Source organism: Osmerus mordax, chromosome 14 (genome assembly GCF_038355195.1).
Source record: "Osmerus mordax isolate fOsmMor3 chromosome 14, fOsmMor3.pri, whole genome shotgun sequence".
Taxonomy (NCBI): Eukaryota; Metazoa; Chordata; class Actinopteri; order Osmeriformes; family Osmeridae; genus Osmerus; species Osmerus mordax.
In genome coordinates this window covers 13,543,579-13,665,165 of record NC_090063.1, presented here as the reverse complement: position 1 = coordinate 13,665,165, position 121,587 = coordinate 13,543,579, and the positions used below count along the sequence as shown (strand labels likewise).

Below are 121,587 nucleotides of genomic sequence, written 5' to 3'. Positions count from 1 at the left end.
ATGCTGATAAAGAAACAATACTGTAAATTGTGATTCTAAGATATTATAAGATATTATGGTTTAATGAAGCAACATACCTGCTTCTATAAGATCTATTAAAATGTAATCAGATGTTATTGGACCTTTGTATGTCTGTGTGTGCGTACGTGTTGACTATCCCACAATGCCATCTAGTGGACTAAAACATAACAGGTCTAAAGTCATCAGGTTAATCTCATCTCCCCAGAGAGAGATAAGAGGAAAGGAAGGAGAGATGCCTTACTCTAACCTGAAGGGAGAAAGGGGAGCTGAAGTAAAGGACAGGAACTTGTAGAAAGAAAAAAGAAAAAGATTCTGCAGTTTAGAGTGAGACAGGCTTATGGTTCCATTTTAGAGAGTGAGACAGGTTAAAGGTTCCAGTCTAGAGGTGGGACAGGATTACAATTCCATTTTAGAGAGTGAGATAGGTTAATTAATGGTTCCAGCCTAGATGTTGGACAGGCTTACAATTCAATTTTAGAGAGTGAGACAGGCTTACAGTTCCAGCTTTGAGAATGAGACAGGTTTATGGTTCCAGCTTAGAGTGAGACAGGGTAAAGCTGCCAGTAAATATACAGCATGCATCCATATACTGTATATATAAAGAGAGAGAGAGAACGCAGGTTGCATATCTGTGTAAAATATGTCAATGGTGTTACAGTTCTGTAGCAGTATTCTCCCACTCACTGCAGCACTAGGGGAGAGAAGGGGGTGTGAGAGAGGGGGGGGGGGGGGCAGAGAGCAAGAATAAGAGAAAATAATGAAAAGACAGAGAAGGAGGAGAGAGGGTAAAATAACTAATAGCCAGTGTCAGGGGGGAGACTGTCCGATCACCACAATGTTCTGCATTATTTATTGACATCTATCCCCTGTACAACCATGTACATGCGTGTGTGGGTTGTTAGCCTACGTGTGTGCGTCTATATATAAATATATCAGTATGTGTGTGTATGTGTGTGTGTTTTGTGGTTCTGTTATCTATCCACCCCCGTCCAGTGCGCGCGTGTGACTGTCTACTCGGGAGCTCGTCTCAGCTCGTGTCTCTCCGTCCTCATCGGTATTCTTTCGCTGTCTGCGCGCGGTCGGTGCTGAAACGGGTCCAGCAGTGCTCGCGCCACGAAGGGAGAAAGAGAGACATCTGCAGAGCTCAAGCCATCCTCCCACGGCGGGACCGGAACACGAGAGACAGCCACGCGACCAGGTGCCCACTGCCGTTAATCCGGCCTCTGGTCACTATGAGGACCGTCTAAGGAACCCAAGGTGCCCGATGGATGTCGTTGTTTGATAGATATCGACACACTGCATTTGGAAATGCTGAAGACGATGAATCTGCTGTTTGTCCTGACAGTCTTATGGCGCGAGGCGCTCTGCGGTTCTCCCAGCGTTCAGATAGGTACGTAGTCCCTCTTCTCTGCTTTCCTCTTCTTCTAGCCATCTCTCCCTTTTTTATCATCCCCTTTCTTCTCTCTCTATCTCTCCCTCTGACTTACTTTTCCCCAGACGACGGGTGCTTAACCGAACCCGTCCGCCTTCACCATAAGAACGAGGCGCGAGGCCCTTTAATGTTAAACATCAAGACTGTTTTAACCCGACATGCCCCCCCCCCCGCGCCTCTCTCCACCCATTGCGGCTCTCTTTTTGAGAAAGGATTCAGATGTTAAATTAAAATATATATTATTATTATTTTGCTAACAATAAAATTAGCATGTTGCCTATAGTAACAGATGTGACTGAAGATGCGCAGTTGGCTTGTGTGTTTTCTGGGTGATATTTAAAACAGCCCATGGTAATACAATTATATATCTCCCCTCCTCCCCTCGGATATTCAGGGGGCTTGTTTCCTCGCGGAGCGGACCAGGAGTACAGTGCGTTCCGGATCGGGATGGTCCAGTTCGGGACGGCAGAGTTCCGCCTCACGCCTCACATTGACAACCTGGAGGTGGCCAACAGCTTTGCTGTGACCAACTGCTGTAAGTAGAAATCCCAGCTCTAACTGTAACAATCTTATTAATCCGTTCACCATGAAGATGGGGGCGTGAGAGGGTAGGCACTGATTTGAGTACTTCTCCCTCTTGCACTACCCACAGTAAGATGACGGCGTTTAATATTGCAGGCTCGCACGTATTTTAGCGCAGCGCGTTCCGCTCCAGTGATATCAGACTATTTAAGTTTAAATAAAACGCAAGGACGGGACAGAGAGTGCGTTCTTGACAAGCAATTAAAAGCCGGTCTATGCTTGCAGGTGCCCTGAATGTATGTAGGTCTGAATTATTTACCACAGCTGTTTTCTAGTCCATGCTGCATACTATGCATACTTGATTTTGGTGTTATTAAGCAATGTATGAAATAGGATTTACTACAAATTTTCCTTTGCATTCCAAAAGAAGGAAACACCGTATCACGGAAAGACTATTTAATATATTGTATGGCGACTAGTTTTTTCTCTATTCCAGCAATTTATATTAGCCTAGTCGATGCTAAGCAACCATTTCAACATTCTGTTTAACACACTATACAACTTTTTCATCTTGTGTAGCCTACACAAATGGCCTTATAGGTCAGACTTTTCAGTCTTATTTCTTGACTGGGGAGGGGCTTGCTAACTTTGTTATGTACAACTATAGCTCCTTCCTTTACATACTCTGGACATACATGACTAAGGATGATTATTACCTGGGAAAAAAATAAATAGTATTTCTTAAAAGCCACCCACCTTTAGACCTATAGGTCTCCTCTTTGACTATAGTGATAGTATACTGTGGTTCTGGTGGGTTGAGGTGGGTTGATGTGGGTCTGGTGGGTTGAGGTGGACTGATGTGGGTCTGGAAGGTTGAGGTGGGCTGCTGTGTTTCTGGTTGGTTGAGATGGGCTGCTGTGGGTCTGGGGGGTTGAGGTGGGCTGATGTGGGTATGGAGGGTTGAGGTGGGCTGGTGGGGTTTTGGTTGATTGAGGTAGGTTGCCGACCTTGAAGACTCAGTTCCTAATGGGGAATAACTTAAAACAGTTTTTGCACTCTGGGAAATCTTTCAACAAACTGCTGGCTTGCTATTAATACCTCCAAGGTTGCTTAAAAGGCAGAAATAGGAGATGGCAAACCAATAATCATGTAAATTGTCAGTTCATCTATAACTTCTGTAACTTGAGAAATTCTCAATAGAAAATCTAACTGACGGACCTGACTGAACATCTTTATCTAACATAACCCTAACTCCGACTGAACTAACTAGAACCATGACTGAACTACATCCACATCCAAGTACTACATAGTACTCCTTGACAGGTAGTGGGTGTTCAGATGGTAACAAGGCTTCACCGGCATTGGTCCGTACCATGACAACAAGGTGGTAAGCCCAACCCTAGTGGTGTTGTGGTTGCTGTGAGCATTGTCGTGTAGAACAAAATAAAAGGTCAGTGTCCACTAATGGTGTGACTGTAGTCTAGACTTTAGAGTTTATATACATTTCTCAGTGAGCTGAGTGGAAAGAGAGGAAATCCAGACACGAAATGGGACTAAAGAATAGATCAAAAACACAGAAATGGTCTCCTGCAAAGTACCTCTGAGGCATGATGCAGACAGAGCTTATTTTTATATTGAACACAGAAAATGGAAAACAGTTAGTATACTAAAAAGTAGGCAATTGAAAGAAAAAGGCAATCCTTGTACACTGTCTTAATATGGTCGTGAAAACCTTCCTCCTTTTCTTACCACAGAACAGGAGGAATACATAATAGGTAAAAAGGGGGCATACTTATATCACTGCAATACAGGAATGTTTTTCAATCAATACAGTAATATGAAGAAACAAAATAATACAATTATGGTATAATATGATACGGTAAGAATGATCTACTGACTGGCATTAACAAATTAACAGGCTGTGGAGGATGTTAGTGTTGTTATGTTAACTAGGTGGGAATGGTTGTGAGAGTTGTCATGGTCACAAAGATGTAGAGGCTGTGGATGTTGTTGTGGTAACTAGATGGTAGCGGTTGAAGGTGTTATGGTAACTTGATGGTTGAGGCTGTTGTCATGGTAACAAGATGGTAGAGGCTGCGAGTGTTGTCTTGGTAACAAGGATGTAGAGGGTGTGGGAATTGTCATGGTAACTAGATGGTAGAGACTGTGAGTATCCCAATGGTAACTGGTTGGTAGAGAATGTGAACGTTGTCATGGTAATAAGTAGGTTGCGACTGTGAATGTGGCAATGAAAGTGTAGAGACTGTGAGTGTTTTATGGAAATAAGAATGTCAATATTTTGGGTGTTTTGGTAACAAGGTGGTTGAGGCTGTGGATATTGTCGCTGTACCAGATGGTAGGGGTTGAAGGTTTTATCATGATGACGGTTATCATGATGGTGGAGGCTGAGTGTTGTCATGGTAACCAAGTGGTAGAGGTTGTGGTAAAAAGTTGGTAAAGGCTGTGAGTGTTGTGTTAACGACGTGGTAGAAGTTGTGGGTGTTGTTGTGGTAAAGCAAAGGTTGTAGAGGCTGTGAGTGTTGTGGTAATAAGGGTGTAGATGCTGTGTTGTGGTTACAAGGTGGTAGAGGCTGTGAGTGTTGTGGTAATAAGGGTGTAGATGCTGTGTTGTGGTTACAAGGTGGTAGAGGCTGCGGCTCTATGTGTGTGGAAGAGAGTGATGAAAACAGACCCTAACTGGAAGGCTGCCTGTCAGATTGCTTTTTCTAAAGGCCTCTGTTCTAAACAAATGGATGGTGGATCTGAATATATGCATGACTGTGTGTGGTTCTGTGTGTGTGTGGGGGGGGGTGATGGATGGGGGGTTATATATGTGTGTGTGTGTGTGTGGTAATGGGTCATGTGATTGTGTGCATGGGTATATGTGTTTCGGTGCGGTTATCTGTGTGTGGAAATGTGTGTGTGTGTTTACATGTGGCTGTGTGTGTGTGTGTGTTTGTATGTAGGGCAGCACTGAGCTTGGCGGCCATGTCTGTGCTGCAGTAAAGAAAAGGAGAAGGCCGATGGCACAGTGTTTAGAATGGCTGAGTGAGCGCCCATCCCCCCCCCTTACCCTCACCCCCTCACCCCCCCCCCACACACACACACACTCTCTTACTAAAGCTCCTCTCCACAGCCTTCATGCTGAAAGATTCTCTCACTCCACTTCCTCTTTTCCTCTCCATTTTCTCATCGCTGCTTCTCCCCCGATCCTCTCTGTGCTGCTTCATCAGTGGCAAGGAGCCTCAGATGATTTCATGTTGGACGCGCACACACGCTCGCACACGCGCTCACACACACACGAACGTGCGTGTATGTGTCTCGCACGCACGTACATGCATCCACACTAACAAACATGAGGTGAGTGTTTGTGTCATAACAACGCGGGAATCAGTGCATGTTTAACCTTCGGAGAATAAAGAACCAGGACATCTAAGTAGGACAGCTAAATATACACCTACTGTTGTGCACACACTCACGCATTCACGTACGCACATGGGCACACAGGCGCACATACACACACAAGTTCACACACGCTTCCACTAGTGCACACACACTCACACGCATCTCGACGCACACACATGCAGTGAGCGCACACACACTTGGAGGCTCAGGATTGATCAGCTGTGTGACAGAATCACAGACCTCCTCACGAGGCTCCGCATGGAGCGCTCCGACACCTGGAGAGGAGGAGCAGGAGAGAAGCAGGAGGAAGAGAGGGGGTGGAGAAAAGGAGAGGAACAAGAGGAGGAGAATAGGAGAGGAAGAGGGGGAGGAGAAGTGGAGCGCACGAGGGGGAGGAGATTAGGAGAGAAAGAGGGGGAGGAAGAGAGAAGAATGAAAGGAGGAGAAAAGAGAAGGAGGATGGGTCGTAGGAGGAGGTGAGAAGGAGGAGGAAGAGGGGGAGAACGATAGGAGAGGGGAGGAGGAGGAGAAGAATGGGGGTATGACAAATATGAAGTAGGAGTAGGAGGAGTAGGAGGAGGATGGGGAGGAGTAATAGGAGCCGATTGACATAAAGATGATTTTCAGAGTTATTCACTGACATCAAGCCTTTGTGTGTGTGTGTATGTGTGTGCGCTCGCGCGTGTGTGTAGTCTGCTCCCAATTCTCCAGAGGAGTGTACGCCATCTTTGGTTTCTACGATAAGAAGTCGGTGAACACCATCACATCCTTCTGTGAGACACTGCATGTGTCCTTCATCACTCCATCTTTCCCTGCCGATGGCCTCAACCAGTTCGTTCTGCAGATGAGGCCGGACATCAAAGGGCCTCTGATCAGCCTAGTGGAGTACTACAAGTGGGAGAGGTTCGCCTACCTCTACGACAGCGACAGAGGTGAGTTCTTCTGAGGAATTAGAACCACTACACTACTGCAAGTCGCTTTGGATAAAAGCGTCTGCTAAATGAATAAATGTAAATGTAAATGTACTGCAGTTCTAATCAGTGGTTCTACTGTAGGACCACTACAATACTGCGGTTCTAATCAGAAGTTGTCCAGGACTTCTACAACACTTTAGTTCTAATCAGTGGTTCTACTGTAGGAATACTACAGTGAAACAAGTATATACAGAAATGTTTTTTATCCGAGCCATGTGGTTTTGACGCAAGTGGCTGATTGGCTGGGCTGTGCAGGTCTGTGGTCTGATTGGCTGTGCTGTGCAGATCTGTGGTCTGACTGGCTGTGCTGTGCTGTGCAGGTCTGTCCACCCTGCAGGTGATCCTGGACACAGCAGCGGAGAGGAAGTGGGTGGTGACCGCCATCAATGTGGGTAACCTGAAGGACGAGAGGAAGGACGAGGCGTACCGCTCGCTGTTCCAGGATCTGGAGATACGCAAGGAGAGACGCATCATCCTGGACTGTGAGCAGGACAAAGTCAGGGACATCATGGAGCAGGTGGGTTAACATATCGTTGAACAGGTAGGAGTTAGGAGTTTATCGTAGAGTAGGTTGGAATTACAGTAGCAGTTGTATCCCAGAGCAGGTAGGAGTTATGATTAAGATAAAACAGAGCTAGTCAGAAGTAGGATTGAGAAATCATGGAGCAGGTAGAAGTTAGGGTTAGGGTATCATAGATCAGATAGGCGTCTGTGGGTTAAGGTTAAGATTACCACAAAAGGGTAGGACTACTACAGGTCATGCAGCCAATCGGAAAGGATTATTAATCTTTGTGGTCTCTCTGCCAGGTCATCACGATTGGTCGGCATGTGAAAGGGTATCACTACATCATTGCTAACCTGGTGAGTAGCTCCTCCCTTTAACACCTCTACTGTCTATGCAGTCCTGACTAGATAGTGACTGTGTGTGTTTTCAGGGTTTTGTGGATGGAGACCTGTCCAAGATCCAGTATGGGGGTGCCAACGTGTCGGGCTTCCAGATTGTGGACTTTGATGATCCACTGGTGTCCAAGTTTGACCAGAGATGGGAGGCTCTGGAGGAAAAGGAGTACCCTGGAGCAGACAACCGGATCAGGGTACACCTCAACCTTCCATCCCTGACCCCGCAGCCCTGACCCCTGATTCTCCCATCCCTGATCACTGAACCCCTCAGCCTGTACCTCTCTTAATTGCTAGAAGAAGCAACAGGAAGGGAGTCATTTCAAATCCAATCCAATTTTATTTGTGTAGCTCTTTTTACAAGCAATGTCACAGAGGGCTTCACATACGCCCACTGTACTGAAGTCAGACATTTTAATATGATTTACTGCCATGGTGCACGGCTGTATACGGTATATGGCTTGAAATCCAGTCAACCCTAGGTAACCCTCTTGCTCTGACCCTACCTCTCTGTCTCTGTCTCTGTCTCTGTCTCTGTCTCTCTGTCTCTGTCTCTCTCTCTCTCTCTCTCTCTCTCTGTCTCTCTCTCTCTCTCTCTCTCTCTCTCTCTCTCTCTCTCTCTCTCTCTCTCTCTCATCCCTATGGCCATATTTCTCCATCTCTCCCTTCATCTCTCTATCCCTTACTTTTTTGCAGTACACGTCGGCCCTGACCTATGACGCGGTTCAGGTGATGACAGAAGCATTCCGTTTCCTCCACAAACAGCGAATTGATTTCAGTAGGCGGGGCAACAATGGAGACTGTCTGGCCAATCCTGCAGTGCCCTGGGCGCAGGGGGTGGAGATAGAACGTGCGCTCAAACAGGTAAACTCAGGAGTAGCCAATCGGATGATTGGGGAAGGCATGGTCTGAAAGTCTTCTGGGGTGACTTGTGATTGTGCGTGTTTAGGTTCGGGTGGACGGGCTAACAGGGAACATCCAGTTTGACCAGTATGGGAAGAGAGTTAACTACTCAGTCAACGTCATGGAGCTCAAGACCAGTGGGCCAGTCAAGGTGCTGACCCTTACATTGACACACCTAATCCAAACCCTAACCTAGTCACAACCATGCTTCTGTGTGTGTTTACCTCAGTGTTTGTGTCTACCTTAGTGTATGTATGTTGATATTACTGTGTTGGTCTGGGTGTGGACATTCTGTGTGTTTGCTTACAGATTGGGTACTGGAATGAGGTGGACAAGATGGTGGTGACCAAATCAGATATTTTCCCCAACGAGTCCATGGGCATGGAGAACAAGACTGTCATTGTCACAACCATCCTAGTAAGTGTGTGTATGTGTCCTGTGTTAGCTAGTAATACAACACGATTAACAAGAGCCTTCCCAAGCTTATGTGTTGACGGCTGTATACACTGTGTAAAATGTGAGAGTGTGTTATTATGAATAACACTGCTGTTCATACTGTGTAAAGTATGTGTGAGAGAGTGGGTGCGTGAGACAGTGTGGGTGGGTGATATAATAGATACACATTTGCTCGTATTTCACACCATGTGTTTGTTGCAGGAAGCCCCCTATGTGATGATGAAGAAGAACTCTGAGTTGTTTCTCGACAACGAACGCTATGAAGGCTACTGTGTGGACCTGGCCGCCGAGATTGCTAAGCACTGTGGGATTCGTTACCAGCTGAGGATTGTGGGAGATGGGAAGTATGGAGCCAGAGACGCAGAAACCAAGATCTGGAACGGCATGGTGGGAGAGCTGGTGTATGGGGTGAGAGAACTTCAATAACTTTATTGACACAACCACATCAATACTAGCATAATATAATCATTCAAATTCAATAACTTTATTGACACAACCACATCAATACTATCATAATAGAATCATTCAAATTCAATAACTTTATTGACACAACCACATCAATACTAGCATAATAGAATCATTCAAATTCAATAACTTTATTGACACAACCACATCAATACTAGCATAATATAATCATTCAAATTCAATAACTTTATTGACACAACCACATCAATACTAGCATAATATAATCATTCAAATTCAATAACTTTATTGACACAACCACATCAATACTAGCATAATAGAATCATTCAAATTCAATAACTTTATTGACACAGCCACATCAATACTAACATAATAGAATCATTCAAATTCAATAACTTTATTGACACAACCACATCAATACTAGCATAATAGAATCATTCAAATTCAATAACTTTATTGACACAGCCATATCAATACTAGAGCATAATAGAATCATTCAAATTCAATAACTTTATTAACACAACCACATTGATATTAGCACAGTAGAATCATTCGGTTATCTTTATTAACACGACCACATCAACTCAAGCACAGAAACATTTTACTCCCCCCCCCCTCCTCTCCTCCCACACACACCCCTTCCAGAAAGCAGACATAGCGGTGGCCCCCCTCACCATAACGTTGGTCCGGGAGGAGGTGATAGACTTCTCCAAACCCTTCATGAGCCTGGGCATCTCCATCATGATCAAGAAGCCCCAGAAGTCCAAGCCCGGGGTCTTCTCATTCCTGGACCCACTGGCCTACGAGATCTGGATGTGCATCGTGTTCGCCTACATCGGCGTGAGCGTGGTGCTCTTCCTGGTCAGCCGCTTCAGCCCGTACGAGTGGCAGCTGGAGGAGTTTGAGGACGGCCAGCTGCCCACCACCGAGTCCACCAACGAGTTTGGGATCTTTAATAGTCTGTGGTTCTCTCTGGGTGCCTTTATGCAGCAAGGGTGCGATATCTCGCCAAGGTTGGTCTGGCGTCTGGTGCCCTCCGGTGGGCGCCTGGTGGCTGAGCGCTGTGAGCGGCCCCGCAATGCTCTGGTGCATGTATGTTGACCTCTTACTTTTGGGCTGCTGCTGACCTTGACCTCTGCTCTCTCCTCAGTGTGGGTGCTGTAAGAGGGGGAGGAGGTTGGATGGAAGAGCAGCCCAGAGTTAGGTTGGGGTCGTCATGGTGTCTTAACCCTGATGACCACTTCCTGTGGAGCTTACATGCACCAAGCAGGGGTCGTGAATGCATGATGTCACATCCTCTTCCTGCCTCTTGGAGGGGTACCGTGTTTTTGCTGCATATTCCCGTTTCTCTCTTCGATGCTACGGGATTACAAGGCTTCTTTCTTTCTATCTATCTGATCTATCCATCTATCTATTTACTCAATTTATTTTAGGACCCCATAGATGTTCGGTTCCTTGTCCTTTTGATCCTTTATATCTCCAGTGCAGAGGTGTGTGTGAGAGAGGTGCTGTCTATGAGAGTATGTTTCTTAGCGAGAGTGTGTTAGAGTGCTAGTATGAGTGTTTTTGTGAGAGTATGTATGAGTGTGTCTGTGAGTGTGTTTGTAAGAGTGTGTGTTTGCACATGTGTGCTTGTGAGAGAGCGTATGTGTGTGTCTGACTGTGGTGCCTCCCCCCCAGGTCTCTCTCGGGGCGTATCGTCGGGGGAGTGTGGTGGTTCTTCACCCTCATCATCATCTCGTCCTACACGGCCAACTTGGCCGCCTTCCTGACGGTGGAGAGGATGGTGTCTCCCATCGAGGGAGCCGAGGACCTGGCCAAGCAGACCGAGATCGCATACGGGACCCTGGACTCAGGATCCACCAAGGAGTTTTTCCGGGTGGGTTTACAATCAGGAAAGCGGTAAAACGTCAGGGTAAAACGTCAAGTTACTTTGTCCATAACCCTGTATATCTCTGAACAGAGGTCAAAGATTGCGCTGTTTGACAAGATGTGGCAATACATGAAGAGTGCGGAGCCGTCTCCGTTTGTCAAGAAGACGGCCGAAGGCGTTCTCAGAGTCAGGAAGTCCAAGGGGAAGTACGCCTACCTGCTGGAGTCCACCATGAACGAGTACATCGAGCAGAGGAAGCCCTGTGATACCATGAAGGTGGGAGGGAACCTGGACTCCAAAGGCTACGGCATCGCCACTCCCAAAGGATCTCCATTAAGGTGGGTGGAATAGTATAACAATGTTCTGTATGTTGTTATAGTATCCCACCTACCCTGATGTCAGCCTGGTTTGTATCCCCCTGTGTGACGCTCAGCTAGAGCAGGACTACATTACCCAGAGGTCTGTGGGGCTGGTCACATTCAACCCCGGCAGTACCTACTCAATGGTCTGTCTTGGAGCAGAAACAACTGATTGGCTGAGTAGAGAATGTGTCAGGTAATGCCTGGGTTGTGAGTGGACCAGCCAAACGGGATCTGGGTTAGGATTAGTAATATTTATAACAGTAGAGTTAGTCCAGATGAGTAAAATGTATACAAGTAAAGGTAGTCCAGATTAGTAACAGTTATAACAGTGGAACAAGTCCAGATTACTAACATGTATAGCAGTGGATATAGTCTGGTTTAGTAACATTTATAACAATGGAGATAGTCAGGTGATGGCACCTAGTGTTAACTGCTAATATTAGATGAACTGGTGGAAAGTTAAAACAATGTGCATGCATTTGTGTGTGTGTGTATATATGTCTCTGTGTGTGTATGTGTCTGCGTCAGTGTGTGTGTGTGTGTGTGTGTGTTTGTTAGTGTGAAAGTAGATGAGAGGACTGTGGTTGCATGCCTGTTGTGTATTTGCTCATTTGAATGATGTTTCTCTCTGTCTTTCAGATGATGATTTGATGTTATGTTATTAGTATTGTTATATTGCAGATATAACTGTATTGTTTATTGGTTATTACATAGTTGTATGGTGTTAACATGTTAAAGCTACTCTAGCCCTCTATACACTACTGTGTAGCTGCCTACTCCCCAATAGATGAGCCTAATAGGTCACTAATGCTATCGTGTCAAGCTTATCCTGATGCTAATGCTAAAGGCTAATGATGACATTAAGGGTAATGCTAACTGCTGATGCTAATGCTAATGGCTAAAGACTAATAATGACATTAAAGGTAATACTAACTGCTGTTGCTAATGCTAATGGCTGGACCTGGCTCGGGGAACAGATCTGTCACTCACCCTGTCTCACCAGTATGTTTTATCGTTTCAAGAAATGCGGTTAACCTTGCAGTACTAAAACTGAATGAACAAGGCCTGTTGGACAAATTGAAAAACAAATGGTGGTACGACAAGGGAGAGTGCGGCAGCGGAGGAGGTGAAAGCAAGGTTAGCCTCGTCACAAGACAACTGGGTAACTACAGGCTATGGAGTAGGCAGCACACACACGGCGCATCTCACGCAAACACACACATATTGAGCCCAAAGAGTCTGCCCCACCACCCTGGGATTGTCAAAGGTCACAGGGTTTGGCTCTACATGGGAGGGGGACAGGACAAATATAGAGGGGTGTATGTCTAGGAGGATCTATATCTAGGACTAGGTCTTTAACTAGGTCATTATCTGGGAGGGTCTATGTCTAGGTCGTTTTTATCTTGGTGGGTCTATAAGTAGGTCTACATCAAGGAGAGTCTATATTTAGATGGTCTGTATCTATGGGGTGTATATCTAGTGTATCAAGGGAAAGGGCATAGATATAGAGTGGGCAGAGAGGGCGCGCCGCTGATTGTCCTGCCTACTCAAGGTGATGCGCTGGTGCCCGTCTGGTTGGGTAAATTCTAGAATCACTCAGACCACATGGAGCACCTCCGCCAATCGCCACACTACTAGAGTCTAATGTAATAATAACATAATATAACATTGATAATGTTATTTATGTTATTTTCCACGGGAAGAACGCCAGTAAACCTTGCGGTATTGAAACTCAGTGAGCAAGGAGTCTTAGACAAGCTGAAAAACAAATGGTGGTACGATAAAGGTGAATGTGGATCCAAGGACTCTGGAAGTAAGGTTAGTCGCTGCAGGTTCTGTGTGAAACATACACACACACTAATGCAAGCACACACACGCTTACACACACACTAATGCAAGCACACACACGCTTACACATAGACTAATGCAAGTATACACACTCTAATACAAACACAGAAATACACTAACACATACATACTAACACACAAACACTAATGCAAGCTTACATAAACTAACACAACACATACACACTCATAACACATTAGTACTCACACACACAGTAGCTACACTCACTCACACACACACATGCATGCACCCATCACTCACACACACACACACACACACACTCAAACACACGTGTCTGTTAGTGTGGTCAGTGGGTATAAAGCATGGCTAGCTGTGGAGCACTCACAAGATGCACCGTCACTGTGCATGAACTGTTGTCTAAAATAGAGCAGGTTGTATGTAACACAACACACACACACACACACATACACACAGAGTCTTCTCTTTACGAGAGCAGCCATGTGTGAAATATAGCCTGTGGACCAGACAGTGAGATGATTAGTTTTTTGGATGTGTGAAATGTGGCAGCCTTCCAGTATGTCTTCTGTTCAGTATATTCTGCCTGTCTCAAAACTTGACCTTGCCCTGCCTCATGCATTTGTATGTGTGTGTGTGTGTGTGTGTGTGTGTGCGTGTGCATGTGTGTGTATGCTTGACCTGTGTGCGTGCTTTTGGTGTTTGTGTGCATGTCTATATGTGTATGTGTGTGTGTATATGTGTGTGTGAATGTGTGTGTATGTGTGTGTATGTGTGTGTGAATGTGTGTGTGAGAGTTTGTGTGTGTATGCATGTATATCTATCTATGTGTGTATGTGTGTGTGTGAGAGTTTGTATGTGCACGTATGTATATGTATGTGTGCTTGTATGCATGTGTGTATGTATGTGTGTGTGTGTCCTGCAGGAGAAGACCAGTGCTCTGAGCCTGAGCAACGTGGCAGGAGTGTTCTACATCCTGGTTGGGGGCCTGGGTCTGGCCATGCTGGTGGCCCTGGTGGAGTTTTGCTACAAGAGCCGAGCCGAGGCCAAGCGCATGAAGGTGGCGCAGACTCCCCAGAATACACTCCCTACTTCCTCGCAGAATTCACAGAATTTTGCCACTTATAAGGAAGGGTACAACGTGTATGGAATCGAAAGTGTAAAAATCTAGGGGGTAGGGAAGATGTCCTGATCTCATGTCAGCCAGCCAGTCACACCTCATTCACTTCCTGTCCTCTGCTCTCCGCTCCCGTGCTGTACTCTGTCCTTCCTCCATCTATCTCCTTTTACCTGTCCACTTCTCTATCCATCCTCTCCTCTGTCTTTCGTCTCTTCACTTCTCTCCTCCTCTCTTCTCTCCTCCTCTCTTCTCTCCTCCTCTACTCTCTTCTCCTCTCCTCACTTCTCTCCTCCTCTCTTCTCTCCCCCTCTTCTCCTCCTCTACTCTCTTCTCCTCTCCTCACTTCTCTCCTCCTCTCTTCTCTCCTCCTCTCTTCTCTCCTCCTCTCTTCTCTCCTCTCTTCTCTCCTCCTCTCTTCTCCTCTCCTCTCTTTTCTCCTCCTCTCCTCTCTTCTCTCCTCCTTTCTTCTCCTCTCCTCTCTTCTCTCCTCCTCTCTTCTCCTCTCCTCTCTTCTTTTCTCTCCTCACTCCTCTCCTCCTCTGACGCTCCTCTCCACTGCCATGTTCCACCATGTTGCTGAGGAGAGGCAGTTCAGCCAACCCACTGGCTGTGATGACGTTGTTCTGACCCGACTCAGCCAAGTGGCTCTCCATGTGGTCGTCATGCTTATGTTGACATAGTTTTGTCGTCATGGTTATTGTCTGTGTGAGGTGGCTTCAGCCACCTTCTGATCACATGACTATTCGCCTTGCATCAGTTTACATACTCATACACATTCTACATATGTTTGGTGTACATCATTCTATTTACATACTCTACATATACTACTTTATTCTACATCAGTGGTTCCCAAATCAAAGGTCACAGCCTGAAAAATTAAGTCTTATTTAAAACCCGATCTGAGCTGATGTGGCAGAATGCTGCAGAACATTTCCATTGCCCAGTACAGCATAGACTTGGTTTCTGAATCACCCTCATTCTACACACAAGGTGTAAGTTGAGCTAGTGATGTAATTAACTTTTCTAATCTCTCTTCTATTATAATGGATTGGAATAGATTTTTAAAGCCCTGCCCCCATTACAATTGTTTAAATTGTGGTCGCTGGCCAAAACAGTTTGGGAATCCCTACTTTGCATACTTTAATACATACATTAATGCATAGCTTACATCATTCTACATACATGCTTCCATACATGACTACTCTATTGTGTGGAGTAGAGCTAACACTAACAGACTTGTTTCTGTGTGTGTGTTTCTGCTTTTTGTGTTTGCATTGTGTGCTTGTGTGTGTATGTGTATGCGTGTGTGTGTTATCAGATGACGTTTACTGATGCCATGCGGAGTAAGGCCAGGCTGTCCATTACTGGTTCGTCGGGGGAGAATGGGCGTGTCCTGACTCCGGACTTTCCCCGTGCTGTGCCCTACCTCCGCCCCGGATTACCAATGAGTCTCAGCATGACTGACCTGTCCTGACCCCGCCCTCAGAGTGCCTTATGCCTGACAGCCAATCAACATGCTTCTGTCCTGCAGAGACCTCCCTCAAAACGTGCATAAGCCAATCATGACCTTTAGCCAACCAATCATGTCCAGACAACTACACTCCCCGTGACAGACTGACAGGTCATTTGTCCAATTCCATATCCAGGTTTAGTCAGAACACACCCCACTTTGGTCAAATAAAACCAACTGTTGTTGCCAAGCAATCTCCATAGCAACTAATCCATGATGAGAATACCCAATTCAAGCACACAATACTTAATAATCTGCAGCAAAATGGGATTTTCTAAATAACCGATAAAAAATATATAAAAACAACTGGATTTAAAAAAACGTTTTTCACGGACTACTCAACTAACCTGCTTCCATGAACTGTGTCAGTACCAGAAGGTCAGGGAGGGAACAGGTGCCAACCTGGACTGTCTGGCGGAGGACTGGAGGCACTTGAACATTACTCTCAAAAATGTGTACATATGAGAAAGAATAGGTATACAAATACTGATAGTAATAATTATTTTAATGCTTGCTCTGATCCCCAACCAGTAGAGACTAGTAGAACCTGAGAGATGCATGGACCAGACAGCTACTGATGCCATATGACCTACTGATGCCAAGAGGGCTTTGCCAAAAGAGAACAGAAACAGAAAGAGTGCCAAAAGGTGTGTGAAGAGAACAAACACGAGCTCCTGATGTTCAACCCTGCTGAAGCGGAGCCGATAGGAACTGCTGAAGTTCAAGTCTGCTGAAGCAGAGCCAATAGGAGCTCCTGATGTTCAATCCTGCTGAAGTAGAGCCAATAGGAGCGCCCACCATTCTAAGACCCTCTAATAAGTTAACTCTTTACTTTCACAGCATATAACTTTTTATGACAGTAATGATGATCATCATACGAGGAAGAAGAAGATATGTGTAAAGATGAGGTTGATGATGATGGTAGTGGTGATGATGAGGATGTTGGTAGTGATGGTGGTGGTGATGATATTGATGACAATGATCATGTTGATGTCTGTCAGTATAATGCATGCATGTTTATCTGCTTCATTCACTTTGATCATACGTACTATTGCCACCAAGATGACGTCATACAGTGTGTCCTCTTTCTACCCATGTCTTAGTATTTTAAGGTTTATTTAATATATGATAAATCATCAGATAATTAATACCATGTAGGTAATATTGATAATATGGTTATAACAGATATGATAGATATATTCATAAATGTGCTAAACACTTTTCTATTTGCCAAACTGTGGAACTCACTAGTGTTGGACACATGACCACAGCACAGCTGTGATCATGTCCACAACCAGTGTGTGTGTGCATGTAAAAAGTATGTTTGTGTGTGTGCTTGCTACTTGTGTATGTGTGTGTGTGTGTTTTGTGTGTGTGTGTGAGTGTGTGAGTGTGAGAGAGATGAAGGTGACCTTGCACAGGAGACTCAGCACAAAGGAGCTCCACACAGAGTGTTTGATGTAATCTCTGTCTGAAACACCTGCTCACTCTGCTGTGATCAGTCTTACTCTGTATTTATCACTACCATTACTGTTCACAGTAAAAGTCATTCTCAAATGCGTTTTGTAACTGGAATGTGTGCTAACTGGTTTATTTTTCGGACTGTTTTTGAAATAAAAATTGTCATAACCCTCATTAGTTCTGCATCATTGTCCAGGGCACAAATGCTTTACCACAAACCCAGGCGTAGATCAACTTTGATCAACTTTCAGAAAAACTGAAACATCCCTGACAGCATTTAGTCCTGGAAATGCGGCTACATTGGAAACAATTATTTGTATTTATTCCATTAAGCTTATCTTAAGATATCCATTTCCCCCAAAGTGTTTCCTTTGTATAATAATTAGTTGCATTTAATTCCACAAACTGAAGAAAACAAAGCTACTGTAATTACATGGGTTATCTAATGTGTACCTAGGCTACTATGAATATATTACATATGTCTGGAGAGAAGGAAAAAAACACGTCTGATAGATCTCGTTGTTTTACGTTGGTGCAATAAGTCTGTGTTATGACCAATTTAGCTGAAAAAACACAATTTCAGCACCACTCCCTACATACACTCCCCACACACACTCGGGTGTGTAAATGACTTACATCCAACAATAATTATATAAAAATAATGGTATTAATCTTACATATTTGACACATATGCTCTCAGGGAGCAGTGACAGTGAGAAACATAGACACTCATGCAGGATTGTCCACTGAAGAAATTGGTTCTCTGCATTTTCCCATATCATGCTGTCCTTTTTTCAATGGCGCCTTCGTGGTTTGGCACCGGCACAAGGGATGGACATCAGTTTGGCACTGGAGCAGCGGCTGGTGTAGCTGCAGGTGTGGCAGAGTCAAGTTGGATGGTAAAGCTGGCGCACCAAAAGTACGTATGTCGGGCAGCACGGCATTGATGAGATGAGATAATGTAGTGCCAGGTGCCCAAGGTGGTGCTGCCATGATGGGACCTGAGATAGGTGACAGGATGACATTTAGAAGAGGCTGGTTGTTCATAGCAACGCCATCGATGCGCAGGGCACACCTCTGTGCCTGTGTTGAGGGTGGGTGAGGTTGGAGGTCGTAGACGATATTCCCCCGGAGAGGCTTAGCCTTGGTCTCTACAGCAAGTTGGATGATTGATGTCACAGTGTCGGTACGCGCTCCATGAGCTGCCTTCGAGCGACCATTGGTGGACCTTCGAGAGACCTTCAAGCTGTGTCAAACCTTGGCCGGCTGGTTTGACACTACCTCTGTCAGCTGACGGGGCACCACCTTGGTCGGCTGATGGGGCATCACCTTGATTGGCTGAAGGGGCACCTTGGTCTGTCGCCGTTTTATCTCAATAGTGAAGGAGGTCACAGAGAGCAGTGCAGGCCTGCTGACTGATGGACTGTCTACAGGCGGTCGGACTGGTTCCTGTTGGCTGTTGAGTCTTCAGTCCCAGCTGGGTTGAGGAAGTGAGCTCGCAGGCTCCACCTCTCTGATAGACATCTGACATTTGTTTAGGTCTGGTCTATAGCCTAACCTTCATTTTTTTTTATCTGTGTCTATGAGACTGCAAAGTAGATTCATTATTTGTGTTGATCCATGTAAGGGTAGGCTATTATCAGTGCATTACTCACCTCAGTTCAAGACGCAAATGATTTGAAATTATGTTTAGAATGTTATACAGGTATATGTCTAGATTATATTGTTTTACTTATGCTACAGGCCGATCAACCGTAAGCACTACAGATCGATCAACTGTAGGCAATACATCCTGATCGTTAATAAATAACTTATTATGACGCTATCATGTTTAACGGTTAGATTTTTTTTGTCAGGATTGGTCTTGTTTTGACTCAACATCAATGATCAAATATTCAATAATTGATATGGTAGAAAGCAAAATGTGGTATTCAAATGACAACATTTTTTACCTGAAATATTTTCGAAACATCTGTAAAACGAAATAAACTGGAAATAAAGCTACCCACAAGATAGCGCAATGCCACTAGGGATTTTACATGGGGCTATTTTATTTTTATTTTTTCGTGTAGGCTGCTGTAGAAAGTCAAGGCACTTGGATTTATGTGGGGGGAAACAGTTTCTAAATCAAAGATACCTAATGTAACGACTGGGCGTAACCACAGACTTGTTGACCAATCGGTGCTTTCGTTGGGCCACGTTGCCTAAAGACACGTTTACAACGCATCATCACATCGAAAACAAATATGTCAGCCTTCGATGTAGTTTGGGCATAAGAAGAAGGAAGGTTTAGCAGAATAACAAAAGCTTTATCGAAGGTTTAATACTTGATAAAATGGTAATTTTTTAAGGATAACCGATATGTGTCTGTCAAGTCTAGATAGTGCTGTATAAGATTAAGTAGCCATATGTGAAAATAGCTAGCAGCAAGCGAGCTAGTTTCACTGAATCTAAGCAACCTATCTCTATCTAACGTTGTGTCAGTCTGGTTCCGTCCGAGTGCTCTCTATGATCATTCAAACATCTTCAATCAACGTGTTATTCCCATATTTGTTGCTCTCTCACTTGCTCTAACTATCCTTTCAAGGTTGTCTGTGACTCAATCATCTTGCGAGTGAAAGGTCCTCTGGAGTTGAAGTGCCAGCTGGATAGCACCAAAGGTTAATTGAGCCAGTTAGAGTGCACTTTTAGTTGTTTGTGTTGTATTTATTTACACAAATTATGACAGATACGTACATAATACATACATAACCCTGACTCAACATGTACGAATTAATGCGATGTCCACTACTTTAGAATCGAGTACTGTTCTATTCTAAGTGACGTATTATTTGTATTCTTTCAGTGCCACACATACAATCGATGATCAACAAAACTTTTGAGGGGCTCTGCTCCAAAGTGAAATCAGATTCCCTCGTCTTAAACGTTTGTAATAGTCCAGTCTTTATCTGGCCTAATAAAGATGTATTCGCAAAATCTGAGAACATTACGGCTAACACATCGTGCATGGATCTTCTACACTTCCAGTAAGTAAACCATAAAGACATACTGATGTCTGCATTGTATTCAAATGTAATTTTTAATGAAGTATGATTTTACATGAAAGTAAATTATCTCCACTTTCTATTTTTAGGATGGATCAGGAAAGCACTAGCAAGAAATCAGGGAAAAAGAAAGGAAAAAAGAATGTAACTGCAAAAGTTTTTCAAATGATTATCTTTTATATATTCTTCTAACTTACACAAGACGCAGCCTCACATGCATGCGTCTGTGTTCGTTTCAAGAGCATCATAAACATGAACCTGATGACCGAGGTGACGGAGCCAGTCCTCTCCTCAGCCCCTGTGCTGCACAGAAGCACAAAGCACCACTTCATCCACACAATCCTACCCATGGACTGTGTGGTCACTGTGCCTATTGATGAGACTCTCAAAGTGTATGACATTCCAATTTCTTCATGGTTTGATTTTGACAGAACCTCATTTGAAATTGCATTAATTAATTGCCATACAGAGCACGCAGTAAGCAGGAAAGTTGTTTTGGACTTTATGATTGACTATTGTTTTTGTCTTCCTTCCATGCCTGCAGTGCATGTGGACGCCTGATGGGGGCGCTGAGCAGCCAGCTGTGTGATATGCAGACTGTAACCCTGCAGCACATGAAGGAAACGGTCCTCTTGGTGCCACAGGCATTCCATTTCCTCCTGCCTGAACCCACAGGACTGGTGACTGTGATCTACCCTGCCGGGGTGCCAGACTCTCAGCTGGATGTCGTTCGAAAGGTGTCCTTCTGTATTCTGAAAACCATAGATAATGTGTAAAGAAACAGAAAAAATGTGATCCTAAGTGTATAGGTAATATTTTGTTTTAGATTATTTTTCTACGTGGCATTTAGAAGTTTTTTTTGTCTCTGTGTAGGAGTTGCATCATCGGTTTGAGCTACCAGATGATAAACCTTATCTAAAAAGAGCCAATGCCTTCCACTTCCCTGATGAGCCCTACAAAGATGGCTACCTCAGAACCCCTCATGTTAACCTTAATCACCCCACTCTGGAGAACGGCAAGGTCAGTCCACTATTGGACATGTCTTCACAAGCACATGCTCATTAACATGTTTACTCACCGATAAATACCCACCAGTGGGTTCTGAGGACCAATCAGTAGTTACACAGAGTTCTCATGCTTAATGAAACCAAAGCGTACAAATCCTTGATCTTCTATCTCTATGTACAATTTGTACGTCTCTTTGGAAAAAAGTGTGAAAGAAATGTATCTGAATATGTGCAGGGATTTCCTAATCACATGTGAATTCATGAAGCCATGTGTCTATTTGAGGCCTTGTAAACCATTTCCCTCCAGCTGTATCTGGTCCAGGGGGTGTATTGCTACCACCACTACATGCAGGATCACATGGATGATAACGGCTGGGGCTGTGCCTACCGCTCCCTCCAAACCATCTGCTCCTGGTTCCTGTACCAGGGCTACGTGGAACGAGCTGTGCCCACTCACAAGGAGATACAACAGGTACAGAGATGCAGCGTTGTAAGTTCTGTAAGGGAATTTCCCAGAAGATTTGGTAGAAGTTGAACAGGTATGCTAGTGCCAGAATGGTGTCAAGTATAGACCTACCTAGCTAGGCTGTGGATACAATTAGGCTATTATAGGGTCATTGTGGGGATTATGTAACTCTAGAGTGACGTTTCCTCAATGATATTTGCACCCAAAAAGAACATTGGCATTGTCCGTTTATTGATTTGGGTTTTTTGTTCCCAAGGCCTTGGTGGCTGTTGGAGACAAGCAGGACAACTTTGTGGACTCTCGCCAGTGGATCGGCTCTATCGAGGTCCAGGCTGTTCTTAACCAGCTCCTGGGAGTCACCTCCAAGATCATGTTTGTCAGGTTAGAAACCCAGAGTGTTTTTACGTTCGTGTGTCTCTGTTTGTGTGATCAAATTTGGGACTAAGACATCTGTTTTAAAAGATGTTGTTTTTGTTTTTCTCTCAGCCAAGGTTCTGAGTTGGCCTCAAAAGGCAGAGAATTGGCCAACCACTTCCTGGAAGAAGGAACTCCTGTCATGATTGGTTAGGAAATGTATCTTATTCATAAGGAATTAGTTAAGAATGTAAACCATTATTACTTTATTACGTATTTTGCATTATTACTGCAGATCAAAATGAATCAATAGAATACGAAAACAAACATACATTTAGTTTTTTCTTTTGTCTCTATGACTAGGTGGTGGTGTTTTAGCACACACTATCTTAGGCGTGTCGTGGAGTGAGACCAGCGGTCACATTCGCTTTCTTATCCTGGACCCACATTACACTGGGGCTGAGGACCTGCAGGTCATCACAGACAAGGTAATAGGAAACTTAAAAGTTCAAACAGTAAGAAGCTTTGGACTGGCAAAATGTCTGACCCCTTTTATTTAATATAATTATCTTTAGAAGCTGAAGCCAATGTTAAATATTCTTTTAATTTGAATTGCAGGGCTGGTGTGGTTGGAAGGGACCTGAATTCTGGGATCAGAATGCCTACTACAATCTGTGTCTGCCTTTGAGACCAAAGACCATCTGAGTTTTGTCCTCAGTTAACAATTTTTTTTTCATGTGTGCCACAGAAAAAATAAAAATGTAATATGGAAAATGTAAAAATAAACAACCTGTAATTAAAGGAAATGTGATGTAGGGTACACTGTAACACACACAGGCTACACTTTTCTCCAGACTTTAAAAGCTCTTTATTTTCTTTAATGTTGGTAAACTGTACTAATACTATGACATTCACAGTATTATCCCAAAGCTACTCCTGTGTTGGCTGTGTCCAGGTTCCTTGTCCTGTTATGGGTCAGAATAACCAGAAATGCATACTGGCTTGTATATTTGAAATTGTCTCATGAAATACTACTGGATGTAGAGGGTATGTAACTAAATTGTTGTCTGACAATTATTAATGCAGTATTAAACACATTTTTTCCATTGACATGGGCACAGCCAACCAGTAGAGGGTAGTAGAACCGTACTAATTCAAGGGTTGTCTATGTTGTTTGGACCTATTCACAATTTGGATGATCGTCCCTATTATATTCCATGTCGTGTTGTTGATCGTAAGAGAGTATGCTGTTTAGAAAGACATTTGATTTATTTAAAAGTGTTTTTGATTAGTGATACTTGAAGCTAGTTGGGTGTTACAATTTAGTTTTCAGCCTGCGGGTGCCAGCAAAGCAGTCGTCGCTTATTAATTCGCCGAACAGCAAAACACGAAGAAGACGTTACTAGGTTACTATGGAAGTTTGACAGTAGTCTAGTTGGTGTAATGGAATAAATGTATTCATGCATACTGTAGTCGTGCATTAGCTAGGTAAGTGTACTTGTTATGGCTTTGCTTACAGATACCCATCTCTATTGTTGGGATTACTTGAGCAAATACTTCAAGTTAGCAAACTAGCACTAATATTTATGGCTATATATGTGGCAATATATATCAATAGGAATCTTAAAAACATGTACTGGTACACAGGCACATTAGGGCTAAACACGGCTACACTGTAGCACTTGGTAACTATCTATCTTGCAAGGTACTGTAGTTACTGTAACCACACTACTGGTGCTTAATGCCGACCAATACAACCTGAACAGAAGCCTCGAGAGAAGAGATGAGCTGTGGAGTTGCACATGACATGGTTGCATGGTTGACAATATACTTCACCGGGGTACTGGTTTGCCGGCTACAATATGTTTTTAGCTACTAGTAGATATTAAAGATAGCCAATAACAACGGGGAATTATATTATTAACACACGGGTAACGAGGCCGAGGCGGACATAGGGCACTGTATCGTATTTGCTAACGTAGCTAGCTACAGTACAGTAGCTGGCTAACGAAGGGTAGTACTGGGGCTGCACCAGTACGCTATCTTCTGGCTAGCTAGCTACCAAACACCAGATAATTCCGGATGTCAAGGCTTTTGATAGCTTCAGTGGTGGTTGATAGTTACTGTTTAGGACGACAACATAACGTATTATACATTTGACGAACAAACGTTTAGTTATTTGTTATCTAATTTACAATATGTCGACACGTTTGACCCCAGTACTGTACCTACTTCCAAGGTATTTAGGCTAACTACAGTACTAGCGTAGTCAAATTGGATGTTTCTGTTATTCGTTGCTATGTGTCTTTTACTTTTAAGTTACTAGATTTAACACATCTAATACATTGTTTGTAATACTGAAAAACATATTGTTGGGTTTGAACAGCACATTAACTAAAGCACAGAAATGACACTTCGTTTGTCATTTTGTCATTTCATGTCAATTGTTATGAAATGTCTTCCTGTTTTACTCTCACTTTGATCTGTAGATCGTGGGAGTGTTGACAAAGATCACCATGCTCAGTCCCAAAGAACTTGAGGGAGAGGTTGATCATTCGTTCTTTGACAGCGACGACAGCCGCTCCAGCAAAGACTCAGGGAAGAATGAAAGGAGTTCAGAGACTGGAAGACCTAGAAGGAAGGACAGCCCCAGCAGCCAGACACAGCCTTGTAGGACAGAGGTGTCTGGAGACTACAGGGCCTCTAATCCCAGTGAAGAAACACACGAAGATGAGAGCGGGCCATGCAACACCACCTATCTGATTTCAGAGGTAAGTATGCTTAAGCCTAGAAATATTACATATATAATGGATGTCTGCTTGTGAAATAAAATCAATGAATCATTGATTTATTTAGTCTTTACTTCATTTTCAGCCTGAGTCAAAGACTGGCAGTATTGTGGTGGAGAAAGACGTTAGCGTGTCCTCCATGAGATCCAGCAAAATCCTGACATCACCATCGGCTGAGGTCAGGGAGGAGGACAATGCTGATGAAGATGGCTACCATCAGAGTGAGGAAGAGAGCGAGGAGGAGGAAGTTCCACCTCCTCCGAAGCAATCCCTTAAACCAAACAACGAGGCCAAGGTAGGCCCTCCCAAAAAGAGCTACAGGAGACATCGTCACCGGAGCCCCTCCCCTTCCTCCTCAGAACAGGATTCGGACACTGACAGCTCCTGTGATGATGTCAGTAGTGGAGAAAACCTCATCCCTGAGTTCCACCCCGTCCAGACGGGACCCCAGTCCTCACGACCTTCCTCTTCTTGGCCTTCCTCCTCCCCCAGCCAGACATGCGGACAGACACCGGGCAGGGCTCTAAAGGGCAACCTGGAGGAGGACTCGGAGGACACAGTGACAGACGTCACACCGCTCTCCACCCCTGGTGTCAGCCCCATGCAGTCCTTGGACCTGGACCTGGGACCAGTAGGAGACCGAGAGGGGGAGGTGAAAGGTCAGGGGGTCAGGGAGCAGCAGGAGCTGTCTGAGAGTTGTTCTTCCAGCCATCTCAGCATTGCAAACCAGAAAGAAGAGGATACGGATCAGGGTGATGGTGACCATGGTGGGTGTTTTAATCCCAATAAAAAGTATTTTTAAATATATTAATTATTTTTTATTAATATCTCCAAGGCCTTGGTGGCCTTATTGGAATACTGTACATCCCACATAACACCCTTTAAAAGCATAATATCCTAATGCAGCTTCAAAGAGATCCATTTTTCAGTCTGTTTTGATCCCTTCCATATATCTCTCCATGCTGCTGTAAGTGTTCGAGGGCGTAGCGGGTCGCCTGGACACCGACCTGGTCATCAACTGCCCCGGAAGCAGGAACAGGAAGAACTTCTCCTTCACCAATGAGGAAGTGCGCCGCATTGACCGAGAGAACCAGAGGCTGCTCCACGAGCTGTCCCGCCCGCCCCCCAGATCCAGGCCAGTTAGCGCGGCAACAGGGTTCATCACCACGCCGACTACACACCCTATCCGCCTTTACCACAGTGCCCTCAACAGGCAGCGCGAGCAACAACGCATTGAGAGGGAGAACTTGGTAAGTGTTAGGATTGGCTAAGCACCTATAACACTAGGTGCTTGAAGCACAGGTTACTGTCTATGTGATTAATACCCTTTTATAATAACTCTGGAGATTTTAAGATTAGTGCCACAGGACCCACCTAGTTTTGTTTTATTTTTATTTGTACAGCACAGTAAATTGCCAGCGTGCTAATGGCACTCCTCCACCTCCTACCAACACTGCTATATACTGCTTCAGCTGCTGTGTGGCAGATGTTGCAGAGGTTGTTACGCAAACACAGCTGCAGTGGCACGAAAAATGAATTGCTCCGTTGAATTGCAGTTTTTTCAAGCTTTTCCAGATTCAATCTGGAAAATTATATTCCCCAGTAAACTGTTTTTGTATACAAAATGTCTGTAAAGGAGGATTTAAGTTTTCCAGTAGCCCATGTCAGCTCAGAAAATGTATTAACTTGGCCCCAGACAACTAATATGAAAACGATTGCACGTTTGTGTGTGTGTAAGAGTGAGAGAGAAAGTGATAGGGAGGGAGGGGGTGGTAGACGCGCGCACAAACGCGTGTGTTTCCATGCAAGCCTACTGTCACTAGTTATCACGTATCTGAGATAGCTTGGCGTGTAGTGCGTATTCTGAGGGGGGTCGTCAGGACTCCCTCTGCGCCCCCTGGAACAGTGAAAGCAGACACGAGTCCCTGCCTGGAGAGACGGCAGCAGGTGGCAGCCGGGGCCCAAGCTGTGGCAGCGAGTGACATTAAAGAGAGTTCAACCAAAGCCCAACTCTCCTCGTGCATTCACTCCAGTGGTTTCAAAGAAGCGCCGTCCGATCAAAATGGCCAGCGGCTTGATAGGTGCGCCTCGGTAAACCCTTGAAAAACCATGCACACGTAGTAGTAGTGGAGCAGGAGCGCTCCACTACGCTAAACAGTCCCTGCGTGTTCTCGTCATTCCTCGCTCTGATACTGAGGACTCAGTCTGGTGAGGACACACTGTACCACGTCTCCAAGGGGACACTCTTACTCGCCCTCTTACGCACTTTCTCTCCCTCTCTCTCTCTCTCTCTCTCTCTCTCTCTCTCTCTCTCTCTCTCTCTCTCTCTCTCTCTGCACCTTAAAGACTCCTCACTCTCTCTTGCTATTCTGGGAGTGAAGAAACTGAATATGCCATGTGAGCCGTGTTCCACTCATCCTCCGTGTCAATGATATTTCATTTGTCCCATGTTAAGGATTTCCATACAACCTCAACTAAAGACCCTGAACATTCACTACACCTTTTTTTTTTTTTACACAAAACAGAATATACTTTTCCTCCCCAAAAAAGTGTGTTTTTCTGCAACATACTGTATGTCTTTATTGCATCACCTTCTCAAGCAAGCGGCCCCTTAAATATGAGATATTTCTAATGATCAGAGATGGTTTGTGACTCCAAGACTTACCCTTTGCATGTTTCCATTCATAGGCTGGTCCTTTCTGGGGGGTGTCGCTTACTTCAGTCTTGCTGGTCAGAGCATGAGTGCATGTGACTGTCTGAGTTCCTACACTGGTTATTTTTACTTTTGATGGGCCCACGGTTTGAATCTGGTTTTGGGGGTGAACGTATCATCCCTTGATGATCCTTTTTTTCTCTTATATAGCCTTAGAAAGCTGGAACCAAGAGTAGATGTAATTTGTCTAGGACGACGTCTGCCCTGTCTAGTGTCAATCCAGTGTAGATCATTCCATTGCCCTAATCCAATGTAGATCATTGTTTTGCCCAGTCCAAACACAAACAAAAAATCATCAGAAAAGCGTTCCCTCTGTCTCATCAGGCCTTTCTGAGGAGGCTTGAGACAGTGAAGCCCTCCCGTGGCCTAAGGAGGACAGAGCATCTGGCAGACTACCAGCGCCAAACCAGGTACCTGGGGCCCACGGAGCTCCCCAGCCTCCCACAGGGCCCGTCCAGGACCTCCAGCAGGACCTCCCCAGGTAGACACACCCCGTACACACATGTACTGAGGAAATACCAGAAATGTATGGAAATATCGTATTGAGTAAATAAAGGATCTCGGTCACTTTCCTACGTGATGCATCAACGTGTTTGTGACGAAGCCCGTTCCCACGGCGACCCCTGTTTCCTCCGCCCGCAGGAAAGAGCGCCAGGCCTGGCAGGGCCGTGGGCAGGGCCACGCATCAGCCACGTGGACCCAGAGGAACGTCCTCCACCTCCAGAGCCACCTCAACCTCTCCTGTGACCAGGTCCAGCAGAGGGGGTGTCCCCCGGGCTGCCTGGGTGTAGCAGCTCTGTGGGGAGGAACAAGCCATTCACTCCTGTCTGTTTACAGCCTAGGTCGGAGAGCCCTGGAACACAGTCTAGTTGGTGTTTTTATTTTATTTTTTAAGTGAAGGTTAGGAGCTTGCAGAAACTGTAAAACAGACAATAAGCGTTAGCTATTTAAATGCCAGTTGCCATTGCAATTTCTCAATCCGTCTCAAAAGATGAACAAACATTATTACCTGTGAATTGTTGCACATAGTCATCATATAATAAATGTCACTATTAATAGACAGTTATTATAAAAGCTCACTACTGAAGTGTTGCTGTTAAATCGTATATCTATTAAGTAAACCAAAGATTGTGGGAACCATCTTCACTTTGGTTTACTAGGAGCATTAGATGCATTAGAATGATTAGATGATATATTGTGAATAATTTACTTTAGCATTGTTTGTTCTATGAAATATATATGCTGAAATGGTTTAGGGACCAAAACTATTCTCCCTCTAAGATGATTTATTAGCCATTAATATACCCAGTGTTCCATGCTGCATTTGTACAGTGCGCTTGCAAAGTTTGGTTACATTTCCACTGTTTTTGTTCTACATACTGCTTTATGATTCAACATCCAATATATATTTGTGTTCTAGTAAAGTTTTTTCTAGAATATCATGGAGGAAAATATATTTTTCATTGTTTTAGCATCCCAATAAAGAAGCCTGTTATATGCCGTAATGGTGTGCTTATAGAAGTATTAAGGTCAGACCTTTTCAATAGTCTAAGGCTTCCAACGCAGACAGATTAGAAAGGGTTAAATGAAGCACTTGAAATAGCTGTCAGTCTCAGACAGTATAACGGCAGGTGGGATGCTATGCCATACTCAAGACAGGATATAAGAGATATATAAGATATTATAAAGCCTATAATATAATTCCTTCATTTCTGACATCCAGTCCTTCTGTTCCAGTCAAGTGAAAAGTTATTTGTGAGATTAAGAAAGTGGTACACATTCATCATACTATGAATATTGTGTTGTGAAGAGTTTCTCATCAGGGGGGTATCCGGGCCACTAGTTAAACTTGGTGAGGCTAACATTCATAAACACAAGTCTGTCTGACAGGTGTTTTGCGTTTTGGACCGCATAATAAACAATGACAACACACCAAGAAAAGACTCCGCATTTTTATGTTTATTTTTATTTTAAGAACGTGGTTCAACACATAAAATCAGTGGGACAAAACATGAACGTTGGGGGTTCTTAACAGACTGCTGTAATAAATAGAAATGTTCAACTAATTATGAGTTGAGCAAGTGTGTGTGGTTTTGATGACCAGCTTGACAAGTTTCCACTGAGGACTCGCCCATGCCTATTTTGTGCGTCTCGGGTGAGATGTACAGACGTCCAAGCTGTTGTTTCATAAGCCAGCAAAAAAAACACCTTGCTCGTAATATTTGACCATGGTGTTCTCATTCAATAAAACCTTAAGACATACGTGCAGCCATAGAGGGCTTTTTTGGGGAGACAAGAATGTTTATGTGTATTTCTTGATCTCGTCGTACAGGACCAGTACAAAGGCACCACCCATACCACGGATCACATTGGACCAAGCACCCTTGAAGAAAGCACCTGAACCCTCATCCTTTAAGATCTTCCTCCAGCAATCCATTGTGCCTGTGTACATGATGTCAGCTATTGGAATAGAAAGATGGATTGAATTAATGCCACATATCATTTACACAAAGTAACGGATCAAAAAGAAAAATTGAAATGTTTGGGGATTTTTTTGTAACAAAAGTAACAGAGGACACAAAAGAAAAAGAAAAAAACAGGCCTGTTTTGGCCTAGTGCTGTTTAGTGTGAGTTCACAGCTCCGAGTTCCTCACCTGCTTTGCGTCCTGACTGCATCATCATACGACGTCTGACCGTGTCGAAGGGGTATGAAATGATACCGGCAGCGGCTGTGACAGTCTGGGCGATCATCCAGCTCACTATGATGTGTGTGTTCTTGGGGTCTGGCAGCATACCTAAACAATAACGTTGAGTGGCACAATTGAGATTCATGCTTCTTCATGATTATGTTTGACAAAAGTAGGCCCAGTTATCCCACACCACTTTGGGTCAAATGTATTGTTATTCTGTATCATAAGATATGTGTCCCCCCATGCAGATCACCTTTAGCTGTGTCGTAGGTTCCAAAGTAGGCCGCTCTATAGATGATGATGCCCTGGACTGACACGTTGAATCCAAGGTAAAGACCTTTGAGGCCGTCAGACCTGAAGATCTTGGTGAGGCAGTTGCCCAGACCTGAGAACTCTCTCTCGGCGCCAGCTTTGCCAATGTCGGCGGCCAGCCTGGTTCTGGCGAAGTCAAGTGGGTACACAAAGCACAGAGAGGTGGCACCAGCTGCTCCTCCAGATGCCAGGTTACCGGCGAAATAACGCCAGAACTGTGTCTTCTGGTCGACCCCACCGAGGAAGATCTTTTTGTACTTGTCTTTGAAGGCGAAGTTGAGGGCTTGAGTGGGGAAGTAACGGATGACGTTGGCAAGGTTACCTCTCCAGAAGGAGACAAAGCCCTGTTCCTTAGGGATCCTGACGATGCAGTCCATGATTCCTTTATACTGTTTATCAACAGTGATCTGTTTGCTGGCATATTGGACCTAGATAATGGAACACAAGCATTTTTGAGACTGGTTGAGTCTTTAACACTGTAATTACTGTGATTATTATGTTTGCTTATTCCATGTTGAAACTATGTTATATGTGTCATATTTGCTATGCTGTATCTTGGCCAGGTTGCAGTTGCAAATGAGAACTTGTTCTCAATCTAGCCTACCTGGCTAAATAAAGGTGAAATAAAATTAAAATAAAAAATTAACAAAAATGTGTTTTTACGTTTTCTCTTCTACAATAGGGAGCTTGGAAATCCTTCAAAGAAAGTCTCTTAACAAGGCCATTTGTGCAGATTGTACTTTTTTCTTTTATATTTCTAAATGAATTGTTTTAAACTATTTTGGTTGCACCTTAGTCTGTTGGGCCTACAGTGTAGGCTGACATGTATAGAGACAGCCTCCAGTTGTTGCGTCACTTGAGTACTGCTTGTGCATATTGGGTTGCATCTTGCCAGTTAAATTTAGCAATACACTAATGCTGATCACGTTTTGAAGTAACTCAATTTTTCAACTTTTTTTTTATTTGAAAGAGAAAATGCTGTTCATTATTATTTTGATCTTGATGTCGACATCAAAATACTAGACTTTATCCTATACCTAAACATTTCTCGAGACCAAATTGACTCATGATAATACAAATATGACTAATTCTTATCAACTAACATTGAATAAAATCATTGACTCAAGATGTGTCATTTTGGGATGGCTAGACCCTGAATCGTTGCTCCAGTCATTACTTTGGATTGACATGTCACGTGCACAAAAAGTTCAGTTGTTCAGAGCATCCTTAATTGGGATGAAATTAATTTTTACTATGGATCCAATGATGGATTCCTTCAGTGATTTGCACTTTTTCCCCCACAGGTATTCTATTTGCACCACATACTTTCTTAGTAACTCATTAAACACTTCTTACCTGAAGTAACAACTTGACTCTCTCAATTGGAGCAACAGCTGTCTTAGATATGGCTGCGGCAATACCACCTGCCAAAAAATCCTTCATGAAACTTATCACTGCGTCCGACATCTTCGCGGATTTTTCCTCGCTGGGCAGAGGTCAGAATTTAGAAGTCACAATGCTGCAGTCGTCTTGAATGTATCCTTAAGGAAACCCAACGCCCATCCAAGTGGACCGAGTCCCTTCACCTCACCTAATATATGAGGGCTGTTTATCGCGAGAGTATAAAGTGATGGATATGCAAGTTGTCGAACAGATTAACGAGGTTAAATAAATATCCTAGGTGAAGGGTCATATATTTCGCCATGTTCACGGTGTACAAATTCCAAAGAAACTTGGGGGCGTTTAAAGGACAAATTGAAATGCGTTTGTATATAAGAATTATATAGCAATTTAGTCTTAAGACTAAATATTTAATCCATTTAACTGATATATTCTTGAAGAATGCATTGAATGTAACCATGCCAGGAATACATGTTATCCCCACCTATAATATCCATATATTTAAATGAATGACTACCACCCTGTCTCTAGTGTTAGTCTAGTGCATCTCATAACAATATATCAATACTAGAGTTTACTTTTAAATTCATGTTTATTTTGGCGTCATGTCACATAATTAGACACGTGAAATAAAACACAATAATGGTACCACTGAACTGTTTGTTAGTCGGCAGGCACACCTAGTAGGCCATCCTTTTTGAATCTCGTTTTGCGCAATATACTGTATGTGCCTGGGCCTTCCTTTGTACGTATTCTTAATGGGAAATCTTACCAAATTATACATCATAGCTCATTTAACCATGGCAGGGTAAGTAATTATTGGTACTTCCACGCGTTGACTTCCCCAGTCAGCGTAAATATTAAGTAGGCTATAACATTTGCAAGTCTCTCTGTGGCCTTAGCCTATGTTTAAAAGGCAGGTGCCTTAATGAATATACCTAACAAGATAATGATAGCGTTTCTTAAATGAAGGTCGAGTTTAGGTCAGGCTGGTGTCACTGTTCATTGAACCTTTGGTGGATAGTCCACATATTTAAATTTTAGGTATATGTTTATTGTATGCACCTTCCTGCCAAAGCAAATTCCTTGTCTGTGCAAACTTTCATGGCGAATAAATCCCTTTCTGATTCTGATTCTGATTCTGATTCTGATAGGACAGGATTTATACGCAAACAAGCGCAACTAGGTGTGTTTCAAATATCACCGGTCCTGTTGAATAGATAACCACGCGGTGGCGCACTTTTACCATGAAATGAACAGTTTATGTCGATGTCAAAACATTACCGGTAGGAGCTTACTGAGACAAAAACAGTTAAACAGTTAAAATCAGCAAAGTAGCTTACTACAAAAAGCATTTATCCTATTCAAATGTGTCTGCTTTCCTTTATTTTGAGGAGTAATAAAGCATCACAAAAACATGCACACGTTAATATTTGCATTTATTTATTTATTTAATTCTCTCTCTATTGTTTTTAGAGAGTTGAATCCGGCAAGCGACAGGTGCAAATGTACAAATCTTAGCCCTCAGGTAAGTCCTTATGGTCTGAATGGGTGACTGAATATTTGCAACCAGCAAAGTTGGATTATAGTCGCATTACACAAAGTTGGATCAGGGGTAACAAGTGGTCAGCAGCATTAAATACTTTAAGTAAGTCGACGAGTAAAGTGTAAACATTGTGTGATGTCATATATTGTATATATACCACTTTTAGTAAGCAGAGAGATTCAAAGGGGCCCCTGGAAAATGTTAGAGATCACTGTGCCCCCTCTCCCTCCGACCCCCACCCCCCTGAGACTCCGATCCCCATTTGTTAGGACTGGTTGACACAGCTTGTCAGGAGAGGTCGGGTGTGCTACAGTGAATTAGCATTTTGAGCCGGTTTAGGATCATAGCTGTGAGCTGCAGGTGTTAGACTAGAAGACTTAACTGAGTTTATCCCTGTCTGGAACCACAGCAAAGAGTCCTCACACAGACACACTCACACACAACTATCAACAGTTATCTTCACAACCTCCCTCTGTTCCTCCCTCATCAGGCGGCCTCCTGAGGTCATGGATAGGTAGAACGTCAGTCCACCCATAGCTGTCAATTCTACTTTTAGAATGAAATAAGAATACCTCAGACAGGATTCACACATCATTATTTTTGTTTTGTTGCTTTACAGGACTTAATTTTGACCTGTTTCTGAGAGTATTCGTCTCCTGTTCCTGATATCCCCTTTATCCTGTATGTGTGTATAAAACCAAAGAAAAATAAGAAATAATGCTGTTGCTATATGGCATGAACTGCAACTTTTTAACTTTGTTTTTTAATGGAACAATGACAGAGTTTCCCTCTAGTCTTTGGTCCCTTTGTTAGGCTGTTTTTCATAAAGGGGAAAGAAACAGTCTGGGATACCGTGAGTCAAAGAACTGTGTGTTTGTGTGTGTGTGTGTGTGTGTGTGTGTGTGTGTGTGTGTGTGTGTGTGTGTGTGTGAAAGAGTGTGACTGCCAAGGAGTTGTGTGTGTGACTCTTCCCTGTGGTCAAGGCGGTGGTGTTGGGGGAACGGCCATGGTCGACTCTCTCTCACACACACACACACACACACACACACGAGTGTAGGCTGTGTAGGCCTGAGAGCCACTGGTTCAGAGCTAGAGAAATCCCCGTGACCAATCAGGTAAACCTGGAGACACACTGTCAGTGGGGAACGCTGGAAGGATGGAGTGGGAACCGAGAAAGCGTTAGGGAGGTAGGGCGAGCGACGGAAAGGGGTTGAGAGTTAGAGAGCAAAATGCATGGGGGGGGGGGTAAAGGAGAATACAGAAATGAGAAACATGGAGAGAGAGAGGGAAGGGAAAAGCAGGAGAAGGGGGGTTGAAGGGGGAGCGGGGTGGGGCATTGGAGGGAGAGTCAAATGATGTGAACTCTCTAATCTCATTATGCCTGGCCACTGATGTGTCTGAGTGACAGGGCTTCTCTCCATAGGACTCCCAATGGTGTCCTGGCATTGTTGTTGTTTGAAAATGTCTGTTAGTCACTCTCCAGCAACCATTGAGTGTTGAGAGGATGGACTACGTTTGTCAGTCTTTTCTGTTTCGTTTAATCACGGACATCCAAAACGATAAGTTAAGAACATCGAGTTTACATAGAATACCTTCTTTTAATGCTGATCCTGTTTGTAAAAATTGTTGATTTTATGCAAACTCTCCCATGGGGGGCACTCAAACATCTGATTTTCTCATTCATTCAAAGACGTATTACAATTGTTCATTTTGAGCTATTCACATTCCTCAGTCATCTTTTATGATATTTATCTCAAAACAGTTATATCCCACTTATAATGATAGATCAACGTGAAAAATCAAAATCAAGCAAAAGCATATAAACCTATAATTTGCTCAAGAGAAAGAGATACATTTTAAAATTTGAGTTAAAATAATCAAAGTGTCTCTTTACAATGTTCAAATTACTGTCACAATCCTTGCCTGTGTGTCTACCCCATATTGCACTTCTCTTTTTGTATTTAAGCGCGTGTAGATGGAGATCCAGCCCTGGCAGGGCATTCAGAAGAACGACCTGTCTTTGACAGATTAGGGATTTTAAATTGGATGAAGTGGAACAAGCAAACTTTACTCAGTCCATTTTACCAAGGAGAATAAGGAAGATAAATCGTTTTCGTGAATCGTCTTACCCTCCTAATTTGTTAAGCTTGGATGTTAAATTGATGATTGACTGAAATGTAAATGTTTGTGGTGCTTTTCTGTCCTCCATTCACAACCTACCCTGCCTGTGACACGAATAACTGACCCTCATAAACAATATAAAAATAACAAAATAAACAACCCCATAAAAAAGATATCTTTATATCAAGGAACACTTTTAAGGGATGTCAAGACATGTCATTGTCATTATATTCATATGAACTTGATAAGTCACTATAGTAAATGCTAATTATTCATTATCATTGTCATGACTTAACCTGTCTACTTTTCTGGATGGGCAATGTGCTTATTATTTTTGCCTAATTGACCATGCATGTTTATCCTTTAAATAGAGAGATGAGGGACTATGTGTCCATCTTGGTGTGATGACCGTGGTGGAGGGCAGATTGACCCTTGATCTCTGGATGTGTGGGGCTCCAGACATCCACCTCCTGAGCCCCTGTCAGAAGGGTCAATGGCCAGCGGCTGCAGGAGGTCTTGGGGACTCTGACTAAGTGACTGGGGTCGGATGACCACACTTTGTTCTGACCCTCAACGCTGTCTTGGTCACACACACACTCACACTCGTGTCTTCCTAGATTGTGTCCATCAGATGGGAGGTCTCTAAGTGAGTTTGAACAGCAGCTGGACAGGACTCAAATGTCCGCTATCTTTAAGGTGGCTTAGGGGACAAAGCAATCCCTCTCTCTCTCTCTCTCTCTCTCTCTCTCTCTCTCTCTCTCTCTCTCTCTCTCTCTCTCTCTCTCTCTCTCTCTCTCTCTCTCTCTCTCTCTCTCCCTCTCTCCCTCTCTCCCTCTCTCTCTCTCTCTCTCTCTTTCTCTCTCTCTCTCTCTCTCCCTCTTTCTCTCTCACTCTGTCTCTCTCTCCCTCTCTCTCTCTCGCGTTCTCTCTCTCACACCTATGCATACTTTAATGGTGCATGTATGTAAATGCTAAATAAATTAGAAAGTACAATTCAATAGCCTAGTCTACGAAACAGTTCACAAGGTAATGATAAATCACAAAAGGGCAAACTATAACTCACTTTTTGGTCTAACTTTTAGACCGTTTTTTTGTTACTTTGACCACCAACAATTGTTGGAATGATGAAACCCATTTCTGCAAGGTTCAGCCCATTGAGATTTGAGGTAGGTTTCAACACCCATGGAACCCAGGGTCAACTTGCACCACCCCTGAGATTTGCCCCAAAAAACTACCCCATGTGTAAACGTTTCTTAAAGTGAACAGGGTAATGAATTTTAAACAGCTATAGTAACAGCTCTAAGACATGTGGTTTTAGTGTGCGAGCATGGGAGGGTGTGTGTGTGTTTGGGATTTGTGGTTGTGTTTGTATCAATGTGTATGAATGAGAGGATATGTGCATAAATAAGAGGGGGGTTGGGAGTCAGTGTTTATGTGTGTGTGTGTGTGCGTGTAGGATAAAGATCTAGAAAACCAGCCTGGCTTAGTTGACAGGTGACAAGGATTTTTTTCAATGGGGATTTTGTAATACCAACAGGGAGGAAAAAGCAGGGGTACCAAGGGATTGGTGAAAAGAGAGAAAGAGGACTTTTCTTCTCGCAGTAGAGAAAGAGAGAAAGGCCCTCCTGAGACTCAGAGGGACTTAAGAATCTTGCTAATCATACCGCTTCACTGTCTAGCGATCTCATTTTTATTCAAAGTGACAAAATGCAAAATCATTTCAATCGAGTTGATCCCAGTGTCAGTCCCTGTGTGGTATTTCCACCCTCCCTTTCCGCCTGGTTCTCCTCAACTTTGACATTTCAGTCAAGCTGGGACAGTCGCTTTACACACCGCTGTTCCAAGGGGATGGTTAAAACGTTATAAATTTGATCTAAGCGATTTTGGAATACGCCTCACTTGCTCTCTTTGGAAAGGAACTCACACAATGTATTACTGTACCAGATTTACCCTCTAGCAAACCAACCAGCCAAATCCTCCTTTTAAAGTCCATTCGAAGGGACTTTGTAACCTTTTAGCCAGGTTTCAAGTGTGGAGTGTAAGACTATGAAACAAACAAGGTTATGTTGATCATAATATTGTATATAATCTGTCGTTGGATTCTTTGGTTTTAAATTCCGGGCCATTGGCTTTGATGACACCTTCTGGTTTGTATTGGAATAGCTTAACCTGTAAATACTATAGCTTTGTCAGAGCTGACAGGAAACACAAAGGATAAATTGTGTTTTTATATATTTCAGTCTTTTCCATTTGTTTTTCACTGTTAGCTTGTCCATTTTATTATTGTACCCTGTTGGTAGAATGTGTGCTGTATTCTTAGAATTGTCTAACTGGCATTAGCTTATTTCGGGAAATGGAGAGTGAACCAGTGACTGAAAATGAGAGAGTGGGGTTGGAAAGGGGTATTAGTGTATCAGTAGGGGGTAATTGGTATTTAAAAGCCCAGGTTTATAGGGTTAGCCCTACTGTGACCTGGGAAGGCAAACAGAGCTCCTTCTCTCAGCACAGTGGAGGAAGAGTGACTGAGTTTTCCTATATCTATGTTGGCATGTTCCTTGAATAGACCACACATATTCCTTGAATTGTGTGGTCCATAGTGGGTGAAGGAAGCAGTGTCGTGTGTGTGTGTGTGTGTGTGTGTAAATGTGTGTGTGTGTGTGTGTGTGTGTGTGGGAACCACATAGAGAGAAATCCCCTGGTTGATCCTTGCCAAGACACTTTGCCCCTCCCCATCCTCTTTCACTTTCTTTCTCTTTCCATTTCTGTTTTTTATTTTTATTCATAGGGTGATAGAGGGGACTAGGGAAGGGTGTGGGGAAGCAGGAGGCAGTCAGTGTGTGTATATGTGTCTTACGTGTGTTCTGAGGGAGGGGGGGATTGATAGTTGTGTGTTATGGTAGAAGTTAACGCAGGCCTCAGACCAGGCCTAGTAACAATAGCCACAGTGTTGTTGAGGGAGTGTTGTGTCCAAGACTTTCGGACATTCCCATGTCAGCATAATCACTACTGGGAGGTAGCTCCATTAAGGATTACCATATCATTAATAGTAGCCATGACTTTTGTTCAAAGGCTAGTTGTGTAATGTTGCCTTGTGGATGACGTCTAATCCGCTGAGCTGCAGCTGCAGGGATGGGGAGAGAGAAGACTATCAGTCTTACACATACAAACACACAAATACACACACACACACACACACACACACACACACACTCTGGCATTTGCAACTGTTTGGTTCCACAGGGATCAGCAGAGCCTCTGAGAAACAGATAAAAAGAAGCGTCGGAACACCCTGGCCTCATACGTTCTCCCAGAGTCAGAGAAAGAGAAACATCCTTTCTGCACTTCCTTACTGATCCCCCTCTCCACCCCTCCCCAGGATGAAAACAGAACCTCCCCACCCACCAACTCACAAGTCTTTCTGTCCTGAGGCTCCTAGCTCTACCCCCCATACACACACACACACACACACTATCCCTTCAAATTGAGAGCCCAATCAGAGACAGGGACAAAACCATTTAAAACACAAAATGTGCATCTACATTGTTTCCTCCTCAACTTGACTTAAAAGAGTGATAAGTGAGTTATCTTACTCCTGGACTAACTAAAGCAGTAAATACTTCTCACTGGCAAGTTGTACTGCTTAATATTTGAATCGTTTTTTGTGTTTACAGGCACAACTACAGACACACACTCTCTCTCTCTCTTTTTTTCTCATCCCCTCTCTGCCACCTGTTTGAGATTTGGTTGATTTGGCAATGGTTGCTGCATCCACTTACAGACACACACACACTCACAAACACACATTGCTTGCCCCAGATGCCCTATGAGAATAATGTCGAAAACTCCTAATTGTTTTGCCAACAAGTAGAAACTGACAAAAAAACTTTCGTTTTTCAGGTGTTTTTCCTGAATAACGTAGCCAATAATATATTGTCCTCACAAAGATGGACATTGGAGAAAAGGATAGACACGAAGAAATTTCAAGACATGAAAAAAGAAATAAAGGAAGAGATTGTGATTGATGTCCAAAGATGATAATATGGAAATACAGTTTGTTTAGTACAGCAATGGTAAAATTTACATTGGCCCCAATAAACTTACAAAGCAAAAGTGTAAAACCTTTCTCATGCAGCGATGGAAAAAAAAGTTCCTCAAACTGCCTATCAAGTAGTCTTCCATCGCGATAAGCTTACTTAGATCCAAGAATCAACAATCAATGACAGACTAAACAAACTTTCTATAACTGTAACTGATTGTGTTTACACCAATTTAATTCAGAGAGAGAGCATGACAATGCTGATGTTTAATATGCGTGGTTGTTTTAAACTTACGTGAGTATGTTGTTTCAAGTTGACTCCTAGCCTTGCTGTGGTCTTTTGGGTGCAGTTGGAACAGAGGTTCCATGCTGTGGCAACCACAAAATGGTCAAAGAGTTCATGACCCCTCACCCCTAGTCCTGAACTCCACTCCCTGACCATGATCTGTAGAGTAGTGGTGTAGCTGACAGAAGGAGGTTTGCGTCATTATATGCAGCTGTGCATGTGTGCGTTTGTCTGTGTGTGTGTGTGTGTTTGTTTGTGTGTGTGTGCAGCCATGACCAGTTCTCCTATGTTACTAGTGGTGTGATGTTCCACGTCAGTGTCCTGCTGGGATGGTTACAGAGAGGTCATGACCTCCTTGACCTTCTCTCAACCTAACACTTCACCACCACACACACAGTGATGCAATATACCACTCTCCTCTGAACACAAAATAAAAATATATGTATTGGATAAACAAGATTTGGATAAATGGCAAATTTGAAGAAACATGACCTTATAATAACTGCCATACCATCAACATTGATGGCTGTGTTTGCAATATGCAAATAATTAGTGTCAGACAGAGGTGTATCATTATTTTGACACATTTTTCTTTCTCTTCTCTGTAGGCTTAATCATATACTTTGGGTTCAGAGGAGACTCCGAATGTATCAATTGCAGACAAGAGGCTGTGTTGACTAAATAGATTATAGCAAACAAGAAGCTGGCCTTCATGAGCCACGCCTTCGCAAGCAGCTGGAAGTCACCTCTTTAGGTTACTATTCTCATTCCCAATCAAGGACTTTACACATCAAACACGTGCACACACCAGCACACATAAACAAACAAAACCAAAAAAAACCCCGTGCATTGACAGAGCACTGCGAGTGACTGTGTGTGCAGCCACGATGAAGACCTCAAGCCGCTTGCCTCTTACTTCGTTGACACCCTAATATCTGCTTTGTTTTTTTCCGCCTGATTGGCTCCCCAGATTGTGACCTCACGGTGACCTGTCCATCCCACACTGGTCCTTGCAGTCGTCGCCTGGCCGAAACTAAACGCAGAGGAGTGGCCGACGTTTCTTGGGAGACAAAGGGCGTGTACTGTGCGGACGCAGGTTACCCTGGTCACCGCCCCTCACAGGTCCAGCCAAGCGCACAGAGAACATATTAGGGCCACTAGGTTTTGTCTGCTTTTTCTTCAGGGCCCCTAAGAGATTTGACTGGCATGGTGATTTTATCAGGTTCTTCTGCTGGGACTGACCATGTCACACCCACACACACACACACACACACACACACACACACACACACACACACACACACACACACACACACACACACACACACACACACACACACACACACTCACTCACTCACACACAAATCACATCCTTTTAAGAAATCTAACTGCCCTAGTGTGTTCTAGGCACCTTAGTTCAACTGAAGGAAATCTGAATGTGAAAGCATCCGATGACATTCTAGACAACTGTGTGGCAACAGTTTGGATTTCGTCTTGATAATGCTCCCTTCCTCAACTCCCTTCATGTCCACAACAACAACAATTACATAAAATAAAAGGAATACAAATACTTTTCATTCAATACATTAATTTTAATCTCATGTTGAGTCTTTTAATGGGTTGTTTGAGAGACTTGTGTCTTGGGGAAGAGACTGATAAGGGAAACGGTGATGGGTTGTCTAGGTAACAGACATACTTCATCAGGACAAACTTAATGCTGAAGTGACTAGTATTTACTCATCTGATTCGGGGTCTAGAATATGGATTGATGTGAGAAATTATTTCCTAAAATATGAATAATTTATTGCTGTTTTTGAACTTAACGCCATTAGCCTGTGACAAAAAAGGCAATGATCTTGAATTCTGACAGTCTATGAGCTATTTCTTGTGAAATTATTCAAAAGGTATTATATTTCAGTTTTCTTGACACACAAATCCTTTGACAAATTCACACAGGAACTAGAATGTTTTCAGTTCAATTCTCTGGGCTGTGAAGGACCTCTTTTGTCTTACTACCATGAAAAATCACCTGATTTATCTCGTGCAATTTTCCAATGTCACACTGTCTGTGCTTGTGACACAAGTGGCCCTTGTTGTTTGTGCACAAGATAACCTAAGCCATTCTCAGCATGCTAAGGAGACATGATCTGATGATCGCTTTTCCAACCTTTTGTCTCCAAGAACAATGGGCAATAAATCGCTGAACTTGGCAAATGATGCCTTAATTGTGCAAATTAACAAGGACTGCTCTTTTTTTCCCATGAATAACAAAGCCCTTGTTTGTTACTTTTTCTCCCTCCAAGCTTGAAGGCAGGATTTTTCAATTATAAATTGCACACTTGTTGGGCCATTTCCATTATCATCTCCTCATTTGCTCCTCTCCTCTTTGGTCTAGATTCGTGACATTTGGGAGTTTTGGATCAAATCAAGTTTGGAAGCTTTGTATACATAGAGAAGAAGTCATAGACCACTGGCAACTGCACATATTCTCCAGTTGTACATAGACCAAAACTACACATATTGTCTGTTTAAGATATGCTCCTAAAATAAACAGTGTTTTTGTTTATGTACAATTCCCATTTGTCTATGACCCCCTTGTATTTGCTTCTCCCCTTTGTAATGTTGCCCTCCTTTATTTCTGTCTATTCATTTTGTGGCACTAATATCTCAGTGGCTGCCCTAAATGGAGGTTCTGCTGAATAGGACATCTCCATGAATTTGCATAATCTGGTGGCGTTTAGGGTTGGGAGCGCTGGTGAGACATTGCAGGTCGTGCCAACTGCGAAAAGGTAAAGCCCTCATCCCACAAGGGCACAGAGGGGGCTGGGAGACACTTAAGAAGACAACCGTATTGGCTAGTATACTGAATGAAGCACGGTTTGCCTTCTATGTAAATTCTCCCAAATGTTTTGTTTCCTAAACTTTCAATTTAGACTTCTGAGAAGTTTGTGCTTTGGAAAAGGAAGATTCAAACTTTAGGGTTAGATGTGTACAAACAAATCATAATTTCAAATTTCTCATTAAAAAGTATAGATTAGTTTAGTTATTGTACTCCATGCCTCCAGTTCAAGACAGTTAAATGTTGTTTACATGTTTTTATACAGACTCCATTCATGTTTTCTTACAGTGTGTCCCATTCTTCTGAGTCTGTGCCAAGGCACTAAGATGGCTGTTGGTGCAGCTTTTCTTCTATGGGAAACTTGCTTACATGCGCTGAGTTTGCTGCCAAGATTTGTCATTGTTGGTGAATTGGGGAGGAGGAAGGGGGTGGAAAAGAGGAGCCAAGCGGAGGAGGGGGAGTCCTTAAACCCTGTGAGATAGTGGTGTTCATCTATCTGTGAAGTGGACATGGTTGCCCCCTCTTTCTCTCTTATATTCTGCATCAGTCTCTCTCACACATACACACATGCACAAACACACACACACATACACTGTCTTTTCATGGGTTCGATTTGAAGGAGGGGTGTGTGTTGGGAATCCGCTGTCCCCTTCTGAGGACTTTGATTACCAACCCAAGACAGTGGGTTTTGGTTTTCGCCGCTTCTTTGGCACTTCTCCCAGTCCTAACACCAAGCATGCCAAACGCTGCCCTGTGAAGAAAAAGCACTGCCAATCTGCCATGGGACTCCAGTAAACTTAACCGTCTGCTGGACATGGTTGCGGACAGAACTTCTGTCAAAGTGGGAAGATACGTTCAGAAGGTCAGGGAAACTCAAGCAAGACCCTGATTCATACGAGGCCACACACATGCACACGAGTAATACTAATGTTTGCATTTGTGTGATGGAATTTATATGTTGGATGTTTTTTGAAGCCGGTCAGTTATAAATACATTTGCTTCATTTTATTCAATCCCTGATAAGTGCTCCTTGAATTCTGTACTGGGTGGGATATTAGCGGGCCGTTGTGTGGTCTTGATTATGCGGTTACTTTATGCTGTGCTGTGCCTTGTAAATATGAGACTGTTATTTGACTCTGACTACTGAAATACGGTTGGACCTATTAACTTCTGATCCTTGAACTTCTGCTGTATATTCTACACGCACTATTTGCATGTTTATATTATATAATTATGTTTGTATTTAATTTTTTATGTATATATACAAATATCGATAAAGAAATAAGTGAATACAATTTTAAATGTTCTGGAATCTTTGCCATTAGCCATTTTCATTGCCATCGCTTTATCAACGAGATCATGTGTTTTCTCACCTTGAAAAGAGGGAAGTTAACAGCTGTCTGATGTCATTGAATGCAGTGAATGAGGGGTAAACATTAAATATTTAGTTCTTTAAGATTATAAACCTAAGTACTGACTAAACTTGAGTAACAAAAACTAGAGAAAACTGCTAAAAGGCAAAGAGTTAAATAAACATTCACACCTAAAAACATACACTAGAATAAAAAAATACCTTTGGTTTCCAGAGAGTAAAATGTGTTTTTGTTTTTAAGTAATTAAAGGAATATTCAATCAAATAAATACTTTCCAAACTCAACAAAGTAATGTCAAAATCATCAGCAAAATCGACTACTTGGCTTGGCTATTGACTTGTTAAATTTAAAAACTGTGACTGTTTTGATTCAATATTCCTATAAAACTGGAAAGCTGAGAGAATGTATTGTGTGATATGAATTTCAAAGGATAAACAATTTCTAACCAGCAGGATATTCAAAGCTCACTCACTGAGATAGGGTTAACATGACAATAAACAATGCTGTGGTTCTTTTTTTCCTGCTTGATTTATTATTATTCATGCGTTGTGCTTTCTTATCTGACTGCACATGAGTCTTTATTCCACACTAAACACTGTCTTTAGAGAGGGGATTTAAACTAATATTGGGCAGTTGGGGTCCAAGTATTCCTTCAAAGACCTCTCCTTTCATCGTATTAACACTTTTATTCTGCACTGCCACAGCCTTTCTTTCATTCTTTCTTTCTGTCTTAGTCAGTAGCTGGTGAGGCCATTAATGTTGTTTATGCACCCATCCACCCATCTATCTGTCCATCTATGCATCCATCCATCATTCCACACACAGGACACATCCAACACTTGTATGAATGTCTTCAGGTTGAGTGTGGATGTGTTTGTTTATATGCGTGTGAACATCAGTTTACATGACTGAGTTTTGGATGATGATGTTTGTTAGCGGGTATAAAAACCGGGGGGTTAATGACCACAGGGTGATCCAGCCCCCAGGCTCAGTGAGCGGTGCAGAGAAGAGGGGAGAGAGAGCCAGGCCTGAGAGGAGAGTAACACAGCGCCCCCCCTGCCCCCTTTCCCGTCTTCCGCAGCATCTTTGATGGGCCTGATCATGTTTCTTCGGGGTCGCTCAAGGATGAAACCCAAGGAACCAGAGATTGTCCCCCATTCAGACACCCCACAATGGAGGACCCCCAGCCCCAAAAAACACTCAGAGGTTCACCCTTTTCTTTTCTCACCTCTCTTTTCTCCACACACTCTTGCGAATCAACACCATACAACTTACTTAAAGAAAGACAGACAGGGGACAAGATTAGTCCCGTTATTGAGAGAGAAGAGAGCCACCTATAAGGAACCAGCTTGACAAAATCTGCTTTTTTTTCTGTCAAAATGACATTTTCTCATGTGAGGTAAAGTCAGACAACATAGCAGCCGTCTTTTCCTTTGGCTTTCTCAGACTCTAATTGACAGAAGGTTGACTGGACTGTGAAGGTGACCAGCCAGAGGAGAAAAGATCATAGTCTTAAATTAAATGTAAAGGCTGATTTGTTTGCAGTTGTTGAAGAATATATGATATCATTTTATATTATAGAATGTCTTAGTATCTCTGGATATTTTGTAGGCATTAAACGGCATGACTGAGTGTGTCCTTATTCAAATGCTTAAAAAGCAAAAAGCTCAAAATCTTACCATTGTGGCCTGTCTTTTCCTATTCAAATCATTTCTCACCTTTCTCCTCTTCACGACCATGAATAGTTAACCATGTTTATGTTTTTGTGCCTGCTGGCAGCGGTGTTGGGTTCCTTATCATATTTCCCCCTTTACATTTTATCTCTAATGCTCTTCCATTTTCCCATCTCTAAACTTTTTTTAATGGATTCTCCTAATTCATCTGTTACCCTGCAATGCATTTCTGGCCTGAATGACAAATGTTTTACAAGTTGACAATTTAACTACCTTAACCACCAATATGAAACAAATCCAACTGTGTTTCCTTGATGGCTTAATACATGCAAAATGTTTCAATTCTTTCTAACAGCCTTTAATTTAATGGGTGAGGATGAATGGCCTGTGTAAGAACAAGCTTGTTTAAGTTGGTTGAGGGGGGCAATGATAGGCCCCTGTAAAACATTGTCTGCCTCTCCTTCTCCATGTTAAAGAGATTTTCTATATGAATTAGCTATCTGTGAAGGAATCTCGTGACCTGATATTTAAATATAGGTGGAACTGACCAGTGCCCACGGATCTTAAAAAAACTGTTCTGTCGTTGGCTGTTGAAATCCACAACTAATCCTATCCAAGGGGGCTTACTTCGTTTGGTGAGAGAACGCTGCCAATTTTATTTGCATTCTGTTTAGATCTGTCAAGATAACACCGTATGCGGGGTTGCAGTATTGTGTCTGTTATGAATGGATCAGCCAGGACATAGCCTGTCATAAATGATGGTGTCCAACTGACTATCCAGAAGATGCTGATTATGTCTTCAGCTCAGAAACTCTGTTATCGATGAGACAACAGCGTATTTATTTATGTTATGTTTTACTGTAAAGAACTGTCTTGCATTTGTCACACAAGTTGCCTGTAGTTAGGTCCACATCCGACCTACAAAGAAACGGATGGAGCCTGGGTAGCCATACTGAAACGTTGCCAAAATTAATAGGCTTTTTGTGTTTTTCTATTGATCAGTAATTATTTAGTAACCTAAAAAGAAATACATGCCTCCAAAAATTGAAGTTGAAGTTAGTTTCGCTTTGAAGTCAAGGACTTAAGTTTAATATGACTGTGAGCGATCCATTCACATGTAATACTACAGCTATTATCTTGATAAAATCAACATGGACGAGATAGACTAGAAAAATGACATGGAAAATGATATAATATCTGTTGAAAAGAAATATTTATTTCATTCAAATATTCACATTCAGCTGTTTCATTACATAAGCTAGTCTACATAAATAACGACAATTTATAAACGCTGATAATATTTACAAAGCATGTTGCGCAGTGTGCAAACTGAACGCATTCGCATGTGAGTGGCCAATAAAGTTGAAATAGTGATGGTCAAGTCCCTGCACGGGCGACAAGTAGCCGCCATGCTGTTGCGTCGGAGAGGATAATGGCACTGTTGGATACGTGATAGTGGGACTGCGCCCTGAGGTGTGCCATGGGAAATGTCCCGGTGGGCTCTGCTGGAACATGGATTCACAGGGGCTAAGGCTCTGGTGTTCCGGGGATGAGTGCAACTGGCCCAGAAAATCTGCGGGGTCCGGCAGAGTTCCCACGGATCCGAAGATGGGCTCAGTGACTGCCCGGGATTTAGACTGGAGGAAAGCTATAATCCGCGCGTACTTGATGTCTTTGGTTTCTACCCTCTCCTCTGTGGTGAGGTAGTGCACCAGGTTCTTCATACATTCGTGATAGCCGTAGTGGAAGTAGTTCGCGAACTCTGCGAGCAGTTCACCTGAATTAAGTAAAGATAGGTATGATTAGCACAGCATGCTTACCATCATTTACGAGACTTTGTGTGGTGCTGAGATGTAGGGGCTGTTATGTGCGCAAAATAACGTAGGCCTACCTTTTTCTCTTCCACGGGGAAAGTCTGCGGAGTGGAGCGCACGTAGATACTGCACAGTCATCTCCAGAATTTCTGCCTTCTCAAGTTTCCCCGAGTTCTATCAATCCAAACGGAAACACATGTAAAAACTTTGCCCTGTGGTCATAACCACAAACAATCAAACCAATAAACAACGTCAAGACGCTTAAAACATCCTACTACAACGCCACAACATCTCATTAAAATGTGTATGTAAAAGAAGAAGCCTACCTGTTTAGCAAGAGCCATTGGGACAGTTTTTCCAAGTTCGTTGAGGCAGCGGTTGATTCGGTCCCGTCGCCTTTTTTCTATCACTTTGTGGGAAATTGGAGTTCTCTGTGAAGTTGAGAACGCACAACGGGTTAGTAAAATACACTTAAAGTGGGCTACAGTAGCCTATACCTAACGCGAATTCAGATTAAACAAATTCCCCTCTTACAGAGATATGTGTATGAGAGGAAAAAGACAGCACAAATATATTAAATTAGTACTACAGCGTATAGTAGTGCGCCTTGGTGCATCCGTGGTGAGTTACATAGTTGTGGATTAGATATCAGATCGTGGTGCGCTGCGCTTTGGTGCACCCGTGCGCAACTGGTCTAGCGGTATTACTTTATTGGCACGGAGTCTTGTTTCCCATGCATAAGCGGAGTAGGTTAAGATACAGGATCACATATATTTGTCAATTAAGTGACTATTGCAACATAATTATTTAAAGAAGCCCATGAGTTTTGGACATGAAAAATTATAACTCAACGCGGTTGTCGAGATCCTTTTCGTGTTTCTAAACTCAGAAAATCATCCATGGCAGAGAAGCCAACATTTGCAGATAACAAAATATCAAACTAACACTCAAAATAGGTAGCTATATTCTATGTAAATTCATTCATTCAGCCATGTAAATTCATTATATGTACACACTATCGTTTCGCAAGAGCGCGCGGAAAGAGCGCATACCTTTCTGTCCTTCATTTTGGATGCCATTGGGTGAAAAGGTTTTGATACAAAAATGTTTCAATGAAGACGCGGAGAGTCGTGGAGTTCTACTGACTGACTAGAAAGACTGAACACTGAGTGGGAGCATTCCCCTTTATAGAGCAATCATCCCTGCGTGCTGGCCATTCATGGTGTAAATTATTCCACAGGATAATAGGCAAGCTTTCGTTAAATGTGTGCATTAAGGATCAGTAAAAGAAATAGTAAAAACCTGAAGCCATGGGCTCACAGGGGGGCAAACCTGCTTTGTTAATCCACGTGGCTGTTCAAAAGACACGTGATTACTTTTAGAATATTATTTGCATAGTAACAACCCAGGCGGGAAATGTGAACTGAGCGTTGGGTTCGCCCTATCCAACAGGGCGCAGTGCGCGCAGTGAAAACAAAGCCGCCGAAAAAAGAACCCTCTTTCTTCCAATTCGCGTTTCTCACACGATCGCCTGTTTACAAATCCCAGCAAGCGATCTTAACTTTCATCCAAGCCTCGTCTGATTTTTAAGGCCTGTCCAGTGTCATTAGAGTAATTAAGTAAGCCTTTAATAGGCTGTTCCGCCGAGTTCAGGGGAGATCTTTGGAGACTGAGTCCCCCCCGTTTGTTCTCAGCGTTTCTCACACGACTTGGTGACACGTTCATCTTTTATGAGAGATGGCAAGCTTTTTGTTTACATTCTTTATTTTTTGGAGTCTTCGGCAGGTGTGTGATTAGCCCTGGCACACGAGCGTCGCCTGCGTCACGGACAGCGTCTCCAGCCATCTTTGGCACACGAGGGTTACCCACAACTGGCGACTCTTTGGAGAGGCTCAATTTGTATCCTATTATCCTATAAGAAAATGTCTATTCAGTCGAGAGAATAGTTTTCATTGGCCTAAATTTTAATAATGCTGTGGAAGAATAGAGAAGAGAAATAAAGAATAATCCAGCTGGCGTGAGCACGCATTATTCCCCGTCACCTGCAAGATGGATAGCCTGGAGACCTCTATTCATTTGCCTAATTTCGGTCAACTTAACAAACTTTAGGAGAAATTATTCTGGCATTGTTGTGAAGGGTGAAGCTTTCTGATCGAATTAACAGCATGTTTTGATCCGGTAAATGTCATTAGAAAGAAAGAAACAATCGCGTTTAAAGAGGCCTGGGTAACGCGCCAAGTGGAGACGCCAAAGCGCATACTTCACAAAGGGGTCTAGTAAATGCCACAGGGGACTTTTGTACCCTCACATTGCTTAGGTTTTCCTCAACAAAGGGCATTATTTTATACTTGAATACATTTCATACAACAATTGTCTGTTTTCTTCAAACATATTTTCACAGCAAGGTTAACAACAGGTTTATTGTGTATGCTTCGTCTCACAGATTCAAACCGGTCTTCATGCGCCAAAATAGTTTGTTCATCTGCTTTTGGGGGGAACGTTTTAATCTTGAATGTTTCGCAAGGTTTTGATTTAATTGATCTTGTGTGCAACGTTGGAGGGAGGAAAATTGAATAAAAGGAGTTGAATAAAAAAATAAAACGCTTCTATGGACATCTAGAGCGTTAGAGACTTTACATCATAGAGAAACGCGTAAGCGAAAACGCTATGGGCATTAAATCCCATTACATTTATTGTGGATGTTAGAAGGTTTTATGAGACATGTTTTCTCTTGAAATACGGTCAACAAACATATTATTAAGTTTGATGCAATGTTTGTGACTTAATGGTGACAAAATCTCAAACAAAATGACGTTATAGCCGTGCGTCCTGGGTTCTTGGGTTATAGGCCTAGTCTCTCAAATAAGACAGTTATTCCCTGTACTATTGTGTTTACAGTATATAATAGTTAGGTAAATACGTTTTAAATTATGGTAAGTTTACGTTTTATGTTCGCTCATAAATTGATTATTTGGGATCTTGGCGTGTCAACTACTTGCAAGCCACAGGTTACCACGGTATGAGTACTGCAATCATCAAACATAAGGATAATCCTATTTTGCCCATATTTGTAGGTTAAATGAGCAGTTTAAGCAATTAACAATGATTATAAAATTATACTGCAATCTTCAACAAGGCCTTATGTTTGTTCTAGCCTATACCACCTTTACATTTGCAAAATAATAATAAATATAATAATAGTAATAATAATAAAAAAAGATAGTTTAGAAACCATCAAATGTTTTGGAAAAAGTGTCAAATAGATCATGGGGCAGGAATGTTTTTTAAATGTTTCTTTTTCTTCAGAATTCCAGAATTTAGTGGTTGAGCTACAAACATTATATGTTTATAATATAAGTAAATAACTTTCCATTATAGCAAGCTGCAGATTTATAAGACTTGTACTTGCATGGCCTGCATATCATCTACAATGTAAAAGTACAGTGTATCTCCTAACGGCGTAAATATGTTATCTTAAATAGCTGAAATGCCCCTTTCATATAAAAACTTTTCAGTATAAATTACGTTTCAACCATGAGACGCATTGTGTTCTGACCCACGATGACCTCTACCGGTCCCAGACACAGCCCTTAGCTTGGGGCGCCACCCTCTGTTTGAGCCGTAGTTCACACGGTGCTTATTGTATAAGGAGATATCGTGGAAATGACTTGATTGAAGCCAAGATTAAAGACAGTGGAAGACAATTTTTGTATTTTTTGTTTTGCCATTGATTAGGCTATTTGTCTCTTTTGGGTTGTCCAAGGCGAGAGTTAATTGTCTATAGCAAATGAGGTGTCATAACCGTTTTAAGCTAATCAACCATATCAGGCAACAAACCTGATCAATTTAGTTTCTGATAATTCTAAAATATAGTAGGCCCTATGACAGCAACATGTTGTTTACCCATGGACAAACTGGCTAAAAGTAGGAAAACTAAAGTCTGCTTTGTTCGTCTGCGGAAAAAATACTAAATTACATTTAACCTGGGCCTACTGTCAATAAGCTATGTGTCGGCTAGTCTACCATGACAAACATTCTACCAAAATGTGGGCAAATATTGTAATTCGGATTTTTAATTTGGATGAGGGTACGATAGAAATTGCAGACCTCTAGAGTGCGCTATTGGTTTGATATTAGGAGATGGGTTTAAAAAGTTACTGAGTATGTATAATTTTGAACATTTATTTGTTGTATATATTAATATTTTTGATGTTTCTGCAGATTTATTATTGTAATGGACAGACTTTGATTATTAAATAAATGAATACATAATACATAAACTCCGGTGCGTGCACCGCCCATCCACGAAAAAACAAGGGGACCCCAGGAACCAAAACGTTCGTTCTCAAAGTTATTCATAAAGTGATGATAGCTTTGGCCAATGACAAAACGTCTCTCAAAGTGTAGCGTATGTGCACAAATATTGTAGGGCAGTCCCTATTGGCTTATTGGTCACTAAATGACGAGTATTGTTGGAATCTTCAAGATTCAGACGTTTACTTGTTGGAGCTGCCTGCGTCAGGTTAGTTGGCTAATTCAAGAAAAAATGGGTGTTTTCAATGTCATTTTTACATTTGAGTGCGTGTTTTGTAAATGGCTGTTCGAATTTTAGTGTGTGCGTTGGCTAAATGCATTTTTGGCGTCTAGAAACTAGCGCTTTCCAGAGCGTTTCACTTACAAGAAGTGATTGGCAGGATTGTACAAAATGAAATATTTCGTAATATAGGCTAGCCTACATCAGAGGCTATAGTCGTGTGCATGTCCATGTCCTTGTTGTCGTGCTATGTTTGTTATACAGACGTACACACGTAAGTTCCTGTTCTTCAGTAGCCTGAACCTTTTGTATTTGGTGAATCAACACGTAGTCAGATATGGTTGTGGAACACCATTTTCTTCCTTACACCGCCAAGTATTTTAAACTTACCGTTACTGTCTGGAGATGATAGCAATACAAAAGGTCATAGTATGCAACAGTGAAAAGAGCCACACCAACTTTGTTTAGAATCTGTTTATTAGCGTGATGCGTGCTTTCTAAAAGTGCTGAAAGGGCCCTATTGTTAGTTAACTAGACAATATTGTAACCAATTTAAATAGACAGTGTTGCCATTGTGGAGGTTGTGTTTTGGCCGGTACAGGAATTAAATCTTTAAAATGTGTTTAGTTGTCTTTGGCTACAAATTGCTTTTTTCAATATATGCAGATTGGAAGTAGATCATTTCTCAATCCAACACCATCTAGACCTATACTATGAACACGAAAGTATCTCTTAACCTTTTCCACATTTTGTTTTGTCATAGGTCTACTACGAAAATGGTTTAGCCTACATTTTCTTCAATCTACTCACAACACCCCATAATGACTTACCAGAAATGTGTTTACAGATTGTTTGAAAAACACAAAACAATGAAAAACATTGACATAATAAATGAGACCCTTTCCTCATGAAGCTCACAAGTTTATGCTGCAACCACCATGCTTCACCTTTGGGATAGTATTCGCCTGTCGATGATCAATGTCTGGTTTCCTCCAGACGTGACACTTGGTCTTAGTTTGCAATGGTTCCGTCTTGGTTTCAACAAACCAGTGAATCATGTTGATTCATTGTCTTGAGTCTTTATAGGTTTCTTTTGGCAAACGCCTTGTGGGCTGTGCCTTTATGCTTGCTGTTTGTCTGGCTGCTCTAAGAAAAAGGGCTGCTTTGTAGAGTGCTGTAAGATTGTTGTTCTTCTGTAAGGTTCTAGACAGAAATCCTCTGGACTTCTATCACAGTGATATTCAGGTTCTTGGTTACTTGAGTTTGTTGGCTAACCAAGTTTGTGTGATGTTTTCAGACCTCTATCTGTTTAAAAAAGAAATGGAGCCCTGTGGGATTTGCAAAGTTCAAAATATGCAAAAATGTGTTTTAACGGAAGGAAAGTCCATCCATCCATCCATTATTTTGTGACTTGTTCTTGCGTAGCTTGCTCAAGTATTATTTGCACCTGTACAGGTGTTTACTATGAACCAGTTTTTCCTTCTGTGTATTACTGTGCAAACGTATTTAAGTACACTTAGGCCTAGTGCTTTAATTGGAGTCTTCAGAGTCCGGAAAATGTGAAGTGACATTTCTGGGAGACAGTCTTTTGGTTTTGATTCATCTGAAACGATCTAACGATTTGATTTGCCGTATTGTACTTTCAATCATTGATTTTGTGCAGTTGATCTATCCCATCCTCCTATTTTTCCCCTCCCTTCCTCCTTGCACCAAGGGCATACTGTAGTCGCACCTATCCATAGCTTGCTTGTCAAGAGTTAATAGCAAGATTCGGTTTCTGGTGTCAGCTAGCAAGCCATTCTTTATTTACACAACATTTACCATTCAACTATGGTATTGGTCCATCCACTCAAACAGGTAGGTTTAATCACCACCTGTGCTTCCTGGTGAGGTTGTAGAAGGTGAAACTGTTGGACAACCACTGTGGTGGTGGTTACAATTTGTCAAAAAATTATAAATTCATGACTACTCATGTCATAGGGAGTCAGGTGGCTGAGCGGTGAGGGAATCGGGCTAGTAATCCGAAGGTTGCCAGTTCGATTCCCGGTCATGCCAACTGACGTTGTGTCCTTGGGCAAGGCACTTCACCCTACTTGCCTCGGGGGAATGTCCCTGTATTCACTGTAAGTCGCTCTGGATAAGAGCGTCTGCTAAATGACTAAATGTAAATGTAAAGGTACACCTGTTTGATAAATGATATATTGAAGCTTTTATTGGGATGAAAAGTATGTGGACACTGGTCAACAATGAATTCATTAGCCTAACTGATCCTTGTTTGAAACGACAGTCAGTTGTGGAAATTCCTTAACGTTGGCCTCTAGTCAGAGGTCATACGAAGAATGTATTCAACATGTCTGAACACGTCACAACCCTAAATAGTTTTCTTGTATAGTAAGAGGCTGGCTGACTGGCTGGCTAGTCACTTAGTATTATACACACAGTATTATGTGAGAGAGAATTTGTGTTGTTCAGATCCAGTTATTAGAACAAAAGCACAATGTTGACATGTATTAAAAGGCTGAGAATTTTTCAGATCAAAACAGTGACATTGTCTAAGTTAGCTGACAGGAAAAAGCATAGCAGCTTTTTGTGTTTGTGAAATAAGACTGTTGACAGTATTGACATGTCTGCTGTAATTGTGGATCACCTGCGTGGAGTCTAATGAGCACATGAGACTGGTGTTTTGTGTGGAGGTTATGCTAGCTAATGATGTGGTGGGAGATGGAAGTAGGGGTGTCTGCAGTGCACGCGACCTTTGCTCCAATTTGCAGCCCATCCCCCTTCTGCAGTTGTCATGTGACTAGCAGTATTTTATTTCAGGGTCACTGCATATGGCCACAGTCATTGCGTTCCTCTTCAAGGTCAGGCTTTGTGTCCGAAGGCAGGGTGTGTGAATTGTGTATGTGGAAAGAGTTGTGTGATGATGGAGATGGGGGTGGGTAGGGAGCAGGGTAAAGGAGGACACTGGTGCAGCTAGCCATTCATTACTGGGAGCATGGCTGACTTGACCCATTGATGGCCACTGAACTCCCTTACCCTTCACCCACTTTCTGACAATTTGCTGGTCACCTGTGGTCCATTGTTTGTGAGGTTCAAAAGGATTTTGCCCACCTTGCTAAAGCATTTGGTATATGTAGGGCAATTGATATTTATAAAATATTCTAAAGTAAATGTTATTTGACAGAGCCTTCTATTTAAAGAGCCTTTCCCTCAATGGATCTATTCACCGACTAGTGAATTATGTATGCTGTACAGGCACAGTGTATATGAGTTGATACAGGGTCTAATGGTCTCCAGTGACAATGCATTAATGGCGACATAGATGCAGCTTGTCAAAAATATTGTGGATTTAATTAACACACCATATACTTTATATGGTGTGTTATCATCTGAGGGGGAGGGAGTTTCCTTGCACCTATCAAGAAAACAAATAAAAGGAAAGAAAACAATAATTATTAGGCTAGTATCAGAGTGGACCTGCATGCTAATCTACTACGATTTTCACAAATTAAACTAATAAATTGACAGATCCGTACACTTTCACGACACTGAATCCTAATTTACAACCCTTGAGCTGACAATCTCTTTAACATTACTTCAATTTACTGATTTAACATGCTGCCAATTATAACTTGTATGTTTATACAGACTGGGTCTGTGTTGACCCCCCCCCCCCCCTCCTTGTATTCTCTGTTTTGCAATGTGTGTGTGTGTGTGAGAGTGTGAGTGAAACAGAAAGGCTGCCCCCCCGCCTTCTTTTTTTTGTCCCCAATGTCTTCTGTTCAGCTACTGAGTGGGGTGACCATTAGGCTGGCTCTGCCATTGGCTTGTCATCTATCCAGGCCAAGTATGGAGAGTTGGGGTTGGAGTGGTGGTGAGGGTTACCTTTCCCCTGGAAACCACTCAGCGCAACCATGTGACATTCTGTGGCATGTCCCTGCTTGAAGCCAGCTGACACTCTTACATACATATGTTCACACACACACACACACCCAATGTAAATGTAGTGTAGCGGTGACTGTAAAGCTGCCTTTTAAAAAGGGGTTGAATTGAATATGAAGTTCAATTCACAAATATGACAACCAAAACGGCACGTTATTGATGCAGTTTCAAAGTAATTTTACAGTGCTTATCTTAGAAGTAAAGACTATTTTGGGGGCTTAGATACATTTGAATGTCCTGATTACATCTGAAATGCACAGCTAAATGAGTGATTGCCTCACAGATTGGAACATGAGTCAGATTATGGCTTTGTGTCGACATTTTAAAACTTTTTTTTTTTTGCCTTCAGGTTTCCTTTTTTCTAACCCCAAATATGCTTTAAACTATTCAGTATCTTTGTCTAAAAGTAAAGAATTTTGCTTCCCTATTTGGCCTATTTGCGTAATTATCATTCAGGTTTACACATGAGTGTTGATGTCTAACAGCATCAGTTGAGAGAATAAATGATAACTGAAATGTGTAATCATGACAAGTCAGTCTGTTTTAATATGCAGCTTGATGCTCAGGACTTCCAGAAAGATATGTCATAATATCATAAGTATATGTTTATAAGTGGTAGACCTGAAGTACATTGGGCACATGGTTAAAAAAAGTAAAATTTGAAGTTGTATAGTGATTAAACAAAAGAAGATATACCCTTAGTCTGTAACTGATTACTGTAAATATGAGTCATGGGAGTGGCTCTCAGTTTTGTAAGTTAAAACCAGATTCAATGTTTACATTTTGGCTTTTGAGAGCTAGGCCTGTTTTAGGGCTAGATTCTGTCAGTAAGCATATTGTACCTTTTTTCAAAATAAAATTCATGTTTAGTATCAACCCCAATCACAGGTAAAAAGGAAGCTAAGAAAGTATTGTGAACATCATTCATAGCCTAGACCAAGATACCAGAGTAGGTTGATTTTGTGTGCCTTTTTAGGTTGTAATATTTATGAAAATGTAATTTACAACAAAATGTGCAGCAAAAGCTTATGATTACATGTACATGATTTGCCTGTTGAGTCATTGAGTCAATGCTTCTGAAGGTGTAATGAAATCTTTTAATGTCGAAAAGGTATATAGGTGAAAGGTGACACATTAATAAAGTGGTACAAATTTCAGTTGCGTACACACACTGGATGGAATGGAAACGTAGGTATGAAAGCTGAGATAAGGAGAGGGGGACATTCTGTGCCAAGTATTGTAAATATTGAACCATTTTCTTATTAGGTGTTTGCTTGTGGACCATGCTATCTTACGATACCCTTTTTCACAAGAATGAACATACAGCAATATCTGATAATAATGATCATGATGGATTTATTAATGCCAACAGTGGAATGGACCGCTCATGTGGTGTTTACCTGTGAGAAGTATAAACATCATTCAACATAACTAAGGTTGCTGTATTGTTTTAAATCAAGGCTGATTCTCCGTTCATTATGACCCTGCCTGGTGATGAAGTAAACCCAAGTATGCCATATTTTGAAATCACTTATGACAGACAGACAGTATGCTGAAATACCAAATAAATATGGGTGTGGGGTGCATGCACTCCCTCTAGCAGAGTCCCAGATGAGTGACTGGGTGGAGAGAGAGCTCCTCACGTGTTCTTGTTTCTGTCTTATAAGGGGCGGTGCTCTGCTATTCATAGTATTGAGACCCACAAAGAGGTCTATTGGAGGTCATTTGAAGCCTCTGTGGAGGCGACTGGCTATATCGGCAGTTTGAAGGTAGTTAAATTACTTCACTTTGTGTAGACTAGGCGGTAGGTTTTATGTAACTATTATATTATTAATATAAAGAGTTATAGGTGGGATGATGTCTGTAGTAGGCTACATCTACATGCAGGTTCACTGAATTGTTTTAAAAGTGAGTTGTTTAGTGTTGCCATGCTATGAAGTGGTGAGTTTGATGTCCCAGTATTACTGTTTCCTGGGTTCCTGTAGAGTTTGCCATGTTTGTTACTAAATGGGACAGGAATAATCCATACGTGTTTAATTTTTTTGGTTTCATCCTTGTTGATGGACAGCAGGAAACTTGCTCTTGGATGATCTGGCAATTTCATACGTTTCGAAGCTACACTGTTCAGGCCTAACAAGGTTGTGTGTGTGATCTTTAAATGTAATTTAGGTACTGGTAGGTACTCTAATCTAGTGCGTGGCAGATTTGGTACTCCTGGCATCAACAGTCAATTTTCCACTGAGTTATTCTGAACCACTGGGTTGCCTGTATAATAATAGAAAGCAGTTAGTAGGTAAGAAGTCAATTGTGAAGTCATTGATGTATTCATTCGTATGACAAGCTTCAGGGATTAATGTTTTTTTAAGGGATTTAAGTCCTAAATCATGAGTAGACTACCTTATATTTCCTACTATCAGAAAATTACAAGTGGTATAAAATGTGCCAGTAATTTAAGATGTTGTTAAAATGTATTTGCCTTCAGTGTAAGGTTGACAACAAATAGTAACTGTTAATGTTTAACATATCAAAGCTTATTGTTGTTCATCCTGCAAATATTTACTGCAGTATATTTCCAAATCTATACTTCTCCTTTTTGGTTCTCCTTTTGTATTGTCAGACAGACTTTTCAAAGTGGCCTTATTTGCATGTCTTACTAGGATCACAATTTCTGGAGGAGGAGGAGGAGGGCGGGGGGGGGGAAGTGGCAAGACGGGTTTACAGTCTCGATATCCATCGAGACCTGTGTTCAGTACCGGTTATGTTGTAGTATCATTTCCCTCAAAATCTATTCATTGGGTGAATTCCTACTCTTGTTCCTATTCCGTAATTCTGTGTTACAGAATTGCCTCTAGGTTAGAGAGGTCTAGCTGATCCAAATAAGTACCAGAAATTACTATGGCAAATATAATCAATGACATGATAGGGAAGTGTAGGGGGGACATACATTCTTGTTAAGGAGTGAGGGAAAAAAGGTGAGTTGTCTGTAAATACTGTGGTAATCATGCCACTTCCTTCCTGTTCTGCAGACGGCAGAGATACACCATGCAGGCTCAGGAGTTCCTGAGACATTTCCGGATGCCAGATCTAGATGAGTTCAGGCAGTATGTGCGCAGCCTGCCCACCAACACACTCCTTGGCATGGGGGCCTTGGCTGCCTTCAGCACCTACTTGTACGCCACTCGACCCAAAGCCCTCAAACCGCCCTGTGACCTGCACATGCAGTCGGTAGAGGTCCAGGTGAGCCCGTTTTTTTTTTTCTTCTTCCAGTTAGGCACAACAACCCGCAGACCTGTCACACTGACTTTTGTATTGTGTTTTTGTACCATTTAATGTTGTTTAAAACGTTTTGCAGATTGTGATGAATTACAGACGTTTTGTTGTAGGGTGGAGAGTTTGCAAGGAGGTCTGTGCTGAATGACGACGATAAGCACATGACTCATTACTACAGTGACGCGCAGACCATGTATGAAGTCTTCCTTCGAGGGATGAGGGTGTCAAGTGAGTACTACTTAATTTTATTTTAATTTAGTGTAATCAGCAAACTTGTTAATTTATTATGTATTTATTACGTCCTAGAAGCTGCAATTGTTACTTTAAACTGATTTTCATGTGTCTACCTGCATTTTGTTCTGAAAACATTTGACTGTTGGTGTGATTTCGCATGTTTGGACAGGTTTTTAGGAATTCGGTTGACATGTCAGTTCACGTCCATTTGTTCTTTGGTTTCCAGATGATGGACCCTGTCTAGGATCAAGAAAACCTAACCAGCCATATGAGTGGCTGTCATATCGTGTGGTAAGATCTGTGATCATTTTTATATATAGTGTGTATATATATATTTATTTTTATTTTTTTAAGACCAAAAAACCCTTTTGTAGTACTTCACAAGACTCTCACCTCTGCTTTTACCAAATTAATTGTTCTTCATAAGAATGTCTGTTTTTGTTTCCTTTTAATTAAATCAATCTCAATCAATATACCCAACTGGCCAAATTCAATATGAAACAATTGAGTGTCATCCATCTTTGTACAGGTGGCTGACAGAGCGGAGCATATTGGCTCTGCTCTCCTCCACAAAGGACACTCTCAAGATGGAGACAAGTACATTGGGATTTTTGCTCAGAACAGACCAGAGGTTTGAGATTAACTCACAAGAAACACTTGCCATTACTCCTTTCCTTTGTATGTTATCCTTCTACACTTCATTCCATATTGAGTCTTGTGCTCCGTTTCTTACTGCATTTCTCACCTTTTTATTTAGGTGAGGGGGGGGGGGGGTCTCTATCTTAATCTGTCTTAATAAACAGATTAGATAGATATCCCCCTCATGTTCGTCTAGACAGGAATCATGCAGACCTTGTTTATCATTGCATTCCTTGTGTTTAGTCTGTCTATGTTTTGTATGTTACCTACAGTGGACCATTTCAGAGCTGGCGTGCTACACATACTCGCTGGTGGCTGTTCCTCTGTATGACACACTGGGCACAGAAGCCATTGAATACATCATTGATAGAGGTACTTGGGCAAATGCAAAATTAATTTGCAAGGTCATAACCCCTGTCAACCAGACATTCTCCCTCGTGTTGCATGTCTGTGCCTAACGGCTGTTTCACTACCAAAATGCATAAAAAGAGCAATTGGTGTCTGTGTCACTTTCGCAGCCACCATCTCCACGGTGATCTGTGACATGCCAGACAAGGCGAAGCTGATCCTGGAGTGTGTGAGTGGGAAGGAGCACACAGTGAAGACCGTCATCCTCATGGAAGCCTTCGACTCAGACCTGGTGGTCCAAGGACAGAAGTCAGGAATCAGCATCCTGAGCCTGGCAGAGTTTGAGGTGAGAGTTGGGTTACAGTTAGCCTTGCAGTATAGAATGGTCTGTGGTTATATCCTTCCTTTAGTGTTTAGTGTAAGGGAGTCAGATGGCTGAGCGGTTAGGGAGTCGGGCTATTAATCAGAAGGTTGTTGGTTCGATTCCCGGCCGTGCAAAAATGACGTTGTGTCCTTGGGCAAGGCACTTCACCCTACTTGCCTCTGGGACAATGTCCCTGTACTTACTGTAAGTCGCTCTGGATAAGAGCGTCTGCTAAATGTAAAAATGTAAAATGTTTCACAGATTAATTTATAAAAACATGATGAGAATTATGGTGTGATTTCTCGTTTGTCTCCCCAGGTCATTGGCAAGGCGAATCACCAGAAACCAATAGTGAGTATGACTTGCACTCACTCTCCTAAATTCTTTATTGGTTATGGACAAAGTATAAGATCTACTATACACATTGTGTGGTGTGGTTTCTGTTACAGCCTCCTAAACCAGAAGACCTGGGACTGATCTGCTATACCAGCGGAACTACAGGTGTGCCTTGAGCCCCTGGGAAGGACATTGTGTACATGGTATGATAAACTTCAGTATTTTAACTAACTGTTCTTTTCTCCACAGGAAACCCAAAGGGAGCCATGCTGACCCATCGCAACGTCATCTCCAACTGTGCTGCTTTTATTAGGATAACAGAGGTAAATCTGTTTCTTCAATACGGGGGGGGGGGGGGAGAAACAACTTCTGCTTTACATTCATTCCACAAAATGTCTACAGCTTTAGGACCTTTTGTTCCTTCCTTCTATACCAAACCTCCGGCTGACACATATTCCCCCCCCCACTTCCCACAGTCATTAAATATTTCTTCCTTTCCTGTGTCCTCTCCCTCCTTCGTTTCTCCTCCTTATGCTTTCATCATGCCTTCATGATCTTCAGGGCATACTTGAACCCAGCACCAACGATGTCCTTATTTCTTTCCTGCCTTTGGCCCATATGTTTGAGAGGGTTGTGGAGGTATGCTGCTGTTTGACCATTGGGTGTCTTTGTTTCTTGACAGATACACTGCATGCTGAATCTCCACGACATTCACATGTCATATCTCCCTCTTGCACACATGTTTGAGAGGGTAGTGGAGGTACGTGACAGACACATCCTCACAACGCTAACAGAATAAAACCATAATCATGTCAAACTAACAAAAAACATCTAAATGTGTTCTCTCATTTGCCGTTTATAAAACTGTATTTAACCAAATTATCAAATAACATCGCCCCTTTGGGGCAAATTATGTAACTTTTAACATGCAATAAACACGTACTGGATACGTAAAACAGGAAGCTATGGTATAACCATCCTCTCCTCTCCAGGGTGTGGTCCTCATCCATGGGGGTAGGATTGGGTACTTTCAGGGTGATATTCGTCTCTTGATGGATGACCTGAAGACACTGCAGCCCACTGTCTTCCCCGTGGTCCCACGTCTGCTGAACCGCATGTTTGATAAGGTTACACTTTACATTCTTTGATTTGTTTAGCTAAATGCATTGAATCTGTATAATTTATTAGTCAAGGTGTGTCCAAATGTTTGAAACGAGTGACATTTAGTTGTGTATTGAGGTCTCTCTCTCTGACATGCTCCACAGGTCTTTGGGCAGGCTAATACATCGCTGAAGAGGTGGCTCTTAGACTTCGCCACTAGGAGGAAGGAGGCAGACATGAGGAACGGTGTCGTTCGAACAGATAGCCTGTGGGACAAACTCATCTTCAAAAAAGTCCAGGTAACGTTACAGTAGCTGGGAAATGCCATATTATAGGGCGAGCCAACTGATATTGCACATATGAGTTTGCATGACAATGACAATTCACTCAAATCTATAATGCAGTAGTCATCTGTAGCTCTCAGTTTGTTCGACAACCTTAAGGCTTGCATTTTCTGTAAAATGTGTAATCCGTTGATCGGGTACAGCTCCTTAAATTGGTGCATTTGTCTTGGTTCTCCAGGCTAGTCTGGGAGGGCGTGTCCGTCTAATGATCACAGGAGCAGCTCCCGTCTCTCCTACCGTCCTCACGTTCCTCAGGGCTGCTCTGGGTTGCCAGGTAACGAGAACTATCTCTTTTTTTTAATGTTTTTTTTGGGAGGGGGGGGGGGGGGTGTGACTGCCTTTTTATTATTTTCATTTTATAGTGATGGTTTAGACAGACAGGAAAGTCAGGGGAGAAAGACAGGATGACATGCAGCAAAGGGCCCAGGGGGATTTCAAACCCGGGCAGCTGTGGTAAGGCCTCGGCCCATGTGGTACGCTCAATTTTCTGGTGAGCCGGGGAACCCAGGAACGTCTTCTAGAATGTTCTCAACAAAAATGTGTGTGGTTTTAATTTTCAAGCCAATCAAACACTGATGAACTAATACTGAACCAGTTTGTTTGCTGCAGCTTTGCATTTAAAAAGCTTGTTGTTGTTGTTGCATGTATTCTATTTTCATACAAAATGGTGCTTTCTGTCTTGCAGTTTTACGAAGGCTACGGCCAGACTGAGTGCACAGCTGGGTGTTCTATGTCGATGCCCGGGGACTGGACGGCAGGTAAGCCACACAGCTTAGTCAAGACACGGTATATAATTTTTGCAGAGCCCAGTAATAATGCTCAGAGTTTCCATTTCCTGGATCATAGTTATTACACTCTCCCCTTTAAAAAGAAAGGAGTCAAATGGCTGAGTGGTTAGGGAATCGGGCTAGTAATCTGAATGTTGCCGGTTCGATTCCTGGCCATGCAATGACGTTGTGTCCTTGGGCAAGGCACTTCACCCTACTTGCCTCGGGGAGAATGTCCCTGTACTTACTGTAAGTCGCTCTGGATAAGAACGTCTGCTGAATGACTAAATGTAAATGTAAAATGTTAAACCAATTATAGCATTGCACAAAAACATCTCTTACGTGTTCAGGTCACGTGGGACCCCCACTGCCCTGTAATAGTATCAAGCTGGTGGATGTGACCGAAATGAACTACTTGGCTGTCAATGGAGAGGGAGAGGTTTGTGTGATGCCAAAACACCGGACATGCCGGCTTTAAAAATGACATAATATGACTATAAAGTATACCATATCAAAATGGAATTTGAAAGAAATGGCATTGGAGTTAATTGATTGTCTTGTGTGTTCCCCCCCTCCCCCTCCACAGGTGTGTGTAAAGGGACCAAATGTTTTCCTGGGCTACCTGAAAGACCCAGAGAAAACGGTGGAGGCCATAGATGAGGATGGCTGGCTCCACACAGGCGATATCGGCAAGTGGCTACCGGTAAGACTCTGAGGACGAGCTGATGGGACTCGAATCATGAAAATATCTTGTCTTTACTTTCTATGACCCAATTGTGAATTATATATTTTAAGACCAATAGAATAACCTTAGCACCCCCTAGCAGAACATTTTGTTAGGATTAACACAGTTTTACCTTTGCAGAATGGTACTTTGAAGATTGTCGACAGAAAGAAGCACATCTTTAAACTGGCCCAAGGGGAGTACATTGCTCCAGAGAAAATTGAAAATATCTACACACGCAGTGACCCAGTGGCTCAAATATATGTCCACGGTGATAGCCTGCAGGTAAAAGACCAACTGCATCTTAAAATGTATATTGTGTATGTATGATGGCTACATGTAACAATTGTCCTTTTTGTGGACAAGGAAGGGTTTAGCTCAGTGGTTAAACATTTGACTGCAGATTCAAGAGGTTGAAGGTTCAAATCCCCCTGTACTGTACGTTGCTTTGCATAAAAGCGTCTGCTAAATGAATACGCTATTATATTACATTATTTTGTGTTTCCAGGCATGCTTAGTGGCCATAGTTGTGCCAGATCCTGACTTCCTACCAGGCTGGGCAAAGAGGAAAGGCATTGAAGGATCTTTTGATGAACTCTGCAAGAGCAAGGTTTGCTTGGTTTCACAATAAGTCACTGTTAACTTGGTGTTAATGTTTTCTTTTTCATATCAAAACCTTTTAATTTTGTGAAATAATATTTCATATTTTCCTTTCCAGGACATGAAGAATGCTATTCTCGAAGATATTGTCAGGCTTGGTAAAGAAGCAGGGCTGAAGTCTTTTGAACAGGTGACTCTACCTTAAAAATTCCCTTTACTTGCTTAGAAGTGTTCTAGTCCTATCGGATGTTTTTACTAACATTCCTTCCACTTGCTTTTTGTTCTCCTTTCTTTGCAGGTGAGGGATATTGTGTTGCACACAGAAATGTTCTCCGTCCAAAATGGTCTCCTAACCCCCACCCTTAAGGCTAAGAGGGCCGACATCCGCAAACACTTCAAGGAGCAGATTGACACGCTCTACGCCAAGATCAAAATGTGAGGCAACTCTGTACACAGACCCCTAGTCAGGGAAGATCACAATTTGGAGGTCATAGACAAAGCCAAACAGCGCGCACAGAAAGGGAGAGACTTAAAGGGTTCATGCTTCATATCTCTGCGTCTCTCTAATCTATTCATTTCTAGCGCAGTGGCCCATTTTTCATTTTGTTCTCTTGCTCACCCGTACAAATATTCTTTGATCAGGTCACCACCTTTTTGTGAGACTTTACTAATCACTCCAATGGAAGCAAAAAATATATACTTTTTGGGGGTTTGGTGTTAGTCCTCTTGTGGTACAGATTGTCAACTATCACAAACAGCCTTTCAATGTACTGTTTTTGCTATTTAAGTTGCTATTTAATATACTTTCTAAATGTAACTGTAAATAGTTTATCTGTAGTTCAAGAAAGTGAAGTTATATGAAAGACAGGTGGATCAAGGTTTATTATTGTTGAGCTTTTGTTTATTCTGTATGTTGTATTAAAGAGCCACTCCAACATTTGTCAAGCCATGTAAACACATTGCCAACAGGCAGTGAGCACATTAAACAAATGTTAGTCTGATTAGTAATGGTGTTTATATGGTACAAACAAGTGCATGTACTCCCTCAAGTGTCCTTGACAATTTCAGTGGCCTCAAACTGCCAAATCGCACACAGCATGTATGCTACCTGTCATTTTGAATGCAGTTTCATATGGTTATCCAATGGGAAGTTGGCTACGATCTTATAAACCCCCAACTTGTCTGATGGGCGCAGATCCTCTTCAAAGTGTGCCTTTTCAATTTGGTGCATTCTGGGATGTAATGGTGTGGCCAAAGAAAAAGATTGGCCATGACAACTTCCAAGCTACCTTGATTGCCTATGAAAAACCATGTTACAAAATTTCTTTATGTGAATTGCAGAATGTGCTTTAAGAAATCAGGTTACGTGATTCATGTATAGGTGTGTCCCCCCCCCCCCCCCCCCCGCTCGCTGGGTAATTGGGATTCTGTTTGTAGTACATTTTGTTTCTAAATATGTTATTGCATATGGCCAACCACAAACTTCAATGTCATTTATTTAATCTGTCTTAAGTTAAACAACCACTGTCTCGATTCACATCGATTGCAAATTGTCGGTTTGGCCTAGCCACTCTAATTATTAAAGATGGATGCCCACGCTCCTATCCATACCCCTAGTAGGGGCAAGTGAATCTTGACTGGGCAAAAGTGTTTTGTACAGGAGAGAAGATTTATCTTTATACAACTCTATAGCATATAAACACTTGTTTCTCCAAGCTGTCTCTGGTTCCTTATTGTTGCACTTAAACAATCCCATTTTCTTTTTTTGATTTATTCATTATATAATGTCATGGTATTACATATACTCATACAATGCACAACTCATTTTCTGAACTGCTTTAATAAAGTGCATTAACAAAAGCTGGTCAATATAGTATATGGACAGTGTAATTTGTTGGTTTGGCTCCATTATGGCACATGATTTGAAATCTAACAATGGTTTTGAGGTGCACTGTCAGTTAATGTTTTGGGGCATTTCTACATCCAATAACACTTGATTTTTGGGAACTGAAGCTCTTTTTATACATGTTCACTTCATGAAAGCAATTGTCATGTTTTCCATACTGTCCCAGTGTTGTTTGAGATTACTCCATAATTTGTAATCCCCTAAAATGGTGAATATGAAAAGAGCTGTAATTCCTAAATACCCTACAATTAAAGCTGAGTTTGCACGTTAAAGTAATTGTTACATTTCAAATCCAATTAAAGGTAAAGAGTACAAATCGAAAACAAAACCGTGTCAAAGCTCTAATCCAAACGGATTGTACTGTGTGCCCCTCATCAGACATTAGTCTTGGAGTCAAACTCTGCCATGCTCTGTAACAGTAGCTCGTCTGAAACTTCCTCTGTCGACTCTTTGCTCCTCTCAAAGTCTTCCATAGCCTCCAAAAAGGCAAAGTCATCAGGACAGTTGGCCCTGGCGTCAGGCTCTCTTGCATGGGGAACTGGTGCCTCTGATGCTCCAGTCTGACTGGGTTCAATGTTCCCCACATCGTCCATCAAGTAGGCCTGGTCCTCCTCGTCCTGTGTAAACACATTAAAGGTTATAATATGCAAACAGGTGTTCAAACACCATGCACAGAATCACCTTAATATGTGATCTGTGGTGTTGAACCAGTAAATCCTTCCGTATACATTCATGGTCATGTGATGTCAAATACTTACCATCGTCATGAGGTAACTGACACAGATCTCCTGAGGCAGTGGATAACCTAAAAACAGTTTGGTTTGTAAAATGTGATCTGCTGGCTACCATATATTATTCTACAACTAGAAAATTACACATTTCAGTACTTTATGCTGTTTGTGGAACCTATACATATAGGTGATAGGAACTATTGACTTATAAGGTATCATTTATACCATGGCCTTGTTGAATTTTCTATATTGATTGTCTGCTTGCAGGGTTTTATCGACTAACATGAGTGACTACTGTTTCGTTAATGGCTTGTTCATTAGCCATAAATAGAAGCCAGAGTTTGGTTTACAGGGGTTCAGTGTTATGGAATATCACTGCTATTGTAAAATGAAATAAATTGTTCTCATGGAATGAAGTTTATCACTTAAACAGCATACAATTACTGTACAAAACAACCACAGCATCAGCAGTGCACTAGCACTTAGTTTTATTTGATTGACATGTAGTCATGGTGCAGTATGAATCAAATAATCCCCTCCAATTCTGGATGTAAATGTGAACGATTTAAACACCCTTTGTGGAGTTGAACAACCCAAGACTTTGTTTGAAATTTGAATATTATTATCCCTTACATACTGTTTTATTAACAATGCTTACTTGAGGATCGAAAGTTTTTGCAAGCAGGATCGTGACATTTTTGGTACCAGATTTCCTCCTTCAGGTCAACAATTATCCTGTAAGTTGTAAAGAGACAGCAATGTCAAAGCTATTAATTGGACAATTTATGGATAGTATCCCATCGCTTTAGAAGAGAGCCCTGAAAATAAAGTATCTATACTGTATGAAATACTTAATTATTCAGAGTACTCACATGATGTTGTTGCTCTTGTGAAACCTGTCCACATTGTGACACCATCGGTAGTTCAGGATGTCAAAGACGAGCAGGTGCTCTGATACAAAGTAGTTCCATCGTCTAATGGCTTTTGGGATCACATAAGGAATATTTAAACTATATACTTAAGAGACAGGTATTTGTGTATGTTATTTTGTTTTGTCCACTCACCTCCTTGTATGCCCTCCTTCTTCACTATAGTTAGAACAAAGTTATCAACCTCTTGGAAGGGAGAGAACTGGTAGCCACCCAAACAGTCTAAGGAATATCAAACACACAGATATACTTACTTTTTCTAAGTATAATTTAAAGATTTTTAGGATATACTCTACATGAAACTAGTTTCAGTTTACTTTTTAAATAGTTGTTGTTGTCCTACCAGAGGTGCTCAATGTTCTTTGCTGACCACACGGTTCCATGTTCTTCTTGCCTGGAGTATTCGAAGTAAGGATCTTTTGACCAATGAAACTGGAAACAAAAAGAAAAACAGCAATTCTGAATAAATGTATGAAAACTTGATATATCCAGTCAAGAAACTTGAGCCAGGTCAATAGTTTTATTCTGAAAAGATTAGAGGCTGTACCTCACATTGCTGATCAGCGAGGACAGAAACAGGCTCTCCTCAGCGGACACCTTCTTCTCGGGGTGGGCGACATATTTGTTGTCCTCAGCCACAGTGAACGCAGCGTTCTTCCCCATTTTGGATGACTTGTAGAGGCGGAAGTTTCTGTTTTTGGTGTATACACCTAGATGACAAGAAATCACCACGTTATAAATATATAGAAAAATATATATTATGGGAATAATAGTACCTGATTTATCAGTATTATTAATATTATTTTCAGTCTACACGAAAATGTGTGTGATGTTACTTGATATAGGTAGGCTAGTCTTGAGATGTCCCCTACCAAGGTCCACAAAAATACAGTCCTGCCCGTCTTTGTTCTTAACCAGCAGGAAGCTGAGGTCTCGCTCTTCCTGTCTCCGCCTCTTGGCCTGTGGCCTGCTGTCCTCTTTGTGTGTTGTCTTTTCTAAAGCATGGTGACTGCTGCCATTATTCCCGCTGTCTTCTGCAACATCCTCAGCGTCAATCTGCGTTTCCCTAACGTTCCTTTGTGTGCTCAAGACTGGTTGTAGAATTCCATTTATAAATTGACCTTTTAAAACAGAATTTAAGGGAAAGAAACCTATATTTCACATACATTTAGAAAATGACTGCCTTTATTATCTGGATAATCGTAATTATCTAGAATTTCAAAATGGCGGTAACTTTGTTTTCGATTAGAGATCACACACCAGCATGTATGTTGTCCTTAAAGGCTGCGTTTGGTAAAAGAAAGATGAGATGCCGACTGAATTTCTCCTCTGTACTGGAGTCGAGGTTCAAAACGTCAATTTCAGAGCACACAACCCCATACACTTCTTCCAGCTTCTCACATACATACTAACACAAACAGAGGAGACAAAATAGTGAAGAGAACATAAATATACTGTAAGTATAAACTACTCTATATTATCTGCTGCATTGACATCACTGAGAGTTTGAAGTGGTAACCACAGGACAATATATTACATTTAGTCATTTAGCAGACGCTCTTATCCAGAGCGACTTACAGTAAGTACAGGGACATTCTCCCTGAGGCAAGTAGGGTGAAGTGCCTTGCCCAAGGACACAACGTCAGTTGGCATGACCGGGAATCGAACTGGCAACCTTCGGATTACTAGCCCGATTCCCTCACCGCTCAGCCACCTGACTCCCCTATATATTGATTGTTAGTTTGTGTCAGAATTTAGATTAGAAAATGTGAAAAGATTTCTATAAAACCTGGATTAGGGAGACCACCATAGCCTTTCCATCACAGCCTGTATTGGACGGCTTATGGAACTCTAAGTCAAAGTACAGTTTGCACACAGCACCTTCTGGGATCACTTCATAGCAATGCATCAGAGATTGTCTATATGTTCTGAGGAAAGACAAAAATAGAAGTGTTAACAGATATTGCAGAAGGGCTATCAACAAACTGATATCCCCAACATGCAAGGTGACCCCTTACTTGTAGTAATGCCATAGCTCAATGTAACTGGTAACTAGGTAGATCCTCTGACCCATGGCCTGTTCTTTTTCCAGAGCAAATACATGTACATCCTTCAAAACAAAACGTTTAAGGTTTGGTGTCAGCACCATGAAATGCTATCAGTATCCAGCTCTGCAAATGTCTGTGAAGGATTTCGGATGTTAAGTAACAGTCATCTGCTGCTGCACTAATTTTGCACAGGAATGCAATGGACCACTTTTGATTTAGGGAGCATCTTCTAAATTAGTACATGTACTTATCTGAATGGTCTAAAATGATAAGAGCGCATGTATAACACTTAACCTACTACCTCCTTACAACTGTTGGCAAAGTTGATGGCTAAGCTCTGACGGGGAAAGAGCTTCCAGATAGAAGACGGTTGCAATGGCCACAGTCGTGGTTTGTAAGGCAAGGCCAGTGGAGCCTGGTTGAATGACTGAGCTAGAAGCTCAACCTTCTTCAGTCTATCTCCCCACCTGCTCATCCTGTTGTTGCTGCTGCTAGCCTGACAGGAACAAAAACAAGACGGTATTGTCTATGGGGGCCTACCTACTAAAACTTTGAATTCATTACATTAAAGAAAATGCCTGGTCTAACTGACGCTTTTATGCTGCAGATCAGTAATGTAGCCTATTATTAATTGGCAGACATGCACTGATAGCATAATTAAAAATTATCATCGGTGTAACACCTTTTGAAATGTCTCTGGTTAAATGTTAACGTTAGATGAACGCGTTATACATTTTTATCGACAACACGAATTGTGACATGCAATAGACTTTTCACACAACTTCTATTATTGACAACCCCAATAACAAAAGTCATGCAGACATTAAAGTAGGCAACTGTAGGCTATGACATCTGAACAGATCAGTACACGTTGACTGGCTCAATATCAAATATGAGTAATGAAAATATATAAGAGTTAAGACGAAAAATCTTACATTTCTTCAGCCTGCAAAACAGCGTGCGACTGATGTTTTTGTTGCCGCCAAAACATTACGTGTAACTGGGCGCGTTCGCTATTTCTCCAAGATAGCTGCAGTAATGTTCCCACGCAGAACACAGCAAGCGTTTGTGAGTAGGCCTAATGATATGCCTAATAATGATTTAATAGATACTGACTTGTATCCTTATACCCGAACAATTGTACAGAACTCTGTAGGACAGAATCATTTTAACTGGAGTCAGTCAGATCTGACTCGAAATGTGGAAGTCAAGGAGTGGTCTTTTTGAAGATTAATGGAGGTTAGGTGACTCGTTTTTACTTATTTTAACGAGAGTACCTGTTCGGTGCATGTGCTACGAAATATGAGAAGTCAGCGGCTGTTAACAGTTACATTATTTATTACTAAGAATACTGCACACAGTTGGCTCAAAAACGCCATTGCCAGCCCATGCAATCACGTGTTCCGTTCTTGTTTACTTTACCGACACCATAGCGATTGGTTTGTAGCAACAAAGAACCCGGAAGCCATGTGCAACAGCGTCGTACGGTTTTTGACGACTCAGTAAAGTAAAAGCTGTAATCATATGACTGCGACTTTACATCTGAAATTCTTTAAGGCGAAATATTGTATCCAGTTTTGAAAAATCTTATCAACTGCACAATGGCAGCAAATAAGACAGGTTTCGGAGGAGACTGTATAGATGCCAGACGGGGCGATGGGCAAGAGTAAGTATTCTTTGTTGTCAGTAGCTTCTTATATGTGCTCAATATTGCATGTTTTTTTTTCATATTCAAAGTTGCCTAAATCAGTCATGTACATGAGACAAGAGTAGTAGTGTTTTATGCGTATTTCACTGAGCCCGTTATATAAAACATATCCGTAAATCCCCAAGACTTAATCAACCGGTTTGGCAATTCGAGTCGTGGACGGCTTTAAACGGCATCTTTGCCTTATAAGGTATGGACTAAACAAGACCTGTTTAGCCTTCAGTACTGATGCTTATGTAACGTGTATTTACTTGTCTTGACAATAAGCAAACAGGTATACACTCAAGCATACAGTAACTTAGCATATCTTTGCTTTTTACTTTGCTTAAACCTAAAGTTTTGTTTGATCTTCTTTTAGGGCAGAAATGGTCCCTAGCGCTTCAGGCCCTGTGGAGGTGGATGCCAAGTTGCAGGCCCATAGCTTCAGATACAGCCTTAACTACTCCAGCATTGGACAGTGTATCATCATCAACAATAAGAACTTTGATCGAACAACAGGTACCGTATGGCATGCCTCTACTATGAGTTGACACGTAGCTAACTTTATTTATTTGTCTCTCATTTTTATGTAGCAAGTGCATAATGCAATAATACTGTGTCCTTGGGCAAGGCACTTCACCCTACTTGCCTCGGGGGGAATGTCCCTGTACTTACTGTAAGTCGCTCTGGATAAGAGTGTCTGCTAAATGACTAAATGTAATGTAATATATTTTTATGTCAAGGTATGAACCAACGCAACGGAACCGATGTGGATGCTGGCAATGCCATGAAAGTGTTTGGGAAGCTTGGATATAAAGTGAAAGTTTATAATGACCAGTCAGTGAACCAGATCACGCACGTTTTAAAAAGTGGTAAGCGTGCATACAAGTAATTACTTCTGACAGAAACCACACACTCCACATTCCATGGTGTATGCACAGTGTAGGTAAACATCTCCCACAAAGGAAAAAACATTTTAGACTGCAAGCATTTTCATTTAGTCCAGGTTAAGGATGTTAGTGTTGGTGTATGGATAGGAATACAATAATGTATTTGAAAAAGTCTTCTCCACACATATCTCTTGACCAAAATAGCTTTTGTTAAACATGTTTCTTTTTCATCTACCATTTCCCTGGTATTTAGACATTAGGCTTAGAAATGACATTAACAATTGCTTCCTAAGGGGTAATAATATTGATAATATTGATGACTAGTCTGTGAAGGTAATTCTAGGACTGCTTTATGATGCTTTTTATGTTTTCAGTTTCCATGGAAGACCACAGTGGTTCCGCCTCGTTTGTCTGTGTCCTTCTGAGCCATGGTGATGACGGAGTATTCTTCGGCACGGATGCCTCCGTGGAACTAAAAAGCTTGACGTCCCTCTTCAGGGGCGACCGCTGCCCTTCTCTTGTGGGCAAGCCCAAATTATTTTTCATCCAGGTATTGTGGGGATTTGTTTCTCCCCAGTTTGAATCATGAATAGTCAGGGGAGACAGGTGGCTGAGCGGTTAGGGAATTGGGCTAATAATCCAATGGTTCGATTCCCGGCCATGCAAAATTACATTGTGTCCTTGGGTAAGGCACTTCACCCTACTTGCCTCGGGGAGAATGTCCCTGTACTTTCTGTAAGTCGCTCTTTTTTTAATGAATAGATGCGTGTCAATTAATCACCATTGACTTTGTGTTTGTAACATGGTGCTTGCGTTTTGTATTGTGAACAGGCTTGCCGAGGTACAGACCTTGATGTAGGTGTTCAGACTGATGGTCCCTCTGATGGGAACACGACAACTAGGATCCCGGTTGAAGCAGACTTCCTGTATGCATACTCCACTGCTCCAGGTACTGGGTGCATCCCAGAGCTAAACATGTGTGCCTACCGTGTTCAAAATACTAACTCACTCTCTCTCTCACACTCACTCATACACATTTACTCACTCATTATCAATCAAACTATTACCACAAATTCAGTCACATTAAAATTCCCTATCCAAGTGCTTTGCTTCTGTACACATGTACATTAATTATATTTGATGTGTACTGTACCATATACTTTCGCCTCTCAAACACAAACAACTTCGCCTTGTCATTGTCGTTCCAATGCTTTTACTGATTATAATATCCTCCTCAAACTACCACAGGCTACTACTCATGGAGGAACACTCAGACAGGCTCCTGGTTCATGCATTCATTGTGCGACATGATCAGCAAGTATGGAAAAGAGCTGGAGATCCTTCATATCATGACACGGGTCAATCACAAGGTGGCAGTAGAGTTTGAGTCTGTATCAAACTCTCCAGGCTTTGATGCAAAGAAGCAGATTCCCTGTGTTGTATCAATGCTGACCAAAGAAATGTACTTCAGTCCTTGATGTTTTATGATCCAAACCGACGTGTAGGTTCTCAGGTCATGCTTCTGGGAGCAACCCATACTTTGAATATTATATGTTGTGTTGTCGTGTGTACAATAGCTAAAATATTCAAATGACGTTTTCTTTGATATGTGCTAGCCTTAATAAGCTCCTAAACCACATTGTGTGGTTGGTGTGTACATCTATTTTTTTCCACTATGTTAGCTTGCACAGAGCAATAGACTTATTTGTGAACAAGTCAGGGAATTGAAATGCTGATAAATACATTAAAACAGTTTTGTAAGACTAGTGAAAAGACAATCCAGATGTATTTACATTGATATAATTATGGATATTAATCTCTGGCAAAGCATCAGGATTTTTACAGTTAAGTACTTTCATAAGAAAAACATGTCAAATGTTTTATTTCACACATAGATTATGTTACAATTGTAAGATGTACTGTGAGTGTTTTTGAATGCATGTTTACAATAATATTATTAATTGACTTTAATAAGTTTAATGATGATTCGAAAGGGCATTCCAAGAATTTGCATTAGCTGTGGATGGGGGACATGGGATCCTCAAAAATCTTTTGTTGTTGCACAAGATGGACACTGTGTCCCTTTAACGTGTTAAACATATGAATAGTCCTGCAACAGAAAAATCTGTCAAATGTGGTGAAAAAGGGATGTCTTATGCATTCAGAAGCTACTCTGGAGCAAACATTTGAATTCAAACTTATATTATTCAGTTAGGGTTAGTTTGTTCCAGTAATTTTGTTTTGAGCAAGAAACCACCCCCATCCCAAAAGAACTATATGAGCTGTGCTTGTCAGTGTCATAGTCTAAACCATACTTGAATACAAATAAATGTGTTTTCAAATGTTGCAACATGTTGCTAATTTTGCAACTTTTCTGTTCATAGATCTGAAATGTGTACAGCTTCCTTGTATAGCACTCACCCCAGAAGAAACTCAAATCTACTGAGGAACTAAATCCGAAGCTAGGAATCTAGCAAATTAGAAGAATCAGAAGCTGGTGGGAATTGATTACCTGTCTGTAGCCTACATCAAATAATTGATGGCACAGGGAAACTGAGATATGGTTAACTGAATCACACCAACACACTTATATCTATATAATACATAATATTGTTTTATTAATATCCCCCTTGACCTACTGCAATTCCTTCCCTCATAGTCCCTCTGCCACCTTAACAGGTAATACATAACCCTGTATAGCCAGTGTCCTGTCTAATCACTCCCATCATCACATCACTCCCATACTGCTAGATCTCCACTGGCTCCCTGTTAAAGAGAGAATTAATCTCAAAGTCACTCCGCGTTTAAAAACCATTACATATTTCAGTCCCATATCCTAATTGTTTAAACCCCACAGTAGGGTGCTTATAATGCACATAAGTTCTTCTGAAACTGAATTACTTGACCCCAAGGATACGCCACGCATTATATAAATAAAATATAGTGTTGTTCTTTGTTTGTAGTATCATCATTAGTAACAATAATAATACTACACACACTTGTTGCGCGCGACACCCCAGTGTTGGGCTCGCGCGATGTTTAGACTGCTAGCAAATGTCAACTGTGGGTGGAGCTCTGCAAGAATATGCTTTTCTGAAACAGATCTATTCAGCTCAGTGCTTGTTCATCGGTGGTCTGGACAAGAGACGGATAAACCTAGCCTACGGCCGGAGACAATCCCTGACGTTCTGTAACAACGTTTCTTTGAGAACGATATCCTTTGTCAGTGTGGCTGCGGTGTGCGCGCGCTCAGGAGCAGTTTGCCTGCATCAGATGAAGTCATGGATAGAGAACGATGAAGTCATCGCCAGGTCCTTGAGGGTGCAATTTTAGATTTCCCCAATGAACAATTTGAGGGGTTACCACGGTAGGATATGCGAGAAAACACAGGTCATGATAAAATACATCTAGTATGCTGTCATTCAAAAGCCCATCTGTTTACAGGCTGTCATAAATTGGAGACTGCTGTCCGAGACCTAAATGAATTGACGATGGTTTGTGCTTATTGGTTGCGAGATATAAAATGCCATGAATCCTAAGCATGCGTGGACAAAGTAGACGAGACTGAAACATCGTAAGGATGCGCTCGTTTTGGAAACACATCAAAGTGCGAAATAAAACACATTCCAAAATACACAGTTTAACTGACGTTAATAGTAATTGCACAATACAGTAGAAGCCATGGAGACATTTCTACAGATTGCGCCTCATTCATTGGCGTTGGTGATGTCTCGAATTGGCGCCAAGGAGGACTCACCTGCGACCACTCAGAAGCACCACCATCACATGGGCTACGAGATATTTGCGGACTTCAAAGCTGTCAACATGGAGCAATTCTGGAATAAGAAAGTGACAGACGCCATTAAGGATACTTTCTTCCTTGGCTGGATTGATGAACATGTCTTGCTGATCCAAGGGAAAGAGGATCACCTGGAAGTGCTCAGGGAAGCATGGTCTAGACGGGCCCTCAAACCACCTGCAGGATTTGACATCAAATTTATAGGTACAGTAGTGGGCTATATGAAACACACTGCGTGTCTTAAAGTATTCACGTCATCTTTGGTTTGTCTTTATAAAAGGCTTTACCCAAGTGTGAAAATGATTCACATTTCCTCATATTAAACGGAGTAGCCTACTTTAACATCCATTAGTATGAAAATAAGGCTGGTTCTCTTAGAGTGAAGAAAATGTGTGTGTGTGTGTTGCCTTTATCTTATCTCAAGGAGAGTTGACACTTCCCACGGACTCTATATTGAAACAGGCAACACTGCCAAGCTTAGGAATGTTTGTTCTTGTTGTTAATAACTAACTACTGAAACTACTTATACAAGAATCTTAAATCCCCTGTTGAGTTTTCCAAGAAGGTATTCATCATGAGGATATTCTACTTTCTTTAAATTGACACATTTTCAGAATTACTTCAAGTTGGTTTTTACAGCATTTGTTAGTTTTTATGCCTATTTCATATTTCTCGTTTCCATATTAGTCTGGAACTGTCTGGAATGTAATAAGTTGCCCTAATTCAAAAAATCACTATCAGTAACAAAATGCACCATATTAAATACACTGTACCTATAAATTGACATGCACTTGGTCAACAACACAAAAGGGACAACATGTGAGGCACTCACATAATTCAGTATCATGCACATGCATAAGTACAACTTCCTTCAGTATCTACAGTATCTGTAATGATTAGTTCATGTACAAGTGTTCACAGACCGAAAGAAAAACTCTAAAACATATAATATTTCAAAGCAGCCTCACTGAATGGAAAGAATGTTGTTTTTGGCATTTGTTTCCTAGTTTTTCCTGAAACAAATCACTTGTTTCCGCGGAGAGGATATAAACGAAGGGTCACAAGGACGCTGCCCTGTGGTGGCAGGAAAGGAAGGGCCTGTTCAGGAAAAGAGACCGGCTCTGTACGGTGAAGCATTCCAATGGAAGGAAAGGGAGGGACAGAGCGAGAGAATTGGGGGAAACTATTGACGCATTAATATGTCAGTAATACAAAATTCACATTAATCCAAAAATTGCAGGGAGAGTCGTAAGGTCATAAATAACCAAATTCTTTCAAGATTTAATACTATTTATTGACTGAAAATAAACATTACATTAGTTCTTGAACACAGTTGTACTCAGCTTGACCAATGTGGGTTCCTGTAGTGTGTTGGAGTTAAGGCAGGTGAGTGTCATCTTAGAACCCAGAGGTCAGTTGTTTCAATGTAATGTACTTTCAATGTATACTGTTAACAAACACTCAATGCAAAGTAAATTTTCTATACAAAAACAGGTACGCTAGTTGCCAAACCTGCTTGAACACAGTGAATAGTGTAGAACTCTCCCATTCTCTCAGGACCATCGTCTGTGGTTAAGGCGAGCTGGCTGAATGGCCAGTGGCGGAGAACCGAGGAGACAGCATTTCTGTCTCTGTGGTAACAGTGCGTTGATCTTTCATGAGAAAGATTCCTAGTGCAATGAAGGTCCCTCTGATGCCTATGTCTGGGCCAGCACTCTCAACGAGGCAGTTCCCTTTTGATCCTGCAGCTAGGTGCAAGTGTCCCTATGAACACTTTTATTCCGAATGATAATGTATTTATTAAGCAGACACTTTCATCAAAAGCGACGTTCTTTCTTGGGGGATTTTCAAGCTGCAGTCTGGTCATCTGAACCACACAGCTCTACCCATTCTCTGTTAGTAGATCTCCTTAGGGCTTCGTAGTGTCAAGAAACTGGAAAGAATTGATAAACTTACAAGTTTGTGGCCCTATATCTGACATTTGCCATTCTTTGCATTTCTATCTCTCTCTGGATTGTACATCTATATCATCTGGACTGAGTTCAGTTCTGACAAAGTGAGTTGTGGATCTAACTGCAGACTAAAGGAAACTATCTTGGATTCCCATGACGATCCGATTGATTCTTTCCTAAGTCTCCCGAACTGAAAATGTTCTGCCATACCTACATAAACACATTAGGCGTGGGCTTATCTTTACATCATCTCTGCTGACGTTTAAGAAAAAAGCTTTAAATTGCACATATAATACGTGGGTAATTATAGAAAATAAATGTAATATTAAGGATATTAAGAACATGTTGCTATATTTGTTGCATTACATGTTACACAGAACTTATGTAATTACATTGTAACAAGAACACCGTAGTATAAAGTGTTACCCAGCACTTGCTGAGAGGAGCAATGAGATCATCTGCTTGGGTTGTCATGGTGACAAGCACTGTTGCAGCACGATTGAGAAATAAGATGGTTGTGGTGTCGTCGTCGTCCCCTACCCCCCCCACCCCTCTGTCATCCTTTCTCTTTCTCCTAGATATGATTGAACAGGAGACAATTTAATTTGACACAGTCCTTCTCTCCCCCCTCACCCTCCACACACACACACACACACACTCCTCCCTAATTTCTTCATCCAACCACCAACACACGAGTCAGAAACGTCTGAAGCTTTAATGGCGGCTACGCTGCTATATGCATCAAAACAGCATCCTTCTTGATAGACAGACATACCCCTTAGCTGAGAGGAACGCATATGTTCTCAGTAGCAACTACTGTAACCTTACTTTAATTTTGAGACGTGCAATTGCTCTGCAGTATAACCCACGTTAATATGTTGTCATGTATTCATGATACAAATCAAAGTGATTTTAACAATAATTTTTATGAGTAATATTCATGTCTGAGATGTTCCAGGCTACTTATATGACAGACATCCCAACACAGGACGGGTCAGGACACAGAAATACTTTAACACTGAGGGACAGAGACTTAACAATATAAATGTCCATAATGCTTAATGGGGAGACTGTTTGTGTGTCCAGTGGTCATTTAATCCTTCTGTTGTGTTAGTTCCATGTAAATTCATTCTCTGTTCCCTGTCCAAAATTACCGCCCCATTTAACGTTTTTCATTATAGATTATAAATCCATATCACCTAATTTTGTGACATTATTATCAACTTGAGTTCTAGTGGACGTTAAATCTTATATGTGCTATTAATGGCTCGTGGGCCCCTTGACATGAGCTCATTCAATTAGTTTTGAGTAAATATAGCATACTGTATGGATTATTTGGGCTGTAACAAGACACCTTCCCAAGCCCAAACTAATAAAAAACAATGCATTAAATATTTACCGACAACGATAGCTAGCAAGCTCCATAACATTTCAGTGTACACAACGATATACTTTTTAGGTAATATACCATAATTATTTACAAATTCGTATTGTTTTTGCATAGAAAAGTAGTTCTGCTGAGCAGAAGACAGGATACCTTGCTAACCAAAGATGGGGTAGGAGAGAAAAGGAAAACACATTCAATTAGCAAACTAGGAAAGTAACTTAGGACAGCAAAATTACAAGCTAACACTTGTCATTGCCCCCACTACTGTGTCTGTTGCATTTTATCAAATTATTAAAAGGTTTAGTGGAGACTGCGCAAACATGTTTTTTTCCTCCAAGCAGAATCAAAAACAAAATAATAGATGAAAGTCAATTAACTTAAATACTTCTACTAATAAAATGTTCGCATTATATCGCAAGCGATTGTGATATACCCAGACATCATCCTCTGTTGGTTGGGGCTAAACACTACCGGCTTCTAATGCAAAATCACCACTACATGTATTTCTATCAGAAATATGAGTGCTGATGTGACAAGATTATTTAATGTTCTTTAACTACCTCAATAAAAAGAAGAAACAGGTTACATCAATTAGTGACAAATTGTGTGTTTCTGTTTACTGTAAGATAATAAAGCAAAAAATCTACGTGAATAGAAACCCTCAGTCAAAAGCTTTCTAAGCAGATCCCGGTTGTTCTGAAGACACATGAGACTGCTGCCACTGCTTTGTTAGTGTGCAGTGAGGTAATTTTATTTCCTTTGAGGCTCAATTCTGCTTTTCGATCTCTCGTCTACTCCCTAGCCCCCCACCCCCCCCCCCCCCCCCCTCCGAGTCTCAATCAGCCAGACACAGAGGCACGCATGCTCACACAGAATCTCGCGCAGGAGCAGGCAGACGCGCGCTTGCACGCCCGCACGCACACACTCTCACACACATACTCACACACCCTTCCTGGAGGTATTGGGAGCAGCTGCGGCATTAGCGTTAAAAGAGATTGGTCGTTGACTTGAGTTCTTGTTCTTATTGATGAATGGTCCAGCGACTGCCTTAGGAGCTTCTCATATTGGATTCTGCTGAAAGGAGGATATCGGTTCATGTATTTTTTTGCTCTCCATCTTTTTTCCCCCCCAACCCTCTTCTGGTGTGTTGGTGCTGCCAAGAGGACGATTCTGATCGAATGAAGATGGTGGTGAATTTGGCCTCCTCTACATTCAGAAATCTATAAAGCTGTAAGCTTTCAATATAACTCCGAGCAGAAAAAGGGGGGGGGGACGAAATTTTCTCACTCATTTTTTCTAAGGGGGCTCTTTTGTTTTCCCGAGGCTTGGCTGAGCACTCCCGCGGTGAATTGAGCTATTGTTGAAAGACGCCGGGGCCTCTTAATCTGCAATTCTTTAACCATCTATCCCCCCACCATCTCCCAGCATCTTCACCCCCTTCACCTTAATTAAATAACCGGATCGGAATACCCGCCACCTAAATCTCTACTCACCTCTGATGCCCCAATTCCCTCATCTCTACCCTTTGCCCCCCTCCTCCTGCTCCTCCTCCTTCTCCTCCTACAGCTGAGCAGCTACGTAATGTGCCTCCCTACGCATACAAATGGGGATGTTACAAATGGTGGTCAGGACCGATACCGATAAAACGGTGATGCCTGGTGCAATCGCCTCCGCCGTCTCCACCTTCACAGACAAGCCTGGGAAAACACAGGGGACTCCGCCGATGATCCGCAGTCGTAAGACGAATGAAGTTTTCCTGTGGATGTGAATGATGTGCGTGCATACGTACGTATACAAGCGTGCAGGCTGGCTCCTGCCATCATGTCTCTTGTCTGAGCCATCAAAGGGGACACCCCAGCTAATGTGGGGGAGGCACTAAGTCTCAGGTGGGCCTCCCCCTAACCCCTTGTCCTTCCCTCAACCCAGTCCCCCGACTACCCTAGTAGCCTTGTGGCAAGGCTGCCTTTGCTGGGGGATCACTATGAAAAAGAACCGCAGCACCAACCAGTGGCGGGCCTGGCCCAGTTCTGATCTCTTAGAACGGTCATTGGAGTGTAATCTCTCTCGTAGCGAGAAGGACCTCCGTGTCCCGAAGCACCTCCCTCCCCCTTCTTCTCCTCACTTATCGCCATCCCCCTCTGGCAACTGTACAACAGGTAAGTTGGAAAAGACCAACCCCCACTGAACTTAGTGAGTATGGATGAAGATATTCGTAGAGAGGAGGAAGGCTGAGGTCCTTAGTCTCTCCTGTCAATTTATTACGTTTTATAAGGACACAAATACGCCATAACATCATATGGAGCAATCAAAAATGTAAGGTCTTGTGATTTCGAAAATGCAAAAACAATAACGTATGCGTGATCATCTCAACACAGTGATTTATCCTGGTCCTATAAAAAATATAAACAAATTATTGTATTGTATAATTGGACAGATAAACTGAGTATTTTGGTTTTGTCATTGAATACACACACACACACACACACAATCTTCCATAAATGATATGTGGTATGTGGATTGTTGACAGTGTGTACAATGTATTTGATCTCTAGGGTATGGTAAATTAAAGTACTGGTGGGCATAACAGGAAGTTTGAACTGAAGTGGAATAGTGTAATACATTACCTTTACACCGCTCAAAAGGATGCTAGTCTGTGGCTGACCCTGTACTGCTGTGCATGTGTGTGCGTGATACGAGAATATAAGTAGCAAAACTGACTACTGTACATGCAGGTCCTCATTGTTAACTGCAACAATTTCAGTAGCCATCCAATTGCTATCTCAAATAGTTTGCAGTGCTGTTCAAATGGGGTTCTAACCAAATATTAGATTCTATAAATGACATCTGTCTTGTGTCCCCCCAGGTGATGTGTCCCCCATCAGCATGTCTCCTATTAGCCAGTCCCAGTTCATCCCACTGGGGGAGATTCTGTGTCTGGCTATCTCCGCCATGAACTCTGCCCACAAACCAGTCACCCATGACGCTTTGATGGAGCACCTAACCACCAGCTTTCCAGGTGGTTACCCTGCATGTACTGTTATACTATTAAATGCTGTTCTACTGTCCGATGATATTCATCCCAGGCATTTTACGAACCAAATGTCATTAACAATAGTTAACAATTAACAATAGTACAAAATAAACCACTGAAAGTATTCTATTTACATTATGTGGTTTTGAACCATCTAGTAGGAATCTAAAACATATGTCCTGGACACTGTTCCTTAGGCGTTCCCACACCAAGCTCAGAGATCCTGCGGCACACACTGAATATGCTGGTACGAGAGAGGAAGATCTTCCCTTCGCCAGAGGGCTACTTCATAGTTACCCCCCAGACCTACTTTATAACCCCTTCCCTCATCCGTAGTAACAGCAAGTGGTACCACCTGGATGACCGGCTCCCAGATTGGCAACAACAGCAGCAGCAGCAGCATTGTACCTCCCCACAGTCAGGCACAATCACTCCCTCCACGCCAGGTTGCACCATAGAAAGACCCAGTCGGAAGAACCACAATGAAACCCACACTTCACACCAAGATGACCCACCCAAAGGTCACACCTCTGGGCTCCAGAGTAAGGTGCACAAGGAGCCCAGGGGAGACCCTCCATCATATCCCCAGCCCCCACCACCTCCAACTACCCCCCCAGTTCAGGCCTCACCTCAAACTCCCCCAGACAAAAACAAGGCTAATGCACCCTTTTCCTATAAAATGGACACACTCACCAAAAAGAAGGATGGCAGTGGTGGAAGCGTTGGCGGTAGCATTAGCGAAAAGCAGTCAAAGAAGTTTGGGCTGAGGCTCTTTCGGCTTAGTTTTAAGAAGGACAAGATGAGACAGCTAGCTACGTTCTCTGCCCAATTCCCTCCTGAAGAATGGCCGCTTCGCGACGAGGACATGCCACTGGCCTCCATTCCCCGGGAAGTCGAGATGGAGATTATTCGGAGGATCAACCCCGACCTCACAGTGGAGAACGTAGCTCGACACACGGCCGTGATGAAGCGGCTGGAGGAAGAACGGGTACAGAGAAACAAGGCCGGGTCCGCGGCGCAGCACAGCTCCCGCAGCAGGAGGGGCCGCGGACACCGGAGGGTGCCACACGGTAAATCCCGCTCGCATAGTAAAACACGGCCCTCTCGGGGTGACCCTTCCGACATCTCCAACCTGGACTTTGCAATAAGGGACAGGGATTACCGCTTCTTCAGCCATTCCCTTGTGCGCTCGCCAAGGGAGGCCATGTATACCTTGGAGCGAAGGCGTAGTAGGGAAGGAGTGTATTTGGTTCACAGCAATCCCAACATCACTGATTCTCATTGTTCCGTCACTCCTGAGTGGGATGTGTCCGGGGAGCTGGCCAAAAGAAGGACAGAGATGCCGTTCCCCGAACCTTCGCACGGAACATCCCACTCCAGGGTGCACAGGAGCCACAGTCACAACTTAGACAGGAAGTCCCGTAATGAGAGGACGGACCAAGCCAAGGAGAGATCTCGCTCCATGGACAACTCCCTGGGCCCCCTTGGTGGCGTTGCTGTGTCATTGGGAAGGTATGACAGTCCAGATGAGCGGAATCGCTATTGTACCGATGATGGAACCCTGCGGGCTACCAAGAAGTCATCCCATTACTCAAGGATCATGTTCACTGCTGCTAAGTACAACTCAGAATTTTCGGTGCCTGATATAGGGAACAGGAGCTTGGATGAGGCGAAGATTAGGACTACCCTTGAAAGGAACAAAAGTAGAGACAGTTTGCCGGCCTACAGTGATCTGAAGGGACTGTCGCCCAAGCCCTTAGCAGATGACTACTTCCAGTGCAATACGTCGAACGAAACAATCCTCACTGCTCCTTCCCCTCAGGCTAAATCTGAGCATGACACATTGACCTCAACCAAGGGACTCCGGAAGGGCTCCCCGGCTGATCGTCGGACCCCTCACCTCACCTCTCCACACACTATGGAATACAAAGAGGAATTGTCCACAAAAGGACAAAATGGGTCGATGAGACCAACACCAAGTCAGACGCCAGAGCCCAACCCGAATGTACGCTTGACTCCACACCTACACAACGTAGACCCTGGGGGGGGAGCCAGTTGTGTGGTGGACAAGCGCAAAGAGATCTTCAGCAAAGACACTTTGTTTAAACCTCCACACAGTTCATTGCCTCCAAGCTATGTGGAAAGCAGCTGCTACACCAAGTCTGGCACATTGCGAAAGGCCCCGCACTTCAAATCAACAGAGGCCCTTGACAATCTAGATCCCCAGCAGCCTTCAAATACAGCCGCAGACCCACTGTCTGCTGTCATGCCACAGGGTTCTGAATCCAAGGCACCCTCCGCCTCGTTCGACTATTACAACGTGTCAGACGACGAGGAAGCAGAGGACGACTTGTGTAAGGAGGTTGCTGCAGCGGAGGACAAAGACCGGGCTGAGGTTGGGGGTGGGGGTGGCACCGGTGGGACTATGAAGTGGCTCCTGGAGCGGGAGAAGGAGCATGATCTGCAACGCAAGCTGGAGACAAATCTGACTCTGCTCAGTCCCAAGGAGACTGAAAACAGCAGCAGCCAGAAGTCGGCTCACTCCGCCCGTCTGGACAGCATGGACAGCAGCAGCGTGACTGTGGACAGTGGATTTAACTCCCCCAGGTAAGCTTGACTACAAAGGTCTAGATTGAATTTAAAAAGTACTGTATTTTGATGCATTGCAGAAATCATGACGCCACCAACTATCACTGTAAAACGGTTCAAAAGGTTGTTTGATTACACTATTTTGTATTGTATTCATAGCATTATATTACTGAGCATTGTGTATAGCAGAAAGGCAATTTAAATTACTAATATATAGGGAAGGGAAGAACATATCAAACTGCAGACTTGTTCAGTTCTAATATACTTTTAACTTTTAATACTCTTAACCTGAACTGTGTGATCATTTTATATACGTCTTTTCAATTTTCAGGACACGCGAAAGCCTGGCATCCAATACATCAAGCATTGTGGAGAGCAACAGAAGACAGAACCCAGCGTTAAGTCCAGGCCATATCGGCAGCACCAGTATTGGCCTGCCCTTCAGCTTTCCATCCATCCCAGAACCGCCCACAAACCCACAGCCTGAGAAACTACAAAAGTCCTCAAACTGTCTAGCCTCCATTACCAGTGTCTGACAGAGAGGATTGTCTAAAAGATAAGAGTTGGTGGATGTGTATGGTGGGTGAGTGAAACTAGGTGTGTATTGGGTTGGAGGACTGGACAAGGACTGGGAATCGTCTGTTTTCCCTCAACCCATTGACATCACCTGAACATCTAACTATTGGGACTGTTAAAACATTGGCATGGCTTCCAGAGACTGTTGTCAGCATCAAAAACTTCACAGAAAAAAAAAACTAAAAAATATAAAATAAATAGAAACAGAATAAGAAAAAACTTTTTTACCCCACAGAACGGCCAACGTATAGGTCAAGAGAGAGAAATGAACTAGGAGTATCTTGATTTGAATTAGATGAATTTATGTTTTAACTTATTCTAAGATTCCTCAATGTTGGTATTGGGAGAGTTGTTAAAAGTTAATTAATTTACATCTGGGAATATCCCTACTTTTTCATGTAACATGTCAAACTCTATGTTCTCTTTCCCAAAATAGCAAGAATTCTTCAGGATTCTCTTAACTGTATGTTGATGTATCAGCACAATGTCAAGCCAATAAAAGGTGTTCTGAGAATCAAGAATGAAGTGTTTCAACAAGTAAATATACAGTATATTATGGGAATATTATTTAACCCTTAATGTAAAAGTGGCTTAAAGAGGCAAATAAATATTTAATATCACCATAATATGTGTTGTAAGTGGCCTAGTTGAAGCTTTTGGTGTTGTCAAAATGATGTGCCTGTAAAGAACAAACCTGTGCTTGTTCCCAATGCTGATTAGTTCACTTCCTATCCAAAAGTAACAAATCTACTGTTTGTTTAGGAAACACGTGTTAACTTATTGTGGATGTACAGATAGAGCCTCATGGTTCGCAATAATTACACGACAACCAATCAACATGCAGGCCTGTATTTGCTTGATTATTTCCAGTGTAAAAACACAAGGTTTCAAGTTTTTGGGGAGAATAGAGGTCACTGTACTGTGCGTCATGATCTGTGGTTTAGTCAAGCTTGGTTACATTTGTTAGAAAACAAAGGACAAGAATGGTGGTTCCTCACAGGCCCAGGTCAGTTACTTTTAATTTCCTATTTAGCTAGTTAAGACAAAGCTTTTCACAGGCTAAACACCATTTATCCTGTATAAATTAAATCTATTCCTCTTCTTTGCTTTGGCTCCTCTTCATACTGAACAACTTTGTGACTTCACCCTAAGATGAAACCTTGTATGGGATGGATACACTAAACTAGACGATAGACTGTATATAAAGAAGGTACTTTTTCTCCCCACTTCTTAGGAGGAGACGAAGGAGACTGTTTTAAACTCCAATGTCGCCCCCAGGTGGCCAATTGCTTACCTTGTTGCCCTAAAACCAATGCAAGAGTATAACAACAGACTTCATTTACACCCATCTTTTAAGTTCATCCTCTTTGGTTTTCCTTGTAATTGGCCCACTGTACTTTTGCAAATGTGTTGCTCTAATATATCATTACTCTTCATTGGTAACTGTTGAGCTAGTTTTGATACTGAAACTAAGGATTATCATGGTCCAGCCTAGAATTATGACACACAAAATTATATCAAGAAAATACCATAATTTACGTGGCTGTTTTTATGTAAATGTGTGCTGCAATTGAACGTTTATTTTACATTTTTGCTTCTTTAACTACCAGATCAAAATAAGCTTGGGGACTGTCTGTTCCTATTTCTCAAGAAGGCCACATAGGCTACATCAATGCTGTTCTTTATAAGTACAGCAGCTGGAGCTTACAATTTATGACAATGTTTTGTTCAAATCATTAGAAGGCCTCTTGTCTTGACATAAACGCCCACCTATGTTTTGGCATTCCAAGTAAAAGGGTCAGAACACGGCCTCCTCGCGCTGTCATGTTCTATGTGGGATTGTATTATTCTGTGGGGTCAATTTGTTAAAGGGCAGTCTGTAGCACCAGTGTTCTAGGGTTAGCCTACTAGCTACAGCTTAGCACAGCAGCGATAAATGTACAATATTTCTGTATTGTTGCAGCGTTTGTTCATTCCTTTATTCCTTTACTGATAAAAAGACATCCAGTAGCGGACTGTCCACCTGGAGCATCAGGAACATTTAGAGAATTCACGGGAAACGTAGTAGAATCTAAACTGAGAGTGTGACCAAGTCTTCCGATGATAGAGTGGAGCGTCCGATACCGAAACGAATGTACCCCAACTTTGCCCCGCCCATTCAGGGAACAAATGGGCAAAACCGCAAAAAGGTGAAAAAGACGTCTGATAAGAATACATTTAAATGACTAAATACAAAAAATGTCATTGTTTATTATTTAAACTATGTAAATTTAATAGGTACATGTTTTAGAAGCTATATTATTTCGACGATTCTGTACATTTTGAGCCCTTTAATTTTTTTTTTGGTCTATAGCCTTGGCTACTCTACAACGAAATACTTTTGTTTTGATTATAATACATTTTTATTCACTTCCAGTATTTTTATATCGCAATGACAAGTTTACACACCTTAAACTCATTTATGTTCTTAGCCTACTGTATCACAGAAGTAGGAGGAGCACAAACGGTCGTCTCGAGCTCACCTACATAACGCGGCTCAGGTTTAGGTACTGTAGGCTAATTTAGTTGCTCCATGATTCACGTCGTCGACCCTGTGACTAGTCTACACTTTTACTATACTGTGGTGTGTCAAAATACAAATATTCCAGTGTTTTCTTCGGAGAGCTAGTTATTTCAAGAGGAATAATCAGTTGGAGTAAGGAAAACTACCGGTAGGTTGTTTCGCCTACAGTAGGGTTTCGCCTATGCTGTCGCGGTACGCTCCTTTAGCGAAATAACTAGAGTAGGCTACATTACAAGGTAAGAAATGATTTGATGACTTGCATTTCAAAATGTGTATTTCATGCTGTTGTCACGTTTATCCAAGCAAACAGAGCAATAACATATTCATTAATTTAACCTTTAGTTTTGAACATTTGGAGGGCATTTAATCGCAGTTTGTTTACCTTCCATATAGCCATCCATTACCTAGTCATAGATCTCCCATTTCAAAACTTTGAGTTATGTAAATGTATTAAATCCCTGACATCATGTCTGACAAGTATTTGTACGAAGTATGCTATGTTATGAACTATGTCTATTTTATTGGTTAGATTTTAAGTTCTGTAATATTGCAAGGTTTTCATAGTGAAAGGTCACCTATAGGCTTCTGTACCTCACGTGACGTGCACATGTTTATGGCTATGGTTGTCCACGTGTTATTGTTATGGGTCCACGATCAATTAGGTTAGTCATGCATTCGACACACATACATGCATTCAGTGTGTCTGTGTACGTCCTAATTGGAATGAAACCACAGTGAAAATGGGTGAGTTTCTGTGCTGCTCTAAGATTTCCATGATGAAAAGGAATGTGTATAGGGTTACCCCAAGGGATCACATTCAAACAACCACCCATCAATGTTTCATGGTTGGTTATCTTTTATTCAACACCATGGAGGTTGCGGGAACCATTTCCATAGAGATTGTTTTCCGTAAATCATCACACTGTTGGTAAATCTGTGTGCATGCTTGCTTTTATTTTTTGAGTGAGCGTCCAACATCACCATCATTGGTTTGCAATAGCGTTCTACAGAGAAGCGCTTGAACAAGTGACAGTCTGTGTCTCTCAATAAGGCCATACTAGCGCATATCAGACTTCCCAGGTTCACATAGTGGAACTTCTGGTTTTTCCACTTTTCTGGGCATAAATCAAACAGTTCTAAGGCAACAAAGTTGAATTGAGTCACCATTATGTTTACATGTGAAATTTACATGAAGAGGACATACAGAAGTCGTGTAACAGAGTTAAAAGTTGAAACCAGAATAAATCTTAACAGGTGTAAGTGTGTCATAGCCAGAGTACTGTGGTGCCTTGTGCTCTTTGTCGCTGAATAAACAGTTGGTGTACACACACACACACACACACACACACACACACACACACACACACACACACACACACACACACACACACACACACACACACAAACTAAGGCAAGTCCATCTGAAGTGCTGTGGGTTTAGGGTCAGCATGCAGCATTGTAAGGTGGACCACTTTTTTTCTTGTCAAACTTTTACACCCTGGACTTAACTTAGCCTTAGCCCTGTCCCGTGTTTTGGATTAGACGAAACACACACACACACACAGACACACACACATGAGAAACAGGGGGCCATTGGGTGCCTTAGTTGCCTTTTTGACCCTAAAAGGTACTTTGTAAAGTTGGTTTTAGCTCTGTCCCAGGAAGGAAAGGGCTAATAAATTCCTCGGTTGTCCAGTAAGAACGTCTTTCATCTTGCCCGGTTTGCCACAACATCTTAGTAGCACAACAGCTTTTGTGTTTCCATGGTAACTAGTATTGGTTACAAAGGTCCTTTACATTTGCATATATTTTGACGTAATTCTCAGTATACATACAGTGTATGTTTCCTGCATGTGTGTGCCAGGCGGCCCAGGCGTGTTTGATCAAGCACATGCCTGCAATTTAAAGGTCTTATGATCTGTGTACGTTATGAGTTTCAATCTGTAGAGCGTTTGACTCTGTGAATGTTGACATTCTCTAAGTCACCTGTTCCTCCCTTCCTCCAGGCTTCTAAGTTCAACATTTCTCTCCGCTGATTGAGCCAGTGAAGTGGGCCTGTTTGTTTGTACATGTTGATAAATCCCCTCCCCTGTGGGGAAACCCGAACGGAACGTGGCACATGTTCACGTGTTGAGCAACTCAGCCCTGCCCAGCCTTTTTTAGCTTCGTTAATTACCAGAGAACCGCAGCCGAGCTTCCCAGTTCCTGCTTACGGAATCACAAGTGATATGAGGTTTCTCATATTACATCATGGAGCACCTGTTGGACATATTTTTGTTTACAGTTGAGAATGTGTGTATTTGTACTAGGATGTAGTTCTCCCAGTGTCGCTTCTCATGCTTTGCTGTTGTTACTTATTGAACTACTATCAAGCAAACGTGAATGAAAAGAGCAAATGTTGTAAAATAGCAATTGTTTACTTGATCTTTATAACTGAAGGCAGTTTTAATTGGAGACAGATGTCAGACCACTGTGATCATTGTCTTATGATCAAGGCAAATAGATAAGCAGATCAGGTAGGATAGCTTCCTTTCCCATGTTAACGATATATATCCCTTTGACAAAGAGAGAGCTTAAAGATATTCTGCCCCACCTTTCACTATATATCTACAGAAACCGGCGTTGTCACTTTATAGGGCTGTCCGTCAGTGGGTTGCCATGGCCGCCTGGCTTTGTAAACGTCCTCATCGTATCACCTGTGGGAGAGGGAGGGGTGCTCGTTCCCTGTGTGGGAGAGAGGAAGCACCATCAGAAGAATGAATGGGATGTCTGGGAACAACAGGTCATCCTCAGAGACAGTTTACATCATTTATAAGAATCTAAAACCCGCTACGTCTGACAAGGTGTGAAATTTACGGCAACTTATATTTTATTGTATATTTAATTCTATTCTAATCCCACTTAGTACTGCTAGTTTATGTATCCTTAGTATAGTTAGTCCACATATTTAAATTTTAGGTATATGTTTATTGTATGCACCTTCCTGCCAAAGCAAATTCCTTGTCTGTGCAAACTTTCATGGCGAATAAATCCCATTCTGATTCTGATTCTGAAATATGTCAGTTGGTATTAGACTATTATTGTACTATGCGTGTTATCTGAACCGATCCCTTGTTCTGGTAGGAAAGATCTCCTGTGTCAAGCTCTGTACGTGTGTCAAGTTCATCTATTTCATCTCTGACCTCGCCCTTCTGTGTGACGCCTACAGAGACGGTTCATATCACACAGAAACCACTGCAGGCGAACACTCCCGCCCTCACAGTCACTCCTGTCACGGGCGTGGCCCTCGTATCCCCTTTGACGAGCTTTCCTCCTTTGTCACTTCTGAGCAGTCTGCTCCTCTCCCTTTCCCTCGATTGAATTGTGAGTTCAAAAGGTATTGTGTGTCTATCTGTATAGCAAGAGAGTCACGTTGAACCCACCTTTAACTTGGTTTTGAGATCTTTAGTAGAGATCAAATGATGACCTTTTTTAACACGACTAACCAGTCTTGGGAAATGACACGTGAGGTAGGGTTGTCAGGCATTCGTAGTTCCAAATGTTCAATTGCTACACACGTTCATTCTAGAAAACCTTTTGTTTAGAACTACAAAAGGCCTTTCACCTAATTCCGTGTAGACAGACTGATGAGACAAACACTTTAGCTGTAAGCTTGAGAAGATGAGCTTTTCAGCAGGGGGTCTGCATGTGCTGCAGTGTTGACCTCAGTGTGTGCTTGCTGTGAGGAGTGTGTCAGGATTAGCGCTCTTCTCTCTCTTTTTCTTTCTTTTTTACAGATCTGTTTGTGTATGAAGCTTATTTTCTGTCTGTGAACCGATTTCTCTCTCTCACACTGCTCCTGCCTTAAAAGCTTGCTGGCATCCATCCCTGAGGGAATTTTACAGTTTGTAGTTTCACAGCCCAAAGAGTGTGTGTGTCTGTATGTGTGTGTGTGTTTAAAACGTCTGTTTATCCAGTTTGTTTAGCTTTTGGGGCTATGGAGACATGGAAGCACAGATTTGAGTAATTACCTAATTACTGTAATTTGGTAAAGACTGAGTAGAAGTAGACGGCATGCAGAGTTGCACCTAAAGAGTACAACACTCACTCGATATCAAACTCTCCTCCGAGCACCCAGAATCTGAGAGAGCTTCGTTTTAAACTGTATCCACACACAGCTTAACCTTTATTCCAAGAGATGCTTCTAGAAGGGGCACTGTTGCTGTGTCAAAGACAATTGTGTAGCTTAATTATGGGGGGTGAATGCACTGGTGTTGTGTTCCAGCAGGAAGCAGGAACCTTTTACGCATATCAACTCATCTCCATACCTCTCACTCCCCACCAGCACCAGGAGTGCCACACAGTCGACCTCTGACAAGGCCCCTTGCAGTAACACTCTCTTGTTCTCCATCTGACAGAGACGGCTGAAAGACCGTTTGGTGGGTCTCCGCTAAATGTTACATGGATTGAAGATATCCAGCAGGAGCAACTATGGTGCAAACAAGGTGGGATCTCTTACTGTCTTGTATCCGAGGTTTGATGCACATTTTCAGCACACTATCCATTAATTCCTGTGAAAGTCGTTCGAATTTGCTTCCACCGTTTTACAGGAAAAGCCGATGAGTGTGGTGTCGGATTTCGAGTGTGTGTCTTTCTCGCTACGATGCCAAGCTGTGTGGTTGTGTACTGTCTGTGGGTCATGCGTGTTCTTAAGGCAGATCGTTAAAATAAATGAGATGCTGCGATTTGTTGAGTTAGTTTAAGGAGCAGGCTCTGGGGAACTGGGTAAAGTAGTGTGCCGCTGCTAGTTCTAGTTTACAGTTGACCACCTGCAAATCATTTCTTTCATATTGTGTATAGTGAGCAACATTTGGACATATGGACATTTACATTTGGACATTTACATTTAGCAGACGCTCTTATCCAGAGCGACTTACAGTAATGACAGAGACATTCCCTCCAAGGCAAGTAGGGTGAAGTGCCTTGCCCAAGGACACAACGTCATACAAACAACATACGACCCAGTTTTGTCTCTGTGATTTTTTACTTCTATGTGCTGTAAGCTCACTGCACAGAACTCTAGAGTTTCTGTGGTCATTTGTTGTTAGACTGTTTAAAAAAACAATGTGAGAAATGCAGTCCTTGGTAAAAAAAAAAAAGACAAAGTATTTTTCAAGCACCCTGTTAACATTGGCGTAGTGGACATACCTGGGCACTATTCCAAAACAATCCAGCTGCATGATGGAATTTATTTGCAGTTCACCACAGTCTGGTAACTCACACTGTTATGTCATCCATTCCTCTTCTGGAGTCACAAGACCAGGTTGTCATGAAAAGTAATGTCCAGGGCCTGTTGGAATTTGGTCAGCAGTGTCACAGACTTGCGAGATAGTCCAGAACATAGAGAACTCCTCCTTGTCTGAATTTTGGCAGGCACTCCCTGGGCTGAGGAACAGCATGGTGTATTGTGCCTCAAGTCCCCCCCCACCCAACTCACGCACGCACACACACACATGCACGCACGCACGCACGCACACACACACTTCCAGTTGTCACCGTCTTGTGTCTGTTATTGTTTCCTCTCTGGTATGCCTGTCACAGCTGCTGTGTCATTTTGCTGAGAACAGGGTGAGAGTGAGAAAAGAGAAGACACCGAGGTCTGCTTCAGGCCTCGTGTGTGTGTGTGTGTGCTTGTGTGTGTGTGTGTGTGCTTGTGTGTGTGTGTGTGTGTGTGTGCGTGCATCGCACAAACCAGAGTCGGCTCTGTTACTCGTCTTGTCTGCACCATGACTTAAGGTTCGCAACTGTATGGTGACATTTCTTTCTTCAATCTACAGGTCCCTAATGCTCTGTGAACTTCATGAGGCAGCGATTGCACCCAGTCGACAGTGAGGAGTGATAACTCGTCCCCACCCCGCATCCCCACCATTGCCAAAATGGTTTAATCCGCCCACATGAAAGCATCACCATAACGATGGCCTCCATGGTTGTCAACGGAAACCGAGCGGGACAGTCTCTAGTCCTGAAAGGAGTGGACCCTGAGACCTGCATGATTGTTTTCAAGAACCACTGGGCACAGGTAAAACCAAACACCAAACTGCATTAAAGTTCTGTGTTTCATTTGTTGCTCAACCAGCGTGTGCTCAACCTTGATGTGTAGCAAGCTGCAACCTTCTAAGCAGGCCAGGTGAGCAGGCCCAATGATTTAGCCCGTAGGTGAGCGGTGTTGTGGATTTACAACAATAGAAACCTCTTCTATTGGCAGACGAGGCCTTTAGTCTTATCTCCCTTTCACCAGACCTCAGTGAAGTCACAGTCCTTTTGTTGTGGGTCCGCTGCAGTGACGTGCCATGTAGGTATTCCGGGGCTACATATTGTTCGACTTCACAATGGTCCTTCTGATGGGACATAGATGCCAGCAGATATGACTTTTATCCTTTCCTTTTGATGTCTGACAGATGAATCTCTCTCTGTAAACACGCCTGTCCAATGTGCTCATAGTGGACAAGTGGACCATCTGTTACTTTTCTCCCCTATCAGCCAACCTGATCCTCCATCCCATTTGTCACCATCGACACACAGCAGTGGACGCACGCAGACTTTTGTAACGTCCTTATGAGTGTGCCGTCACCCCTCCCCGTCCCATCATTCATGTCCTCTCTGTGCTGGCGTCGAGTCATCGTGCTGGGATTGTTCACTTGGGTGCTCTTGTTTCTGTCAGCCATGATTGCATCTCCTGGGATGACCCCCATCGCCATGGTAGCAGGGCTCGGTCAGGGACGACCTATTGTTGTGACTTGAGGGAAGGTTTCTGCTCCTTCAACCGTGAAGGTTAACTGTAAGGTTTTCACACACTGTGAACACAGGCTATGTAAACACCCCCACCACCACCACCACCACCCCTCCCTGAAGGTTTCAGTTTAATTTAGGTTGATTCTTTTGTTCTAAGAGAAACTGTTTCATTCAGATTTGGTAAGAACAGCAATGTTGAGATGGGTCCTAATAGCTTTGGTATGAGGTCTCTCAAAGGACAACAACAAAAAATGTGAGCTTGGAAGGCAATTTAATGTTGTTTTCCATTAAGCCAGAACATCAGAGTTTATAGGGTGCTTAATTTGCTAAATGTCTGAAACTTGTGGACTTATTGTGGTAACGTTGTTAGCTTGTATTAGATTGTATTAGAATATATTAATGTTTTCATAGCTAATCTCGTTCCAGTAACAATCTAGATGAAGATAAAAAGCTACTTGTTCTCATACAAGGAAGTAGAGCGTGTGAGGTGAATACTGAATGCGCCACAAAATTGCCTTACTGTCCTGAACTATTGCATAACAAAACTGTACATTTAAGGATTGTCATGGTGGCTCACCTGGTAAAACACAAAGTCCTTACTGCAGCGGCTTTGGTTAGATTCCAGCCTGGGCCATTGACTACAAGTCATCCCCTCTCTCTCCCCTACCTTTCCTGTCTCTCTACATCCTGTCATATCAGAAATGCTAAGAAAATATACCTTTAAGTACATTTAAAAGGAGTAGAATGCAAGCGTAACGCGTTGTGTTCCTGTAGGTGGTGAAGATCCTGGAGAAGCATGACCCTCTCCGCAGCTCCAGCATCCCCGCCCTCGGGGTCATGAGCCTTAGCGGCGGCCTGCGCTTCGGGACCATCCCGGGCGACGAGGCGAGCGCCGTGCAGAACTACGTGGAGCACATGCTGTTCCTGCTGGTGGAGGAAGCCAGCGGGCAGGCGGGCGCCATGGGCCCCATCCTGGAGTTCGTGGTGATGGAGAACGTGATGGAGCGCCTCTTCGTGTGGAGCCTGCGGAGGGAGTTCACCGACGACATGAAACTGGAGCAGCTGAAGATGTACGAGATGCTGGTGGGCGAGGCCCAGCAGCCGCTGCTCCACCACAAGCCCGTGCTGCGCCCGCTCATGATGCTGCTGTCGTCCTGCTCGGGCACGGCGGCGCCGGCGGTGGAGGAGGAGCTGGTGCTGCTGCTGAACCAGCTGTGCTGCGTGCTCGCCAAGGACCCGTCCGTGCTGGAGCTCTTCTTCCACACCAGCGAGGACCAGGGCGCCGCCAACTTCCTCATCTTCTCCCTCCTCATCCCCTTCATCCACCGCGAGGGCACGGTGGGGCAGCAGGCGCGGGACGCCCTGCTCCTCATCATGTCGCTGTCGGCCGAGAACCGCCGCGTGGCGCAGCACATCGCGGAGAACACCTACTTCTGTCCGGTCAGTCGCGGCGGGTGGATTCTGATGCGAGGCTGTCTGTCTCTCATTCTTTGTCTCTGGTCAATCATGTACCTCTGTTCTTTGATCCGTCTGCGCACCTCAATTGAGTGGTGTTCCTCTCATCTAGTCCCTCTATTTGACAGGATGCCCAAATAGTAATTGACACATGTCTAGTTCCTTGCATGATCCAGGGTTTTTTACTTCAGATACTTCATGTTATCTCACCTAATGAAGTTATGAAGCAAGGTCCTTGCTTTAGGGACTAAAAGACGATTAGATTAGATGATTATTATGTAACAGCCTTAGAGGTAAATGGGGAAGATAGCAGTACACCTGTGTGATAGGCTCACCTGTTCCCCTTCCTGGCCTTGAGCCAGGGAAGAGACAGTGTGTTACTGTACCTAACTACCAGGGAGCACAAAGAACACTATTCAGAGCTTACATTCAGAAAGGGTTCCCTCCCTCGTGGACGAACAAGCTAGGAAATACGAACTTTCACGGTGTCATTGATGGGTGCTTCTCTGGACCCCCTCTGGTAGGTGCTGGCAACGGGACTGAGTGGCCTGTACTCGTCCCTGCCCACCAAGTTGGAGGTAAACGCCGCCGACTGGCACTGCCTCCACAGAGAAGACTGGCAGCAGATGCCTGCCCTCGTCCAGTTCCTGAACTCTCTGGAGTTCTGCAATGCTGTCATCCAGGTGAGAAGACACATGTGCCGTACACACCCCTACGAAGACAACCACACACACACACACACACACAATATACATGCATCTCTGCTCTCAAACTCACAAGCTCAAGATGACAATCCCATCCCCAGTGCTGGAAGCCGATATTAGCTGAAGCCCTCATTCTCATTATTATGCAAAGCGTTTCCAGTTCACATTAGAAAAAAAAACGAATGCTGCATGTATTCAAGATTGAACCCACACACTGCAACGTTAAGTATGGAATCACCAGCCTTCCCGCTTGTCCAAGATCACGTATTGGCATTGCCACAGAGTGTACTGTGACACAGTTTCATGCTGTTCTGGGCTGTTTCCAGGTGTCCCATCCTAGCATCCGGGACCAGCTGGTCAGCTACATCTACAACGGCTTCCTGGTGCCTGTCCTGGCCCCAGCCCTTCATAAGGTTAGTAAGTGTCCATGTGTCTCACCACACACACACACACTCACATGCACACACAAACACACACACAAACTCATGTCTCATCCGTTGACGTGGGTGTGTGCTGCCAGCTCACCCTGGAGGAGGTGATGACCACCACGGCGTATCTGGACCTGTTCCTACGGAGCGTGTCGGAGCCCGCCCTGCTGCAGACCTTCCTCTCCTTCATCCTCCTCCACCGCTACGAGAACGTCCACATCCTGGACACGCTCGTCAGCCGCATCAACACCCCCTTCCAGGTGTGTGCGGCCTCCGGCTCGGACGCAGACCCATGCACACCTGCAGTGTGTTATGAAAACATATTCAAGATCCGTTTAAACCCAGTGCAAATGAGCCTGGATAATAGGAGATGGGTTTTCAAAGCGGTCCAAAGATGTTCTCCAAGGCATACATAGGTATGTTATTTGTTGTGTTTCTGTTGTTTTACAGCTAGGCACAGTGTCTCTAGCGCTCTTCCGAACACTGATTGGCCTGTACTGTGAGGATGTGATGCTGCAGCTCGTCCTGAGGTGAGCGCTGTCCAACTGAGTTTCCCAGTCTCGTTGTCTTTAAAAAGCTAGTGAGGAAAGTGTGCTTTGCCACGCGATAAATTCAGCCTTCATGTCACACACACACAGTCCCACCCCTGCACCTCCATGCCCTCTCCTCCCTTCCCCAGAGCCAGCGCATTCCTCTGGGGAATCTTAACAGGATCAACCCCCCCTCCACCATCTGTCTTCATCCAGGTATCTGATCCCCTGTAACTACATGATGCTGAGCCAGAGAAGGGTGGTGAAGGAGAGGGACTTCTACTCTGCATCTGCTGCTAAGATCCTAGCGCTCACCCCCTCCTGCTGCTCCCCAGAGCACAGCCCGCCGCCCCTCCGGCAGCTGGACTCCATCCTGTGGACTAAAGGCTCAGACTGTCTCGGCCTCCACACCGAACGTAAGGGGGTTGGGTGTCATCGGGGTATGTCATTGGACTTTGGTGTGTTTTGCTGTCACTTGATGAGAGTGTAGGCTTGAATGGCCTGATTTGGGTGAAAGTGGCCTGGGTTTTTTGGGTGAAAGTGGCCTGAATTTTTTGGGTGACCTGGATACATTTGTTTCACAACTTCATATGCTGCGGATTGGTCAGAATAGCCCAAACAAATTAGGATCATATTTGTTCGAGTTAATCTCCTTTCCCTGTTCTTTCTATTTAAATCAGCTATATACAGCCTTTAGTCTCCTGCACACTTTTTATTCATTGGTGAAATGGGATTTGCAGCTTTTGGACCTGTATTCTGGGAGAGGCTGGAACTGTTATGGGATATCCAACAACCACATTGTACACACAAATTCAATTTGCTAAGATATAGTATTTAAATTTCTGAAAGAATTGGACATAATCTTGTCAAAAGTGTTGTGCAGTTTAATGTTGCCAAATTAGAGGGATAGCTAAATCCGTATTGCCAAAGCCATTAGTTAGGCTCTGTGTGATTTCAGCAATGAAGCACTTTCTCCATATTCGTCATGCTAACGATGTTCTCTGCCTGTCTGACAGAGACCGAAGAACACTTCCCAGAGGAAGACTCCTCCGGCTACTCGTGCGTGATCGGCTCTGAGATTTACCTGGACGTCAGCTACCTGCACTATCTCTACGATGCCCGCCTGGGCATCAGCAGCTGCATGCAGGCCTGCCGGGTGTGGTCGGCCCCTTACGACGGCGAGGAACCGCCTCCGGAAGAGTACCAGCCCAGCACCCTGGAGGAGGTGGGGGTCAGGGGTCGCCAGCCTCAGCACGTGCCCAAGAGGCTGCCTCATCAGCAGGCGCGGCCCCCTCGCCCCAGCCCGAGCCCCAGCACCGAGCCGCCCTCCTCCAACCAGCTGGAGCTGGAGTGGGACGACAGCTACGACGCCTGTCCAGTGGTCTCCCCCGATCCGGCTGAGTTTACACCTGCTCAACCGCCCACCGGTGAGCCGCCCAAACACATCCAGGAGATGAGACGGACCGCCATCATGCTGGTGAAAGGCTCCTACATCGAGGAGTCGGACTTCCAGAACGACGTCATGGTCTACGACCTTGTGGCGAAAAAGGACATGGAGGACGTTGTGGACGGTGGCCAGCCGACTGTAGAGACAGAGGACACAGAAGCTGGCCTAGATGGGAACCCTGAGGAGCACGGTGCCTCACAGTCCAACCTCCAGCAAAAAGAGGCAACACTGAAGAACGGAATCAGCCTGTCGATCAGGTTGAGCACAGGAGACGACAGGATTGGCCCAGATGCCAAGGTCAAAGGTCAGTCGGAGCAGAGCGCGGGCCACACCGAGGTGTGTGACGACCTTGTGTCTCAGTACGAGGAGCTGATTCGTACACTGGATGGCGAGGTGGTAAAGGAGAGCCCCGTGAAAACAGACACAGAGTTCCAGAACGCCGTCACCGCCATGGAGGAAGAGGAGGTCGACTTCAGCGCCTTCTCTGCAGACACCCCAGAGCCAGAGAAGATCAGCTCGCCTTTTGGGACTAAGCAGAGAAGTGGGAGCAGGACCCATTCAGTGCCTTTCACAGGTAAGACAGGGGTGGCAATGTAAGATACTGTGAGAATGCAACAGCATTTCTGAAATAACAAGAATAAGCTTGCAATAATAATAATGACACATATTGCATTGTATATTATTTGTCTCTGTTCTCTGTTGTCTGTTGTCTTCCTGTCTTTTCCTCTCTCAATCTTTTTCTGTGTATCTCTTTGTCTCTCTCTCTCTGTGTGTGTGTGTCTCTCTTTGTCTCTCTACCCCCCCTTTCTCTCCTCAGGTCCATTTGTCAGTGTCCTGCTCTCCCGTCTGGAGAACATGCTGGACAACTCTCTCCACGTCAACCTGCTGCTGACTGGCATCCTGGCCCAGCTGGCCTGCTACCCCCAGCCCCTGCTCCGCTCCTTCCTCCTCAACACCAACATGGTGTTCCAGCCCAGCGTACGCTCCCTATACCAGGTACTGAGATTGACATCCCTGGAACCTGTTTGAAGTGGAGGGAGCAGGTTGTGGGGGTGCTTGGGGGGAAATTGTGTGTGTGTGTGTGTGTGGGGGGGCGTTACTTGGAATGTCTTAGAAGAGATGGGTGGGGGATGTGCACTGAAAACTACAATTTGAACATGGCAACCAGACGAAATTCAGTACCTAATAAACTAATCTCTAATGCAATATTACAGCAACCATCTGCTTGTAATTTGTGTATCGTTAATGTCTTATTAAACAGCCGAAATGTAAACAAATAAATCAAATGAATGGTGTTGGGTCTTTTGATGGAAACCCCTCATTGATGGGAACATTTGGATCAGTCTTAAAGTGAGTGGGTGTTATTAATATGTAATGGAAATGGAAATTTTGTAATGGAAATGAACGTGGTCCTCCTCATCACTGCGTTCCATGTCCTTTAATGTCTGAAATTTCTGGTTTCTGTTGTGTTGCTCCTCTTGAGTTGTACAAATGTACATTTACACTAGCGCTACTGAGTGCTAGATTGTCAGTTGAATAAGTAAACAGCCTCCTTTTAAAAATCTTGTTTTGGCATTCCTTTTATTCCAGGTACTGGCCTCTCTGAAAAACCAGATAGAACAGCAGGTGGCGACCAGGAAGGACTCCCCAGACCTGATAACTGCAGCGCAGCATTACCTCCTCACCAGGGAGACCACCCTCAGGGCTGCAGGTCAAATACACATGTTCCTCTTCTTACATCACATGCATGAATGGAGGATGAAATGGAGAGAGAACGTTTCAGGATATTTGGGTGGCGTGAGATATGACCGTGTGCTTTCAGGGAAACCTGTGTTTGTGAGTCAATGTTGAAGTATTTTAAGTCAGGTCCTTGATGCAAACTATAAAGGGAAGCTGGTAATGAAAGTGTGGTACTAAAACCAAACGTTTTGAATATTTTAATAGAACCAGAAGTGTAGGACATTGTAATGTGTGTGTTGTGTGTGCTGTAGTGTGCACTGCTAAAATAAAACAATTGTTATCTAAATGTTATGTCAACTAACCCTTATAAGAACGTCTGTCCTGATGTTGCAGTCCCAGACACTTCCAGCGGAGACCACAGAGGACTCTCCACCAATGGGGAAGGAGGAAGCATGCTGAAGAGCTCGCCGCCGCCTCAACCCAAGACCATCTCTCTGGCCAGAACCGAAGTCTTCGCCACTGTCCTTTTTACAGAGTTCCTCAAAGAGCTGGCTGCTATCGCACAGGAGCACTCCATCTTGTCGTACATGCCCATGGAGGAGTGATACTGTCTCACAGAGCGGGGGGTTGCCCTGTTTGGTTCTGTTTGAAGGTGTTTCCCCACAACAACAAAAAAGTCTTTCCAGCATTAGTTGGTGAAGATTATATATCTTTGGTAATTATTTTCTCATTCCCCCCTAGAGGTTTTCTTAATATATATGGATAAATACTGTATAAATACAGTTTATATAATGGACTTTTTTTTATTTAAAAGAAAATCTACTTTGAAAGATTCTTGTATCTTTTTGGCACCAGTGCCCAAGGAGGGTTGTATGCGTAAACATTGTAACAACTACTGAATGAGTCATGTGATTTGTGAGTGGAGGACGATGACCTACTTACAAAGTGCACTTGGGAAACCCTGCACCGGCCAATGACACTGAGATGGAAGCTTTGGGCTCATCAGCTAAAGGACATATGAATACTTGGGACAATTAGAAGTAAAGAAGTAAGTTTAAGCAATGCACAAACAAGCTATAATTTGTCTCTGTGGGTGTAAGTAATTGTGTGGGCAGGTGTTGGATTTTATACACACAAACTGCTCGTTTTGATTCCATCAAGCCACCAGCACTAGGATGATGGCCATAGCTTTTATACTGTTAAGTGTTTGGCTGGGATCAAGAACCAAACATTCATTTCGCAGCTTTCATCCAAAGCAGCATAGAAATAGTGCATATAGAAAGTACAGTGGAAAACCCAGGATTAGAACTCTGCACTTATGGTGAAAAGGATCTGCTAAATGAGTCAAATGTAAACTTGTGGCCTTACATAGAGAACACTACAGGATTTCCATATAGCTATCTCTCCAACATTTTCAGATAGATAACTTGCACAAATCCTCATGTCAGGTTAAACAAAAATAAATGTATGATGATGTCAGAGCTTGAATTTACCTTCAGGGGCAGTTCTTTGTAACGTGTCATCAGTTGTTTTTTAACCCTTGTGTTATCTTCGGGTCATTCTGACCCATCAGTCATTGTGACCCACCGTCATATTGCGACAAATTTACCTCATACAAAAACAAAGTGAAGCATTTTCTTTTAACCGCTGGGCTGTCTCAGACCTCCCACATTGCAAAGGTTAAAAGAAAGTTTTTGTATTGGGTAAAATTTGGTAAACACAACGATGGTTCGTTATGAACCTTTGGGTCATGTGACCCGACGGCAGCACAAGGGTTAAGGAATCCTTATCAGAATGATTTTAGTTTGTTTCAGGATACTTAAATTAATAAGCTAGTGCACTAAATCAGCAATCTCCATTGTTCACACAGTAAATATTTTTGGTTGTAGGTTTTAATGTTTGATGGTGTGCATGTGAACAGTAACCTGTTTTGTGCGGTTGACTCTTAACCAACTCTTAAAAAAACCTCAATCTCCCAGGGTGCATTAGGTACAACTGATTGAAAGCACATGGGTTCTTCTCTGAAGGGGGCCTTTACATATCAGACGTGGTACACAGAGGAATACATGCTAAGACTTGCTCTAGTACTGTTTGCGTATATCGATTCTTGGAAGGAAAATGTTGAAACAACATTCTATGCAAATCAATATTGATATTTTTGGGTTCGATTTTCTTTTATTTATGTGGGTTTTTTTTAGATGGGGAAGGGTATTTAAGATGTATGGTGTATTTTTATAGAGACGGTTTATTGCCATATATTGTTTTTGTTTTACTATAAAGATTTTCCCTTTGCTGTTTTTTTTCTTTTAGGGAAAATCTGTTTATTTCATGTTTATGCAGCCATGTACATGAATTGGATGGATCACTTCTGGCACATTGGTGATTGAGCACAATGGTTTGTCAACTGGTCCAAATGGCATCAGATAAATTGCCTGGATATTCATGGTCTTACATTTTATACATGTTACATTAAACTACATTTTTACCTGTGAGTGCTTTTGTTACAATCTATAGAATCTGTCCAAGACACACATGTAAAACTGGTGACCTGACCTATTAATCAGATAATGTCCCCATTGTTTGTACTTGGCTTGTCTGAGGGATGTTGCAAAAAACTGTAAATTAACTGTAATAAAATCACACTTTTATTTAATATTAGACATGTTCATCAGCATGGTATGATACGATGCCATAGGGAATTGTTTCGAAGTGCTTAAAGGCTACAATACATCAGCTGGCTTGTTTTTATTTTCTTTATAAAAGTATCCTAACCCGATATTTTCCATGAATGGCATCCTGTCAGGTTAGTGTCCTGTTTCTACTGTTTCTTGTGTCAGAGGAACAAAGAAGGTCTCTTGAATGTGTGTTCATTCATTAAAAGAAATGGCTCTCAGTCGTGTCTTTTTGCTATTGAAAAACAAGACGAGCAAAAAATATGTTAAAAGTTCTCAATCTGATGTATTTACTGTACATATGTCATGTTGTTTCCCCCCAGGAGAGGTCAAGTGGGCCTGTATCAGTCTAGATACAGTATAATGTCAGATTGTTCTAGTCATGACTAGATTGTGTTCTGCACTGCTTTGTCCTAATTACAGAAACCAGTTTCTTTTTAGCCTTTTATCCTGTCAAAGCCTTTGTTCAAATATAGGTCTTCCATATGGCCACTGGGGCAGCCCCTGAACATCTACCTCTACAGGACCTAGAGGACCAAAAATAAACAGGCTACAGTTGTTCTAGGTGACAATGAGAAATAGATTTGCTTGCAATTGCCAAAAAGGGAGAGTTCAGGCTACTACCATATTGTGAATTAAGTTGTAGAACATCTTAATAGATCAAGCTTGCTTTTAAGTAACTGAAATTCACATCAGTCCGTTTAGAATGTGTTTAGTCAATCAGCTTCTATCAATACATAATTTCTGAAAACCAGGAAGAATTGATGTACTCGCCCTTAGTAATATATATGATGACCAGAACATCGTGGCATATGGTATAACATCTAGGAGATAATGTGCTGGATGTGCTGGTGAAAAATAGTATCTACTTCAGCTGTTACATATCCTTTAATATGTTGACACTTTTTTTACCACAAGAGGGGGCTCATCACTTGTTCTCAAGCCACAGTAGTCTAATAGATACACATACATCGTATGTGTTATTTGGGATGTAAATCTAATAGGTTCATCAAGGTTCCATCTTTTGTAAACATGGAAATAACAACCCAAACATATGTCTTGGAGAGGCCACAAACAGACAGTTCTGGTAAAGGCTTGACAGAACGATCCCTGACCCTGAAGATGGACGCTATTGAGCCTTCTACAGTATCTTCACAAAACAACTTCGCCTTTATTGCATCTTCGAATCGATTGTAAAACGTACGTGTGACTCTTCCAAGTCCAGTCTAAACTTCTTGTACATTTTTATTGTCGAGTCAGGCGACAGCCTAAGGCCCTCTCCTCAGGAGGTCATCTGCTCCAGAATGGTGCGGACGACGACAGGGTCAGCCCTCCCTTTGGTCTCCTTCTGAACCAGACCTATCAGCTTGTTCAGGACATTCTTGTTCCCCGCCCTTATAGCTTGCACCTACAAAGAAGAAGCACGGCATTACAGTTTCTGGGATTTAAAAACAATTTTATTTTAGTTTATAATGGTTAGTAGGGGTGGGGGGAAATCGATTCACATTTGAATTGATTCAGTCTTCTAGCGATTCAGATCGATTCACACCAGGAATCGAATCATGAGGTACCAAAAGATTCCCACCCCTAATGGTTAGGGATTTTCCATGGTCCTCAAAATGACACATTGTGCCCAGAAAGGTCTCACCCGTTCAGGATGCGAGTCCACTATCCTCTGGCAGATGTTGTGGATTGCTGTTGTGTTACTGACCAGCCCCAGGTCCTGCTCCTGGACGATCTGTTGGGCAGTCTCACCAGGTTTTGCCCACAGCTCCTGGAACACCTGGCACAGTAAACATGCAGGATTGTTTTTCTTTGTAAACATACTATAAAGAAAATGTGTGCTACCATCTGAGATCAATTTTCTTTCGAAGTTTACAAATTCAAATGACCTTTTGTATAACAACAGTAGTTGTTACAACAGTGCTCAAATGCAAATGTTTGGGAATCCATACATGCAGGATATGAAAATAACATATGCATTACAACAAAAATGTGTTAAACATTTAATTCATTAAATAGACATAATATAACAAACAACATATGACTTTGACAAGAAGGTATGGAGCAGAGACTTGTACCAAATATCCTTAAGGTAAGGTAAATGTAATCGATGGTAGATTTGAATTTCAGGTCTTCATCAGGACACACTCACCTGTCTGGCAATGGAGGAGGATATTTGACCTGACTCTAGGAGGTTCAGGAGATCTGCCAGGACATGAGGAGAGACTGGACTGCAAGAGGGAAAGAACATGTAGCTCATTGAGGGGTTTCATTTGTCTTCTCTAGTGAGACAGAGAGCTAGTGAGATGGAGAAATAATGAGTGGATGCAGTGAACAATCTTTGTGTAAATTGTTCATTTTCTTCATGTTGTGCTAGTGCCTTGTAAGTGTATCTGTCTGTGTAGTAGAGAGTGAGTGTGTGTGTCTGTCTCGTCCAATAAACTGTTCATTTTCTTTATGTTATGTATGTGCCAAGGGAGTACGTTTGTGGGAGTGAGTGACAGTGAGTGTGTGTGTGGCAGTGAGTGGGTAAGTGACAGTGTGTGTGTGTGTGGCAGTGAGTGGGTAAGTGACAGTGTGTGTGTGTGGTATTGAGTGGGTAAGTGACAGTGTGTGTGTGTGGTATTGAGTGGGTAAGTGACAGTGTGTGTGTGTGGTATTGAGTGGGTAAGTGACAGTGTGTGTGTGTGGTATTGAGTGGGTAAGTGACAGTGTGTGTGTGTGGTATTGAGTGGGTAAGTGACAGTGTGTGTGTGTGGTATTGAGTGGGTAAGTGACAGTGTGTGTGTGTGTGGCATTGAGTGGGTAAGTGACAGTGTGTGTGTGTGTGGCATTGAGTGGGTAAGTGACAGTGTGTGTGTGTGGCATTGAGTGGGTAAGTGACAGTGTGTGTGTGTGGTATTGAGTGGGTAAGTGACAGTGTGTGTGTGTGGTATTGAGTGGGTAAGTGACAGTGTGTGTGTGTGTGGCATTGAGTGGGTAAGTGACAGTGTGTGTGTGTGTGGCATTGAGTGGGTAAGTGACAGTGTGTGTGTGTGGTATTGAGTGGGTAAGTGACAGTGTGTGTGTGTGGTATTGAGTGGGTAAGTGACAGTGTGTGTGTGTGGCATTGAGTGGGTAAGTGACAGTGTGTGTGTGTGGCATTGAGTGGGTAAGTGACAGTGTGTGTGTGTGGCAGTGAGTGGGTAAGTGACAGTGTGTGTGTGTGGCATTGAGTGGGTAAGTGACAGTGTGTGTGTGTGGTATTGAGTGGGTAAGTGACAGTGTGTGTGTGTGGTATTGAGTGGGTAAGTGACAGTGTGTGTGTGTGGTATTGAGTGGGTAAGTGACAGTGTGTGTGTGTGTGGCATTGAGTGGGTAAGTGACAGTGTGTGTGTGTGGCATTGAGTGGGTAAGTGACAGTGTGTGTGTGTGTGGCATTGAGTGGGTAAGTGACAGTGTGTGTGTGTGGCATTGAGTGGGTAAGTGACAGTGTGTGTGTGTGGTATTGAGTGGGTAAGTGACAGTGTGTGTGTGTGGTATTGAGTGGGTAAGTGACAGTGTGTGTGTGTGGTATTGAGTGGGTAAGTGACAGTGTGTGTGTGTGGTATTGAGTGGGTAAGTGACAGTGTGTGTGTGTGGTATTGAGTGGGTAAGTGACAGTGTGTGTGTGTGGTATTGAGTGGGTAAGTGACAGTGTGTGTGTGTGGTATTGAGTGGGTAAGTGACAGTGTGTGTGTGTGGCATTGAGTGGGTAAGTGACAGTGTGTGTGTGTGGTATTGAGTGGGTAAGTGACAGTGTGTGTGTGTGGTATTGAGTGGGTAAGTGACAGTGTGTGTGTGTGGTATTGAGTGGGTAAGTGACAGTGTGTGTGTGTGGTATTGAGTGGGTAAGTGACAGTGTGTGTGTGGTATTGAGTGGGTAAGTGACAGTGTGTGTGTGTGGCATTGAGTGGGTAAGTGACAGTGTGTGTGTGTGGTATTGAGTGGGTAAGTGACAGTGTGTGTGTGTGGTATTGAGTGGGTAAGTGACAGTGTGTGTGTGTGGTATTGAGTGGGTAAGTGACAGTGTGTGTGTGGTGTGTGTGGCCCCGGGGCTGAGGGACATGCCTGATGATTACAGGCATGTTGATGTCACTGCCCTGTAGCACAGAGCGATAGGGCTAAAAAGGCTCTCATTATGTGGAGAGTCACTCTAGGTTCGATGGCTAGACATCGGGAGCTGCGCTACACAGGTCTGACTGGAACTTAATGACATCTCCTGTGTTTTATCTGTCTGTCTAGCTCTGCTTCTTCCTGTCTAGCTGTTGTCTATTACTCTCCCTATCCTCTCTCGGGCATTGTCATTCCAAACTTCTCTGTATCCCTTTTCTCCTTTTACCCAACATAGGTGTACAGGACCGTATAAATCTAGCGTTAATGAACCAATGACAAATGACTTCCTCTGACATCATCAACAAAGTCTAAGATAAAGAAAGTAAACTAATTCCCCAAAGCTCTTCATAGCATATGACTCAGATGTGCTCTACTTACATCACTCCTTGAGTCTGTACCCTCTATTCATTGGCCAGTGGAATAAAGGATGCAAAATTGAAGCATTTTGTCTAATATTTGGCATTGCAACGTGTCTTAATATGTTTGGAGATAGCAAAACATGCTGGACAATGCCACCCAAAAATGAAGTTTGTCGCATGTGAGCCTCTGTTGCGGGTCTAGACAAGATAGCAGCCAGGTCTTAGCTAGATAGGATCTCTTTGGCCTTTGAGGGATGAGGATGTGGAGAGGAAGAGGAAGGGAATGAGGAAAGGAAATCTAAGTCTGTCAGAGAGAGGTTTGAGGGAGTACGAGGTGTAAGAGAAACAAAGGATCAAGGAGACGAGAAAAGGGAAGAGGAGGGAGGAATGAATGAATATATGGATGAGAAAAAGTGACAGTTCAGTGGAAAGAGAATGTGTGTGTGTGTTTGTGTGTGTTTGTGTATCACCTCTGGCTCACGCTCATCCCCTGCTGATGCAGTAGGCCAAGCAGCTCGTTCGTCACCCAACCAATCACCTTCCTTGGCTCTGCATTCGTCTCCCCGACAACGGCCTCAAAGTACTCCACGAGCCCATCCTCATTCTACAAATGTAAAGAAACACTATCAATTACGTTTTTTTACGTTTTCCCTGGATGTCTTGATTTCTGCCTCCCCCAATCACCTTGGACGACTAAATCTGAGGATAAGGAACTGCCTTTATCACATATTGAAACGGAAAATAAATAAAAATTAAATGGGAAGAATCCTGGAAATGTAATTGCTCAAATTCTAAGCAATTCAACACGCTGATCATCCAGGCACACCTACAGTCAGCTGCTCCTTGCTGGACACGGGGATCTCGTGACAAAGGTCAAAGTTGCTCCTTTAACACGGATGACTCTGTGAAAGGCCATGTATTCTACGTAGTAGGAGAGTTACTGGAGGAGGGACTGGAGGACTCACCACCAGGGTGAAGCTGTGTTCAGGGAGGATGCTGTAGGCCTCCACCAGTCGGAGTCTCCTGACGCTGGGCAGCTCTGGGAGAGTCTCCCTCACCCTCTCCACCACAACCACCTGGCTGGGGTCCAGTCCGGGGGGCGGGGGGTGGCCCTCGGAGTAGACCATGAGGGGGGGTAGGTTGGGCTCCGGCATGAACCTGGGGACATGGACACAGAGGAGGATGGAGGGGTGGGTGGGGGGTGGGGGTGGTGGAGGAGGAGGAGGAAGAAGGTTGAGTTCTCCAGGGAGTTGGCGATAAACATCGTGTGTGTCTGGGCATGTCTAAAAACAGAAAGCTTGCACACGGAGTGAGATTGGAGATAGCAGGGGACGGAGCTCTGGCGGTTGAAAGAACGTCAGGGAGCGAGCGAGAGAGAGAGCGAGAGAGAGAGAGAGAGAGAGAGAGAGAGAGAGAGAGAGAGAGAGAGAGAGAGAGAGAGAGAGCAAACGGTCCCTTTTCCTTTTCATCCGTCGCGGGAGATAAGCCAGAGTGTTTTGTCACCGCAAGCCCGTCCGAGAGAGCTCCTCAGGCCGTGCGTCATACCTGGCATACCTCTAATCAGGAACACTCGCTGTCACATCACCACCGTTAAGTGGCATGTGAGCGCCTAGCGTGATCTGTGGTTATCTGTTATACGAGCCTCCTTGACAAAAACTCCCGCGAGCCCACTTTGCTCTCCTCAGTCTTTGTCTCTCTTCCTCTCGTCCATCTACATGTAGTGATTGTATCTCCCGCAGCCTCGGCTGGGTCGTGAAGCAGACTGACACGCATGTCGACTCACCTGTAGTCCTGGAGGCCCTCCTTGTCTCTCATTGGAACGGTGTGACTGCGTGACACAAAATTACAAACACAATCATACACATTTTAAGGCATCTAGAAATACCAAGCTGGCCTAAATATTCAATTTGTTGGTTCCATTTTTGGGGGGGTAGAGATTTACAACAAATAGGCTCAGTGAGAAATAGACAGAGATACAGAGAGAGAGAGAGAAGGAAATAGACAGAAAGACAGAGAATGCGAGAGAGACAAAGAGTTCAAGCCCCAGCTGTGTGTGTGAAGAGCCTCATTTCATGGAACCGTGCTCCTCTGTGAGGGGTTGTCCTCGACGCCAGACAATCAACTGTCTGGGTCCAAATGATCATATTTATCATCGTTACCCCGGGATATCTCAAACAGAGGTGCAGACAGAGTGGCTTTCTATCAAAATATCCACAAACTATACAAATGCGACAGGATATCCACACTTAGGGAGCATGACTACCAAGTCTAGACTTCTTGTATGTTGCAGGTCTCACATGCTATTATCTGGGTAGCTGACTGACAGATGTCTAGTCTCTACAGTCAGTTTATTTTTGGCATCAAGTGCCAAAAAGGCCAATGTTTCTTTTTTTTTTTTGTACTTCTTACCCAGATTTGGAATCAAAGGCCCGTGTCTCGTTCTGCACAGTTCCACCGCTCCTGAGAACCCCCATCTGTCTCTGGATCTCGTAGTCTGATGTTCAGAACCAATGAGAACACACACACACTAATTTAATTTGCACAATCATCACATACAAGGGCACACGTGTAACCAACAACCATTTAGTGCAAACACACACCTGTGCATGCAACACACACACACACAAACACGGAGAGCAGCAACCAGCCAACTGGCATCCTGTTGGAGCCTCCTAACATCTGCTGTGGCACACAACCGTGCCTGAAGACTCTGCCGGCTGCTACATTAGCACTCAAACAACTAATGACAAATGACTACTTTCACTTTGACTTTTAGAAGTTCCTGCAGCTGGGAGATAAAACGCTACAAAACTTCATAAATGATGCAAACGTAAAGTGTCAACTCAGGTCTTAATATGTTCACGGCAAATTTTGGGTGGCAGTGAATCTATGTGTCTTGACAAACTTCTGTACAAAAGCAATTTCCCTTTAGTTAATTCCATCACAAAGTCAAATATTCCTGAGTTTATGTGGAGAAAAAAAACTCATGGATCTCACAAGTCTTTCTGTTTGGGATTTAAGACAGAAAAAATATCCCTATGGTTCTGGTGTAAAACCGTTATGGTTGACTTATGTTGTAGAGACTTAGAGAACATTCAAACAGGCACATTACTCCTCGTGTGTGTGTATAGTATGTGTGCATGTGTGTCTTATCTTTGACTCTGGGTTTGACACATGCATGTTGGCCATCAGTCAGGATTTCAGCCATGTGTGACCATTTTAGAGCAAAACTGTGTGGGTAATGAAGCAGAAACAACTTTAAAGTCTGTTGGCTGTGTGTAAATGTCTGTATGCCTAGTGTACGTATATGTATGTGTGTACTGTGGGCGTTCACAAGGACACGTTTCTGCTGGACGTCGGAGTGTGTGTTAGGGTGTAATCTTATGGCATTAAGAATGTAATGTTGCTGCCCTCACCGATGGCCCTTGCCAGGAAGCGGGCACTGTTGATGTTCTTCACCTCCGTTCTAACGCCCAGAGGTTGCCCAGGCCTGTGCACTGACACGTTGGCGTCCACTCTCAGTTGGCCCTCTTTAGGAACACCGGGGAGAACTGGGTTAAGAAGAGTCTACACGGAAGAGAAGCTCCCATTTCGCATTCTTCTTTATTGCACTGACCGACGAATAGAGTGCAGACTGAGGGAGCCATGGAAGTAAAGCACATCTCTGAGTTGTAATATAGAGCTCTGGGAAATGTTGTTCCTCTTTAAGTTATATGTGTATATGTGTGTTATTTAAGACTGCAATGTGGAGTCTGCATGAATCTCTCCAACAAACAAAGCTCTGACCATTTTCCATGTGTGTGCGCTTGTGTGAACTGATGTCTCTTTGTGTTGTTGTGCGAAGGGGAAGTGTGTGTTTGTGTGACTGTGTGTGTGTTTGTGCAAATGTGTGTATTCGTGTGAATGTGTGTGTGCATGTGAAGTGTGTGCGTGTGCATGTGTAGTGTGTGTGTGAGTGAGTGTGTGGGTGTACATTTGAAGTGTGTGCGTGCACATGAAGTGTGGGTGTCCCTACCGGCCATGTTGCCCTGGCAGGTCCCCAGAGCCTGCAGAATGAGCTGCAGTTCCCTGACAGCAGCAGCTGCCTCCTCTCCACATCTCATGTCTGGTTCCATGACCAGCTCCATCAGCCCTACTCCTGGTGGGGAAACACACACACACACACACACACACACACACACACCGTCACAAAAACACACACTCTCTCCCCTTCTCCCTATCTCTTTTTTACCCCTTTTTCTCTTTCCACGTCGGCCTCTGTCCTCCCTTCTCTTTAAATGTCTCTCTTTCCATTTCTCTCCCCTCTACCCCCTTGTCTCTGAGGAATTATCGAATTAGGAGTTTCACATTTCGGCCATCTATGCATGTCATTTTAGAGATGTTTTTAGCTAGCTGGGGCCCAGCCTAAAGCTTGCTCATGTATCTAACTACACACTGCAGTTAGTAAGATATGCACAAGAAACAGAAAGCCACAGGTCACATGATTAGAAGAGCTTTGTTATGTGTTTCCCCCAAGGCGCTGCATGAAGTCATATGGAATGTTGAAGGTACTGTGCATTTGAATAAAGTGTCATTTTCATCTACATTAGTTCCTTTGGATCGTCCCATTGGTTTCACTGAACTGGGAAGGGTAAACTAAATCAGTTTCGACAGACCATGATGATGGAAGATGGAAGACGTTGTGAGCTACCTGCTCTATTGAGGTCTATAAGGGTCTGGTTCCTGTAGTTGTCGTGTAAACTCTTGCCGCTGTCCTGCTCCAGCTGGACCTGTTTGATCCTCACACTCTTGGTGACCACCTGGCTCTTCTTGCGGCCCCCCAGGTGACTGTAGGTGAGCGTGCCATCCACTGCGACGGGCAACCTCTGCTGGGTGATCTGGTAACCTGCCTGGGAGGAGCAAAGGGTCAGCTGGAGTTGGCTTGGTGACTTGATTTGAGGCCCCGATAATCAGTTTATCATCCACAAATGTCCAACTGATGTTGGTCAAACTCTCCAGTACTGCCAAACGACTGGAGTTTATTGAAAGTGCTTTTTCTTTTTTAAAGCAAAGTTGGTCAGAAACATAGTGTAAGATCCACATGCATTAAAGATGAGGCACTGAGAATCAGTTTCTCTCAGAGTACACAGGTCATCTCATCATCATTCAGCTGAGATATTATTGTTTCGCCATTTTCTAGTCCATACGTTCATAAGCAGATAAATATTTTATCCGTTTCTCTATTTGGAAGGAACATGCATGAGCCACACCAAGTGGAATACCACTTCACTCTGTTGCCATGGTAACCTCAGTTTAAGAATCTAAACATTCATCATACGTATTGCTATTCCAGAAAGAGAGAGAATTTTTAAAAGGCAATTAGCCATTGCCATCTGTGTATTGTGCCTGTTCAACAAATCAATCACTGGCACACAAAGCAAACATAATTGACCATGGGGGAAAAGGTTTATCACATAGCCCAAACCTCTGGTTTCTCCCTGCAAATCTTTCATACAGTTCTGTCACTGTCAATGCAAATGTGCTTGATTAGCATAAGGAAGTGTGGCGAGCATATGCATGCCATCCGTTATGGATAGAATTCCTCAAATTGATGCTAATTTCCATAATTCTCACATCATCTTGCAAAGAGACATGTGTTGATGACTCTATAAAAGGGGGGGGGAGGCTTCTCCTGATAGGCTGTGTGAAATGACTCCACCCATTATCTCTCTGAACAGATTTTGGGTGAAATCATACGTTCACAAGCTATCTGCAATCTGTAACTCTCCCAGTGTGGGAAGGTTGTGACTCTCAGAGCCCATCAATGTGTAGGCAGAACTGATTCAAGAGGATGGGGATTATATTTCCAAGCCATGTCTAAACTATTTGTCACCTAAATGCAAAAGTTAATTATGTGCCACTTCTGGTTGATTTCTGCTGCTGGTGCATGTTATTAAAATAAAACACCCTTAAAACATGACATTACACGAGCCTTCCATTTCAAATCCAACAAGAAATGTTGGTCAGGCAGGCACATTAATCTTTAATAAGTAACTGTGAGTTCGCTAAATTAAATCAAAGATTCATGGAACATATCAATAATGTACAACCTCATTTTAGAGTATCTGTGTTTTAATAAATGCATGTAGGTTTATTTCTAGACCCTTATACGACTTTATTATCCATGAAGTTTAAGGATTTAAATGGAAAATGTGAATAGGACCATTCACATGCTGTTGTTGCTCCATGCTGCTCTCGTTTCAAGCACATTGTTAAAGAACATTTTGTGCAAGGACCAAATATCACCAAAATCATGGTCGGACTGGCCGTCAGGAGATTCTGTAGTTTTCCCGAACATCCGGTCAAACGGCCGCGGCATAATGCCCAAAAAAATAATATATAATAATAATACACGGTTGTGGGCCGGTCTGCGTTTCAAAGTCCCGGGCCAATTTTCAGTCCCAGTCCAGACCTGACCACAATGCTGGCACAATCTCCCTTCCCACCTCAAATGAACTAACATCACATATAGTAAATCCTTCCAATATCACTTTTGGGGTTGCAGACAGTATATATCCGACACAGCAGCAAAAACAGAGACAACGAAACCAAATCTCTGACAACTGTTGGCAGCATTAGAGACAAAAATTTAACTCTAAGCTGACATTATCGTTGAGGCTGTAGCCCACTCAAGAGAAAATGCAAAGGCAAGATGACGCAATCCCCAGTAAGAATATCAACTTTGGACAAATACTATGCAGAGCTGAGAGTCAGCAACGCTTCCAGCTGGGAACCCGCTCGGATACCTTCCTCAGAAATGGAAATAATCTGTTTATGCAGAATTATGCATCTGCTGCTTCCTGATAACATTATTACCCCTTAATCTGTGAAATTAGATATGCCATATTCTTGTAGTTCTAATGTGATTGCTGCTTTACTCACAACTATGTTTTTATTTCAAAGCAACTGGAATGATTAGGGCATGTAAGTCGTCACCTTTAGATTTGACTTCATTATAAAAAGTATAAAGAGACAAAGCTTATTGAAAGTGAATGAAAGTGAACATTATTCAACTACAGCATATGGTCACTATAGAAATCTCACCAATCAACCATTCTGTAGCAAACTTCATAATTAAGAAGCTGTGGTAGCCAACTGCATGTGACCGTTTTATTTCACGTGAACATTTTAACTGATGCTTTTTAAAGCTTTACTGCATGTTTTACTAACCAGTGGACGATAAAAAAAAAACTAATCCCTCCATAATTTACCCGTTTATTAGATTGTTAAAGTTTACAATTTCAACAAATGTGGATCAAAAGATGCCTTTTCAAAAAAAATCTAATAACATTTCAGGGGGAAACGACGGTGTTTGCTGCTCTGAGTATGTCTCTGACATTTCGTATTTGTGCCATGGCCTAAATGTCAGTTGTAATGGTTGTAAAATTACCCATGAGCACCAGGGATAGTGAAGGTGAACTGAGGTGAACATCCCCTGGCAACGCTCGTCATGACCGTAAACAGCTGCCAGGAGCACAAGCTGTCATTTATCTGAATCAATGGCACTAGGTGTTTCTGCCGCTTCAGTAATACTTGTCATTATTCAATTAAAGCATAGGGACAGTGGAAACTGAAATTCAATGTAAAGGTTACGCTAATGAGAGGGCTTATTGTTTGACAAATGATTACAAAATACAACCGACACAGCACCCAGCACAGAGCCTTTGCCACAGTCCCTATTCTTGTATATAGTCAGACAAGATTAAGGATGGTGGACGTTTGCTGAAAAACAATTTACTGAGAAACACTCATGACTCACTGGAAGGTCAGCGTAGAAATAATGTTTCCTGTCGAAGAGGGACTTCTTGTTTATGGAGCAGTTGAGGGCCAGGCCTGTCATGACTGCCGCCTCCACACATCGTCTGTTGAGCACCTGAGGAAAAAAAGTATTGGTTTGTAAACGTAGATTACTCAATAATGAATGACAGAAATAAAAGGAAATTCCAACTCTGTCACCTAATTCTAAAACTGCATGAGCATTATCATTATTATTAGAATAATTAAAAAAAAATGAGAAAAGTGAACTGATGAAGACCAAATGCAATGGAATGTTTCATGAAAACGAAACAAGAAATATATAAATAAAATAGAGAAAATATGCATGTTAGTGTGTGAGTGTAACTAACGTCATTAAATTGCATATTGGGCTCTTAAAGTAAGTTTTATGTACAGGACAGTGTTGATGTAGTCGGTCTCGACTCACAGGTAAGGTGCCGGGTAAGGACGCGTCAAAGAAGGATACCAGGGAGTTTGGTGGAGAACAGAACTTAACTTGAGAACCAGAGAAGAGTTTGGTGTTGGAGTGTATCTGAGCGTGGATCTCCAAACCTACCACTCCAACCAGATTCTCAGGAGCACTACAAATATAAACAGGAAAACATTGGTTTGTTTAAACAGGGAAAAGGGAGGAATCTGAATGGATCAGATCCCCCACAGTCGACCTTTTGACGTATGATCATGCAACCTTCCAAAAGAACATCGTCCGTTTACAGAATCATGGCTATAGCGGAATCTAGGTGGGTGTGCCGGTGTGGGAATGTGAGACTGTGGCACATGCAGTCTCCGCGCAACAAGCACATGCACGCGCGCAGGTGCTCACACACGCGTATGCTATGTTATGCTAACGTTTTAGCAGTCAACAGCATCCTACCTTTTTCTTTTGAGTTGTGTTTGACTTTGGTATCGAATGACAGATGTGGCTATTTGCCTGACAACACACCTCTGACTACGATAAACTATCATTTTTGTAAAAACCTTTGCTAGTTGTTTTGATATAATATATAGTGGGGCACTCGATCCTGCAGAGGACGCAGCCATGTTGCTCAGTAACAAAGTGGACTGAGTGGACTGTAGTCATTACAAATCATTCAAGGTGGAAGAGATGTTACTAAGGACTCCACAAACCACAATTCAAAGCGACTCCTACTTTAAATTTCCGGAGACGTTTATCTACGACATTTCCGACTGAAATGGCCTTGCTGACATGGACATGGATTTTATCGTAAAACAAACAGACAGGCTGTAAAGGATGGAGGATAAAATATTGTTTCGGTTGAGCGTATATGTATACATTTTTTAAAGGTATTTAGATTTACTTTAAGGCCTATGGCTGATTCACACTCCGGAGCATAAGGTGGCGGTAATGCACCAACAAGCTTGATGCCAACCACAGTAATACAAGAAAAAGACTAAACATCCTTGCTTGTGGCGGGAGTTTCTCACATGGTGGGCAGGTGAGGTTTTATAGCTAAAGTGATATTTCATTGGGGCTCGGCTTTCGTGAAAATATAGTAAAACGCGATGGCAATGAATGGTGGTGATGTGCAAGGGTTGAAAGGCGACATGCCCGTCTCATCAAACTTAACAAATGGCACTTCTAAGAAGTTGCACTCATTGTCAACTTGTACAAATGGGGATGTTGACTCGAAACAGACTGAGATGGGCACAGCAGCACCAGCGAGGTTTTCCTTCAGTTCCGAGCCCACTATCGAAGATGTTCGGCGGATGCAAGCGGAGTTTACAGACGAGCGAGACTGGAATCAGTTTCACAAGCCCCGCAACCTTCTGCTCGCCATGGTCGGAGAGGTGGGTGAAGTCTCCGAGCTATTCCAGTGGCGTGGAGAGGTGGACGAGGGACTGCCCAACTGGACCGATGCCGAGCGGGAGAACCTCGCACAAGAACTCAGTGACGTTTTCATTTACCTTGTGGAGCTTGCAGAGAAATGCCACGTGGATTTACCCCAAGCGGTACTCCGTAAAATGGCCCTAAACCGGCTGAAGTACCCGGCCAGCAAGGTGCACGGTTCAGCAAAGAAGTACACCGAATATAAAGACTGAGCATGTTTTACCTGCTTTTGCCATACTATTACGCTCAACGTAGTTCACTTTAAAGTTGGAGAATGTTATCACGTTTTGGTTCTTCATAGGCTCTTTACAGTAGGCTACTTGGTGTATTGTAGGCTAAGAAAGCCCTGCCCTTTATTTTTAAATTGTGTTTTAAAGTTGTTGGTAACTTAAGATGTTTATGGGTCATGTAGCATATTTTATGCAAGTTTGTTTTTCACTTCAGGTTGCTACATCCCGAAGTCAGTTATAGCTAAAGTTACCTTAATCATTGAGTTGACAATTCACTGGAATGTAATCAATTATTGCCACATTTTCAATGCGCAGGCATTAGGCAAGCATTGGTCAAGTAATCCTGTTTTGACTGCATCTTTTGATTTCTGCCATTGAAAGTAAAAATGCCTCAAATCAGTGTCATTTGTATTTATCAATTTAAGTATCTTATCCAAGACAAGGGCTTCTAAATTCATACTTCAATTCAACTGTTAAGTTACATTTGACCTTTGTTGAACGATACAGCCTAAAGGTAAAGCCTAATTTTTAAAGGTTAATTACATATTTCAGGTTACAAGTTTGGGGGGGGGGGGGGGGGGGGGAATTGTAAGAAGTAAAAGATAAGCTCACCAATTATGATTGCTTTGGCAATCACAATATTAGATACTGCAATGGACCTATAGTCCGATAATCTTGATCCCTCGCTTCCGTCACTCCTCTTGTCTCCTTGCAGATATTTAGTGAGTGATCCAGGTCGAGGAAGGGAGGAACAGGAGAGTTGACAGGTTTTGTATATTTTCAATCACACAAACAATACACAGAATAAATCATCGTTTTCTATTGTAGGCTACACTTACTAGGTCTGAATGCTTTCCAAATGCTCTTTGTTAGAGGGAGAGAATACGAGACCAAAAACTCAGTAAGAAAATGATTCCATGCCTTGGCTGTTTTTGTTATGGGTCATCCAGTTTTACAAAATATCTCAGTCATCTGCAAACCTGTAGCACATTCCGTTGGTCATGTCCCAAGTTGCGATGGGACAGGCCTTCCATGACATCCTCAGTCCTCATGCATCTCTCTGGTGAATGATACGTTTCGTCATTCCTGCTGTCACATTCTTTGTAACTCAGTGGCTGCTCTGCGAGGGCATGCTTTTCTGTTCTGTAGCTTTTAAATCAGGATTTAAGGGTTCCTCATTTCATCTAGTGTCTGTGGATTTGTGTTGTTGAGCACAAAAGTATCTCTCCCTCTCAGCCAACATATGTAGGCTACTTGATTTAAAATAATATTCTTCCCAACTGCACTTCAAGTGAAAGCCAACTATTTAAAATGTGACTTCCGCTCAATCATGTTCAGTCGATGCTTTAACCAGCACTAGATTTGCGTGTTTACACAGCCGCAGGGATGGGAGTGAAGCTGCGTTGTAGTGAGTTCGACTGAGACTCTTCCCGTGTGTAAAAATCATCCTGTTTTTTCCCCTGTAACAAAAGCTCTAAAACGTTTTCAAATGTAACCAATATATGGAATGCAAATGTGACTCATTCAGTAGATTGATTGATTCAGTGCATGAATAGGTTAGTAGATGGATTGATTTAGTAGATGGACAGACAGACCGAAAAATAGATTTTGTAGTTGGAAAGAACAAGGCACTTTTGTCAATTCAAACCGCGATACTGTTGTGAATAATTGAATAGCCTACTTTTTGTGTGAATCTCCGCACACATATAGTAGACCCACAATCTACCAAACAAACACTGCCATTTACAATTCACAAGTTATTGGACTTATTTTTATGTTCTGTAGCACTTGGAGTTTGATGGCTCGGAAACCAAACAATTCCGCAACACAAAAAATTATCTTAAATTAAAGATAAGTCTACACAATGGATTTGTACAGTCTGTATGTGATTTTTGACATGACATTTTCTGTCTCATCCAAGGGAGACATTTCAACCCGTTTGGCACAATCATGTAATGTCTTTAGAAATTATGCATTCTACTGAAAAGACTGTGGTCTTGGATTTGTTGAATTGTGAATCCAAGGATGACTTGAAAGCGGTGTTGACTTGTAAGAACTGTAGTCACTGTGGATTGTAAACACTATCACTACTGTGTCAAAGAAGCTTGTAGGACATTCTGATTATTGTGTGAAAGAACCCAATAATGGAAATAATGTGCTATTTAAGAGTTAGAACTGCTAGGATAAAAGTTTCACAGTGGTTCCAAAGTGTGGAGGTTGTGGGGGAAATGCAGGCATGTCATCAGACATCAGACAACATGAAGTCAGGTGCCTACGCTTGTCATCAGGGTTTACTTGACATGCTTTCTCAGTGAGATGTGCCTATGAGAGACATCAACGTTGCTCGAGGGGAATAAAGACTCTAACACACACATTTCATCAGACCCACACTGCATCTGAAATCTGTTCATGTTCTCGAGATCTTCATGAATCTTTTAGATCCATCAGAAGTGATTTTTTTTGGTGTATATCACGATTGCAAACCATAGGATGCTGAGGTTAGAGGTCTGAGGTCATCGATTTTCAGGAAACCTGAGGTGCTATTAGTAGTTGTGCTAACATGCATATTTTTCCC

At 42.8% G+C, this 121,587-nt stretch overlaps 12 protein-coding genes across 18 annotated transcripts; 8 read left to right on the top strand and 4 right to left on the bottom strand.

The window, feature by feature from the left end:
• The first annotated feature begins 1,329 nt into the window (after positions 1-1,329).
• Positions 1,330-15,683, top strand: gria2a (glutamate receptor, ionotropic, AMPA 2a). 2 transcript variants are annotated; one of them, XM_067249783.1, is made up of 16 exons: positions 1,330-1,411; positions 1,848-1,988; positions 6,073-6,312; positions 6,675-6,871; positions 7,162-7,215; positions 7,290-7,448; positions 7,948-8,115; positions 8,201-8,305; positions 8,464-8,571; positions 8,812-9,018; positions 9,679-10,046; positions 10,714-10,912; positions 10,997-11,244; positions 12,972-13,086; positions 14,015-14,149; positions 15,528-15,683. In XM_067249783.1, exons 1-16 carry the CDS (start codon positions 1,330-1,332, stop codon positions 15,681-15,683), a joined length of 2,682 nt encoding a protein of 893 aa, XP_067105884.1. The 2 variants fall into 2 exon arrangements, with proteins under 2 accessions (XP_067105884.1, XP_067105883.1); XM_067249782.1 differs by lacking the exon at positions 12,972-13,086 and adding an exon at positions 12,291-12,405.
• Positions 15,684-19,413: 3,730 nt separating this feature from the next.
• Positions 19,414-22,883, top strand: ufsp2 (ufm1-specific peptidase 2). The gene is made up of 12 exons (XM_067249784.1): positions 19,414-19,518; positions 19,768-19,840; positions 20,026-20,206; positions 20,314-20,368; positions 20,465-20,616; positions 20,769-20,961; positions 21,098-21,244; positions 21,539-21,703; positions 21,954-22,078; positions 22,184-22,260; positions 22,415-22,539; positions 22,670-22,883. The coding sequence occupies exons 1-12, from the start codon at positions 19,516-19,518 to the stop codon at positions 22,754-22,756; spliced, it is 1,383 nt and encodes a 460-aa protein (XP_067105885.1). The 5' UTR covers positions 19,414-19,515; the 3' UTR covers positions 22,757-22,883.
• Positions 22,884-23,465: 582 nt separating this feature from the next.
• cfap97 (cilia and flagella associated protein 97) lies at positions 23,466-29,493 on the top strand. Of its 2 annotated transcripts, none has more exons than XM_067250008.1 (6): positions 23,466-23,539; positions 24,562-24,822; positions 24,926-25,607; positions 25,813-26,090; positions 27,878-28,034; positions 28,196-29,493. In XM_067250008.1, exons 2-6 carry the CDS (start codon positions 24,568-24,570, stop codon positions 28,342-28,344), a joined length of 1,521 nt encoding a protein of 506 aa, XP_067106109.1. In that variant the 5' UTR covers positions 23,466-23,539; positions 24,562-24,567; the 3' UTR covers positions 28,345-29,493. The 2 variants fall into 2 exon arrangements, with proteins under 2 accessions (XP_067106109.1, XP_067106110.1); XM_067250009.1 differs by lacking the exon at positions 23,466-23,539 and adding an exon at positions 24,262-24,290 and having other exon boundaries at positions 24,541-24,822.
• On the bottom strand, positions 29,492-32,124 carry slc25a4 (solute carrier family 25 member 4). The gene is made up of 4 exons (XM_067250010.1): positions 31,912-32,124; positions 30,497-30,983; positions 30,208-30,348; positions 29,492-30,013 (listed from the first exon to the last, which is right to left on the bottom strand). Exons 1-4 carry the CDS (start codon positions 32,020-32,022, stop codon positions 29,856-29,858), a joined length of 897 nt encoding a protein of 298 aa, XP_067106111.1. The 5' UTR covers positions 32,023-32,124; the 3' UTR covers positions 29,492-29,855.
• Positions 32,125-47,131: 15,007 nt separating this feature from the next.
• helt (helt bHLH transcription factor) lies at positions 47,132-48,723 on the bottom strand. Its single transcript, XM_067250387.1, has 4 exons — positions 48,697-48,723; positions 47,971-48,075; positions 47,722-47,818; positions 47,132-47,607 (listed from the first exon to the last, which is right to left on the bottom strand). The coding sequence occupies exons 1-4, from the start codon at positions 48,721-48,723 to the stop codon at positions 47,132-47,134; spliced, it is 705 nt and encodes a 234-aa protein (XP_067106488.1).
• A 3,384-nt stretch (positions 48,724-52,107) lies between these two features.
• acsl1a (acyl-CoA synthetase long chain family member 1a) lies at positions 52,108-66,562 on the top strand. 3 transcript variants are annotated; one of them, XM_067250384.1, is made up of 21 exons: positions 52,108-52,166; positions 59,147-59,357; positions 59,504-59,618; positions 59,851-59,915; positions 60,154-60,255; positions 60,536-60,635; positions 60,782-60,957; positions 61,294-61,326; positions 61,425-61,476; positions 61,561-61,634; positions 61,994-62,071; positions 62,304-62,438; positions 62,577-62,711; positions 62,935-63,030; positions 63,442-63,514; positions 63,874-63,962; positions 64,110-64,226; positions 64,389-64,532; positions 64,756-64,857; positions 64,966-65,037; positions 65,146-66,562. In XM_067250384.1, exons 2-21 carry the CDS (start codon positions 59,163-59,165, stop codon positions 65,284-65,286), a joined length of 2,094 nt encoding a protein of 697 aa, XP_067106485.1. In that variant the 5' UTR covers positions 52,108-52,166; positions 59,147-59,162; the 3' UTR covers positions 65,287-66,562. The 3 variants fall into 3 exon arrangements, with proteins under 3 accessions (XP_067106485.1, XP_067106483.1, XP_067106484.1); XM_067250382.1 differs by lacking the exon at positions 61,994-62,071 and adding an exon at positions 61,873-61,950; XM_067250383.1 differs by lacking the exons at positions 52,108-52,166; positions 61,994-62,071 and adding exons at positions 57,824-57,889; positions 61,873-61,950.
• Positions 66,563-66,668: 106 nt separating this feature from the next.
• primpol (primase and polymerase (DNA-directed)) lies at positions 66,669-71,588 on the bottom strand. Its single transcript, XM_067250385.1, has 13 exons — positions 71,397-71,588; positions 70,763-70,957; positions 70,432-70,523; positions 70,203-70,341; positions 69,674-69,821; positions 69,286-69,534; positions 68,961-69,123; positions 68,757-68,845; positions 68,549-68,635; positions 68,357-68,465; positions 68,143-68,219; positions 67,512-67,558; positions 66,669-67,370 (listed from the first exon to the last, which is right to left on the bottom strand). Exons 2-13 carry the CDS (start codon positions 70,934-70,936, stop codon positions 67,128-67,130), a joined length of 1,617 nt encoding a protein of 538 aa, XP_067106486.1. The 5' UTR covers positions 70,937-70,957; positions 71,397-71,588; the 3' UTR covers positions 66,669-67,127.
• Positions 71,589-71,691: 103 nt separating this feature from the next.
• casp3a (caspase 3, apoptosis-related cysteine peptidase a) lies at positions 71,692-75,384 on the top strand. The gene is made up of 6 exons (XM_067250386.1): positions 71,692-72,127; positions 72,528-72,667; positions 72,892-73,020; positions 73,413-73,588; positions 73,870-73,987; positions 74,287-75,384. The coding sequence occupies exons 1-6, from the start codon at positions 72,063-72,065 to the stop codon at positions 74,514-74,516; spliced, it is 858 nt and encodes a 285-aa protein (XP_067106487.1). The 5' UTR covers positions 71,692-72,062; the 3' UTR covers positions 74,517-75,384.
• Positions 75,385-76,719: 1,335 nt separating this feature from the next.
• On the top strand, positions 76,720-87,009 carry stox2a (storkhead box 2a). Its single transcript, XM_067250460.1, has 4 exons — positions 76,720-77,041; positions 83,040-83,192; positions 83,405-85,814; positions 86,128-87,009. Exons 1-4 carry the CDS (start codon positions 76,720-76,722, stop codon positions 86,330-86,332), a joined length of 3,090 nt encoding a protein of 1,029 aa, XP_067106561.1. The 3' UTR covers positions 86,333-87,009.
• Positions 87,010-88,921: 1,912 nt separating this feature from the next.
• Positions 88,922-104,843, top strand: fhip1aa (FHF complex subunit HOOK interacting protein 1Aa). 3 transcript variants are annotated; one of them, XR_010878212.1, is made up of 14 exons: positions 88,922-89,171; positions 93,333-93,419; positions 94,752-94,993; positions 96,481-97,146; positions 97,686-97,844; positions 98,192-98,278; positions 98,386-98,553; positions 98,744-98,823; positions 99,040-99,239; positions 99,840-100,844; positions 101,088-101,266; positions 101,861-101,981; positions 102,344-102,998; positions 104,261-104,843. XR_010878212.1 is itself a non-coding variant. In XM_067249927.1 (13 exons), exons 3-13 carry the CDS (start codon positions 94,889-94,891, stop codon positions 102,553-102,555), a joined length of 2,982 nt encoding a protein of 993 aa, XP_067106028.1. In that variant the 5' UTR covers positions 88,922-89,083; positions 93,333-93,419; positions 94,752-94,888; the 3' UTR covers positions 102,556-104,843. The 3 variants fall into 3 exon arrangements, 2 of the variants coding, with proteins under 2 accessions (XP_067106028.1, XP_067106027.1); XM_067249927.1 differs by having other exon boundaries at positions 88,922-89,083; positions 102,344-104,843; XM_067249926.1 differs by having other exon boundaries at positions 102,344-104,843.
• Positions 104,844-105,491: 648 nt separating this feature from the next.
• Positions 105,492-117,975, bottom strand: gatb (glutamyl-tRNA(Gln) amidotransferase, subunit B). Its single transcript, XM_067249928.1, has 13 exons — positions 117,808-117,975; positions 117,361-117,514; positions 116,917-117,030; positions 113,809-114,007; positions 113,134-113,256; positions 112,535-112,648; positions 111,528-111,612; positions 110,902-110,946; positions 110,084-110,276; positions 109,589-109,722; positions 106,778-106,856; positions 106,271-106,405; positions 105,492-106,030 (listed from the first exon to the last, which is right to left on the bottom strand). Exons 1-13 carry the CDS (start codon positions 117,972-117,974, stop codon positions 105,905-105,907), a joined length of 1,668 nt encoding a protein of 555 aa, XP_067106029.1. The 5' UTR covers position 117,975; the 3' UTR covers positions 105,492-105,904.
• A 286-nt stretch (positions 117,976-118,261) lies between these two features.
• dctpp1 (dCTP pyrophosphatase 1) lies at positions 118,262-119,412 on the top strand. The gene has a single exon (XM_067250892.1). It carries the CDS (start codon positions 118,458-118,460, stop codon positions 118,992-118,994), a length of 537 nt encoding a protein of 178 aa, XP_067106993.1. The 5' UTR covers positions 118,262-118,457; the 3' UTR covers positions 118,995-119,412.
• Positions 119,413-121,587: the final 2,175 nt, after the last annotated feature.

Coding starts and splice junctions, on each gene's coding strand:
- gria2a (XM_067249783.1), top strand. CDS start 1,330: ATGCTGAAGACGATGAATCTGCTGTTTGTCCTGACAGTCTTATGGCGC. Junction 7,449..7,947: donor GAGCAGACAACCGGATCAGG/GTACACCTCAAC, acceptor ACTTTTTTGCAG/TACACGTCGGCCCTGACCTA. Junction 8,116..8,200: donor TAGAACGTGCGCTCAAACAG/GTAAACTCAGGA, acceptor GTGCGTGTTTAG/GTTCGGGTGGACGGGCTAAC.
- ufsp2 (XM_067249784.1), top strand. Junction 19,841..20,025: donor CCAGCTGGATAGCACCAAAG/GTTAATTGAGCC, acceptor GTATTCTTTCAG/TGCCACACATACAATCGATG. Junction 22,079..22,183: donor TCCAAGATCATGTTTGTCAG/GTTAGAAACCCA, acceptor TTTTTCTCTCAG/CCAAGGTTCTGAGTTGGCCT.
- cfap97 (XM_067250008.1), top strand. CDS start 24,568: ATGCTCAGTCCCAAAGAACTTGAGGGAGAGGTTGATCATTCGTTCTTT. Junction 24,823..24,925: donor CCACCTATCTGATTTCAGAG/GTAAGTATGCTT, acceptor CTTCATTTTCAG/CCTGAGTCAAAGACTGGCAG. Junction 28,035..28,195: donor CTCCAGCAGGACCTCCCCAG/GTAGACACACCC, acceptor CTCCGCCCGCAG/GAAAGAGCGCCAGGCCTGGC.
- slc25a4 (XM_067250010.1), bottom strand. CDS start 32,022: ATGTCGGACGCAGTGATAAGTTTCATGAAGGATTTTTTGGCAGGTGGT. Junction 30,349..30,496: donor AACCTACGACACAGCTAAAG/GTGATCTGCATG, acceptor GTTATTGTTTAG/GTATGCTGCCAGACCCCAAG. Junction 30,014..30,207: donor GCAGTCAGGACGCAAAGCAG/GTGAGGAACTCG, acceptor CTATTCCAATAG/CTGACATCATGTACACAGGC.
- helt (XM_067250387.1), bottom strand. CDS start 48,723: ATGGCATCCAAAATGAAGGACAGAAAG. Junction 48,076..48,696: donor CCAAAATGAAGGACAGAAAG/GTATGCGCTCTT, acceptor TCAACTTCACAG/AGAACTCCAATTTCCCACAA. Junction 47,608..47,721: donor TCCCCGTGGAAGAGAAAAAG/GTAGGCCTACGT, acceptor TACTTAATTCAG/GTGAACTGCTCGCAGAGTTC.
- acsl1a (XM_067250384.1), top strand. CDS start 59,163: ATGCAGGCTCAGGAGTTCCTGAGACATTTCCGGATGCCAGATCTAGAT. Junction 60,256..60,535: donor TTGCTCAGAACAGACCAGAG/GTTTGAGATTAA, acceptor TGTTACCTACAG/TGGACCATTTCAGAGCTGGC. Junction 62,439..62,576: donor TGAACCGCATGTTTGATAAG/GTTACACTTTAC, acceptor CATGCTCCACAG/GTCTTTGGGCAGGCTAATAC.
- primpol (XM_067250385.1), bottom strand. CDS start 70,936: ATGAGCAGGTGGGGAGATAGACTGAAGAAGGTTGAGCTTCTAGCTCAG. Junction 70,342..70,431: donor GAGCTATGGCATTACTACAA/GTAAGGGGTCAC, acceptor GTCTTTCCTCAG/AACATATAGACAATCTCTGA. Junction 69,822..70,202: donor TGGTGGTCTCCCTAATCCAG/GTTTTATAGAAA, acceptor TGTTTGTGTTAG/TATGTATGTGAGAAGCTGGA.
- casp3a (XM_067250386.1), top strand. CDS start 72,063: ATGGCAGCAAATAAGACAGGTTTCGGAGGAGACTGTATAGATGCCAGA. Junction 72,128..72,527: donor AGACGGGGCGATGGGCAAGA/GTAAGTATTCTT, acceptor ATCTTCTTTTAG/GGCAGAAATGGTCCCTAGCG. Junction 73,988..74,286: donor TGCATACTCCACTGCTCCAG/GTACTGGGTGCA, acceptor AAACTACCACAG/GCTACTACTCATGGAGGAAC.
- stox2a (XM_067250460.1), top strand. CDS start 76,720: ATGGAGACATTTCTACAGATTGCGCCTCATTCATTGGCGTTGGTGATG. Junction 83,193..83,404: donor CCTAACCACCAGCTTTCCAG/GTGGTTACCCTG, acceptor ACTGTTCCTTAG/GCGTTCCCACACCAAGCTCA. Junction 85,815..86,127: donor AGTGGATTTAACTCCCCCAG/GTAAGCTTGACT, acceptor TTCAATTTTCAG/GACACGCGAAAGCCTGGCAT.
- fhip1aa (XM_067249927.1), top strand. CDS start 94,889: ATGGCCTCCATGGTTGTCAACGGAAACCGAGCGGGACAGTCTCTAGTC. Junction 98,554..98,743: donor GCATCAACACCCCCTTCCAG/GTGTGTGCGGCC, acceptor GTTGTTTTACAG/CTAGGCACAGTGTCTCTAGC. Junction 101,982..102,343: donor GACCACCCTCAGGGCTGCAG/GTCAAATACACA, acceptor CTGATGTTGCAG/TCCCAGACACTTCCAGCGGA.
- gatb (XM_067249928.1), bottom strand. CDS start 117,974: ATGGCTGCGTCCTCTGCAGGATCGAGTGCCCCACTATATATTATATCA. Junction 112,649..113,133: donor CTGCCAGGGCAACATGGCCG/GTAGGGACACCC, acceptor GTGTTCCTAAAG/AGGGCCAACTGAGAGTGGAC. Junction 106,857..109,588: donor GGGATGAGCGTGAGCCAGAG/GTGATACACAAA, acceptor TCCCTCTTGCAG/TCCAGTCTCTCCTCATGTCC.
- dctpp1 (XM_067250892.1), top strand. CDS start 118,458: ATGGCAATGAATGGTGGTGATGTGCAAGGGTTGAAAGGCGACATGCCC.